Genomic DNA, 144,179 nt, shown 5'->3' with positions numbered 1-144,179 from the left:
CAAATTATATCTCAAAGCAGTGTCACATAATTCGACGGTCAATTTGCTTTTGAATTCGCAATACGCTAAAAATGCCACACATTAATATTTACTTACTAGAAAATACACATTAATACACCATGTCGTTGGGGCAATTAGACTAGACTACAACTGAAGTATTTGATTCCTAAAAGGTCACACATTTGAATTGGACTTGAAAGTAGGAATCCTGATAGGACTACCCTAACATCATATAAGTAGTAAGGTTTTCTGGTTGAGATTGAGCTAGTACTTTTCACATATCAAAGTGATTAGGGTTAATGCATTAACAACATAAATAACAACAGAAAATTCCTTGTCTACTAATAAGAAATTGGAAAAATTACCGTGAATAATACAACCTTTTGATAATTTCTCTACAATAATACCAACTATTAATTAACCATAAATAATACCAACTTAGTGGGTATTTTCCTAAAATAATACCAACTTTAATTTATTAACCAATTTACCAAATATTTTTGTCTTATAATCACCTATAGTTTAATTTTTAACATGTTAGGATTTTCTAGGAAAACACCCTTTTAAGTTGGTATTGTTCATGTTTAGTCAAAAGTTGAAAAATCGTATTATTCCTGGTAATTTATCCTAAGAAATTTTGTGATTTCTAAATTTATACTAGCACAAGTAGGATCATTTCGGTGTAGGTGGACAGATCAGAGGTGCTACACTTGGAACTTGGAACAGATATCATTAAAATGTTCATTCCCTTCTAACCAATCAAGTTACGCATCAAATGTTAAAACATCTTTTAGATTCATATATTGTTATGCATGAGATTAGGTTATAGCTATTAAGTAAATGTTAGTTGAAACTCGGTCGATTTCAACTATAACAATCCTACAAATCTAATAATCTACTTTGTTAAACATAATTCTAAGGCATCTTCTTCTACAGATACAACCCAAAAATCAACAATTAACAAACCCTTTTAATGTACAGGATATCTAGCTATTCCTTTTTCCTAGAAAACATTTAAATGAGGAACTAATAACCACACAGGATAGGATTTCTAGCTTCATTATGCTATATTGGAAACTATAATTGCATTTGAAAATCTAAAACTTATTCAAATTTAGTGTTTGTCAGATGAAAAAATTTGAAATTTGAATTTAAGCCAATTTTACTATTGTTTTAGCAGTAGTTAAGATTGATAATTAGAGAATGATTTTCCAAACTTTGTAGCAAGAACTTGGTTCAAACACGACCTTTAGCGATTTTATTATGCTTGAAAATTTTCAATATTCTATCCAAAAATGAAATTATTGCTCGCTTATGAAACCTGGGAATTCATAAAAATAAAACTAAATATAAAAAACGAAGAACAAATTCATAGAATCACAACTGCAAAATTATAAATAATGCTTGTAACAAACAATTAATGGATCATAATACAAAATCAGATTAAAGATAAGCAGGCATACCTCTGCTGACTGCTGCGAAAGACGGTGGAAAGAGTATTAATACTCCAGAGAGCCCAATTTTGAGAATAATCGCCGATGTACATAAATTCTTAACGTTTTGGAAATGTCCAGAATAATCTCACTTATTGTATATTTGCTATAAATAATTGATTATTTCAAAATTATTCATCCTTTGTATATTATTTGCTGACAGCACTAATTTTCACATTTTAATCTACTATTTTAAGCACTTACCATCTAAGAGGAGTAAAGTTAGAACAACCAAATAAAACATAAGGGGAAGAAGAAGTGAGTGTAACGGCTACTAGGTGTAGCATTCGGGAAAATTAATATTTTAAGACGAGTAATCAGCGAGAGAATGATCTTAAATACACATGACATAAAATATTCTTAATTTAACTTCTCTTCTTTTCCTTTTCTTTAAAAAAAATAATATTATAAAAAGAAAAAAAAATAAAATCACGCATCTCACTATTCATCATCATCTTCAACACAAAAGAAAAATCAAACCAGAAAAACCAACTATTTGCTCTTCCTAAAACCATTCGAACACAAAACACCATTCGATTTTCATCATCTTCCCTATTTCTTTATCTGATTTCGCTCTTGGTTCTTCAAGAAACGTAATCCTTCCCTTGAATGTTTTTGAAGAGTAACGAACTAAAGCTAATCAGGTATAATCTACTCGATTCTTTCTTTGATTTTCGACACATTACTTCAACAATCTCTTTAGCTTTTCTCTGATTTCGAACCACCATAAGTGTAGAAGCAGCCGAAATCTTCCCCCTTGACTTAAATTCTGTCGATTTGGGGAAGGATTGAGTGCGTTTTGGTCCTGTTGATTAAACATCAAATTCAAGCCGAAAAGAGAACATTGAACCTGAAATTGTTCCGTTTCTTGCTGCTGCAAACAGAAGATATTCCTTCTTGATTTCTTTCCTTGTTTTCCCTTAATAATTGTGCTCTTATTAATACACTTTCCCTTGTATAATCTTTCATTTATGTATTAAACCCTAAATGTTGTTGAATTTTGGAATGTGTATGAGTTAGTAGATGAGTCATTAAATTGGAAATTCATGGAAAATGTGTTGTTAGTGAGTTATGTGATGATTGATATGTGATTATAAGAGATTGAGATTGAGGAGTTTTGGGGAAGAATTCTAAATCAAATATAATTTGGGTTTTATGATGAATAAATGGTAGATTGTGAAATATTGAAACAATTTGTTGGAATAATTAATTAGTATGAAATTTACGAAGATTAGAATATCGATAGGATGATTGGATGTGGAAAGATTATGGAAACTTGACGTTCTTGAATATTAGGAGATTCTTGTGAAATTACTAATGGTGGATAAATCTTGTTGTTGTTATTAATCGAATAGCTGGGTAAATGTAAGTGTTGGATATAACCTTGATTATATACGATTGGTTGTTCTTGAGAGTATCTAGGGTTTGTGTGGAAATTATTAGTTGAATGGATAAATTAACTGTGTTCTTCTTTTTGGATAGTTTGTTATTCTTGATTGGTTTCTTGGATAGAAGATGGAACTAAGATGCGGTCTTAGGAGGAGATACAATGAGCTATATGAACCTAGTTTGTAGTATCGAACGCTTTGTTGTGATGTTATGTTTGTTATGCTTTAGGAGACGACGTCATCGAGGAACCCTTCTAGTTGATAGCTGCGAATCGATCACGACTCTTTGAAACATCTTGTTGGTGAATAGTAGCAGTCCCTTAAAGGGTCTGGCCAGACTACTTTTCGTGTAAAATCGTTTTACCAAAGTTCTTTTGAAATTGAAAATTGAATGAGACAAATGTTGTTGTGATTGCTTATGTTGATATTATGATATGGTCAATGGATCGGGCTTGCGAGCTGGTCATTGACGGAGTTGAGGAACATTGTTTCCTACTCCCTGTTTTTGAAGCGAATTGTCATTCAGATATTGACTAGCTTCACCCGAGAGTGACATAGCCTTAGAGCTATGGATGTTCCTCTCAACTAGACTCCTTGTGCGCACATAGATCTAGGAAAACTGATGTTGCTTTTAAACCTATGATTTGAGTTACTGTGTTTTATTGTTTTGGATTGTTACTTCTCATTCAGTTTAATCTGACCTTCTGTTGTTTCCAACTTTTGGTTTGTCTACAGAACGGAAGCAGTCGGGATTAATGGATTAGCGAAGGTGATTAGAGGTTCCAAGGATGTATATTGAGCTGAGCACTTGGGAATTTGTAGTTTTGTATTAGAATTCTGGATAAATGTAAATTTGTTTTGGCTATGTTGGTTACATTGGACTTGTAGAGAATTGTATGAATATCCTTTGTTTTAGTTAGATGTTTGTTTTGAGTTATAGCTAAATTAGTTACGTTAAAGAGCTGGTGAACCCTTTACTATGGTTTTGGAAGTGTGATTTCAGTTTCTTGGGGAATGAACCTCGTGATGACCCTGTTTACTCAGTCAACTGTAAGTCGGGTTGTTACACTAGGTCTACATTAGTCGGTTAAAATGTGAAAAGGGGTGCTATCAGTAAAGAATATACAAAATTAGATTATTTAGAAATAATCAATAGTAAGAATTATTCACAGCAAATGGACAATAGGTTGGATTATTCTGGGTAATTTTTCATTATTATTATTATTATTATTATTATTATTATTATTATTATTATTATTATTATTATTATTATTATTTTATAAGTATTATTATTATTATTAGAGGGCTACAGCAAGTGAGAATGTGTTAAAATCAAATCTAAAATTATTATAAAAAGGAAAAATTGAAGAAAATAATCCAACATTCAACTCATCTGTTTTGAATAATTTTCTTATTGATTATTTTCTAATAATCTCATTTCAAATATATATTTGCTTTCACCATACCTTATGGGCAAGAAGAGGAGTGGAGTTGTGGTGGTTTAGGTCACTAGGTACACTATTGTTATAGGACAAACACGAGATATCACTAAAAGACTAGTGTATTAGACGAGAGAGTCCAATTTTATATAAACTCCACACCAATTGCATACATAATCGATGTATGACAAGTCTCATACCTTGCAATTAACCATAACAATCGACTTCCCATAAGGCCAATGTTCTTGTTGGGTCACGGTTATATTGGGTCATAACTGGCTCTTTCAAGTCACCCATGCCACAAGTCACCCGCTTTGAGTCTAGCTCTGATACCAAAGAAACAATAGGTGGTTGCAATCTAGTGTGCACATTCTTGTAGACAAAACAAAAGAGAAAAAGACAAGAACGAAAAGAAAAACAAGAAAAGAAGAGGGAAGCAATAATAGAGATGGGAAAGGGAATTAGAAGACGGTTAGAGATAGAGGAGAGATGACTTGGAAGGAATGAAATCTCATTACTCATGGATTAATTCTCTACACAAGTTAAGGAACACATATATTAATTAGTTGTAACTAACATTAACTAACTTTTCCGTCAAATACAACACTAACAAACTAACAGCTTTAACAACTAACAATTTAATTTTACAAACATCAATTAATACGATTTATGTGCACAACATGTGACACCTTATAATCTTCTTTTAGAGCTGTCCGAAAAAACATAGCAAAGGTTGAATTATTAGACATTAATCTAAAGGTAGGATTATTCATAGCAGATGAGTAAAATATTAGATTATTTTTCGATAATTTTTTCTTATAATAACGGTTTTGTTCTTTTAAGGGGGGTTTGGTAAGAGGACATTAAATATGAAAAAGAATTTGTTTGTTTTAAAAATGGTTATAGGAGGGAATTTATTTTAACCATATAAAATAATTTGCCAACTTTCAATCAAATTACATCTCCAAGTCTCAAATTTCTTATGCCTTGTAATGACCCGTCTTAATATAGGGTGTATTGGCGGAAACAATACACTAAGTTGGGTCACTAAACTTTCGGAAAAAAATTTAACTTCGAATAAACTAAATAAAAAGTCATTACATAATAATCCAGGAGTAAAACATTCCCATAAATAAAAAAAATAAAACATCTAAACTTCAACTTAATGTTCTAGGTAACCCTACACTCTCTTAGTCTTATTCCCCAGTCGCTCTGAGTGAATTCAATCATCACCTGCAACAACTAAACAGCAAATTACCACTTAGTGGCCAGTAACTAGACTGTCCTTAACACCAAGGTTCAAATTTAAACAAAGGACTAATGCGAGGCTTAATTAAAATTCAAATCAATTAACAACGCTCCAACCATACAAGCCAAACCGATAGAGTCAAATAATGTTGATCAATTCAACTAATACCAAAGTAGGATAACCAAATCAATTAAAACCAATGATAACTTCTCCAAAACAATTTAACAAAGTTAAGTTAACAATATTTTCAAGTCGTACTTGGAACGGACGCAGTGAACAAATTCGCGGCCCACTAAGCCTAGATAAAGTCAGGGCGAACCTCGGGTCAACCACAATGATATAACCCTGTCTAAGAATGGCCAATCTCTCTCGTTTTCCGAAGATCCAGCATAACGAGAACAACAACTAAATCTAAAACTAATCTACTATAGATGTGTTGTCCAATCGAAGGAACCACTATGGACTTACCCAACGATTTCCAAATAACAACAAAACCAACATTCATAAGGAACCACTATGGATTTAACCTTAAGAACCCAAAAGTCACAATGACCATTTCCAAAATACCAAAACTCCTAGAGAATAGTACAAAACCAATCAAGATCAAAATCATACAGTTTAAGTTGTAATGTCTGAGTTTGGAATAAGGATAATCCGAACTTAATCAAGAATACACCTTACAACAACTCTTGACAAGAATATACTACAGACAACGTTATTTTATTCTTAAGTATAAACTTGTCGACAAGCAACAAAACAGTTTTATAAACCATCACAATAAAATCACATAACCATTATAATAGTCAACAAAAGTCAATGGTCATGGTCAAGGTTAATGCCAAAGTCAAGTTCTCTATTTACATAACTTTAACAAAAAATGGTCAGAAACTATCTAATTAAAATAAATAAGCAGTACATGAAATTAACACATAACCAAGCAATTAGGTACATGACCAAAATTAATGAATTAATAAATTAAATCAGATTTTAATTCCTCTTAACCTTAATTAATTCACAAAATTTAAATTTACTAGTTTAAGCCATTATTAAGTAATAATTTTGTAAAATTAAACCCAAATTCATTAAATTAAATATTAAATAATTACCAACTAAATAGATAATGAATTAGATCACATGAATTTAGATTTTAACCTTTTATCTAATTCGCTGAACACTTTACTCATAAGTTAGTTAATTTAATTAACCAAAATGAAACTAGACAAATTATATTAAATAAATTTACTAAAATAATTATTAGACTTAAATTAATGATAAAACTTAATTTCAGACTCAAATTTAAATAATTTACGTGGCTAACTAATAATAAAATAAATTCTGGAAATAAACTGTCAATTAATCGCAATAGTTGAATAATTACTAGAAATTCCATTTTAATTAGATTAATTGGCCCGAATTAACCAAAATTAATTTACACTATTACCTACTGATTATAACATATTTTAGTGTTAAAATAATGTGAAAATAAATTAAAATCAATAAATTACAGCCAAATTACTATCAAATAAAAAGTGCAGATTTTTCCAGATTTTCATAATAATTTAAAATAAAATTATTCAAATCATGAAAATTAATTTTAACCAATCCTAAATTAAATCTATGTTATAACACATCATAGAAAATTAAAATAACAATAATATATGCACGAAAATAATTAAAGCAAAATTTACAATATAAAACCGAATTAATTAATTTAAATTTTAATTAATTCTAAACAAGACTTCTATGTTTAATTAAGAAACTAAGTGAGGAAAAATCTAGTTACCTAGATAATGGAGGAAAGTAATAATCTTTAGAAGATTAAAGAAAACTCCAAGAAAATCTCCCAAATAATTTGTAAAATAAACTCCTTGAAGTAAGCTTGAATAATTCAAAATAAGTCTTCAAAAGTAGCCCAAAAATATAATAATATTTTGGTGCTTGAAGAAAAATAAAGCAAGTATTTTGTTATGTTCTTTTTTTTGAGAGAAAAGAATGAGAGAAAGAAAATTTATGAGCTAGTTTATGAATGAATGAAAAATTACATAACAATAGGCTAGTATTTATAGGAGAGGAAAAACCATCCCAAAAGACTTCTCATAATGGCTAAAAATTATGAGCATTAGAGAGTTCAATCAACTTGAGGAAAAGAAAATGAAAAGATTTGAAGGATGTTCATGCATTCATTCCATTCTAGAATGTACCAAATAATTAAGCATGAATTAGAATTAATTAACCTAATTAATACTAATTTTACAAGCCTATCATGATAATAATGTATTAAAAAAAATATAGTCCTCCTAATTTAAAACTTATTACTACAAGTTGGTCAAAAAAATAGATAAATAACCTAGGACATATAATAGTAGTACATAAATTTAATTAAAATAATATATTAACTCAACAACAACAACAACAACAATAATAATAATACTAGTAATAGTAATAATAATAATAATAATAATAATAATAATAATAATAATAATAATAATAATAATAATAATAATAACTTGCGCACATTTTAAATCACATTATAAAGCATAAAAGAGATAGTTATAATAAATCACAAATAATATCATAATAAATTATTTTAAATTAAAGACTAGACTTAAAGAAAAGTAACTAGAAAGAAGAATAAAGTGGAAATTATGCCATGGAGAAAATTCGGGGCCTTATTGCCAAACACCTCTTGAGTGAAAACAAGACTTACACATGTCAAAGGTATAGTGTGTTGTATTTTGTTTTTTTTGTATTAGTCTAATTAGTCTAACACAACAAAAAATAGTAATATTGAATTTTGCTCAAATAACTAAATTCCTTAAAAATTTATAATAATTCAAAAATGATATAATTTGAGAAGTTATAAATTTTTTATTTTAACTGTATTTAAATTAATTTATATTCCAATTTCATTTTTTTTAATTGTCTAACATTAAAATTAAATCAAATCAAATCAAAATTTTTAAATAAAATCATTATTCAACGGTATAATCGATTGCTAGTTCTATTTTCGATTCCCACTAATTTAAAACGAATTTCTCCAAATCCTTCCGATCGCAAATGATCATCATCATCAGCTAGGGCTTCTTCATTTTTGTCTGGATTTTTCGTTTCCAGTGTCTTAATTTTTGAAACCCGTGGTGAATTAGGGCTGAATCCAAATTCCAGTTCGCCGAGGAAGGTCATTGGAAGTAAGCTAAGATTTATCGTACTAGTAGGAATGGATGGGCGGCTGTTGTAAAGAGAAGCATGACAAGCGGAACTATGTGGAGGATTAAAGAGCATATGTTCGGGTTTAGTAAGTCGAATGTTATTACCTTTACCTGATATCTGGTTGCTCGGTGTTTGTTTTAAACTTGATGCTATTGGTGGTGATCCTGTTTCTAGCAGTGGATTTGCTGCTTTTGTTGAGGATTTTTCATCCAGGATTTTGATGACTTATAGAAAAGGTTATATGTTTTTTGCATTTGTGTGTTGTAATTTATAAATTTTGAAAGTTTTGAGATGAATTATTATGTTTGTTTTTTAGGGTTTGATCCCATTGGGGATTCGAAGTATACTAGTGACGTTAATTGGGGATGTATGCTTCGGAGCAGTCAAATGCTTCTTGCTCAAGTGCGTTGATAGAATTTGTTGTTAAAATAATTAGTAAACTTTTTGGGTTGGTAATTTGTAGAAATTTGTGGATTTTTGATCATATTAAGTGTTAAATTATGCAGGCACTAATTGTTCATCGTTTAGGGAGATCTTGGAGAAGAACTGTGACTATGGTGTATTCATCTGACTGTCTTTTCCGTTATTCTTTATCTGATAAGATATTTTCTATTAAACTTATGAGGAATTGTGTTGTTGCTTGCATTTCTACGAAACAAAGAATTACAGAGAAATTAAATAGAATTGATATTGTAAAGATGATATGTCTGTTAAATCATAAATAAAGTTGGTATGCGCTATAATGGTAAATTCATTCATTACAGCAAATTGAACAAGGGTATCTTGAAATTCTTCACGAGTTTGCTGATTCTGAAGCTTCAGCTTTTTCAATCCATAAGCTTCTAGAAGCTGGGAAGGGTTATGGTCTAGCTGCTGGGTCATGGGTTGGACCTTATGCCACATGTTGTGCTTGGGAAACTCTGGCCCGTGTTGATAAAGTTAAATTGAATAAATCATTCCAATGGCTATCTATATTGTTTCGGGTGATGAAGATGGTGAACGCGGTGGGGCACCTGTGTTTGTATAGAAGATGTATATAGCTGCTGTCTTGAGCATTCAGGTGGTGCAGCTGGTTGGACGGCCATTCTCTTGCTGGTTCCTCTGGTTCTTGGACTTGATAAGCTTAACCCCAGGTTGGTTATGTATTCCTTTCTTCATTCTGTAGTTGTAGTCCTTTCTTTCGTTCCATACTTTTGAATGTTTTTTGGTTTTTATGGAGAGCGCGAAGAGGAAAAAGTATATCATGATATAGTCTTTCGGTTCCTTTCCTCGTGTTAAAGGAATTCCATTTTCTGAAATTTACTCTAAAAATTGAATGATATGCAATTTTTACTCGTATGGTAATTATTTCCTGTTCTCCAATTCTATTTTTGGCTTGTGTTATATGGTTGTTTTGGAATGGTTGTTGGTGATGTTTGTGTAGGGATATTGCATATCTTTTAATGTTGTAGTCATTAATTATTTATCAATAGGTCACTTCAAAAAAAAAATATATTATTAATATTAGCCAACACTAAGTTGCTGTTACAGTCATCTAAAATACTTTCCCTAAAGCAATCCCATCTGTCGTCAATCACTCATAACTTGCTGCAATTCACAGTTATTTCTAGTGCATAAACACTTGTGTTTTCTTCTTGATGTTTTTCTCCAATATTCTTGAGTCTTGACTATAAAATTAGACAAACTTGCATCTGGTTTTAAACGCCCAACTGGTTATTCTTATATAATTTACAAAATTTAAAATAAAATAATTAAGCTAGGTCCAAAAGAAAATTAAATGGCAAATGTCAAACAAAAGAGATAAAAGGAACTTATGTTGGAATCATTTAGATGTAGATAAAGGGAGAGAAAGGATAATAAACCAATCAGCTTGGATAATATAACGTGATAAAGAAAAAGAGAAAGAGGAAAAACAACATTCAATTAACCTAGTGTCATTATGTAGCTCCCATTTGGGCTCTCATTAGGCAGGGAGCCAGGGAGTTTCATGTACTCAACTTTATCCCTATGATAATAATAAGGTTGTTTGTGATTGTATCTTAGTAAAATATCATTGCAACTTCACATAAATATGAAATGCACATAATTTGATAATCCATTATAATCGAAACTAATGAACTTTAAATCTTTTGTCCTCTCCAAATAGGCAAAAGGAGAAACAACAATGTCAAAACCGTAATCAATTATTATACTTTGACCTAATTTCTTAATACTAATTTACGATTGAGGAGAGTATCAATTCCAATGATCATCCACATATTCTCCATGACCATTCGATCCTATGTATTGTCATATATTCCCATTGTTTTATGTTCCTATAAATTTCAATTCATTTCATTCTCCACTCCATTATTCGAAGCATGCCTACCCCTTCTTTTTTTAAGCACCTCAAAGTTCCAGCTTTTTATTTTTCTAACTCGTGCGTTTTTTGGTCTTCTTTACATATGACCAAACCAAACGAATCAATTTTATCTCATTTTATCTTTGATATATGTGACTTCAATATCTTACTTATGTCTTCATCTCAAATTCTATCCTTAATGGATGACATGTTAACTCTTAACATATGCATCTCAAGGGTACCACAACACAATAGAAATTTCCCTTTAACCTTAGTTTGATCTTTTACTACCTTACATTTTAGCCACGCACTAATGCTATGAATAAAATCTTGATTAATATCAACCTGAAACATTCACTTGAAAGGAGCTCTTGTGTATGAACTTTACAACAACTAGGACCTATGCTATAATCATCGTGCCAAAATGATCTTAGTTTGAGTTATTTTTAAAACCTTCCGATTATAATGTCTATCTCAACCCCATATCTACTTTCGTCCGCTGAACAACATGGGCCATGGGCTTCCCTATTTATAGGTCTTGTTATATTGAATCTTCATTTACTCCTTACATTGGTTTGAATATCTTTATGCATATCTTGGAATATATTAATATACTTATTAGGCATGCATTTCTTTGCCATAAATCACACTAGTATGTCCCCGTCTACATTGTTATATGCCTTCTCCGAATAAAAATCACATGCAAGTCCTTGATCATATTTGCAATTTTTAGATTTATTTGGATGTTATTGTGTTGATATAATGTTGCTACCAGGTATGTTCCTTTATTGGGGCTACTTTTACATTTCCTCAAAGTATTGGAATCTTAGGTGGGAAACCTGGCGTTTCAACTTACATCATTGGCGTGCAAGATGAAAATGCGTTCTACCTGGATCCACATGATGTACAGCCGGTAAATGTACACTAGAATACCATTTCTTACATTTATTTAACTGTTTACTGCAGCGAGGTATTTTAGGTAAGGAGTCGATTGTCATGATCTTTGCTTTAGGAAACTAAATTGTAAAGTATCTTGGAGTTTTGAGGCAAAACACTGTTTCTTTTTTCAAACCCTTACAGTTTAGTGCAGTTCTCATCTCCAAGAAATTCTCGTCAGTGGAATTGCTAGAGTTGTGTTTGGGTGACAATACACAGCTCTGATCTAGGATTTAGAGTGAAATTCTAGATCGAAATTTAGAATTATCAGTTTATGAGGAAAGAATTAGAGCATAAATAAACTGACGAGGTTAATTAATAGCTAATCAACTGACATGGATTTCATTGATTTATCTCTCTTATCATCAGAGAGAGAGAGAGAGAGAGTTGGGTGGAAAACTTAGTTGGAGCAAGTGAATTACATTAGTAATTGCTAATTGTATTCCTAATTAGTCGCATCAATCAAATCAAACCCTACCTCCCTTCTGGAGGGAGCAACATAGGGGGGCTGATAGAGAGCAAGAGTTACTATAAGGTGTATTTAAAAGATTTTGTTATCTTAATATGAGCACAAATTTTTAGGTTATTAGCATTTTTAGGTTGAATATCTTTTAAAGACTTCTTAAGCTCTAATTTATTGATGCTACGTACCATCATCCATGAATATTTTCTTTTAACTGTGATCATTTGACACTTGATGCATTCTTGAACTAAGGCAACATCAATTCAGATAGGCTACATGGAGAATCAAGAATGTGGAAAGACAAGTGCTTATTAGTTTCTGCTCTTTTTGCATGAAAATTAAGTCGTTTAACAATAAGCTTGTATAGTGTGTATATTCATGTACAACTTTTTCTTTCCAAATTGTATCTAGACTTTCTCTTTCCAAATTTTTTCTTCGTTCCATTCAGTTGTTTATGACATGTAAAACTTGATTTAGTATGTATTTCATCAATTCATGTACTCATTTTACAAGAGAAAAAGGAAAAAGAAAAAAAAAAGTGTGTACATTGCTCAATTTTCTTTCATTTATGTTCCACTTCAATAGCATTGGAATTTTATAATGTTATAGTTGAGTTGTTTCGTACTAAAATTACCACAGCTCATATTTATTCTCATTTGGATGGGTTCACTAGATGATTATTGACGATGGAAACTGGTTGCATAAGATTGAAGTAACTTTGATAAATCTGAAAGGTCTTGTCATGTACTTTGATAAACAATAGATCCCATAAGATAGTAAATACCTTTGATGCATCAAAAAGATTTCGACATGTACTTCGATAAAGAGAATCAAATAATTTTTTTGTTCTTAAACAGTTGTCAACTTATCGATTATGAATTTTTTCATACAATAACGCTCCCTTCTTTTTGAATCGGTGTCTTTTTTTCCATTCTTGGTGTTCTACATTGATGTTTAAATGTCCACTATATTCCTCTTGGGAAAAATTTTCTTTTACTCTTTTTCTCCCCACCTTTGAAGGGCTCCTTTCACTTTCTTCCTCTACTCTCTCCTTGTCGCAACATCCCACTGCTACAAAGTTGTTGTAAAAGTAATTTGGAATGAAGCGAGTAGCAATAGCATTTTTGGGAATTTTCTTTTGTTCACCAAGGTTACAAAAAATGGTTTTATTGGTATACGAACGAAGTAAGTTTAGAAGAACAAAGCTTCTCTTGAAATATAAGAATTCCTCTTATATATCTTGTTCTTGTATTCATGTGAGCGTTGTGACATCTAATTGTCCATTTATTACATGTCTATTATTATACGTTAGCAAAATATTCAAACATAAAAGCCTATTTGTCTTACAGGTGAGCATTAGATAATGGGATTACTTAATCTTTTTTATTTAGGTGTCATTGAATTCTCCCTTGATTGTTTGATACTACCTTCCTTTTCAAGTTAGTCTGTTTGATGTTTGGCAATATGAGCGACTTATTATATTTGACATCATAGAAATTGGTATTTTACTTTCTTGGTCTTATAGAGTTTGCCCCAAATATAGGTTGTGTGCAAATAAAGGAAGTGAAGAAAAAGTAATAAAAAGGTATACTTTATGAAGAAGGAGAAAAATGTGGATGAAATAAATAGGTAAATTAAATGTGTGGATGAGAATTAAAAAAGAGGGTGAGTCATGAGTCTCTATACCAAAAATAGAAATGTAGCAAAATTCATGAGAAAATAGTGTAAAGTCCGTGGGATAGAGGGAGTATACGATACCTTGGGTTTTAATTTTGATTGTGCCAAATCATGAAATATCAAAAAAAAAAAAATGAAAGGCACATGTATATTAACCTTAGCAAGAGAGTGTAAAACAGGACCTGTGTTGAGAGACGTATTATATCCCTTGATTGCTGAACTCTGTTGATTGATCTTTGATGCTAAAAATAAAGGGTGTTATTTTTAGATGCTCCTTACAATATTTGTTGTTTTGATTGTTTCTCATGTTATCTAGAATGGTTCTTTGGGTTGATGTGATTCTATAATTGTAAAAATGTTGCATACCATAGGTGCTATATTTATGAGTAGTGTTTGGAGAGTTAAGAGTAGGTTGAGTTGTACTTTATAATGATTACGACACAACTTTTTATAAGTTTTGTAGTGCAGCTTGAGTTTTATAAGCTTGAATCTTCCAATTGAATCCTGATCGTCCATATAGAACATAAGCTTGAACATTTTATGAAGATTCAAGATTTGGATCTATTCGGGCGAGAAGTTTTTGAGGAAAATTATGTTTGGTCATGCATTTTTCATTCGAAGTCGATATTGCTAGCTAACAAAGAACTGCATAGATGGTGATTGTTCGCTATGATGATGAGAATTCAATGTTGTTGTCCTAGATTGTGCACAATTTGTTTCACATATTTTAATTAGTCATCTCATGTACCGGTAGTATAATGCAAAGGTTTTCTGATCTTGTCAACTTATATAAAAGCTATGATAAAGTTTGTTTCCTTGGGTTTGATTTTAAGTTAAGATTCCAAGAGTTCTTTTAGGATTATAGTGTCAACTGGGTATTCTGTTCCTTTTCTATTTCAAAGAGCATAAGAACAATTTTGGGGGGATTGGAGATTTTCTTATGAGTAATTATTGTGGATTGGGACGGGATAATGATCTTTAAAAGATGGGAGTGATTTTTTCCTTTACCATTTTATGGTCTATATGATTAGAAAGGAATAGGATATTAGTGACCGATTTCTACATGTAGAGGTGCTATGGGAGGTGGTCTTTTTGGCGTCACTTTAGGCTGAGACACATGAATTATTTAACCATTGCTCTCTTGATGATTTATGTAGAAGTAACTGGAACGTGATAGTGTAGCTATCTTTATTTGCTTCTTGGGATCCCTCATCCTATATGTATGACGTATTTCCTCATCAATAGAAGTTTTTCCTTATCAAAAATACTGTTTTACATGATAGAAATCTGCAAATTAACTGTGATTTGGTCACATGGAATCTGTCTATGAGCAAAAATGATTTGGCAAATACAGCATAATATAGTAGGGAATTGTTCTAATATCAAAATGTAACGTCCTGATAGATAGCAGATTATTATGTGCAATAGAGAATGTTAAATATACTGTTGTGATGAAAGTTGATGATATTCTACATTACAAGTAATGAACCTTTTTTGAGATACATGAGAGATATTGCTTCGTTCTGGAAAGTAGTAGATTGCCTTGCAGGAGTACCCAGTTTTGAAGAATGAATATGATGATAATGTGATGTCGAGAACAGTTTGCTGAATCAACTATTCTTGGAAATGTTTAATAGCTGTAAATGGCTGTCATGTGTATATAAGTTAATGACTTAGTACAGTCTCTTTGCTCAACGTCTATCTTCCATACTTCCGTCGTCTTTAAAAGAGATGTCTCCTTTAAGCATTTCAGTTTATCAAACTACCAATCCTCTCATTTCCACAGTTCAGGATTCATTTTAGATTGAGCGATTTATTGCAGCTGAGTTTCTCTTTGCGTTTCTGGCCTTTTTCTTTCATGGTTTTCAGTTTTGAACAGAAAAAAGAGTATTTTTGGCAGTTCACATTTTTCCTATTGTCGTGGAAATTAAGTTCATTAACCCCTTGCAAACCGCTTTTGAATTGCATTTCAGGTGGCTTGTATTATGAAGGATGAAGCTTAGGTAGATACTTCATCATTTCATAGCAATTAAGATTTCCGTTAATGTATATATCCTTTGTTTTGTTCTTCTTGATTTTATTACTAATTTACTCCACTTGCACAAGTGTGATCCAGCACATTCCTTTGGAATCTATCGACCCTTCATTGGCAATTGGATTTTACTGCAGAGACAAAGGTACTCAGATATATGGTCCTGACTTCTCTGGCTATTTTATGGTAGTGTTATTTTTTGTGGGCCTTTTGCTTTTAGAGTTAACTACTGAACCAAAAAAAAAAATCCCTTTTCATTCCTAGCTTTAGAGGCCTGGTTGTTTCTGAGGCAAAAACTATTTCGTACTTATATAAGATTGTTTCTGAGACTAAAAAGTCTTAACACGTTTGTGCCATTGCGGCCGTTACCGCTATTGTGACGACATGTTAAAGAAAAGATTTTAATGGCTAATATATTTGAAAACAGCTTACAATGGCTGTTAATCAGTGTTTTCAATGGCTGTTAATCTACTCCTGACAAGCATGCACATAACGGGGTTTTCTGGAACAGTAAACTCAAAATCCTTAGAGTGGCCGTCAAAACAGACCGGCCTCATTTTTATTCCTTGTGCAGAACTAATCACCAAAATGAGTTCCATCTTGTTGCTGGACTGGCCACCTACAGTGTGAATATTTAGGACAGTTTATTAATAATCACCCTATTGTCATCTAAGCCAAACACCAAGTTCCATTTTGGCCACCAATAAAATAAAATTACTACTCTTATGAGAGACCGTCTCTCAAAGAGACGACTTCAAAACAAGAAGCTCACGTCCTTAGTTTCTTTTCAATTTGTATTAGTTGGGCTTTTTAGCCCATATATCTAATGCGTCTCTCGAAGAGACCGTCTCTCACAATAATGTGTAAAATAAATGAATTAGGACAATTCATGACTTAAATGTGCATGCTTGTGAGCTTGTGTGATGTGTTATGGGTGCAACTACTATGAGCCTCGAGGAGTGGATGTGTGGCATCGGTTGAAAGGGGATGCATTAGTACTACATGCTTACCTTTCTTTTTCTTTCTAAATTGTCGGATAGTTTTGATGATTTCTGTTCACGAGCCTCAAAACTAGCCGATGAATCAAATGGTGCTCTGCTATTTACTGTGACACATAATTGGAGCACTCCTAGGACATCCAACCAATGTGATATGACTAGCAATGGCGATCAAATTCGAGAAGATAATTCTTATGACATGCTGCATTCGAACAATGATGACGGTATGCAAGAGGACGAATGGCAACTTCTTTGATGAAGAATGATTCAGCTAGTTGTAGTCTAATTGGAGTGAAAATCAAATGTGGGTGTTTCAAATGTTGACATGCTAATGTTTGTGTTATTCTCTTGATTAATTTAGCATCTCCATACAAAAAACATTTTCTTTTTGTTTACTATTTGGAAGTAAATAGTATCTAGCAATGTGAATCCAAATAGTGAAATTTTAGCATTTGTAAAGAAAACATGGAGAAATAATTGGTCATTTTCATTACAAATTCGTTTATTTAATGGAAATTGTAGAATATTTTTATTGTTGAAATTCAAGGTGCAAATGACCACCGGCTAATTTTGATATTACATTAAGTGGGTTCAAAAAGTTACTATAACAAATTTTAAACGGACACCATTTAATTTATCACTTTATGTACAGTTAGCAATTTATATGAAACTTAAAAAATCAAATAATTATCATTTGACTAAGAATTTAAATTTTGGCCATGTTTTTAGAAAAGTAGTCATCTGTATTTGCCACAAACCATAATCTATTCAATACCAAAAAAGTGATAGCTTCATCATCACCATCCTACCCAGTATATCCCGCTCATTGTAAAAAAAGTTATAGCTTATAAAACATTATTACTCGTTCAAATTAATTGATAAATGGCATTATAATTATATGTACTATTAATATTATATACTTTTCTCAGTTATTTTTTTATGTCAAATTGATATAATACAATAATCTTAGTTTCTTTTATCATACCTTATTAAATATACTTAAATTTTTAAGTATGGAAAAAATCAAGTGAAGTCAAATAACTCCATAGCCAATTATGTGCTTCCAACCCTGCGAATGGGAACATGAAATGTTAGTTAAAACTTTCTATAAATACACAAATTTGCGTAGCAACCAAATGGATATGTGAATAATATTCCCTCCTATTCACTACAAATGAGATATTTATTTTTTGATATTATTTACTTATTATTCTTAATTTGTATTTTATTCTTAATTAAATAAGTGAGATCTTGTTTGATTCATCTCAATGTAAAGACTATTAATATCCACTTTTATAATGTTTCTTATGTATAATAAAAAATATTAAGTATTGAATAAATACATTAGACAACGTAAAAAAAAGTAAATATTCTATTTTCAGTAAATTAGAACGGAGTATTTATTTTGTTCAATTTATTATCTTTTTCCTTCTCTATATTCTACTTTTTTCAATTATTGCTTTTTTTGGGAGGGGAAATCTTGCTTTTGCAAATGGACATCAAATCCTACAATGACAGTGAACTATACATGAATAAATTTTGGTTGAATTTGTTGGAAAGCACTAAGTTGAGGTTGGAGTAAGATAAAAAGCAAAAGGACAATGGAGTTGTTGTAGATGAAAACTACTTCAATCTCTCTAAAGCTATCAACTTTGATGCATTGCCGTTACTTTTGTTGGCTCTTCTTATAATTATATGAATATGAGGCTATCAATATACAAAAACTATACTCCACTTGGAAATAATCCAAATGATGAAAAAGATACTATTTCTTCTAGAAGGAAACTAATGGTTCACCCATCACGTGCTCTAGGGCTAGTTCTAGGGATAGGGCCTACTTTTCTTTTTATCCTTGAATTTATGGTTGTTTGTGAGCTTAACAAATCATTCTTATATGGCAGAATTTGATAGGGTAAAAATTTTGTTGTTTTAATTTATCTTTTTTTGTTTTATTTATTTTATTATTATTTTTTTGTCTTTTTATGATGATTTACAAATCACTGATTAGGAATTTTTTATGTCATCCCATATGATCATAATCACATGCATTTTAGTCATCTAGGCCCGTAAAACCATGGGGCAAATAATTTTACAAAATTTGAAACAAATAAGTAATTTTAACAAAAAAAATAAAAAATTAAGCTTTGGATAAACTTAATTTCAGAAATAAGTGTCACTATGTCCGAGCCTAAGGTTAGGTATGCTCACGGTTACTAACAGCAAACAAAAAAATTAGTCAAAATTGTAATAACTACGAACAAAAAGATACAATGTCATAACATTAGATAGGACAAAAAAAATTGAAAACCATGTTTTTTTGGCAGTTATTAAGTGCGAACAAACATGATTTCCAATTTTTTTGTCCCGTTTAACGTTCTGACATTGTCTTTCTTTTGTTCGCAGTTAATAACTACGAACAAACAATTTTGACCAATTTTGTTGTTCGCTGTTAGTAACTGTGAACATACATGACCTTAGACTCGGACATAAAGAGACTTATTTTTGAAATTAAGTTTACCCGATTAAATCACTTATTTGTTTCAAATTTTCACTAATTTTGGGTCAAACCCATTTCTATTTTGTAAATATCGTGTAGTGTTAATTTCAGGTTGGTTTATTCTCAAGCAGGGCCAACTCGTAATTTTGGGGCCTCGGTGCAAAATTTATGTTATAGATCCTTACAATTTAAAGAACAAAAATTCAAAATACTAGTATATGATAAAATTTCTCCATTGATTACATTAATAATATTTGGCTCTTTGTTACTTAGTTACTTTCGTGTAAAATAGTTACATGTGTTCGCAGTAATTGAAACAATAAATCAAATAAGTATAAACGTGAAATTTTATAGTCCCTCTAATAATAGGGCCCTGTACGATAAACCGCTTTGCACATGCTAATCGAGGGTCATATTCACAAGTTGGATTGTTTATTTTCATAATTAGTGAGTAGTGGATTGTAGAATTAGGGTTATAGTTGATGATACTTATTACTTATCACAATATATAAAATTAAAAAGCAAATATATGATAATTCATACGTATAGTTGATGATGATGGTTAATTGTAAAATTGCACCAAATTAGTTGGAGTAACCTCCATCCATCAACAACTTGTGTCCAACATTTACGATTATATCAAATACCAAAACGCAAATTCTCATATCAACAATAACGACTCCAATTTATTCGTTTGTCTCATTTAATTTTTTTTTTTTTTTTTAAGATTTTTGTATACACGACAAACGGACCAAGGAAGCATGTCTTACTATCATTATTCATTGCTTTATACGGTCTATCTTAGAGAATTACCTCCAAATTAATTTTTTGTCAAGATTTATAATTTTTTAAATTTTTATTCATATATTTAATTTATTTTTTTATCTCCTAGATAACTTGTGTACAACATTTACTAATGAGATCTTTTTATTTGCATGCCTCGAGGCTTGAGAGTTGAGAATTTTAAATTTTTATCACTATAATAAATTTAATTTTTTGCGACATTGAATTTAGTGGTATTAAAAAATGTTATTGATTAATATTTTTACTGTAATAATTGTTGGTTTTTCAGTTCCACTATAAAGTGATTTAATGACATTTTGTTTGGCCTTTAGTAGCATATGTAATTGTTACTATAATCCATAATAGCATTTATGAAAAATGTCACTAGATCCTATGTCGCAAAAAGCTTTAGTATAATTTTTATTATGCTACTAAATGGTTTAATAAATGACACTAAATTCACTATAAAGAATATTATGAGGATTTTAGAGGGGTGACGATAAAATGGATAATTCAATAAAAAAATAGTGGCACAATAAAAAAGATAACAAAAAATTAAAAACTAAAAAAAAATATTTCTCTTGTTCCATAATAACTTGTGCTTATCACCTTTTTTTGGTTGAGAACTTTAACCATCTTTGGCTAAAAGAAATTCATTAATTTCTTATATTATTCCTACTTTATTTTTATTCATCACATTAATACTTTTTTTCCCTATTATTTTAAAAAAATAAAATAGACAAAAAGACATTAAAAATAATTTTTCTAAATTTTATGTCACCCTAAAAAATACAATTAATTCAGAACGACAAGTATTAACATTAGTTGAGGATCCGCTCATTAAAATAGATAAATAGTCAATGTCATTTGTTAAAAGTAAATATAGGCCATGTGAAACTAACAACTTGGGCGGATCTAAAACTCTGAAAAAATCATGCATATTACTACAATATTTTTCATTATAATTCATTCAATTTAAATTTGCTTCAAATTAATTAGTTGTCTTCGGATTTTTTTGACATAGCAAGTAGAGGTGTTTATTCGGATTATCAAATTAATTTCGCGTCAGGTGTTTCGAATCGGTTTAAAATCAAGTTTTATTTCCACATTAATTTTTATATAATTTTAAATATATTTTAAAGTCGAACTAAATCGAATTCAATTATATGGTCAAATAAATATTAAATTGTCAGATATATTTTAAACACCTCTAATCTAATACAGAGTAACAATTAATGTTATATGTAATTATTAGTTGTCTTCTCATAAGTCATAAGTGAAGTGATGAGTGTATAACAAGTTTTCACATTCAAGACGTGGGGATTCGGGTTCATGTCTATTGCACATCAACTATCAATGCATGCACTTTGCCAACTTACTTTTACATCCTTTCTTTTTTCTTTTTATATTGCATTAACCAAATTGCTAGATTTTCTTTTTGCCTCATTTACTTTGATAGAACAATTTAACCTCAATCAAACATACCTTAATCATCTTTTAAGGATGATCATGAGTCGGATTAAGAGCGAGTAGTAGAAGTTATGTTATACTCCCTCCGAACCAATTTAATTGTCCCATTTTCTTATTTGGCAAAGTCTTTTTAGTTGTTCCATTTTTATTTTTGTCAATCTTTTTTTACCTAAATATCCTTAGTTTACACAAGTAATTACGAATATACCCCCATATACCTACTTACCCAACTACCCTTCACTACTTACTTTCACTATTTACCCTTTTTAATGGACCCCACACAATTTTTAATAACCGTGCCCAAGTAAATGGGACATCTAAATTGGTTCGGAGGGAGTATAATATTTAAATATTACGTGTAAATTCATTTAGATTTATGATTATATTAAAATTCATACGACATTTTGATTTGTTTGTACTAAATACTAGAGTGCATTCAGTTTGGTATAAAACAAGTTCAATAAATTAAATTCAATGTTGATAAGTAAATTAAACTATCATAAATCATAAGCATCATAATCATAACTCATATCATAATCATAATCATAAATACTATTAATTTTGAAGGAAAATGACAAATGGCAAATCTATAAGAATCTTGCCTTTTGAAATTATTTAATTGGATGAGAAGCCATATAGACAAAAATAGTTTTCCTATTAAAAAATTATTTTAATGGTTGGTAAAGAATATTTTAAAAATGTAATATATCATTATACATGCTTAATTTGGAATATAACATTTGATCCAAATTAATGTTAGTATATGACTTTACAAAAATTTCAAATATAATAATTATTATGTATGCCTCATTTAAGTGTGAGCCGAATCAACACAATTAAAAAAAATTTACTCTACATTAATAGATGTTGTACTTATATAAAATTTTATACTATTATTTTATTTAAATGTATATAAGAATATATAATTGAACCAAATAAAGGAAAAAATAAATTAAATTAATAATAATATGGTATTAATTAATTTGGAGTGTATAAATAATTATAAAAATAAAGTCTTTTTAAATCAAAATAAACCCAGTTGACTTTTTGTGAATGTTAGTTATTAGAAGTATTATCTATGTATTAAAATTAGAAAAAAATTATATTATATAAGTTTTGTAAGATATTTCCTGCAAATCAAAAAGATTTAAATCAAATATTTGAATTTTATTATCAATGTTAGATATAATTTATGTGATTCTTCTTATATGTTTAATTTGATTTACTAATATAAATATTTACATTATACTTAATTAATAGAAAATTATTTTCTTATCCTAAAAAATTGTTACTTAATAAGATCTATTAAAATATTGATTACTCTATATTTTAAAAATGACTTTAAACATATGATCATCAAATTTTATAAACTCAAATTACAAGTCTTAAATAATCATGAATTACATTTGCGCATAAGTATTCATAAATGTTAAACTTCATAAAAACCTTAATTTGAAAAGTTGATAAGATACGATATGATTTAAAGTTTGAGCTTCTAAAGTCTTTCAAGTAACAAACGTTTTAAAGGTTTTCTGTTCAGGTTAACAGATTAAGTTAAATTGGTCGAGATTGATGACTTAGTTGACCGATATTTACACCAAACTCCTTATAAAAGATAGTTTAAAAAGTTTAGAGACTTACTTGGACTGAATATCAAAAGTTTTAAGGAGCAATGTAAGTTATTGAGACTTTTAGTATGAGTTAGAGATGATTAATATAATATAAATAATAAATAAAATCATGTTTGAGTCTAGATTCATAAAATAAGTGAAGAGTTGAATTTTTTCATTGTAGTTGAAAGGCCAAAGATTATGATTCTTCAATAGTTATAATTATTATCAATCATCTTTCTCCCTATATAAAGAGATCTTGTTCACACTGTTTATGCAACAAAATACAATCGTTCTATTACTTTTGAGTTCTTATTTTTAATTCTTCTTGACAATTAATAGGCCCTAAGCAAAATAATAGATATGAATCCCTATAAAATATCGATTATATTGAAATAATTTATTTTCTTCAAAATTCATCTTCTTCCTCTTCGCTCAAACATGAGTTCTTTCAAAAAATATCTACTGTAAAATCATAAATTACACTAAAATTAGACTCTCTATGTATATTTAGCTTTGGGCGGCCACACTCTTGCCTACCCAGGGACAACCTTGTCTCTGTAACTTCCTCAACAAATTGTATCAAAATTCAAAAGCCATAGATTCATAGACATAAGTTCCATGTATATCTACAAAATATATCCAAACACTTAAACTCTTCGTCTTCAATGCTTCAAACTATCACTTCCAATGAAAAAGTCAACGACAAATTCACCCTCTTTACTTCTCTCGCTGATTTTCTCAAAGAGATATCTTGGATCCAATCCATTAAAGATTAATATTTATTTATTGTATTCTTAATGTCTATTTACATTATTCTTAATGCTTACTTATCGTATCCTTAATATCTATTTTCAATATCTTAAATGTCAACTTAATTGTTCATGAAGCCTACTTACAATATTTTAAAAAATATATAATGGATCGGTCTAATTAAAAATAATTTCTCATAAAAATTTGTGATTTTTTAAGTCTATTCTAGTAAGATTTGTCTCATTATTATTTTATTATTTTGAGACATTACCCACAATTTTAACACATTTTTACTCTTATATTTTCCCATTTAATTCATAAGAAGACAAAAATTAACACACCCAACCTAATTGCTTAAACTACGTGTCATCCCCATGAACCAAAATCAAGGGACACTTGTATCCTCATCTAAATTTAACACATTTTTTACTTACATTTTAGTTTTAATCAATCCACAAACAAATTTTTTTTTCATCTCATTGATACATTATATTATGTATTTCTTTTATCTATTTATTTTTCTGTCTTATTCTATAATCATAAATTTATAAAACAATTATATTCTTGAACCTCAAGCTCAAAAAGAAAAGAAAATAATCAAAAGGTAATAGAATCAACCATGAAGTGTTGACTAATTGATTCCCTTAAGTTGACTAAATTTGGTGAAACCTTTACAAAGGGAGTAAATTACTAAATATCTAAAGAGTTTAGGTAATGTCTATAAGAAAAATCTTTATTGAATCGTACAATACGTTTGAACATACTTCCTCCTTTCATAATACTTGCTCCATTTTCTATTTTTAGCAATTTCATATTACTTGTTACATTTTCTTTTTTAGTAATAAAACAATCATTTAAAGTTCTACCTACTCCTATTTTTATCCTACTCTATACTCTATACTCTATAATAAAAACTATATTATACCCTATAAAGTAACTTAACAACCTATTTTTTCTTTTTCTTTTTCAATTAACAATAATAAAATACTATACTCTATAAAGTAAACAATCAGCTATAGTGTAAGTCAATCACTTTTCTTAATACCCGTGCCCATGCAAATGTAGCAACTAAAATGGAACGGAGGAAGTAATAATTATCCAAGTACACTAAAGTTAACTAATTATTATTGGACTCTTTAGGAAACTAAGCACTAGGCCACTAGTGATCAATCACATCTTTATATACTACTTTTGCTTCTTTTTTTTTCTTTCATAAAAAAGTTGGGTTTGGTTTATACCAAATTTCAGATTTGTGATTAATCCAAGTTGTATTCCTTTATTTATTACTTTTTAGATCTTTCTATCAAACTCAATTTGATTAATTTCATATCTTTGCTTCTACTTGTCAATTAGGAGTACATCAAATCATATAGATATTATTTATCGTTTAAGTTTATTTTATATATTTTGGCTAATTTGTAATAAAAATATAGTCATGTGAAATCTTATTTGAATCGACTAATCTTATACTTTTATAATATAACTTTTTGCATTTCACAAATGTAAATAGTTTAATATATAATGATCGAAATAGCATATTGGGTTGCGTAAAAAGTCAAATATAATAAGTACACTAATTCTTAAATGGGACGGTCCATGGTGAGACTATTTCTATTGAGCTGGCTCAATATTTATTTTTTGTCTTAAAATAATCATTTATAACGTTAAAGTGATCACTTATAATTTTAATATAATAACTAATTATAGTTTTAGAGTGATTACTTGTAACCTTAAAACAATTACTTATGATCTTAAAGTAAGTAATTGAAGAAATAAACTATTATATAGACCCATCTTATAGTGAAAAAGTCTCATTCAAAACAAGCTGTAATAAGTATAATGAAACAGTGAAAATACAATATTATAAGAAAGCTCATTGTCACAAATAATTACTATTTTGTGTTAAGGAGTTTTACATCAGAAATACAGTGAAACTAATAACGCAAACAAATGAGAAAGTAAGGAATTCCATATTTTGTTTTGTATATATTTAAGGGATGTTTGGTTTGTGGAATTAAAAAGTGGATTTGAGATTGGAAATTATTGATTGGGAATCGTTAAAATATAATTAAATTCTTATTTGGTGTATGTGGGAATGAAAATGGGAATAAATTATCAATTTACAATTTTACCCTTTTAAATAAAATATAATATATGTAGATTTTTTTTATCAAATATTTACCAAAACCCCTATTACCAAAACCCCGTTACTATTTCCTTGGGAATTAAGAGGGTGAAAACTCAATTCTCAATTCCACCTTCAATTCCAAATCCCATTAAACAAATATGAAAATAAAAACTTTTGAATATAATTTCGCAATCCACTCTATTCTCACATACCAAAGCCCCCTTTTTAAAGTCGTTTAGAAATATATTATTTTAAAATTTTTCTCCCACGTGGTGATTTGTTTTATAAAATTTAATGATTTGTAATGAGAATAAATCAAGTAGATAACATAAAAGGGAGTTTAAGTTCATGACTTCTTTTGAAAACGACTAGTATTTGAGTATCTATATGTAGAGTAGAAGGTTTAGGGTTCGACTCTTATTGGGCGCATGTATTAGTTGGGGAGTTTTTTGACTGCGCGCATCTCTCTTTACTCCCTCTTTTGGGAGAACGAGTATAATTTGTCCGCATCTTTCAGGAAAAAGAAAACCCCCCACCCGAATCCTGCCTTGTGCGGGATACTGGGAGTGTCATTTACCTTTTTTTTTAATATTCGAGCATATTGTCTAAAATATTCTTGTGTGTGATGTTTGAATTATGTAATAATGAAGAAATAAATGTGATTGTTCGATGATTTTTTTTTAAATCTCCAACAAAAATCAAGTTATGTGACGTGGAAAAATTGAGAGAGAAAGTTAATACATTTAGATTGATTATAAATGTTAAATTAAGTTTTAAATTCTTAGTTTGAAGATTAAACTAAAGGAAAAATAAATAAATACTAATCAAGCTTAAATCAACTAATAATATTACCACTAATTTCAATTAATAACTCAATTACATGTAGAGGTAGTTTGATAATTAACAAATTTTTGAGATGGTCTAGATTGAGTAATCATATGAAGGAATACGTTTAAAAACTTCAGATATTTATATTATTATTTATTTGAATTGTAATTGAATTAAAAATTTGATAATTTAAAAATTTAAAAATTTAAATCTAATTAGATTCTACGTTCATAACACTCTTTGTATAAAAAAACCCTAATTTGTTGCAACATTACTCGAAAGTACATAATTTCAAAGATATCTAACACTTAACTAACATGTCTTACATTAACTTTGTTCATTATTTTCAATGTCACACAAAATTAGTGTTTGACTCACTTTTCGGTTTAATTTTGAGTTACCAAAAACGAGTGTTCTCACAAGTGAGTGTGATAATTGGATTGTTCCTTGCAATGACGTTTGGGATTGATGTATTTTGATGACGGAAACTCGTGGCTTTTTATTTTACTTCTACCATTTCATTGAGATTGATGAATTTCTCTATATAGAATAACTTACATGTGGGCAATACAAAGGACACATCAACACATATGAGGGTAAAACGACCCATTTTGTATGGGACCGTCTCACAGCGAGACGACCTCAAAACAAGAAGCCTATAAGCTAAAAGTTTTTATTATTGGGTTATTTAACCCAAGTATGAGGCATGTCTCACAATGAAACCGTCTCATACAAGAATTTATGATTAAAGACTCCTTAATTATTGATGTAATCAAATGCCCAGTTATATATAAAGGTTTAGTTAGTCCAACAATAAATCGTGCTCTGATACCATGTTAGATTTCAAAAAATGAGTTTGGATAACCTGTTAAAATAGGCTAGATTTATTATAAAGGTCAGCATATTAACAGGGAGAGATTAGGTGCACACTTCATAAGTTAAGGAAATATACAACATCCCAGAACCATACGATATGGCAATGGAAAAAATGACTCAAATAACTTATAAAGTGTACACTGCATGTTTAATTTGTTGATGTGGGATAAATCATCCCAATATAACCCAAATAGGAAATACATCAAATAACCCACTTTTAAATCCAAGAAGTTCACGTCTAATACCAACGAGCGATTTATAAAGTGATTACTATATTATCTTTCTTTGATGTGGAATAACTCATATGTAGACAATAATAGAGATTTTAACAAAAAAAACATTCATGAAGCGGATTACAAGACCTTACAAGACAGTATTGTGGTGTAGCGTGACACATCTAATATAATAAACCGATGCAAGTATGAATGACAATTCACATGGAGATGAAGATAACAAGGATTGAGATTGAGGATGAGACTTCTTATAAGTAATTTTTAATTTGAATTTTCAAGTCTAACTCGTCGTTTGTCCAAGTCTAATTCGTTGTTATCTCTATTCACTGTTTACCAATTATCGATTATGATTATTTGTAATCCCATATATTTTCAAAAACATAAGTACAGATTTTTGGCACAAGTGGTCCCGTAATATTGAGTTAATACTTTTGCTACAATTTCCTTTTTTCATTTATGAAATGCTCTACTATTTTTTATTCTCGTCGACCATTTTAACTCTCATTTAATATTATTCACACAATTCAAATTATAATATATAATGTAGTATTTGGGATTAAATATTTCATTTTAAATTATAGATTTTAATTATAAAACTATAAATAAAGAATTTGAGAATGACAAGGTTTAGAGAATCATTCAAATTCTCAACTTTGACTACTTAAAATATAATAGTGAAATTTATTCCAAATTTAAATTTTAAATTTTTTAATTTACTAAATAATAAATTTAAGCCAATTTCAAATTTCCAAATAAAATTATCATTCTTAAAACTGACATAAAAATATTCTCAAGTTGTCACTTGTAATAATGCTTAATTTGTGAAACCACCGCTTCAACACCAAGTAAAGAAAACGAATCAAAGTGACCATTGCCCAATTTATAACCGATTCCGGAGATAAAAAATCTACCAACACCAACTTTTAAGTACCATTTAATATTAAGTTGAAACATTTTGGCAACTCTGGATAACACAAATTTTCAAATAAAATGTTATTATGGTGAGATTATTAATATATATTTATTATTGTTATAAGTTCATCATTTATAACTTTAAAATAATTATTTAAAATTTGTAAGTAATTATTTTTCATAGTCATATAGTAAAACGGTGTATGATTTGGTTCAACATACGTATGACTTCACTTATATAGAGAAATAAATTATTATTATGACAAAGATTTAGGAATTAGTACCTTTAATGTTTTAAATATCCACAAGATTAATTATTTGTTCTTAGTTATTTATTGATTAATGTCTTTTTGTGTTAAATAGTCAACCATCACTAATGGGAAATAAAGTTAAAATTAATGAGGATTATAATATTTAAAAATCATACAAAATAAATTTAATAGAAAAAATATATGGACCACAAACAGTAAAAAGTATCAAAATAAAATTACTTTTATATATATATATATATATATATATATATATATATATATATATATATATATATATATATATATATATATATTATAAGCATTAAAAAATATTTACTTAGAATGATTTAGATTAGTTATGTCTAAAAAATATAATATTAATAAAAAAGATTTTTTAAAGAAAAAAGAAACTGCCTAAATTGAAAAATTAAAAAAAAAAAGGGGAAGAATAATTTTTATAATTTTGATACTTTTTTCGTTTCATTATACTTGCTATATTATCCTCATCTGATCGTTTGGCAAAACATAACTATGTAAATCTTTATTTTGCCCTATTTTTTTCTTACGCATATCTCATTAACGTTTTTACATATCTTTTTTAATATACAGATATTGATTACTTAACACAAATTTTAAAAATGGGACATGGTAAGACCATCTCTATTGGGCTGACACACACACACACATATATATATATATATATATATATATATATATATATATATATATATATATATATATATATATATACTCCCTCCGTTCTTTTTTGATCTTCCACATTACTATAACGGGTAGTTTCAAAAGTTCTTCCACTTTAGAATACTTTCTATTTTTAGAAAGTTTTTATCTCACTTTTACCCCTTAAAACCCCCCTTTTCTTTTAATGTACCCCATTTTTTTTATTTATAATTATTTTCTCTCTCATACTTTCAATACAATCATTACTTCACACTACTATTTAATTAAAATAATATCCACTACAACCTCATACTTTCAATACAACCATTACTCTACACTAATATTTAATTAAAATAATACCCACTACAACCCAAAGATTCTATCTTTCTTAATATGTGTGAAAAATCCGAAGTGGAAGATCAAAAAAGAACGGAGGGAGTATTAATTTTCAATATATATATATATATATATATATATATATATATATATATATATATATAGTGCATTAAAGTAATTATCTATAATTTTAATTTGATAAATTAAAAAACACAAATTCTTTAATAAAACCATCTTTAATGGACTAATGTATATATATATATTAGATTAGCGTAATCACTTCTACTTTTAAAGTAATTACCGCCAAATGATACAAGTAAATCTCCCCAAAGGGCATATGGGCTAGATTTTATGAACCATGGGAAATTACACGAATAACGTTCTCAGATAATCAACTCCATATCGTACGGTAAAGTGACGCCGTTAAATCCTGCGCTATAAATTATCTTTCCTTTCCACTATACATTTTCAATTATCTTAATCTTATTCCTCCACCGCCATCAAAAACCCCCAATTTCCTCTCTTTCTCTCTCTTCCACACTCACTTCCTTATTCAATTTCTCATCCTCAGACCTCAATTCTTCCTTAACAATGGCGGATCCAATTGAATTATTTCAATTTCATTCCTCCATTAACGAATTAATTCCAGGTTTACCACATGACTTGGCTATGGAATGTCTCTTAAGAGTTCCAATTACTTCTCATCCAACTCTCAGATTAGTTTCTCATCAGTGGAAATCCACCATTTCTAATCCTTCCTTTTTCTCTCTCCGTCGAATTAGTAACTTCGCTGAGAATCATCTATTCTTGATTCAGCCTCTTTCTCAGTCAATATCCGCTGAGAAAACTACCATTTTTGAAGAATCGGATTTTATGGATATTGACATCGAGGATAACAAACAACCCAGTAATGGAATTGGATTACCGAATTACAATCTCAATATTTATAATGCGAAAACTGAAGAATGGCGGTGTTTATCTGGTCTTACGATTCCAACATTTTCACAATGTGTAGTATTATCTGAGGTTGGAAAACTGGTTGTATTAGGAGGGTGGGATCCGACCACTTTAGAACCCGTTTCTAGGGTTGTTGTAATCGATTTAAACCTTGGAGTTTGGAAAGAAGGTTCTCCTATGCCTACAGCGAGATCTTTCTTTGCAGTCGGAGCTCCGGGAAGTACAACAGTTTATGTCGCCGGAGGACATGACGGTCAGAAAAATGCGTTAAAATCCGCAGAAGAGTATGATGTGGAACACGACCAATGGAAGAAGATTCCGCCACTAACGGAAGAACGAGATGAATGTTATGGGTTATCAATCTTTGATGATGGTAAGTTTTGGGTAATAAGCGGTTACGGAACTGAATCTCAAGGAAGGTTTCGAAGCGATTGTGAAGTATTCGACCCGGAAAAAGAGGAATGGAGCATAGTAACCGGAGTTTGGCCATACCCGATGAAAAACCCAAAATCAAGTGCGGTTGTTAAGCTTGAAGGGAAGAAGAAATGGTGGGATGTGAATGAAGGGGAAGTAATGGAGTATGATTGGGAAATGAGAGTATGGAAAGGGTTGAACAATATGGGTGGGATCCCAAAAGGGGTAAATGGGTGGGTTTCATTGATTGATGTTGGAAATGGTAAGATTTGTGTGATGGGAAATGGGGAAAATAGTGATGGAGAACGAATGTTTATGTTGGAAATGGAGGAAGAAAATGGGAAGATGAATTGGAGATGGATTCAGGTTGAAACTCCGCCAAGATTCTTAAGGATTCCTTTCTCAGCAGCTCATTTTCTTATGTAATTGGTTTGATTTTTGAAGTATATTTTGTATTGGGTTCATCTTGTTTATTACTCTTATTGTGACTTTTAATGAGTAATGGATTCAATAATGCTAGTATGTTGGTTTTAGAGTCTGCCATTGTTGCCCTTTTTAAGTTCTTATGCCTCATTTTTTGGTGTGAGCTGCCATCTGCAAGCCCTATGTATGTTATAATTCAAATGGATAGGGCAGGACTGTTTACCTTTAAGAGGAAATAAATCAAAATAATGAAAATGAACATAAAATAAAGGAAAAAAAAAATGATTTTCCTCTTATGAAAGGTAATATATTTTCCCCTCTCTAGAATAAATAATTATCTTATAAAATTAAAAGCTTTTTTTATTTTTCATCACTTTGCAACTATTCTTTCACCTCTACAATAATTTAATTTTACTAATTTTTCATTTATTAACTTTATTTTCTTACTTTGATTTTTTTACCCTTTAAATATATACATCCAATCTAAATATGTCCTTACCGTATAGAATCCCATCTACCATCTCATCCGATTAGGATTGATTTTTGTTTTATGTTGTTTTATTTATTTTACATTATTTTAAAAATAGACATACTCATAATATTTTTTTTTAATGTTCTTTTTCAAAAAATAGATATGTGAATTCAAACTAAATAATTAAATCAATGAGAATAAAAATAATTAAATCAATGAAAATAAAAATTAATTAATTATAATAAAAGTTAAGTAATTATAATCGGCAAGCCCTAGTCTTCAATGTTAATTTTGGGTTATTATCAATTTTATGGTTGATGGTAAGTCTATCATCTCTTTATTTTGGTTGTTTTTTATTTACAAATGAAAATTCATTCTCTCTAGTCTAGCGCTATTCTTAATTCAATTATTAGATTAGATTTATTGGTTTTTAAAGTCTCTAATAGTGGTAGTTTAAGTCTTGTTATCAATTCGATGGTAAAAAGTTATATAACATTACTATAAGTGTTAATTTTGCTGATAGAGTCAATAATGTCAAACTTTTTTTATTTCAAAGTACCCCTAAAAGAAGGTTGATCACACATCAATGTGATATAGAATGCTTTAGTATCAGATATTCTTTATAATAATTGTAGTTTTTTCCATATAAAATTTTATTTGATTAAAATTATTATGAATTTGATCAAATGCTACTCTATTATAAATGTCGTACAATATTTTTAATAATGAATTATTAAGTTCTAATAAAAAAATAATGCGTCATTGGTGTTACATTTATTAAAAGGACAAATTTATTTTAAAAGAGAAAATTATGTTACTTTTAGTGTAAAATATAATTATGTGATGTTATTTTAGTAAAATATATTAGATGAATATGATTATTTAGTAAAAATATTTATATTTTTTTATGTAAATATTAAATAGATTCATAAAAGGAAAGAATTTGTAAAAATTTTATTTGTAAATGGTGACATGGATAAGATATTAATGTTACTCGAGACTTGGACTACTTCTATTTTGAAGTATTAGTTACGGTGAAAGACTGTTTGCGGCTAAATTTTAAAATAAAAATTTTGAAAAATTTTATGTTGTAAATTTGAGTTTTTGTTTTATTTATATGGTAGATAAATTTTTTTAATTCACGTAGTGATTTTGATTTTTAAATTTTTCCACTAGTGGATAAAATGAAAGTTTTTTTTTGTTAACTTTATACTATTTTTACTTAATATTTTTCAGAAAACAAACGTTGTAATCACCCTAATTGAACACATAATTTGAAATTCAGTCGAAATACGAAGTTAATTTAACAAAAAACTTAATGCTTTGTCTACCACATAAAAAAGTTGAAAACTCAATATCACATGTATTTAAATAAACACTTTAGTGAAAAAGTCAAAAACTCAATATCACTGCAATAAATTTTTCAAAAAATTTAATATTCTTATAATTTGTATAAAATTTAACTAGAATTACTTTTAACATACGTTTGTATAACCGATCATAAAGACGAGGAAGACTACAGTTTGCAGAAGTTACAAGTCCAATCCATCGCGTACGCCATTAATGCTTTGCCTATCCGCTTATCCATTACACTTAGACTATTCCTACTACATAAAGTACGAAGTATATCCTCAAAATTCATATCATGAAAAATAATTGACATATGATTAATTAATTAATTAATTGCGTCAACTGTCAAAGTTCTCAACATTATAACTAACTAAACTTATTTAATTAAGCTCTCAACATCATTATTAAAGTAATAAGTATCAAGGTTGAGTGTTGAAACACCACAAGTTTTTGTTTAATTAGAGAAATTGTTGAGAAAAAGAAAAGATTAAGTGAGAATAAGAATCAGAATTTTATGAGAAAAAAATGATACTTTTTTTCTTTTTATATGTTCTTCTCAGATAAATTTCGAATTTTAGTGTTAAATTTTGACTATAATTTTTCATTGATCTATATAAAACAACATATTCATGTGGGAACTTGATATATTCGTCTCAATATATACTTTCTAAATGTGCTATCTTGATAGATTCGTCACAATCAAAATTATTTAACTTTTAAATTTGTATTGAAATCTATGTAAAAAGTAAATAGAAAGAACAAATAAAAGCAGAAAAAATACTTATTATAATTCAGACAAAAATCAATTCTCGAAACACAACCATTGATACATAAGGAATTTGTTAGGTTGGTCAATCTTATCTTATTACAAATATATACTAGAAGTATAAAGGAACAAGAGATTAAAGAATTTGTTATATTTAATTGTTAAATTTATAGAAGAGAAATAGAAATAGATTGAAAAAAGAAGCAAAAAAATTGTCTTAACCTTGTCTAAGAGAAAGCTAGATGCTTTTTAGATTTTAGCTTAGAAAAGCCAACACTTTTAAGTAACTGGTAACAATTTTTAATTGATTATGTGATGGGATGTAATCTAAAATAATGTAAAATAAAAAAGTATTATGATCATCTTGTGTATTTCCTTTATAATAACTATAATTAAGACTTGAGAAAGAAATGAAGATGATACTTTTATACTCATAAAATAAAGTGTAGCCAAAAAGTCTTTCGGCTCGAGAATAATTCACATATGAATCAACCAGAATGTTATAAAATATTATGTTTATATTATATTGTAAATTAAGTTATTTTGTTGGGCTATGTCAACTTTGAAATTTATTGGATCATGTCAATTTTATCTTAGATTGGCTTTTGTTAGATTTTTATTTTACTAAGTCAATTCAATGGTTTAACCTTGGTCGGTTTAGGTATGGGTTAAATCGTGTGGGGAACTATGTCTAGTTATAGCCACAACAAGCCAAATTTGATTTCAAGTCGAGTCGAATTTAGGTGGGGTTATAATTGGGGTTGGCTGCACAACCCTGAAATCTAAGATAATATTATAGTTTAGTCACCTAAAAACTAGCTTTAAGGTAAGTTCGGGTTAAATACAGAAAACAATACAAACTTTGTAATCAATGTTTCATCACCATAGAAATAACATGATACAATTTATGAAAAATTGCACTAAAAAATCATTTCTATTACAACAATTTAATATTGACAAACAAATGTACTTTAAGATCTATGACGTTAAGGATTATTTGTTTATCCATTAAACTTGAAAAATAATATTTGATTGATGTCTTTATTACTTTATTTATCTCATATATAAGTTGAATCGTTGTAAGATTTATAATTGATGTCATGAAGAAATAAACAATTGTTTAATTAATCAAAAATTTATGTTGATTGAGTTTATTTGATGCATCAAAATCTAAAATTGTACAAATTTAAAAAGTTTAATGATCGAGTCTTATCTTAATTGAAATATGTATCATTATCTTCAAGTAAGGATCTAATATCGATCCGCATCACCCCTTTAGCCCTCTCATGCCTTCTCCTTCCCTCATTACAGCATATAAAAAAATACTCCTAATTTCTATCTTAGTAAATAGCAATAAAATATCTAAAATAATTTCAATAAGTGTAGATAAACTATACAAAAAATTGCAACCCATAAATATTAATAAACTTTTAATAATAATTCAGTTAAAATATTTTTCCAAAACCAATTCACTTGGTTGTTTTAACACGTACGTAGTTCTCAATTACACTGGTAGAGCTGTCTATTCATATACTTCTTATTTTAGCGAATCTCTTATTTTTTCTTTTGACATATTAATATTTACAGTTTTATTCTTTTATTTGGTAATTTTTTTTTTATTCATAAATCATAATCATAAATTCAATTACAATTATCATTATATTATCACGTTTTAAATATTTTTTCCCCTTACTCACCTCTATCATGTAGTTCCATCTAACTTTTTTTTTCTTAAAATTGGTACATTATTAAATATGACATTTAATTAGAATATAACTGTATTTATAATAATTAAACACACACGACAAATTTTGTTTTCTCCTTATTTTAAAAATTTAAGAAAATCAAAATTCTTCTTTATAGCTATTAGTTGTTGTTTTTTTTATGATCATAATTTTCTATGAATGAAATACACAAATAGGTACGATAACAAAAACAATCAAAATAATATAATTATATGCGTAAATTTGTGCTTTAAAATATTATTGTCATTTGCCAAAAAGGAAAAAACGGGTTTATGATTAAAAATTAGAATGCACATGGTAGGGACTACGGTCTTAAGAGTTGGGAGAGGAAAGGCCAAATTTTTGTTATTGCATCACAAACATCCACCCAATGGTGGGCACTACATGTTTGTTTATGTGATTTTGCTGTCACATAAAATTTATCTCATTATTATTTTTGATAGCTTTATTTATAATATCTTACTAAAAATTATATTTTTTCTACATTAAAATTTATAATTATTTCACTGAAAAACATATCTTATTCTACAACTCGTCAATAATTAAGTATCCCACTAAAATATTCACCCAACCCTGACGAGCAATCTCGAGGAAGAGGAGTATCGAACAATACTAACTCTTTGCGGTACTTATTTGCATTTTTGTGTTGGGAATAAAAGTATCAACGATTAAAGTACGTAGCACAAGTGTATGAAAATTTACTTTGTCGACTTCCTTGAATTATCGCTGAGGCTACAACCGCATCCTCTCGATAAATCCCTACCAACATCAGCAGAGTTTACGAAATGTATTGTATACAATCGCATCCTCTCGATAAATTCCTACTAACATCGGTAGAGTTTATGAAAATTTACTATATCGACATATTCTTCAATCATATTCATTGCTGAGGCAACAACTGCATCCTTGATAAATTACTACTAACATCAGTAGAGTTTATGAAAATTTACTAAATTGTAAATTTACAAATGCACAATTTTACAGGAACACAAAAACAAAATTATACAAAAACGCTAAGTCATTCGACAATCAACAGCTCAACAGAAGCCCAGCAAACGCATAGTGAATCTATAAATCACAGCACAGACCTTATTACGAGTTTCATGAGAGCCATGTAACGCGCACGAGTCCTGGAACAGGATGACCAATAGCATCATTCACAGAATTACAGAATTTTAATTCACTCTTCAGCTGCACTAGCAGCAGCAAGATCCACATTAAGGTCCAACACCTGCAAGTTTAAATCAGGCAAATGTCACCAAATCTATCAAAACGTGGAAATGATATCTATAATCGACCCTCCCCTTGCAGTTTGTGTACCATGAATCCAAGAGCGCCTTCAATCCAAGGGTGTTTTTTGCTCAAATGGAATAGATTTGCACATTTTGCTCCAAATGAGCAAGCACAATACTAAGGTGTACACATTGTCACATGATTTGCGAATCTCCTCACGAATCCCAAGTCGAAGAAACAAATTATAGTCGTTTTGGGTCGCTCTTGGGTTAATTTTGGGCGATTTTGGGCAAATCATGAATCCTAAAGCAAATTACTTAGAAAAATACAAGAAACAGCAGCAGAAGTGAAGAGACATGACATTTATGATGGAAAAATAGTTCATCATAAAGATAGAAAAAAATTGTACGATATTGCAAATGAGTTATAAATTGCACCAAGTACTTGGAAACATAAAGAAAAGATACCATGCCAAACCTAATCACATCCCGTAGAGGAAGTAAAAAAAATAGAGCAATAAGAATGTAAGGGGAAGCACAGTAGCATAAAACGATCTCAACTTTTACCTTTCCGGTAATCATTGTATACATGTTAAGAACATCAGTTACAGTTGATTCAAAGTGTGTCGTGCCATCATAACTCTGCATCAAATGAAGCAAACAATTGAGTTGCCAATAATGTTGACAAGAATTTGAGCATGAACAAACAGATTTGCAGAATAAGACAAACCGTTGAGATGAAACAGTTGTCCAATGAAGGTTCATTGACAGGCTCGTATCTATCATACATATCAAAGAACAATTCATCAACTGGACCTAGAAGATCGATTCCACGCTTTAATTCAGTTTGGGGGTTATCTGTCTCAGCCTCTGTTGACACAAAAGCAATAAATTTTTATCCTTTGGAGCGACATTGTGAGTATATGAACAGCAGAAGACATACCTGCAAAAGTATACAACACAGAAGTAGCATGACGTGAATACCTTTAAAATGAGTAACAAATAACATGGCAGACAATCACTTGCAGTTTTTCCTAGGTCTACATAACAATTAATCCATTATCATTCACTATTTAACAATTAAATCACTTAAATAATTACAAAGAGAAATTTACAGAAAGAAGAGAATTAGAGAAGTGCATTGAACAATACCATTTTTGCTCTTTTATTGATGAGGTTAAACAACAGTTTCGCAATTACTAAGAACTGTTATTCTAGCTTGTTTTCATTGTGTTCAACACTAGTTGATGAGGTTAATACAGCCAGAAAGTAATTCAAAAATAGACTGGTGCACTAGCAAAACAGAGAAAAGTAATGCCTGTTGGCATCCTGATGTACAAAACCATTCTTGCTCTTTTAACCTTTAAATCCTAACTGCATCTTTACCCCAATGAAGAACAGATTCAAAGAGTTTGCAAATATCTCTTTCAGTCAAGATATGAAACTTACATGTCAGAGCTACGTCCTAATTGCTTCTGTGGCAGAATAATTTGCACTGAATGCGAATCACCTGTGTTAGGTATTGGGTGGCTCATTATGGCGATAGCCCTTGCAACCTTTCCCACCTTCCTCACCTGTATACGAAGACCAAAAATTTAAAGAAATTACAACAATAACCCATCAGTTGCACATAATAAAAAAAGCTTCAAAGAGCAACATCATACTCTGGAAGTGACAAAAGCCAATATTTCCTCTTTTATTATGTTATGAAGGGTTGATATGAAACAACTTCTTTATTATCACAAGGGTAAGGTTGCATACCTCTGATCCCCCGAGGTAATGGAATGTTGTTAGTTAAATTTTATATGGTTTGAAAACTTTGAACTATCAGACAGCAAAGCCAAAAATATTTGAGTAAAGAGGATAAAGTTAAAAAAGAGAACATTGATTACGGCATGGTCTAAAATGTTGCGCTATGCAATTACTCAAGCAAGGCTTGCTAGCATAAAATCTATACATGTAATTAGAATGGAATAGCACAAATCAAATTTACTGAACCATTTTGGTAGTAGGAAATAAATGGTGGTCCTTAAAATAAATTTTTAGCAATATGGGAAGCAATGTCTCACTCCAATATCCCTTGGTATTGAATTCCCCAAGTGTGCATAATTCTTCATAAAACACCATTCCCACTCAAGAACACCTTTCAAATGGTAACGGATCAAAATAGAGATTCATATAGAAAAATAGACATTTGATGGTAGATGTGTAATTATCATGTGTCATGGACATTGGCTCGGGATAGATCCTAGAAAAATATTACCATCATCACCATTTAGTACATTGTTACAAATGTAATTCAATTGATAATCCAGAATTTACCTTGTTAGGAAGATAAGAGGGGTCGCAAACAACTTTTTTGCACTTGGCAGTTTCTCCCTCGGATGTTACACCTATGACTTTTCCCTCATCATCAAATTCGACCTGACAATAAATGAAAATCAGCAATGTTCCAAGTGAAAGAATAATATTCAGCAACGACACTGTAAAAACCATATATGTAAGCACAGAAGCTTAACCAGACATACCTTGCATTCAGGCTTATTCAACATGTAAGTTCCACCGTAAACAGCGCTAAGTCGTGCAAATGCCTGTATGATGTGTAGTCAGAATATCACAAGTATTAAACAATTAAAGAGAAACTATAAGATCCACTCCCTTCCCACAGAAAAAAAAACTCGTCCCCGTAAGAATAAGATATAATTGACCTGAGGCAATTCTCCTAACCCATACAGGGGATAGATGTATGGAGATCCTCCTTGAAAGCGAGCCAGAGATTCGGCATATAGCTGAAGCAACAAACATAAAGACACCAAAAATGCGTATAAATTCTATAGAAAGTGCTAAAAAGAAACTATGTGGGAATTGGACAAGATGGATTCATCACCTTCATTCTCTTCACAGTATCTAATGCAGGTTCCTCCAGGTAACGGTCATCTCTATGAAGGGCCAATGCATGACCAATAAAGTCTATGGTATCATGGCCAAGGCCATATTTTCTGCAAATAAAAAAAGATCCAAGTTATGAACAGGAGCATAATGCAAAACAAAGTACAGGGTCTCAGTACCATTGATCCACAGAGACACAAAAGATGTTGGTTATAAGCATGCCCACAAGCATACATCTAGATCAGCAATTATGCGCACACATGTCGGAAGACAAAAAGATAGGCAGAAAACCTTGAATGGAACTAGGCAAAGAGAATAAGACTTCATCTTTTGGGATTAAGGCTTGGGTATCATAGGGCAAAAACAAGGCAGCCTCACCATATGATGTTCGTATTGCAAAGGTTTATGAGCTTACCACGACCGAAATATAGGTCAAAACAACCATTAAATCATCCGCCTTGTCCACGATCAAGTGACCAAAACCGTAACTTTGCACTATGTTTGTTTGGTATTGGTGGGTGGTGATGTAATAAACAATGAGAGAAAGCAGGAAGCAAAAAGAATAAATAAGACAATATGTTACTAACCAAATCTGTACTCCCTCCTTTATGAAAAAAAATGGTTATCATAGGGATGCAATATAGGGAAATGAAAAGGTGGAGAGAGGGGATTAAATAATCAAAAGGCAGAGAAGGTATGAAATAAACACTTCACTGAAAAAGGAACAAATTAAGAGAGAAAAAACTATCAGGAACATACCAAAACGGAAAGTGGAAAGAACACTAAGGAACATAGGGAGTAGAAGATAAAAATATATAAGCAGGCTTGAAAAATGAATCAATTACAAAACTTTTCAGAAGAATATAGCTTGACAGAATAGAAAAGCACACAGAGATGCCCTTAGCATCAGTGCAGAGAACGTGCATGGTCATTGAAGAAAATAAACTTTAAAACAAGCATCAAACATGGTCATTGAAGAGCATACGCAATAAGGTCACTTGTCGTAACTCTGGTTAAATCCAGACCCTCATGTGTCTTTGGATCATTCTCGACATAATCTTGCACATATATGAAAAATTTTCGGGCACGACGCTTTTCAAACAATCCCATCAAAGGAGATTTCAAGGCCTCCATGTCGGTAGCAGGTACTTTGTGGACCTGCCAATGATTTTATAATAGAATGAATGGTGAATGATGAAACAAAGCCATTCTTGTGACAAACAAATCTAATACAAACTTATTTAATTGATAAAAGTCATACCTTTCCTTTGTTAAAAACATAACTACCATCAACAGCTTTAAAATATAGATATTTAGTGACATCAGTGTGGATGAGGACACGAACAAGAGCACCATTTGCCATTATAAACTAAACACAGAAACAGAGATATGAGTTAAAGATTGCACAAATAAGTTAGCAAACATAGGCATATATAAAAAAATAATACAAACCTTTGGCATCATATCCACATTATAATCTCTGCTGGAACCTAAATCAGCTGGAGGCTGGTCATTTCCCCTAAACTTCTTCCAAAGCTACAATAACATGATAATAAACAGGTTAGCATAATAAAATTCATGAAAAACCCAACCTGTACAGAATAATCTAAGGCAAACCTGGATAAGATTAAGAGAAGTTGATTCTCCCCCATAGTAGTCATTTCTATCCATGTGTAGCACCTGAATTATGAAATGAAGCATATCAAAATCCAAATATAGAAGAAAAGATATAAAGAGTAGTACAGTACACAACATGACTAATCAGCATGAATATACTAGCAGACAACATAAAAGATCAACAGCTTCTGCAGTACAGAGTTAAGTTGCTGAATCACCCATTCTAAGCATCAAAAACTGTAAAAACTATTCCTTTAATTTTAAAGGATATTCATTTAAAGCAAAGCTTAGAGTAAAGTATAAACTCCGTAACTGTCTCCTCACATTCGAATATAGTAACACACTATCCTGATTTGACCTAAAAGGCCCTCAGATCAGTGAATAAACCTACACTTCCCCCTAAATTCAGTACATTGAGCATCTTTATACTCCACGGTCACCCCACTTGTACCCAGGATCATTTGACTCAATTGGACAAACATACTAGCAACACCGTACAAAAGGGTTAATATATTCTACAATTGACATTTTAAATGTGCCTTAAATCTTCCCTACAAAATTCTGCATATTGGTCACTGAAAATGCTTATACTCGCACATGCAAATACATGTACTACATCCCAAATTAATGAGAGCAATTTCCTTCCTGCGACGTCCTTAATTAGTTGCAAAATTTTTGTATATGGTACAATGGACCACTAAAGTGCGAAATGTGAAACTAAATCAAAATAGTTGAACAACAATGTTGTCCTATCTAAGCTTCTATTGGATGAAAATTCATTTCTTATATTACCGAAACACTAGATTAACGTTTCTTGTTTCTCGTTTTGAATCGAATTTCATTTTTTGTAACATTGCAATGGACTATAGTTTTTTGGTTTTGAAGGATAATGGACTTTTGTATAATGGTTTGTTAAACCATGTGTGGTCCTTATTTATTAAAAGTTGGTAACAATGTCTAAAATCATGGGTTGATGCGAAGCATGGCATCTTTTCTTTTACTAAGTTGCATTTTCTTAAATTTTAGCAAACATGTTCTTACCTTTCACTTGAGTGGGTTTTTCATTGTTTCCTTAGTTGTTTTCCTAGTTGGAATAGGATTAGTCTCCAATTTCTAATTAGCGTAGGATTTGTCACCAATTCCTCGAGTAGGATTGTCTTCAATTCCTTGTAGGAGCAGAATTGTCTCCAGTTCCTAGTACAAGTATACGTCTCCAAATCTAGTAGGAATACGTCTCCAAACTAGTAAGAATATAAATTTTTATTTTCTTAATAATTTAGGAGTTTAAATTTGGATCGATGTACATTGACTCTAGATTCCAACTTGTATTAGAAGTATTTTAAGTGTGTGTTCCTATATAAAGCAACCCCAAAAATCAATTTTGGGTTGTTTATCAAATTGATGAGCATGTGCAATCAATATGCTAAACCAAATGTCACTTGATGCTATTTGTGATCATCTTTAATTGTGGTTAGGAAGAGGCATCTCAACTTGCGGGATTGAGATCAATCATTCACTTATTCATCCGCAAGAGACCAAAAACATTTCTCACAATCCACAATACCAAACTTATCTACAAACTACCACATTTTTCTAATTGATCCAAATGAGCAAAACTGCATCTAAAAACAAAATCAGATAACCCCATTATCACTTTACAACCAAATTCACCCAACGTCATTTCCTTCGAGTTCTCAATCAATTAACATCCTACAAGAAATCAAGCAACGTCTATACAATCCTCTCATCAAATCAACAAATTCCCAACCCATTAAAACAATAACAAATATCATTCAAGCGAAGATTTACACATTAATTACACCAGAAAACAATATAATTCACAAAACGAAACGATCCCCTAATCAAACACACAGAAACAAACAAACCCAATTCAATTACACAATTATAATAGCATCAACATAAATCCTAAATTCTTCACAGCTAGATTGATAAATGATTCAGTTTAAGAAAAGTAAAATCAAAAATCAAAAATGGGAAGGAAAGAATGACCTTGAGGCCATCAACAGAGAGTAGACCACTGAGAATGCATTCCTTAAGACCAGTTCCAAGAACTATGACATCGTATTCTTCATCCATGGCGATTTTTGTTGAGATGAACACTGATCAGTGTCAAATGGTTGAGAATTGAGAGGAAAAAAACAGAGCAGGGGAAGATATTAAATGAGGTTAGGGGTGAGTCGTAAACTCGTAATTAGAGGAAGGAAGATGTGCTTTGTTTGATGATTCTCAATCATATAAAACGTGTTAAAACGGTCGAATATGACACATTTTTGCGGTTTTTTATTCTAATTATTATTATTATTTTTGAATTATAAGTTAATTTTATTTTGATTATATGTAATTAAAAAGCCATAACTATCCAATTTATATTGTATTTCAGATAAAATTCAAATTAGATAAATAAAATACGAATTTTTTGCAACCTATATTATTTCAGGCTTGTCGCAGAAGTCGAACTCTAAACCTTCGCGCATAACTTTTCAGTAAATCCCGTTTAAGTTAGTTGTTTGTTGAACTCCTTTAAAGACAAAGAAATTAAAAAGCTGCATGAATGTTGTTGCGTTTTTTCTATTTTACAAGTTCTTTTTTAATAACAATAAAAGAAGGAATTTGAAATAAGTTTGTGAGAGTCCTCCATCAGAGAGACGATATATCATAAGACTTGTCCTTAATTAACTAAAGAGATGTTTAGTAAATGATTTTAGACTTTTGACATGTTGGTCGGATAAAATGCCAAATAAATATTTGGTAAACAAAGTGGTTTTAACCAAAAAATTTAAAAAGATAATTTAGTTGTCTTTTTTTCATTTGCTTTTGGCTTGTTAACCTGTTTGTTATCTAATAAACAACCAATCACTAATAGCTAATTTTATCAAACATCTTCTAAACAATTGACTTATCCAGCTAGCTTAAATCCAACAAAAACTAAACTTTCATCTAGTAAAAGAAGCCAATTAATAAAGACAACATTCAACAACAATCAATAAGTATTTGTCAAATACCCCCCGAGATAAGCTATTGGCGTTGTTTGGCAAATGCCCTTTTCGGTTGACTTTTTATTTTTGACTTTTTAGTTAGTGAAACTATTAATAAAAGCGTTTGTTAAATGCCTTTTAAGCCAACTTAAAAACTGATTTTTAATCCAAAATCAAAAAACAACTCTTAGTAGTTTTTTTTTTCACTAGGTTTTTGGCTTTTAACCCACCTTTTCCCTAATAAGTAATAATAATTAGTTTATCATCCAACAATTCCAACAGGTGAAACCAAAAAACAAAGTGTTTTATAAATTTATTTGGAAATTTTAACTTATTTTGATATAAATAGAGAATTAAATAGTCAAATCATTTAATGCTAGTGTTTGTCTTATTGTTAAGAACAAACAGTAAGATACTACTATCAGCTATAGCTATCAACCGTTTTTCAAATAAGTCCAAATCCATTTAAGTATATCTAGTTCATCTTCAATTACAAACAAAACAATCAATTTTTATTTAATGTACAGAGCTAAAAGACCTAAGACAACAACAAAACAAATCGCTCTTGTGCAAAATTGAGGAGCCCCAAAACCCCCCATTTATTTTATTCTTTTATTTTGGGAAGAATAAAAAAGGGGGGCCATTTATTTTAGTGTATTTTCTGGGGGTTTACATACCGAATTTCTCTTCTCTCTCCTCTTCTTCGCCAATCAAAATTTCAGGTTTGCAACGACAAGCTCATTTTCCAAATTTGTGCTAAATTTTCGTAATTTGTGCCCTTCTTATATTTTGCTTCTGGGTATCTGTTTGAGTTTGGTTTGGCATGTTCGATTGATTTTATACTGATTATTTTTCTTCATTTTTCATTTTAATTTATTTTATCCTGAATAGATTGTTATTCTGTGTGTTTTAGGGTGTTGCTGGATCTTCGATCACTGTTGCAGTCCCAAAAATTTGAAAAGATTCTTTGGGGTTTATTCTTGGTGGTTACTGTTGTGTTTAGTTGATTGAAATCCTTTGGTGCAATTGAACATGGCATTGTTTTAGGTTCTTTTTGATGGTTTTTGATTGTTTTGCGGATTGATGCTACTTAAGTATCATTCCACGTTAATCTGGCATCAATCAACTGGAGCCTGTTGAGGATTTTGCATATTTTCCTCATTTGATTGCATTAATATTCAAGATTTTTAACCGGGAAGTTCTAGTTTTGGGTATATTTATTACAATGGAATAGAGAGTCTTGAGTTTGGAATTGAAAGTAAATTCTCGGAGTTTGGTGAGGGAATTAATGTTGTACTCGGCAGGGAAGACACACTTTATATTGATGATCCGAACATGTCTAAGATTGGGTTTTGTGGTGCTAAGAAACTGAATTCGAAAATAGTGATGATCAGTTTTTTGATTGGGGGGAAAGGAAATGTTGGGAATGAGAAGAAGCGCAGTAGACAAGAAAGGGTTGAGCTAGGAAAATCGTTCCTAAGTGCTGTGAGTTCTCATGATTGGAATCTGGCTGAAAGTTTGATCTTATTTGCAGACTTTGTGACAGTTAATGATTTTCTTTGCATCTCATTAGATTCTTTATGGTTTCTTACTACACATGTGGAGTTACATGGCATAACGGGACTTGTAAAGAAGGTAATCGATAATGGAGCGTATGACTTCACAAGGGCAGCTCTTCTGACGTAATTTTAGCGTCTTGTGTCTCTGCATGTCAGAGTCGAACTATGGACCTAGCAGATACAGTGACTGTCATTGCTCAAAGGTATATGTACTTGATTGATAGTTACTGGTATATGTTTATTGCATACCACTATTCATGATCCTATCATGGAATCATATGATTTAATTATAGCAGTACGATTTGAGCTACTGTGTCGTACTATTCTATAATTTTTTAACTAGTTAAAACTTCACAAATCTAAATTAGATCTAATCCTATTAACAAAGTATTGGTAGCTTGTATTATCAATCTTCACTTATTTAATTGATGGAAAAACAAATAATATTTTTTAATAATTAGCCGTTTAACTTATAATATGCATGTAATATCTTGTTTATGCGTAACGAATCATATGATTCTGTGATTTGATTTTACGCTTGGATCCTCAAAGTCCCTTTTGATTCAAAGTAGAATTTCTATTCAAGCAACCTTTCAGGAAGAATAGAGGTCATTTAGTTGTGTTTGCAAGTTTTTGTTTTCTTGGTAGGTAGCTGACCCCATATTTTGCTGTTAAGGCTTAGGCATTGGTGTGTGGCCCCCGCCCCTGTATTTTTGTGGTGCTTTTTGGATAAATTCACCCTCCAAAGAGGTTTTGTTATAAAAAACTTGAATGTATTATTGAACCAAAATGCTTGTTCTTTCACCTGCTTATAGTTTGCTATTCCAATCAGTAGGAGAGACGACTGACGAGAGACAATTGCTAATCTTTCACCAGTGTAGCATATGGTTTTCATCTTGTAGCTAATTTGCTCTGTTCATCTAACTTCACTAATATGTTTTATATAATCTGATTAGGTTTCATGAGCGACTTCAAGAATGCAATGGTGATGATGTCTTGAAGGCAGAGGCTGGTGCCAAAGTACCAAATTTCACTGAATGGGCTTTAAAATGTATTGGTTTTCATTCAAGGTGTCATAAGAACAAGAGGAAAAGGAATCATGACATAGCTGCTGAGATCCAGCTTCAGTTGTCTGCCTTTAAGTCGTTTCTTGATCTTGCTGGAAGCAAGCTAACTGGGAAAGACTTTACTGAGGCTTTTGATGCTGCTTGCTTCCCTCTTACTCTTTTTAGTAGTGCATTTGATCCGGGGTGGTCTTGTGGAGCATCAGCCACTGCTATTCAAGGGCTTCTTGGTATGCTAGTTGAGGGTGGTGCTGATAATGTAAACCAGTGTTTTCTGGAAGCCTCTCGTTTTGGCAGCACTGAGTTGGTGCGCATTTTGTTACAGGTATTGCTTTCCTATTTTATTGTTGTGAGGTATCTCCTATTTCTGTCACATTGCCATCCCTGTGAACTATTTGGTCAGAGAATTTTGTTCGTCCTTAGCAGTTTGTATGATTAAATGACTACTTGCACTTTGTTGCACACAATTGATCTAAGTTACTTCTTTCTTATCATACATAAATATCTTAACCAAGATTATCGCCTCTTTATTTATATTATAATAGCCCTAAGTTCACTACACAGTTATTAGTTTACCAGCTTTACGAAGTAATATTTCTGCAATGATTAAACTTTACGTCCTGTCCAGCAAAATCAGGAGCTACAAGTTGGTTTCTACTTCTGAGTGGCACAAAGATCATGGAAGTATGTTAGTAGCTTGATTGGAAAAATGGTATTGTGACCATATTGTAAAAGTTTTTGTGTTTTCTACTACTGACGTATAGGTAGATACAACCGGGGTGGGCCGAGTGGCCATGAAAGTCGTTTCTTAACCGTACCCGCAACTGTGACTAAAAATGTATTTTTGTACTATGACTTATCCACATGGATTTTTTTATTAACCAAACAAGACTGGACATTCATGCGTAAGTATTCCATGGAACGGATCGTATAAAGTTCATGTTCAAATGTGCACTGAAAGGCCAAACCTGGAATTCTTGCATTAATGGAACAGACACTGATTTTTGTATTATCAAGGAGTAAACTCCATTTAGAGCAACCCTTTCCCCTTCTTGGAGCTCTGGTCCAACATGAGCTGGAGGTGGCCTTTATTCTATGTTCAAAAGGAAAGCTGCTGAATTTTCTTTTTGTTTTTGTATAGATTGCAGATATAGTTGCCTCAAAAAAATTACCATCGATGCAAATTTTGTTCTGAAACATGTTTACTTTGAAAATCAGTGTCCTGCTTTTGCCTGTAAATCGAGTTTAGCTTTCCCATCACATCAAAAAACTTCCTCAGTTTAAGATAGTATTGATTTGTATTTTAGTGGTATCTTTTGTCTCTTTTCATATACTTCAGTAGCATTTTTCTTGTTGTTTCTATTGGCAATACACTAATTCCAATGACATTGTGTTTGTCTGCTAATTGAAACTAATCATTTTAATCACTCAGTCTATGGCCTTTGATATTTGGATCTGTCACTACCTTCCAGCGTCAACTACCTATGTATTGTCACCTCATTGTTGCACTTAGCAACTTATCTGCAGTGAGGTATTCTTTCCATGTCCTGTTCCTATTCATGACAACCTGTGATATCCTAGTGCCTTAATGACTTTGGGGTAATGAGATCCTCAACCCATTTTTGTCCCTCACAGGTGCCCTAGCTGTAGGTGCTCTAAGTGCTCTGTCACTTCCTTCGCATAGCTGCTCTATGTCCCTCCATTTTTCCATCCCCTTCTGGATTTTCTTACAACTGCGCTCTTTTAGATGATTTTGCTGATCAAAGCATTACCATGAATCCATGATACCTGCTATCCTATTCCTCTTTAGTTTGACATGGTTAACTTTGACACCCATTCAAGGTTGAAGTTCTTTGTTTTCAATGGTGTAAGTGGACACATATTATTTCATCAATGATCTGTTAGAGAAAAAGATATTTTTTTTTAATCGGTAAGGCATTTAATGTGTAATTGCATTTTGGAAATATTTTCATGTGATGCGACTATTGATTTTTAGTAAAAAAATCTTGATCGTACCCATCGTTCAGAAGTCACCTTAGGTAGCGTTTCGCGTGCCCGTTTCCGTCCCATGTCTCAAACCGTATTGCATTCCAGGTAACATTGCATTGTATGGTAGAACACCTCTAGAGACTGCTCGTGTAGAATTGCTTCATATGACCTATTGCAGGGAGTTAGTGACTGTCCTCTGGCAGCAAAACGCATCTTGTGATTTTCAAATCTTAGTGTCCTACGGATAGATGGATATGATTTATGAGATATGATCTGGTGCTTCAGTGTTTTTTTTATTTATTTTTTTATTTATTTTTTTGGGAAGAGCGGGGGGGGGATCATAATGCAAAAATGCGGTTTGGTCGCAATTGTGGTAATGCTCACTTTGATGCGGCTGTTGTATCGCAAAATATCAGCTGAAACCATGTAATATCCGTTGAACCTGTAAACCAGCCTGGAATGCAGTCTCTATTCACTTTTATAATGTCAGTGATTATGCCCATATAACTAGAAAAACAAATGTCAACATGGATAATTATTTTCAGTTTTGTTCTACACATCCTAGTGAACTTTCATACATTTCTCATTCAAGTTTGATAAGTTTTTTATGTGCTGATTGAAGGTTTGTGAAGTAATTTGATCCTTTTCATTCTTTTCGAAGGGAGAAAAAGACTAAAATCTTGAACATGCAATTGGGAATTGCACGTGCAAGTTTTATCACTTTTTTCTATATTTGAGCTAAACTCAATAGCTGTGCCCTTGTTATAATACTGTTTCTGTAGTTCCGTTGAATATACAAACTTTTTAACATAGTTCATTTTCGTGTAAACTTGGTAGTACATGTAAAATTGATCAAATGTTGAGATTTTTTTTTTTTTTTTCTATTTTATATAAATATTACTTTTGATCTTTCTTATTTATCTAATATTTTGATTTTCCTTCCAGATTGTTCAGCATAACAATTTGGAGGTGGATGTTGATCTTGCCTTGGGTTTTGCTTCTCACTATGGCAACCTATGCACAATGGAGTGTTTAGTAGAAGAAGGATATACTATGGCGTTTTTAGGACCTCTAATGAGAGCGGCCGAAAGAGGGTGCTTGCCAGTTGTCCAATGGTTTGTTGGAAGAGGTTGTCAAGACATGGAAATTTGCCTCGCACTCACCGCTGCCACCTCAAGCAGCCAAGTCAAGGTTGCTGCTTACCTTCTACCCCAAGTACCACAGCACATCCTTACTGCTCTCAGCATCGAAATTCTGAAGGCAGCCGGAGAAAGAAGTGGTGGATCCCTTGAAGGGGTAGCTTTTCTTCTCTGATCAGACTTTTTAGGAGATCCAGCATGACACATACGCTGTTGCTGATAGCATTGCACGATCAGATGACGATTCAGTTGCTTCCGAGCTTCGTACCTTCCTCCAGGAGAATTGGTCTGAGGATGCATTCACTGAAGGCTTGATACAAGGCCAAGAACATTTTATTAACATGATTAGGATTCTAAATCGAGGAGAATCTCCTCTCTGCCTTAGGGATCTACCGTCACCCTTGAGGATGGCAATCGCCTACTTGCCGTTATATAGAGAGTGTATAAAAGCAGGTGGGTGTTTGTTGTCTCAGAAACTAAGAGGTCAACTTGTAGAAGCCGTCAAAAGGCTTGGGGGTGGATTTCTCAGAGCTGCAAGCCAATGCCGAGAGCTTTTGGCCATATTAGAGCACCATCTTCGACCATTTTTTCCGGGCATGTATTCAACTGAAAAAGCATAACATAACCGAGAACAGAAGTTTACCGGTTAGTGAATTTGTTTCTTTTTTTCTTCTTAACCTGTTCAGACAATAGGAAAATAAAAATCAGATTTTAGCAAGAATTATGAGGCTGCTAGTGAGTGCTGACATATGGAGGTAACTTGTAATAATATCTATCTTTGTTCAATTCTGTTTGGTTTATTAGTTGAGTTGACGATAGAAACATGTAGGGCCATGTCCATGATGAGATGTATAATGTATGATAGAAGAAAAATCACGTTACATGCTCATGATGTTGAAATAGATTGGAGGAAATGGATGTATATATCGTGTATATTTAAGCTTAGCATTTAGCATAAAAGAATCGAATAGTCAATAAAGGGTCCATAAATTGTGAGAATCGGATCTTTTATCAGTTGGAGGTCATAAATTTGATTTGCATCTAACTATCCTCTTTTCTCAGGCTACCGTGTGATAAAAAACGGTCCATAAAATGTTGCATCCTGTGACTCATGTCTATGTTGCTCTTACATCAACTTGTATACTAGTAAGTGAGCCTTGTACTTGGATTAACAATCTTCCTTTCGTAATGATGTCTCCTATAGTAATGGGACTTTCTACAATTGTCACTATTTATTCTCATGCTCATGAGTCATGACTACATTTATCATCACAAATTTTTATATGAAACGGTCTCACCGTGAGATGCGTCTTATACATAAGTTAAATAGCCCAATAATACACATTAGTAACATATAAACTTTTATTTTTGAGATCGTCTTACCGAGAGACAGTCTCTCACAAGAGTACTTCTATTATTTATCAAAAATTGCAATTATTATTTTCATTTTCATATACTTTTCACACTTTTCCTTCCGGTCTTCTTTGCCCTCATCTTAAATCTACAAGTTTTAATTTTCTATCTTCATCACTGTTTTTTTCCATTTACACTTACATTCTCTTTCATCTTATCTCAATATTTTTGTCACCTTAACATTTTTTAAGCATTTGCTTTCCCACACAAATCTCATCTTCCTACACTGTTTCTTTCTAAAAGGCTAACTTGTTGGTCCATATAGTGAAATTTGAAAAGGATAAAACAAATTTTCAAAAAAATAAACATAATAAAACAACTTTCAACTTTATTCCAAAATTAAGTGTGAAATTCTCAAACCTGAGGTTTAAAGCTGTTCGTAGTTAGTAACTGTGAACAAGTCAAAAAAGACAAAATAGCTGTTCGCAGTTAGTAACTGCGAACAACTGCTTGACCAGTTTTGATCGAACAAACCCTTTACTTAATTTTTTTTCCTAATTATTGAGTTGTTATTTGTTGTCTTAGCACTAGAGACATTAGAATAAGTAACTACAAGTACAAGTCGTTTTAGGCGGAATGATTCATCGCCAAAACTCCGAACATTCGTAAATCAAAACTTGAAGGCTATGATAAAGTAAATAAACATATATATACAACAAAATATATACAAATGTTTGAAATATACAACTAAATAAACATATATATATATATATACATATATATATACATATACATATACATACATATACATATACATATATATATATACATATACATATATATATATATATATACATATATATATATATATATACATATACAGATATATATATATACATATATACACATATATACATATATATACACATATATACATATATATACACATAATATATACATATATACATATATATATATACATATATATACATATATATATATATATATATACATATATATATATATATATACATATATATATATATATACATATATATATATATATATAAATATATATATATATATATATACATACATATATATATATATATACATACATATACATACATACATACATGCATATACATACATACATACATACATACATATATATATATATACATACATACATATATATATATATATACATATATATATATATATATATATATATATATATATATACATATATATATATATATATATATACATATATATATATATATATATATATATATATATAGTCGATCCAAATACACAAAAGCGAAACGTTAACGCTCACGACCCTCATCTATCCTATCCAACTGAGTTGGTCTCCTGCGCCTCCTATGGTAGTAAGAGGCATTCGGTTGTCGCTCTTGCAGTGGAGGGGACTAGTACTGTGATGGTTTTGATGGCCCAGCCTGCGAGGTCCCTGAACGTCAACGGGGTATGAAAGGTCCATCTCCTCCAAATGATAGTCATAAGCAGGAGATGAGACGTGCGTATGGGCGGTAGCCGGTGAGGACTCTGCAGCGACTTCCGTTATGAAGTGTTAGAACTGCGTGCTAACGGGCATGCCTTGCGCAATCTCCCTCACCAGCTCCTCGTGGCTGTACCGCATCATTGCTGCCGCACCTTGTGCCTGCAATTAATATTTATTTAATGTAATATTATATTATGTAATCTGCAATTTAATCATTTAAATGCAAATAAAGACTTACAAATTGGGTCATCGTAGGCACAGCAGGTGCGTAATGTGCTGCTGCGATGACGCCACCTGGTGTCATCCATCGGCGAGTGATGAAGAGGAACCACGGCATGTAGTCTGGTGTAGTAGGTGCGCCATGAACATCGACGGCGCACCTTGGGCCAGCAGCTCTAGTCTACGATCTCAACGAGCGATGTGGCGCCAGTTGATCTCCATCCAGTTTGTCGTACCCTGATTTTTGCGCGAAATCAGGTGCAGCTCGGGTTCAGTGTCATAAGGAGGTAGAATGCCCTGTACCAACCCATATCGACGCAGTATGCGCTCTGGTAGTGTACTTCGACAATGTCGAAGCATATGAGTGGCACAGAAGCCCTCCACACACCTAAATGAATCCCCGAGTGCTCGGGTACAATTGCGTAGGCTTCCGCAGGGTACGGGTCCCACAAGCGTGGAAGGAGTGAGTAAGAACCTTCTCAAGTATGGACAACAAGGATTGTTGCTTAGCACACCAAGCTCGCTTATAATTCACATCCACACCAAAACGATCTTTAACTATCTGCCGTACGATAGAAACCTTAATGGATGAGTCTTTAGCAACACAATTTCTAATGACATTGTTAATGACAGAAGATGTCAAGTGAATGTGTCCAGCCGAAACAGTGTCACTATCCAAAACACAAGACCTATGCTTACCCTTATACGTAACAATACGCCATGAGGATAAATATGAATCAAACGTAGCCCTAAGTCTCCAAGAACAGCCCCGCTTACACTTCAAGGTAAGGACAGTTTGGTTTGAGGTCTCCGTTCTATACTCCACATTTCTATGAATATGATAGACTCTGATAGCTTCCAACAACGCTTCTTTGCTATCACACATCATACCCTTTTCCAACTCTCCGTCTTCGGTGTAAATTGTATCACAAGCCCAAGTCCTCCATGAGTTGTCCTCCTCATACTCGTCTAGAGGTGGACACAGGGCATAAGGTGTAGGAGGAATGATTGTAGGAATGTTGCCTAGAGTCATGTCATTTGCTAGCGCATCCTCATCGACATCCAAATCGTCCTCAGAAGGATTGTCAATGAGCTCATTACTCTCATTTCCATCATCCTAAGGTCCCATCTCAGCAGTTTCTCCTAAGTTAACCATTGAATCAATTGGAACTTGATTCGTAGGGGGCTGAGAAAAAGTACAAGGTGCGGAAGGAACGAAAGGATTAGGAGTTTCCTGAGTTGATATAGGCATAGGGGTAGGAGTATGATTAGAAGCAACTACATTCCCTAATGGTACTTCGTCTACGTATAACTCCAAAGAGAGAATTTGGGTGGCATTTGAATGCTCCCACATAGCATCTATAGCCTCATCATCCTCAACAGGAAAGGATTTAAAGCTTATATTTACAGTATTTCTAGTGGGGTCCAATTCAATCTTAGAACATATAAAATGTTTATGCTGGTTCAAATCCATGTTCGAGTTGCATGCAAACAACCTACGTCTTCCCTCAACATAATGAACTTTGCCACTACTTTCTCGAATAGAACCATTCCAAAAACATACTATAGTGACGCGAAATGATGTCATTTTCTACATTAATACAAACAAAATCAACAACATCATCAACTTCATGCCTATACAAGTACATTATATTTATTTGATTATAATCTTTTTTGGTCTAAAAATTATTAAAGTCCATAATGTAACTAAGTTCATACATATATAATACACATAAAATCCAAATAATAAATCAATTAATAAGTTCATAAATGATATTTCTAATACCAACATCACATCAACATTTCTAATAATATTATCAACATTGAATTCAACTAATTCAATAAGTTCATCAACAACATAAAGCTATAAAAACAATTAAAAATTACCTTGAATAGTTATGGATGATTAAGAAGAGTCTTGATTTAAGAACTAGTAACCTATATTTAAAAATATAAGCAAATTTGATTAAAACCCTAAAAAACTACATATATACTAAAAAAACCCAAATAAGTTTACTTTTGAGCAAGCTAAAGTATTCCAGACTAATTTTAAAGTGCCAAATTGAAAGATGAATGCAAGAATTGAAGAATTGAATCTATGGTTTTAGAGGGAGAATGTCGAGTAATAAGGTAGGGTTTTGAAAATTGGGAAAAATGGGAAAATAGGAAGCTGATCTGCGTATTTGTGGAGCATTTTGTTCGCAGTTAGTAACTGCGAACTAGTCAAAACTGGTCAAAGGGCTGTTCACAGTTACTAACTGCGAACAAACTATTTGACCTGTTTTGACCTGTTCGCAGTTACTAACTGCGAACAGCCCCAAACCTCAAGTTTGGGAATTTCACGCTTAGTTTTGGAATAAAGTTGAAAGCTGTATTATTTTGTTCATTTTTTTGATAAATTAGATTAAACATTTCAAATTTTCTCATATAGTAGCATTAATCTAATAGACATTTGGTAGGGGCACAATTCGGTTATATAACATTATCTTAGTGGGTTGTTGCCTATTGGTATTATACATCTATGTTCAGCTGATCTGATGCTTCAAATACGCCAATTACTATCACACAAATGAAAAAATCATTTTCATTACTATTGTCTGGTACTAACAACTAAAAGTACCATCTTTTAATATCGCTTTTGTTCTAATCAAATGTTCCAATGAATTTTGTACAGTTGTTGATGAAATATTTCAATTCTAAATATTCTCGAGTGTGTTTGGTTAAAATTTATAAAAAGTAAATATTGCGAAGAATTAAATAAGATGTCACCAGACAATATTTTAATTTATAAATTGAAAATAAAACACAACTAGGAATAATTTATAAATAGTCTCAAAAGTCAAAACAATTGAAACATTTGATTATTAGAATAGAGGGAGTACGCAAGCCAAACATTAGCACATGACTAAAACAATATCAAGTTAATATTTAGTTTATTGAAATAAAAATGGAATGTCTTTCTAGAAATATTAAAATATAATAATAGGTTTTTCAAGTGAGATGTTTATTCATACTATTGAATCGATTTTAGGTCAAATGTTTTAAGTCGGTTATCAGATTTTTTATTCGTATTAATTTTTATATATCATCATAAATACAACTTTAAAATTAGATTAAAGTCAGATTCGATTATACAAAGTCAAATTAAGAATACTAAATCGTTCTGATTTTAACATATGTAATTTGGACCAAATCTTACACGTGGAAGTGGTAGTCCCTTTGTCATGTTTAGAAGCAAATAATTTGAGGCGGCAGCCATGAATAATGATTGATACAAGTAGTCTTGAGATGGGGTTTACAATTTCGAGGGCATCCTTCCCTCATTATTTTCCATGTTTTGAAGAAAGCTAAGGCATGTTGCCATGCTGCTTAGTGTATATTATTTCTCTCCCTTTGAATCTTTACCATATAAGTTGAATATATAAGAATTTTTTAAGTTGCATGCTTTCCAATAGCTATAGGTTTCTCTTTTTAAAGATTCTTCTTGAGTTGAGGAACTTTTTGACCGCACTCTCCTCTATGGGTATGAGTTGTCGGCTTTCTTCCCTTTCCAAATCCTAACTATAGTTTTCTATGAGCGGGATACACTGGGTATGATGATAATGATATAAGAAACTTTTAAATTATATGTGCAAATTCAAAGAACGAAGTATGTATATTGGTACCTCCACTTGCATTTTAAGGCTATCAGCTTCTTAGATTTGCACTGGATTCTGCTAATATGTCACGTTCCATGTATTTGCACCCTTTATTATTTGCTCAGGTTTCTATTTAGAGCAGTGTTATATATATATATATATATATATATATATATATATATATATATATATATATATATATATATATATATATATATATATATATATATATATATATATATGAGAATCGTGAGAGTCAATTTGGCTGACAAAATCGTGTTGCTTTTTTACTAAAATATGTTATTTTTAGACAAAAAAGTGTTGCTTTTGTTTAAAAAAAAGATAATACTTTTCCTCAAAAGAGTGTTACTTAAAAAAAAATTACGAACAAAACTCACAAAAAGTTTACTTTTTACATAAAAAAGTTAATTTTCGGAAAAAACGTATTACTTTGTATTAATTGTTTTTGAACTTTTTTTTGAAAATAACATCTTTTTGCAAAAAAAGTAGCAATTTTTTTTTAGGAAAAAGTAAAAAAAAAAAATTTTCTCAAAAGTAACACATTTTCTGTAAAAAGTAACACGTTTTTATCAGTTAGATTGGCTCTCACGATTCTCATTTAAGTTTGGTCCTCACTGAAATTTGACCCTCTAAATATATATATATATATATATATATATATATATATATATATATATATTAATTCCATCGACACATGCGCCATTTTCCTGACGGTTTCTCGACTAGAACCATGTATGTTTGCAAAAGATCAAGCATTTACCCGACGCTATAATCAAAACCAACTTCAATTTGACTTTGAAATGTATTTAATATTATGTAAAAACTAATATAAACACAAATTGTAATTTTTAATTGATTCAAAATACCTCGCCTGTAATCGTTCCAATAACCTGAATGTTACCTCTACTTTTGGAAAAAAAAAAAAATTACATTAGAGGCGATGGAGGAACAAAGTAGCTAGAGAATTTACATTTTACATAGAAGTCAAGTCTCTAACATTAAAAGGCATAAAAGCTAAGATGATAAGTAAACCAAAAATCCCAATTGGAAGTAGAAGTAGCAAAAATGGAGGTGGAGGCAATGGTGGAAGTATCAATGGAAGAATCAACAATGAGGCAGTCAGGCAAACCAGCAAAACCATTGATTCTAACCCAAAATAACTCGCTCGTAACGCCTTTTTCCCGGTCATCTGACCGGTGTATCGTCGATTTTCTATCTCCCTTCTCATTATCCCTTCATTATTCATTGGGTTGTTTGTAGGATTTCTCATTGTACATGGTACATTTTTCCTTGCTTTAGTTTCCATGACTATTGTTTTTGTGTAATGGTTTGTTAATGTGAGATAACTCTTGGGTAGTTTTCAAGTTGACAATCATTTAATCAGAATGCACAATAATAATAATGTCAAAGCTTTAATATCAAACAATTATGTTAGGTTATGTGAACTAATAGATCAGTCAGTTTCAATAATCGTTCACGTGAATTAATCAAAACCTTGGAGTGAGCCAAATTTGTTGGCTAATTTGATTCCAAGCTTGATGGCTTCTACAAAATCAAAGGACGCAAAAACTTAAATACATAATACATATGGATATTATAACACAATTTCTTGTATGAGACAATCTCAATCTGAGAGGTTGAGACGCACTTTATGCTTGAGATAGATTGCCCACTAATAAAAAATGTTAATATATGAACTTCTTATTTTAAAGTGTTTCACTAAAAAAAGTCTCTCTCAATAATATTTCATATTATAATAGCATTTCTAACCAATCAAAATTTAAAAAAAAAGAACAAATAAAAACCAATAAAAAATGAACTTTAAAAGTAAAAATACATCAATAATAAACCAATTTTTATCCACTAAAAATAAATCTAATTATTTTTTAGTACTAAATAAACCCGAATATTGCCCACCAATTATTTATTTCTATCACTCCACTCATACAAGTTACAAAAAAAGTCGTAAACAATAGTTGAATTTATTTCGACAATTCTACCCAATAGATGAATTATTTCACCGAATCGAACAAAAATTAGTTATTATTAATAATTTTTACTAAAATTTATCAATCAATTAATAAATCTCAAATCATCATTTGAATATTATTCTCTGAATAACAGGTCAGTGATCATAAATGATAAACACACCAAATGTTAGAAACAAATAGCCAAACAGAAATCAACCCAAATAATAATCAAATCATACAATCCTAAAATAGTTCAAAATTTATTTATTTTCCAATGTTAAAGCAACACTCCTAAAAAAGAAATTGGGTTTAAAAATCACCTGTGATTGTGTTGAAACAAGAATTCCCAAGATGGAAAAACAATCCCAAAAGAGAAAATCAATAAGATTTTGAATAAAATAAAGAAAGGGGAGTGAAGATTAGTTTTAAGAGGGAACAAGAACAACAAAAATGAGGGGAGTTAGGAAAGGTTAATATATACTCTCACAGTTCTTAAAGAATTTTCCACGGAAATTAAAAAAAAAAATTTTAAATAATAAATATATTATTTTATTGAGAAAAAGTAGGAATCATAGACTTAGAAAAATATTAAGAGAACGTTAATAGAAAAATTATATGGATCATAGCCCATAACTCATAAAAAATGTTTTTATATTGAAAAATACGTGGGACCATAAATAATATAAGATTACTAAATTGAAGTTAGTGGAAAATTTGTGAAACCATAAGCATCGTCAAAATAATAAAAATTGGGATAAATAAGATTAATTTTGTCCAAAATTTATGATATAAATAGAAATATTTTTTATGTAAATAATAAATAGAACACGACAAAATGAGAAATTTTTTAAAAAACGGAAAGAGTAATATATAATAAAAAAGGGTGTGTAAAGTTGATGAAAGAAATAAAGGAATAGAGTAGTACCTTTGTAACTTTGTTATTTAACGTTTGTTGTATTTGCCAAAAAAAACTTTTACAAAATATAAATTAATTAAATAAGGAAATTTTTGAAGGGGCAGTGAGAGTAAGGAGTAAGGATTAAGGAGGATGGATGCACTGAACTTCCTAAACAAGTGGGGTTGCTGACAAAGGTAACAATACCCAACTTGTACCATTTTGGAAAATTGTTGGAGAATGGAGATAGGAATAGGAAGGAAAAGTGTCATGTTTTTTAAATTCTAAGGTTCTTCCCCGTAGACTTTATTTTTATGAGAGACTGTTTTTCTGTAATATATGTTAATAATTTATATTATTGAATTTTTTAATTTATGTATGAAACTTGTCTCATGGTGAAATTATTTCATATAAAAATTTATTTAGATTTAAGTTAATTTTGTAAAAGACTATCTCTCGATAAGACAATCCCAAAACGAAAAATTAAAAAGTACATCTTAATAATTTGTATCATTAGTTTATTCTTTTTATCAAAGGATAGTGGGTGGTTTTCAAATTTCAAAACCACATAAAGTTGATAAAACTATTTTAGTTTTGTTTCTTATAATTGATGTATTGTACCTGTGATATTGATACCTATATTAAATTCATTATTTAGGATTTGATTTCAACATTAATTGTAGAATGTTTTAAGCAAAAAGCTTAATTGACCAACTAGTAAACTATCTAATGTTTATTATTTATTTACTTTTTATTATTTTTAGTAATGAGTTATTTATCCGATAGATAGATAGATAAGATAATGTCCACTTTTTTACCTGGTCAATTTTATTTATTTTATGAATGGGAATAGAAAGACAAAGATTTCAATAAAAATATAAGTGGAGAATTTCATTCACTTATATAATAGAGTATTCACACTTATACTCTATTATTTATTGTTATTGTCTTATTTAATTTTTTAATACTGTTCATATCTTACTTTAAATTAATATTTAATTCTTAATTCATAAGTTAAATATTATTGAGTAAAATTTTACTTCATCTGTCTTAATGTAAATTTTACTAATATTAACTTTTTATAATATTCAATCAAACACAAATAGAGACATTTAGGATTTAACCCATGCATTGATTAATATGTAAATATTAAATGAGATAATAATATTGAATAAGAGGAATTTAGAAAAGTTTTATACTCCCTCCATTTCCTGATGAAGTTTCCATAAGGAATGTTCACGGAAATTAAGAAAAAATAATATCTTCTAAATAGTAAAAATATTGTTTTATTGAATGATAAATTTGATGGAGGAAAAGTGGGAACTATAAACATTATAAAATATTAAAGAAAGTTAATAGAAAAAATATAGGAACTAAAACTAATAAAAAAATATTTTATAAAGTTAGTTGTAAACATGTGAGAACCATAAAAAATATAAAAATGTTAAAATGAAGTTAGTGGAAGATATATAGGTAGCAAAAGCATTATTAAAACATTAAAATAAGGATAAATAAGGTTATTTTGTTTAAAATTTGTAATATAAATAAAAAAATTCTTTGTGAAAATAACAAATAAATATCTAAAATAACAAATGGAAACTTCTTTCAGAAACGAAGGTAGTATTGTATTGAAATACAGGAATACTCTAAACATAATTTCAAACATCCATCACCTCAACATAAGTTAATTAAGAATAGGAATTATGAAGTTTGAACCCGTTAAATGAGTTAAATTGTTCCCAACGAGAATTGCCATTGTGGTAACAGTAATAATTGATCTGTTTAAATTTATTTGTTATGATTTAATTGAAAAGCTCTTATAATTTAGTGAAAGTGTAACAAATAAATAAATAAAAATAGAAGAATAACATTTATAGGTATGTTATGCCTTATGAAAAAAGATAAAAAATCGTTTAAATTACTTGTTAGTTGCTACACTTTTTGTTTTTAAGCAATCCAATTAATATGTTTGTCACGCATAATTAAAATTGTAAAAAGATATCTTTATAAATAAATGTATTCATTGCGATGGCCACATATAATCTCACATAAATTTGTTTTTCATGTATAAAGAATTAGAATTAAAACAATATTAATTGATGAATAGTAATTACTGTTTGTACAGTTGTGCTCTTATGAAACATTCAATTGTTATTACAAAAAACGGCGGTTTTCTTTCTTATTTCTTGTTTACTTCGTGTCAAGGTTTTTTCTTGTTGTAATAATGAAGAATGAATAATAAATAATAAATAATAAATAATAAAAATTGAATTTTATGAAGATTTTCTTATAATTGTTATGTATAATTATAAGATGGTATCATCGGGGATTATTGCACTCTTAGTAATGATCACTATTCCATCACGGATCACAAATTCTTGATCTTTCCTGTTTCCCTCCTGGATATTATCTTTGTTTATAATCTGCAAATTTTTCAGCAATTAGTGATCAATGTAACTTTTTGAATTTTTATGTCGCTCCAAATGCTCAAAAATAACCAAAAATCATTCATAATTTGCTTTTTTTTTATTCGCGATGAGATCAGTAAATCATATGATAGTGTAAGTTTTGGAAAAATAGTATAAATGATTTATCAACTTAAATCATTGGTCGAATTGATTTCTTAACATGATTTTAAAGTCAACATGACAGAATTTTACGCATTTGAATCTTATCCATTCTCTTTATTTCAAATAGAATACCTAATGTCATGTACAACCTATTTTGGGATATAGCTTACAACCACCAACCACAACTTACGGTTGAATATTTTTTTTGACATCGTCTCACAATAGAGTCTTTTTAACTAAAAGTGTTAATGCATTTCAAATTTTCCCTATTTTTTTATCGTGTTCTTCTGATGTCTTGTCAAAAAACCTACTCAACTAATAAATTAAGCTAATAATTGGAGTTTCAAAATATTTATATATTCTATGAATGGAGATCAAAATCTAGGTGCCGATAACCTATGGATTATTGGATTTCTTTAATTAGGTAGCTAAACTAATTAAGGATTCTCAGTTTTGTGTTGAATATGGATTTTTTATAGTTCCATTAGGAACTTATTTGGGTTTTCGTAGTGTAAACTTAGAACTATAAGTCCCTGATATATGCAGATCGGATCTTATCTCAATTAGAACAAATATGGTATTTTTTAGACAAGATTTTGGGAACGAATCTCATATAGTCTGATAGTCTTCGTTTCTCTCAACCTATCCTGTAATCCAAAAAAAACAAACCAATGAATTTACCATGACTCTTCTTCCAATTCTTGCATTTTTGTCAATTATAGCTTTCCTTACAAACGACCCTTGTCCAATCCCGATACGAATAGTCGACTTCTTTTTCTTCATTAACGGTACCAAATCTTCCTGTTTATTTCAAAATATGTAAGTTCAATCATAAAGTAGATTTATTTCGATTTAGTTTATAGTATGATATAATATGATATGATATGACAGATATATTGATCTTACTTGGTAAATATCAGATCCCATGAGAATTGAATCTTCAATCACAACTGCATCCTCAATTCTCGTTCCGTGACCAATCACGGACCCTTTAATCCTGCAATTCTGTTCTTAATAAAACAATGATTCAAATATTAGCCCTTCTCACTACAAATAATATTGTATGTTCCTGTGCTTAAAAATGTTCATACACACGCACGCTTATATGCAAGATTGATGTATTTAGATACGGTGACTTTGAGCTTAGTCACTCTTATAAGCGTGGCTGATTTTAAGCTTTGGTTTGTGACGGTTACACTTACAAGCGTGGCTAATTCTGGGTTTAGTCACACTTATAAGCGTAAGCATAGCATAATGTAGCTTGATATAGTTGATATCTAGAGTGTGTAACAAATCCTGGGATAAATAATGTAGCTTGATATAGTTGATATCTTGAGTGTGTAACAAATCCTGGGATAAGAGTATATAACAAGGGCTATTCTTGATCTTAGACAAGGTAGATATTTGTCTATGGCCTTCAGTTTGAAAGAGTCTAATATCTGAAAATTCTGATTAATAAAGTAGACACTAAAAAATTTGCAATTTATAATTACTTATTTTATTAATTAAGAAATATATGACACGTCTACGTTTATAATAATAATAATAATAATATACAGGGTTTGTCTTTATTATTTTTCCAAACATTGTTAAAATTCAGAAGCAATCCTTTATAGAGTATTAGGCCGTGGCAATTCGTCACATAATCTCACCGTGGCCAACTCGTGTGGACACGGAACACCCGTGGGCTCGGACCCACAAACCTACGGATCAAGAGCATTGACTTGCACATATATTTGGTGAGGTTCATTGTTTCCCAAAACCATATGTAGGAAGATTAGCTCACATAATATATATGTAAGTCCACAACCCACTATTTGATCGATGTGAAATCTTGTCTCTCAAATGTGAAGTATTTCCAACAGAGAGGACAATTTTTTTAAATTTGCCTTGAGCCCATAAAATACCAGAAACGACATTATATATAACATTCTTGGAACGTCAGGTAAATTTTTGTGTGCTTGACATGCTATATACAAAGAATATTACATGATATAGGAATAAAAGGTGTTAAGTTCTTACATTTAGGATGCAACCATCTCCAATGGAACTATCACTTATTAGAGAATCAAGAACTCGTGTTGGAGGGAGACGCCGAGCCAATGTATAGAGAGGAAAGTCTCTATGACAAAAGCTGTTATCAAAAATTAATATAAAGTAAATAAATTAGTTGCTTGAAATTTTGTGTTGTTTGGTTGCACTTTAGTTTCAGAAAAATAGAAATTCTCAGAAGATGATTAAAAATTGATTATTTAAAATTTTACTGGAATTAATTCTTACAACTTGTATGAATTTAATCACAATGATATCTTTGGTTATTAAAAATCTATTTTCTAGGAATTTATGAAGTAAATGATTTCTCGTGCAGTTGTGTTCAGGGCCGACTATTTGGAGGAGCAGTATAAGCTACCGCTTAGGGCCCTGATTTATAGAGAGCCTCACATTTTTGCTATATGGTTAAAATTAAAATGAGGGTTGTTGTGCAGTGTGTAGCAAAATTAAATGGATAGGGAGAGTATTATATAAATTGGTTCATAAATTTGTATTATCAACTTGTATTGAGTGATTAGGATATACTAGTATCAATTATTGTAGATGAGCAATATAATCTCTCTTGATAATTTTTAATTTACTACTTTTATTATTAGTTCAATTAACATAATGATAATAGTGGTTTATACTTTAAAATAAAAAGAAATGACTATTTGAATTTAATATTAATAGTTGCTGGTTCCTGTATTATGAAATTTAGCAATATTTTAAGATATTGAAAAAAAAATTATACTAATTAAAGTATTGATAAATAAATTTACAAATATCAACATATAATAGAATGTAATTTTAAATTTTAGAGGCTCATAATTTATATTTCGTTGATGGCCTTGTCATGTTAATTAAAAGCTTGTTTGGTTGACACGCATTAACATAGGATTTTGAAATGAATTTTTTTTGGTTAGCAATTTATCATAGGAACTTAAAGTTCCAAGGAAGTTATAACTCGTAGACATTAATCACCATGGTAACCCCTCGGTAATTACAAATTTTTGTCTTAATTAAAATTTTTATTGTCAGCCATATACTTCTTCCGTTTTGATATTGTTGCTACATTTGCATGAGCAGGGGATTAAGAAAAGTGATTGACCTACACTGTAGCTGATTGTTTACTTTATAGAGTATAATATTTTATTATTGTTAATTGAAAAAGAAAAAGGAAAAATAGGTTGTTAGGTTATTATATAGAGTATAGTATAGTATTTTATTATAAAGTATAGAGTATAAAGTAGGATAAAAATAAGGGTAGGTAGAATTTTAAATGATTGTTTTATTACTAAAAACAGAAATGTAGCAAGTAATATGAAATTGCTAAAAATAAAAAATGTAGCGGGTATTATGAGACGGAGAAAGTAACATTGTTTTCTATGGAAATTAACAAGAGAATTAAATTTCCGTGCATTATAAATTTTCACAATTATATAATTTCGATGACAACCAAAATCACAAATTTTAATATTAATCAAACGAGTCCAGTAAATATAAATTTAAGGTTAGGAAGTAAATTGCATGTTATTTTTAGCAAGTTTAACTTACTCGTATCTTATGTCTGTTGTCTTTGTGCTTTCCATGTTGGCTTCATAGAAACCTTTGATGCTTTGCATGTTTTCCCAATATCCATCAAATAAATGTGCTTTGACCTGGTTTTGACCCAAAAAAGCACAAGACAAACCATTTTTTAGTTATTTCTAAAATTAGACAATCTAACGTGTTCTATCAGGATATTTTATCACCCTAACGTCGTTAAGAGGCTTCTATTTAGACTGGGTTGGAGATGAAGAGTAATTTCGAATGTATGCAATCTTACTTTTATAGTAAACATCATTTGAAAGTTTACATAAATAAAAAATGCACATAATTCAATAAACCATTTTAATATAATCTATTATATCTCTAAACCAAAAAACTAAAATCATCGGCTCCAAGAGCCTTTTCCCATTACAATAAGTTGTTTATTAACATTTAAAATTTCTTATAAATTAAAAAACACTGGGGTGTTTGGCAAACAGCTGATAGCTAATTACAGTGGCTAATTTGACCAGCTTATTTTATTAATTAGTTTGACCAAGTGATTTTAAACCAGTTGTTATGAACATCTTGTTCAAAATCAGCTTATTTATATCAATAAGTTGCTTCAACCAAATAGTTTATCAAACAGTAACATTGGCTGATTTCACTACTCAACCCTCTATTTGTATCAAAATAAGATAAAATTACTCCATAAGCTATATATTTTGCCAAACACTCCCACTATTTTTTTTATGTGATGGAAAACTATCGAAAGCTCGTTGAAAATAACTCATATGTGATCCCTTGTAAAAGAATTAGAGAGAGCAAGCTGGATTAGATTAGCTACTCCTTTTATTACCCGTTGGCTTTAAGAAGAAATTTCATCGAATTTGTATGCAGTCAACTCTACTTTTGTGTGGATTACTTGTGTGCAATAAACCCAATTATCAAGGCTAATTCTTTGTGATTACATTTACTTATATTTGAATTTTGAACAATATTAGCTGGAAAAAAAAGACAAAGAAGAAAAGGCATGTACATTTAGAAATGGCTGACCTTCATCCCTATTGAAATAGCACCTGGGATCACTTCACTACTGAAGTCATTTGCCCATGGAAAATCTTCCTTCAAAATCTTTACTAATGCCTCTTTTTTTATGACATAGATTCCCATGCTTGCATAAGTAGTACATTTATTATCTTTACAATTTTCTACTCTTCCTACCTGATTTTATCTCACAAAAAGTTAGTCTCAAAATAATTTTCTAGCTACTAATCATCATTATCGGTATATCCCGCTAATAGATGGTATGATTAGGCATCAGGGTCTATAGAAAGATGGAAGGCGGCATTGTTAATGTATGTATAAAAAACATTATGAGGTCACAATCATTAGCTTGAGCTTTTGGTTGAGTTGTCTCATTTACATGGTATCAGAGCTAACGTGACAAGAGGTCACTGGTTCGAATCCCATCCACATCTCATTATTTAAAGTGAAATATTTAACACTTTGTATGAGGAGTAGGCCTGTCAAACAGATCAGGTTGGGTCGGGTTCGAGTTCGGGTCATATATAAACAGGTCATAAAACCCTTGACCCAAACCTAACCCATTTAGTTAATTGGGTCGAAAATCACAACCTTGACCCGACCTGCAACAGATCAGATTGACCTGATTTCGACCCACTTAACCTGTTTATAATTTTATTTTTTTCGTTTTAAGGTTTTTAACATTGATTAAATCTAACTTTTTAGGCTTTAATTTTAACTTTATGTTTTTTTGTTGTTTATTTTGTATTTACTATGAAAAATAAGAAAATATTAAATGAACTAAGTTTAGCTTATATTTATTGATTTAACTCAAAATTAACAGATTTAATTAAATGGGTTATACAAGTTTTTTTCAGGTTTAAAATTTTAACCTGAACCTAACCCATTTAATAAACAGATTAGGTCAGGTCGACCCATTTAATTAATTGGGTCAAAAGTCTCAACCCAAACCCACTTATTTCGGGTTAGGTTTAGGTCGGGTTAATAGGTCGGGTCAACTTTTGTCAGTCTTAATGAGGAGGACATGTGTTTCATCCACCCGTCCCCAATCATCACGAAACGCGACCCGAATCGCTCAATATGACGTTTCCGATTTAGAAGACCTTTTTTAAAGGTATTTTGGCCTTCATTTATAAATTAAAGAAAAAAAAGGTAGAAGAAAAAGATAAAACCTAGAAATCAAAAATAATTTCTCTTGAAAATAATTTCTTAAAGCAAAATAATCATTTGAATTTAATTTTGTTTTGAAATGTATAAAGATTACAACCAAGAAGACTCGGCTTTTTGAATATTTTAACTACTCAATGATGAGATAATTGTTCAAGAAACTCACCAAAGGAAATGTGGTTTGTTGTTCATATAGCTTTAGTACTTGATTATCTGAATTTACTGTCAAAATTCCAAAACCTTTGTCATTTGTTTGCTCAGAAATTAGAGCAGAAATAGTGATATCAGCTGTAGTTTGTTGATGAAAATGAAGAATTTCTTGGTAATTCATTCTGTAGAGATGGTAACCAGGAAGGATTAGGAAGTCTGTCACAGGACTGTCTTCTAGCATCCACAAAAATCTCCTAATGGCATCAGCATTTCCCTGCCATTTCCATGTTAGAAAACACTTGCAAAAACACGTTGTTTGGCAAATGATTGTTAATTGTTGGCTTTTTTAGTTGTTTTGCTTGCGCGGCTAGAATTATTGACTGTTTATTAGAGAAAAAGTAGACTAACAAGCCAAAAGTCAATTAAAAAGTCAAGCATATCAGTTTTTTTGTTTTGGGTATAACCAACTTTTCAAGCAGCTAAAATGTCTTTTTTAGTTGTTTTGTTTGACCGACTACAAATATTAACTGTTTATTAAAGAAAAAAGTGGTCTAACAAACCAAAAACTAATATAAAAAGTCAACCATAACAGTTTTTTTTTTTTGGGTATAAGTCGACTTTTCGGGTAGCTAAAATGTCTTTTTCATTTGTTTTGTTTGACCTTCTATAAATATTGACTGTTTAATAGAGAAAAAATAGACTAACAAGCCAAAAGTCAATATAAAAAGTGAACCAGAACAGTTTTTTCTTTTTGGGTATAAGTCGACTTTTCAGCTAGTTGTAATGCTATTTACCAAACACCCTTTTTAGCTTTCGAAAACCAACAATCTAAAAGCCAAAAGTAACACAAAATCCAATTGTCAAAGTTTCAACCTAAAATAGACTAATGGTCTACTTTCTCTATGCCTTGTACGTTCCCAGTAAAACATAATTCACCAGCTAATAAGCATATTACATTAGCAATTCCGATAAATTAAGCGAATCATGTGACACTCTTACACAAGTTGTTCCAAACAACATAGAAAAGACCTTCTAGGGTGAAAATGAATTCTAACCTGAAACCAAGTCTGATTTTGTGGGGTTTGACAAGCAGCAATAACTTGAAGAAAGTGATCTTTTCCAAGACCAAAATTAGAATAAGCTCTTGTGAGATGGGAATTAAGAGAAGTGGAATTAAATTGTGTTAATGCATACATTTTTGTTATATTGCTATGTATACAGTTGCTCACAACACCATCTATCAGTCTGTACTTCGCTCCTAATGGCACTGCCCCTGCTGATCTTCTTCGAGTCAATAGACTTAAGTCGCAATCGGAACCATTACCGAACAGTATTGCTGCAACGCTCTCACTTCCACAATCTCGCTAATACAACAGTAAACACGCGCGCACAGACAAACACGCAAACACACACACACATTAACAATATGATCCAACAAAAGTATGATCTACAATGAAATGCACATAACATCGGTAGGGATGGACATGGGTTTCGGACCCTAATTTAAGGATCTGGACCCATCTATTTTTGGATCCTCTGGGTCATGGTTTGATCTGCATCCATAACCTTAGGGTCCAAATATGGGTCTGGGTTTGGGTCCCACATGTTTGAAACCCAGATCTAATTCATAGACCCTTTTGCATATTTTTTTTATTTAAATTATATACTTAGTTATTATGTGGATTTAATTGTTTGATTTGAAACTTTGTTATATTTTGAAAACATCACATAATTTGGAACCTTGTTGGTTTATGTGATTTGAAATGTGATTGTTGTATTTGGGTTTTAAAAAACATAAGACTTGATAAATATTTCGTTTTAATAATTTAAATGTTAGAAAGCTTCATATATGTGGTCGCTCAATTACTATAAAATACTAGAAGTGGTTAAAAATGTTTAAATAATTTTACACGAATGAAGGAAAATTATATAATATGTTTTTTAAAAAAGTAAACAAAATATTATTTTGGACCCAGCTTCAGAGCCAAGAACCGCCAGGCACTAAAATTTTCAGACCCAATGGATCGGTCTAGTCTGGATCTAGCTAGACCCGACCCAGATCTAATCCATGCCCATCCCTAAACATCAGTCATCGTAAATCAAACCTGATTCTCAAATGTCGATAATGAAAGGCGTAGCCTTTCATCGGGTTGCTCGAATTTCGTCGAAGCCAAACACGACCAATCGATCTTATTCGGAATCCTAACCTCATTGGGTTGAAGTCTTGTAACTTGGTGTTTGATATTCATACTCCAAGATGTTGAATTTAAGTGCAATGTGACCATGATAAGTGATTTTGTACAAGTGTTTTTGATTTGTTTTCGTTATAACACAACCAATGCTTCATATTTGTCTTAGGAGTCATGTATTATATTGAATAAAGATGTATTACCAAACATTAAAGCAAAGGAGAAGACATAGACAGGAAGAATATTGAGGTTTCTTCTTGATAGCTACTATTTTTGTACATAATTTATGTTGTTTATAATTGAAATAATCTTATGGTACAAAATGATTATAATTATTTGATTTGTTTTAAGTTAATTTTGAAGGGTTTGAAGAGAATTTATTGTTTGTTTAAGGAAATTGATTTGAGTTGATTCCAAGCTTCTAATTATCGCTTGTCAGTTCACAGTCACTTTCTTCTTCTTTAGTTTCTACTTTTGGTTGCTTTATTCTTGTTGATGCAAAATGTGCTTTTTTTTTTTAATTGAATATATCATGGAAAATTCTTGTCTAGGAATCTTTGAGAATTAATGGGATAGATTGATGGCCCCTCAATTCGAGTGTGTTTATTTGGATCGGGTTGATTTCTAGTTATATATATAGTTAGTTTAAAATCAGGTTTTGTGTTTATGTTGATATTTTAGAGGTGTTCGAAATAGATCTGATAATTTGATATTTAACCGACCTTGAAACTAAACCCGACTTAACTCGATTTCAAAATGAATTTAAAAATAATTTAAAAATCAATGTGGACACAAGACCCGATTAGGAACCGACTCGAAATAGACCCAATGACCTGAATGAACACCTCTATGATTTTTACATAATTTTAAATCCATTATTGAAATCGGGTTAAATCGAATTCGGTTATTAAATCGGGCTTATGTTGGATCATCAATAATGTTTTGAACACCTTGGCTTTTGTTGTATTTTCGATTTTGGTCTGTCTCATGAGATTTACTTTATTTTTATTTTTGTACATGACTCACATCTTTCTTTAATTCTCTCGATTACACATTTAATTTATTTTTTCATCTTATCAACACATTTTTTTATTTGTTCATAAATCATTTTTTTACCCATTTTTCTCCCTATTCTTAATTTTCATAAAGACAATACTTGTGGCAATTACCATGGGATGAAGGCAGTATATTTTATGTTTTGCCAAATGCCAAATATAGCCCACCAAAAACAATGGATAACAACTTGAAAGGTAAATTAAATAAATTGCTTAATTTTTTTATAAGACTTCTTTATCCTGTTCTTAATTTTCTAATATGATTTTGGCACTCACATTGCTTGATTTTTAAGCCATCATTCCTTTTGATATTTAAGTATTAGAGTAATCACAATTGCTGAAACGTTTTTAAACACCTAAAAAATAATGTTTTATTGTGAAATTGAAATTAATAAATGTAAGAATATGAAAGTAAACCAATAAACAATCACATAAAATTTAAATTCAGCCAATGTGGACTACTAATATTTTGAAAAGAAAAAGGTTTCCCAAGGATACACCTCTTCCATGTTCTATGATCTCTACTAGTATTGTATGAATTCATATCCAAGTAATAAGATAGAAAGGAAGAAAAACAGAGATCATCTCTAATTGGAAAGGCCCATTATAAATTTTTTAAAATGTTGTAAGTAGGTATTAAGGATACGATAAATACGCATTAAGGATAATGTAAGTGCATTAAAAATACGGTAAATAGGCATTAATCTTTAATGGGTTGGACTTGAGATATATCTGTCAAAAAGATGTCTCTCAATACACTAGCTAGAAGAAAAATGGCTGATTTTGGTTGCTATATTTTCTTCTCAATGCAACCCAATTATCAACCAATTAAAAGGGGTGAATATTTATCCCCTTTTTAATTATGAAATAAGGATTATTATTATATAAATAAAACAGAAATATTTCAATAATGGCAAGCAAATATGATGTAACATTCAAGAAACATTCTGAAAGTTTTGTAAGAGGAAATCAATAGGCATGGCTTTCCAACTATTCAAAGCTGCCCACCAAAGCTTTTTGCATACAATTTCCAAAGTATTTATTCCCAAAATACAACTCTATCAAAAACCCAAAAACAAAAATTGAAAATAAAATAAAAATAATGCAAAACCCAAAGGCTTGCCCATTCATCCTTGCTCAAAGGAAGTTTATCGTTCACTCTTTGCGATTCCCTTGTCTCCCTGTAGGCATTGGAGGAACGTATGTAGCAGCCTTGGGTATAAGCAAACCTTGAAGCGTTTCAATGAACAAGGGAACTACCTTAAACTTCGATGAGATTGTAAGTTAGGCTTTCAAATGATGTTCGAAGAGCGATGCCATCTCAATCTGCCAACACAACATAGCTCGTTTATAATATGGCATTAAGAGCCATAACGTATAAGCGATAAAGAAAAAAAGACGACTAGTTGATAATCTCCCGTTTAGCTCATCACATCTTCGCCCCTGGCTTCCTTCAGGTAAGAACAATGCACGTTTTGGAGAGTCTTGCAAGTGAGTCTTTAACAAAGACTAGCTTAAGTACAAAAAATGTTTTTTCGCCCCTACTATGAGTCTTGAAGAATATAGACATTTCATGTCCAAGTTTACTGCTTGTAAGTGAGTCTTAGGATAAAGTGTAAAACTAAGAAGAGCCTCGTATGAGTCTGAATAGTAAAAAAGTGGATAAAATTTAGTGAAAATCTGATGTGATATTGTCTGATGATTGTGGTTCGAGCCTAAGGAATTATCACTCCTCCCAACCGAAGTTTGATCAATGCTACGGAAGTGGGAATGGTAAAGGGTTGATAAAAGATCTGAAATGTTCACATATAAAGGCTAAGATAGGACAACAAATTCAACTACGACAAAGGTGAAGAGAACATCCCCTCGAAAAAATTTAAGAAAAAAAGGTTTTTGTGACCAAGATTCTTCGAGAAAAAAACCCTTATCCTTTGAAGGGTTGGTTTAGCCTAATGTTGCCAAAGCGCTCATTGAGTTGCGGGTTAAAAATAAAAAAAATAAAAAAAATAAAAAAAAAGGTTAACGTCACATTCAGAAGGTTTTGAGGTTACATACATCCCTACCAGTGAGAAACTCTAAGAGAAAGGGCAACATTCTATACGTAAGATGATTAGGACATACGGGAAAAGTCATAATGATTATCCTTCCAAATATATTTTACCGGCAACAAGATTTAAGTAAAAACTTACAGCTGTTAGTGCTGCTTCAGAACCTTTATTGCCCGCCTTGCCACCAACTCTGTTAATGGCCTGCGATTAGGATGTAAAGAAACGCCAATTAATTCAAAATGGCAATGTATCTTCATCAGTGAGCCGGAGGCAGAAGACACAAGGTAATCAAACTAACAGCTATAGAATAATAACCGAGTATCCAAAAAAAAGCTGTTAACAATATAGACAAACTGATCGCTCAATCAGTACCAAATGACAAGTGGCAACTGGAATTAGGAAACGAGGAATACTCTTGCCGTTTTGCAAGTGACAGATGAGAAATGATATGAAATTTGAATTTTGGATGGCATGCTAAAACATTAAACGAGAAAACAAAGGGAAAAAATTACCTGATCCATGTCATCACAAGTAAGGACACCAAAGATACAAGGCACTCCTGCGGAAAAACAACATTACAAGTTTACAACTGTCCGTACAAGCCACAACTCTACAACTACAAGCAGTAAAATCCAAGTAAACTAAAGGAACAAATGAAATAATATAAGTGATTAGTAAGTAGCTTTGTCTTCTGCCAATATCCCCTAAAAAGTGTTACTAGCATATGGATTATGATGCTTTACCTGAATTTAATCCAGCCGAAAGTACTCCAGAGGAGGCTGAATTAACGACAGCATCATAATGTGAAGTATCACCCCGTATCTAAACACAACACCAAGAAATTAAGGTCAATGACATAGAAAATAGTTTCGTTATAAAAACATGATGAGGTCACAAGAACATCTATACATGATGCAAAAAGTTCTACAAAGTCTCCATGTAAGCCTCATTTTGGATGATAACATAAGAGAATTTTTTAGTCAGCCTATGAAACTCAACATAAAGGGTAATCACCAACTTTAATGAAGCATTTAAAAACACGTTTGTACATGAGTTCATTCCCAGACCACGTATATTATGGAAGTAATTGCGACATCCCTAAACGGGAAAACTCTTGAAAAACAAAAACTCGAGCTGAACAGCCAAATAATCAAAAAAGTGCAAAATGTGGTAAGGATGCATCCAAATAAGGATCATGTGGAGACAATGACTGGTCTTTGAAAAATAAAAAGCAAAAAATAGAAATCAAAGTATGCTTAGAAGACCTACCACAGCCCCAAGACATATAATAGCATGATATTTTCCTGATTTACCAAGTTCCTGGGCAGTAACACCAAGCTCATAAGCACCAGGAACCCAAAAAACCTGTCATAAAAAGAAAAGAAATCAAAAGTCATCATTCTGAATGAACTGCGTAATAAAAGATGCAAAGTTTTGCACACTTATATCAGAAAAATAAGTGCATTAATGGGATATGAGAATCTAAGGAGAAGTCCACAAAGTTCTCATAAGAGATGATAGAGATTTTCAATTCTGGCGCAATAAGGATCTTCTGTAGCTTTTTAAGAGAATTGCCTTATATAAATAGATAATTAGGGGGAGCCCCAAAATCAACTTTAACAGCTCTACATGCAATAGTACATCAGAGAAAATGGGAAGGATTTGGGCAAGCAAGATAAACTCTTAACACCTTTACATGCAATAGTACCTAAAAAGCAATTTTTTTACACCTTGAGGATGCGGATAGTATAATGTCGTAGATTTGAACAGTTTTCCAACTTGGGCGATATGATGCAATTAATTTATGCACTATGATAACAAAGGCCTTGAATCTTTTACTTTTAAATCAGAGAACTTGTTGTAGCCAGGGTTATGTCCAATAGGTAATAAGGAAGCCCAAATCCTTCAATAAATTAATACCTACCTGTTCCTCAACATTTATTTTTTTCACTTAGCTAAAAGCAATGAATACCATGTGAGTTCAAATATACTTCTAGGCATGAGCGCATAGATGACTACCCATACATCAATGATGAATAACGTAAATATGGGATGAACCCACGCAATCTGATTTAATTGACCATTGCGTACTCTACAATATATCAGGTTATCTGCTCAATATATACCATGTGAGTTCAAATATACTTCTAGGCATGAGCGCATAGATGACTACCCATACATCAATGATGAATAATGTAAATATGGGATAAATCCACGGCAATCTGATTTATGTGACCATTGCGTACTGTACAATATATCAGGTTATTTGCTCAATATCTACATGCATGTAGCACTAAGCATAACGCACAAACAAAAAGAAATAAGGTCTTACTAGAGACACCAGGTATCCACATGTAAAACCGAGATTAAAAAGGAATGTTTGAACTAGAAACAAAAAAAACTGGCTCAAAAAAGCAGTCTCTAATCCCTAACATTCTACCACTTCAGTTTTCAAACCCCAAGGACAGAAGAAGAAAAAGTAAAGCAAGGAAAAAACTTGTTTTAAGTATTTCATGGCACATAAACATACAAGGCATACGCATTACTAAGTACAGAGAAGAAACATACATCTATATCTTCAGTGACTGAATATTTCTTAAAAGTGTCAAGAGCTCCTTCCATTAGCCGCCTTGTTATAAATTCATTAAACTTCGCCACAACCTGAACAAAAGAAAAAATGTAGACAAATTAGAGGTGCACATCTTTCAGCTTCTATTATGCTTCACAAAGCTATGCTCTTTTAATGAGTTCATGACAAATCATGAATGATGCTTTGCAAGACCAGGTTACTTTGTACTAGCAATAAAATCAGATCCTCAATATTTTATGTTTCAAATTTCAATTTTCAAACAGTAGGAAGCTAATCCTGAATTTATATTGCTTTCATTATCTGATAAAGCTTGGGTTCAGCATTGATTGTTTTGTCAGTAAGTTTCAAGTTTCAGCATAGTTAAAATCTCAGAATTAACCTGTGAATCAGTAGTTCATTGAGTCATTGTTGTAGCTACCAAGCAGATATAACAGCTTGAATGATAATCTAGAGAAAATGACAATTAAGCCTCATTCTAAGAGAATTGTAGACCTAACACCGACAAACAAATGCCCGATTTTAATGTTACCACTAGTCACCCATCTTCATAGATAATGAGCAATAGAATAAACTTATGGTAACCCACCACATGATTCACTAGAGAGGAAAAAAAGAGTTTGAACTATCAGTTGGAAAACTGTCATACTTGTGACACGTGACAAGAGTACAATTGCAGAATATAGGGAATACAAGAAAGCAGCAAGAATTGAGAAATGAAAAAAGGGTGTGTTAGCGAGCATTAGATAACAATGCTGTTATGAGGGACTCTTAGAAAGCATCTGGGAGAGGGAATAATCTAGCAAATGCATATACATAATGATGTAATACTTGGTCAAGGGTATGAAATGAATATGATCTGAATTCTCTCTCATATTTCTTCTTCTCTTCTCTATTCTATGTTCTTCTTCTCAACCTCTAGTCTATGTCTTAAATTTCTCCTTTCCTCTGCTATTTTCTCTTACTGTATTCTAATCTCTTCCTTTTCTTGTTCCCAGTTTGTGGTTCATAACAGACACCTGATTTTTTTCATCCTAATCGACATAGAAGTATTATTTGCAAGACATTTGGAGCAATGTGTCAACATTATAATCAAAGTACTTAAAACATTGATGAAATTATTTTAATATCGATATCAACATTTGACTATTAACTAAGGAACCCTTATTCTTAGAGCCAAGTTAAACACTAATGGCTCATTTAGCTATTGGTATCAAATGGAAAAAATGAAAATGATAGGTAGTGTTCAAATTCATGAGATTTATCATGTCATTCCCATGATAACAAAGATCTAATCCACATTTTCTTTACAATTTCCATTACCCAAATAACACTTGCCCAAGTGGTGATAGATGGGAACAAATTTTGCTATCAAGTAAATTACCCAGCAAATTCACATGAAATTTCCATTAGAGTTACCACAATTTAATATCAACGACTTATTGATATAGATACCAAAATACCAATAATTTTCATCATATCATTCTCATTAGGTTTTCACATGAATTATACTGACCCACTTGCTACCTAGCCAACAAACAACACAACAGAACAGCAAAACAAATTTCCGGGAAAAGAAAACAATTCAAGGGCAAAAACTGGACTGTTTTCTGCATCAAATGAGAGAAAGAAAGAGATAAACTAACAATGGCGAATCGGAGGCCCTGGGTTTTAGTGACGAATCCTTCAACTTCCCTCACTGCATTTGTCACTACAAATGAGGCCCGACTTTTACTTTCTCTTGCAACATGAACTAACCCAGTACCTGAAATCATAAATCAAAAATGGGAAACTATTAAAAATCTACTCAAATCCAACAAATTACAAAACCGAAATGAAAACAAGTGCAGCAAACTACAAACCGGGAAAAGACGAAGGGGAAAAACGTGGAGCAGAAAAGCGAAGTATGGTGAAAGATTGATGAATGGAAGTGGGTTTAAGAGACGAAAATTTAGGGTTTGTAGCAAGAACACAAGATTGAGAAGCTAGAAATGAAGCCATTTTTTGGAAGTGAGTTGCGATTGTACAGATGGTGAAGCTGAAGAATCGAGGAGATTTATAGGATGGTAGAATGAGCAGCGTGGTTCATGTGGCAGTGTATTTGAATATGAATCATGCCTTTTGATTCATTTTTTGATTTTGACATGTTGGTTGAACAACAAGCTTAAAAAAAAGTGTTTTGAAAAGTTCATTTTTAAGACAATACAAAACTAGTTTGGTTGGCGTTTTTCATTAGATTTTGAGTTATTGATTTAACTTTTCTAATTTTTTGTACTAATTTAGCAAATATTTTCATAAACAACTTTCTTATTCGGCTAGCTTTAAAATCAATAAAAATAGTGAATTATTTCAATTACTCAAACAAACGAACAACCTACACTCAATTGCCAAACATTCTTTGTGAAGTAAACTTTAGGTAAGACTTCATACAAACATATTTCATTTTATTGTTCGTACTGGGAAACAAGACCCCAAGTGTGCACTTGTGAGAGTTAGGGGAGAATCAACCTAGTATACTCCCCTTTTACAATCACTGGATGAAGCAACCTTGGGCATCAAAGCTAGAAATCATCCTAAAACAACTATAGAATGGCTAAAGGGAGCATTAGAGACCATAGGAAACGTTGCATAAAGTCGAGATTCTACCAGAAGCTACCAACACCACTATGCTCGAATGAGCATTATTATGCTCGAACGAGCAGCTCTCCGCTTTGTTTTTGCTCCTTGTGCAGATGTCTCATTCATTTGACACATTTTTATCTTGCCCGTAAATACACTACTTCTAGATCATTTGTTAGAAAGCCAAAAATCTCATTCTTCTTGCTTTTTATTGATTTTCCATATGTCGTCAATAGCCTCTCTTTCCGCATAATCTTCATTATAATTCCTTCAAGTTCATTGCTTTTGTACTTCAAATACATTATTAAATACAATCTAACTAGGATGGCGGACATAGCTTATATCAACGAATCCCTTTAAATCTTAGTGTTTTAATTGTACTTCATCACATCATATAATTGCATGTTTACTCTAGCTCTTTACTTGCTCCATAGACATCCATTTCTCTTAACCTCAATTATTAATCTTGGTAGTGTGTACCCCTCATTTCATGACCTTAAAAACATATATAGTTTCCCAAACTCAAATTTCAACCTTAATTATAGACCTTTTTCATTTCTGATCTTCATTCCTCATACATCCTCAATTAATAATTCCCTATAATATACAAGAAATATTTTAAATTCTCATTTCAAAGTCACAATTCCCTTCATCAAACATTTCTTAATAACTTTTTTTTAAAAAAGTGTGTTGGATGTTTGCTTGGAGGTAATGAGTACAATATATGAATGAGACTAAAAACCACAAAAATAGTAAATTAATACTAAAAGTTTAAAACAACATGCAAATAAACCCTAAACATTTACAAAAAGGGCATTGTATACCTATCCTTTTCAAAAACACTAGCGTGATCTCTTTTATACTTTCTTTGTTTTATAATACTTGTATTTATTATCTATTTATACTCTTTTTATTTTTGGCAAAACAACATCTTAATAATTCTCTATTTTACTTCACTTTAGTCTATTTCATCATGTCATCACCTACCATTTAAAGGGGTTAAATAGATGAAAATACATTAAAAATTAGAAAAAATTGATATTAATAATCCAACCTTTCACCCATCCGCTGTGAATAATCTCACCTTTAGATTATTTTTTAATAATCTAACGTTTGGCCTTAGTTTGTCAACAACTTAACCTTTATTTTATAATAATTCAACTTTTGTCCTTAGTTTGCTATCAGCATACTCTGTTAGTATGCTAACGGCAAACTAAGGGTACAGGTTAGATTATTAAAAATTAATCGAAAAATAGAATTATTCACGATGAATGGATGAAAGATTAAATTAATAATATCAAATTTTCCTAAAAATTAATAATTTTTTTGATTCTTAAATTATTGTCTATAGGTGTAAGTAATTCAAAACGAAGGTACTAATAATTTAATAAAAAGGTGTTATTTATTGATTGTTAGAGCTGGAGTAGTGTATAGTTGGTTATTGTTTTAAGGTTAGATGTGTTGTCATGTAAGTATGTGTAATTATAGGAAATGAGAATGTAGAACATATTGTCCACCTATGTCCCATTCACATTTCTGAATAATTGATGTTGTTTGCTTGTTGCATTTGCAAGACAATCGCTTTCATGTTCCAATAGTGATATTTTTTCTTTTAAATATATTATTACCAACTATTTTAAAACGGATGTAAAATTAAGTATTTTTATTGGATGTAAATATTTAAGGGATAAAAAATTCAAAGTAAGAAAACAAAGTTATTAAATGAGAAATTAGTGAAATTTAATTGTTGTAGATGTGAGAGAATGGTTGCAAAAGGAGCTCTTAATTTTGTGGAATAAATATTTATCCTAAGGAAGGGTGGGAGAATGCATTACCTCTATAATGGGGAAATCATCTTCTTTTTAAATTATTATTTTTATTTCATGCTCATTTTATATTCTTCACAACTATCTCAACTATTTTAAATGCATCTCTATTTGCTTTTATTTCATTAGTTTGACTTTATTTCTCCCCTTAAATATTTACACATAATCTAAGCATTGTACTAATAATGGAATTTTGCCTCTAACTTGGGACAATTCTTCCATTTCCGATTTATGCAATTGATGTTGACCATCACGTTAGGGAATTCCCTTTGTTCTCCGTATAAATAAGCCTTCCTAAATCATTTATAGGACTTATTACATATTGGTTCGCCTTATAACTTATTGATTTTATGCTGGTTAAATAACTAAAGAAATATCTGACTAAAGACTTTTTAGCTAGTTGAATATGAGTTTTAAGCCAAAATTAAAAAGTCATTCTTAGTAGTTTATTTAATTTCTTTAATAAACAAATCAACCAATAATTAATTTATACTCCAAATAAATCTTAATAACAATTGGTTAATACAACTTTCAACTAATACTTTTAACTAATTAAACCAGTCAACAATTTTAATTTCTGTCCAGAATCACTCTTAGATCCAATCAATCTATTAGGAGCAAAAATATTACAAATATTTTCAAATTCAATCACTCACCTTTATTCCCATATTATCACTATGATAATCATTAATTTGTACAACACCCCTTTTACCATTATTGTACACAATTTATTATTTATAACAAAAGGGGAAAATGAAATATTTACAATTGTGAACTAAATAAAATCTTGTCCAATAAAAAAGCTTAAATAAAATTTAGGTAGCTCCTGTAATGCAAGAGAACAACCTATGACTTCCATATCTCTTAATAATTTGTTTATTATTAGGAGGGCTATTAAACCTACCAAATCCGCCATCATGATGATCATGATCATAGTTGAAGTTATATCCACCGTTGATTCCAAACTCTCCGGTTGATGCAAACCGTCGATGCCCATTTCTACTTTCCTTAGACCCACCACGTGGCTGCATCTCAGTGGAGTAAAATCTATGATTTTGATTATGATCATGATCATCATAAAAATCAACTAAATTGTAAGTTTGAGAATTTCCCATAGAAAGACATCTATATTGCCTTCTTATTTTATTTTTCTTAATAGCCCTAAAAACCATTGGAATTAATCCCTCCATTTTTTTATGTATATATTTTTCGTGGGAAAAATGGGAATTTTATGAGTATTATTTTTTGTTTTCGTATGAAGATAATTATAAAGAAACTTAAAAGTAAAGGAACCCTTTAAGAAGAAGGCTATTCTTTGAGATTAAGGAGAGTTTGAGCTTCCTTTTGCTTTCTTATTTTGTGTCTTATTCTAAGGGTTTGGTAAGTTCCATTAATTATAAGAACATTTTTTTGACTTAGATGTCATAATCCTTAAGAAAATAGAGATACTTATTCAAATTAATCATTTTTTATTCAATTTCAAGCCTTGCTAGTTGTTATTCTAACAAATAATACTACAATAATTGGATTGGAATAACTATTTCCTTTTATCTTAATCAAATATACAACTATTTGATAGTTGTCCCCTTCTTTTTTTTTTTGCCCGTATTTCTTTCCTCTTTAGACTCTATTCATAATTTTTATGGGTGTAATTATAATAATTAATGATGTACAACTATTTGATTTTGTACTTTTTCTGATGTTGTATTTTAATTTTAAATATCTAAAATTGTATTTGATAAAAAAAACTATAAAAAATTAATATTATATTAATAAAATATACTTTGAGGAGAATCAATTAAAATGAATTTTCATTATCATAATGACGATATATTGTTTAATTATAATGTGTAAGTAAAAGCTAGAATGTAATATTTTTTTATAATTGAGACTACCATTGTAAGATTGGAGCGTTAGTGTGTTATGATCTTATCATCAATATTCTTGATATTGGTAGGATCGTACCGTCTACTTCAGATTGCTCGTCTATTTTTAAATCGTAGAGTCGTTGAATTATATATCAGAATTGAAATTCTAATAACCATGTAAGGGGGTAAATTGATATTTAACAGGCGATGAAAAAATATATAAATAAAATGAAAATATAAATTAAACATATGATGAAAATTAAAAAATAAAAATAATCTAAATTATGACTCAACGTAAAATAAAACAAATTTCGTAGGACGAGAGTACAATTATTTTGATTTAAATTGAAGGATTGATATGTCATTACAATATGTACTATAAATATCAAAGTTTCATTAATTCGACATAGATACTCTTTCCTATGCAAGATAAATTAAAAAGTTTAAAATATATTATTTAAAATTTTTCCATTAGATAGAATAAAATATTTTAGAAAATCCCATATGATAATCCTCTAGTTTGAAGTTTTTGCATGTACCCATGTAGTTTAATATTAATTTGCATTATAACCTTATTCACAAATTACATTAAATTTTTCTTGTTTGATGAAGTGTTAATCGTTAAAATACCGAAATTTCCACCTTACCATAAAACATCAATTTGGTGTAATTTTTTTGTCGATCTACAACATTATTAAAAATAAAAATAATATTACATATAATAAGAAAATTCAAAATCTCAAACTTTTCAGCGATATAAAAAATTACAGGTTACCTTAATATATAATAAAGACCAAAATAAACTTTTAACTCTAGTAACAAGAATTGGTTTTATCTCTAGAAACTTTCTAAACTAATACTAAATAAAAAATAATAATTCATTGGTATGATTTTCAAATTCCATTTTTTAATTATTTAATTATGATTTTTAAATTCCTTAATACAATTTTTTTCAAGATATGACTTGGTTTCTTGTCATTCTAGAAGACATCTTTACAAGATTACATAAACCCTTATAGTGGACTTAGTCCAGTATGATCGTCTACTTATCCTATTATATTATATATTATCCACTTAATTTTTTATTAGCTACACTAAAAAAAACACTTTCCATTATTAATTTATTATGCGTTGAAAAATAAAGTACTGTCCGGTAATTTTACTCTACTTTCCTTTTTAGTCTATCCTATTAAATTTCTTTTATTTTTATTATTAACTAAAGCTGATATCCAAAGTACTTTAACACTTTTTTTATAATTTTCATACATACATCTAATTTATTTTCTCATGATATCCAAAAACTAAAGCTGATAGTTAAAGTTCACAATATGTTATATACTTTAACACATCCGTCACACAATAACCAAAGGGCTAAAGGTGTAGATGCAACACATTTTCTTTTTAATCCTCATACCTAAAGTTGAATATTCTAGTGTAAATAAGGAATGGTTGAGATTCAAACTCGTAATTTCTTGTCACGCTAGCTTTTGATTTCATGACAAAAAATCATCTAAACCAAAAGTTTAAGCTGATCATTTAGGTCTTAGTATATGTTATATAAGCACTGCATTTTCGTTTTAGACACTAAATGAAAATTTGGATAATGATTAATGAGAACTGATCATAAACATTCTTTAATACTCCCTCATATTCATTGATTATATCTCATTTCTATTTTTGTCATTCTTTTTTACTCTTTTACTCTTACTACAACAACACAATAACACATAATATCAATGTCCTTTATGAAAAAAGAGAGTTTCCACCTATTTTTAAGTGGTCCCCCACCTCTCCTTGATTTTAGTGCAAAACTTAAATGTCCTTTTATCTATGAATAGGAGGGAGTATTAGAAAAAAAAAAGAAAAGAAATATTAGAGGCTATTATGTATTATCATGACACGTAATACGTGTTTGTAAAAGAGATTATAATAAAATTTTAGTTGACGAAATCTTGTATCCACATCACTTTTGATTCACGAAAAATGTGGCAAAACATACGAGGAGGGAGCATTGTATTGGCTTTATCATTTGTCATGAACTCATAACAGTGTAATGGAATGAATATAAGGTCATGTGACATTGTTCGATATTTGTTGTACCAACAATTATTATAGGGTTTATAGAGTGAATAGGTCTCTCACCTGTTAGATTAATTGTTTGAGTAAATTCTTTCATTTGTTTTATAATATTAGTATCAGAGCCCCTCAAAGTGATGGCTTACAGAGTGGTGGACTGAGTTAAGCTAGCCCTGATCAACAAGAACGTTGAAAAACTTATGAGGTTCGAATGTAATGAAATAAATTTTAGGTCATTACAAGATTATGAGATTTTGTCCCACGTCAATTGCATGGACAACTAAAATGAGGTTTATGGAGTAAATACACTCTTACCTATAAGGCTAGTTTTGAATAACTTTATCGTTTGTTCTATAAGAGATATTTGGGTTTCCCATTTGATTTTATATTTGATGAGTACATGCCTATTCAGACATAAATAGTATGGTCTTTTGAATAAACCTTGACAGTATTTACTTTTGATGCTGACTTAAGAAAACTTTTGAACAAACTTTTGGTAACATGATGGAATAGTATGATGCAAGATATTACTCCATCTGTTCCCATATTAATTTGTTTCTTTAATTTTTTTAAAAATAGATTTTTTTGTTTTATTAACAAGAATAAAGTTGCGTACAACCGACTCTTCCAAATTAGAAATTTCCCACTGTGATACTTCAGTTCAAACTGATTCAATCCTTAAATAATTGTAAAATACTGATGCATTAGCCTATAACAAATAAATATCTTAAATAATTTAGGAAAAATTGATATTAATGATTCAACCTTTCACACATTCATTGTGAATAATTCTAACTTTAAATTATTTTGAATAAATTAATCTTTGCCCTTACTTTGCTGTCAGCATACTAATAAGATATGCTAATAGTAATTTAAGGGTAGAAGTTAAATTGTTATAAAATAAAAAGTTTTGCGAATAGCAAACTAAGGGCAAAGGTTAGATTATTAAAAAAATAATCCAAAAGTAAAATTATTCATAGCGAATGAATAAAAAATTAAATTATTAATATCAATTTTTTCAACAATTTTATTTGTAGAAAGAAAGAAATGAGATATTGTGAACACATTCTAGAATGTAATAAAAGCAAAAAATGTAGCAAACTCAGGCCAGACAACACAAGAATCATACTTTGAACAACTGATTCTCACACACTTTCCAACTAGAATCTTTCACCACATCCAAAATTTCATCACCATTGTCGAACTCGAGAGATACACTAGTAGTTCCTTCCTCGGAAATGAGTTTTTCTTCGTTTTCAAGGTTTATAGGCTCACGAGAACTATTCTCGATTCTATCAGAATCAAAATCGACTACCTCACGACAAGAAAAGGATTCATAGGGATCATTGCGATCATTGGCATCATCTTCTTCATTGGAAAAGCATCTACAACAATCTAACTCGTCCATTTCGAATATACGACTTTCCAAGCCTTCTCTCCATGATATCCTATCTTCAGAAACATCAGGAAAAATCGGATTATCAAAGGCTTTTCGGAATGCAGCAAAGTCAATAGAACTATTGAGTTTAATCAGTGGGTTAAACTCGAAACTTGTCTTAGGTAAATCACATTCCGGGGATAAGCTTACTCTTCGAAGAACTTCAATTACCGAGTTAAGTTCACATTCAAACCAAAGTCGAGATAACTCATCTCGACTCATATGCGAGAATCCAAAACTTTGTGAACTAGAACTCGATTGTGGAGTTCGAATAACATTTCCACTTCCTATCGAATCATCTAAACATCGAGGGGATTCCCCTCGTGTTCAGGGGAGGCTTCGATCATGAAACCAGTAACATTAGGAGATGTCGGTGAGGGACTACGCACCATACAATCAAATGAAGGCCATGGATGGGCTCGAAACTCCGAGCTTTTACTTCCACTAACACGAGTAACAGTGGTGGCATCACTATCGGTGACACCACTGTTACTCTTAGATCCTAATTCAGAGGAAAACCCTAGACTTGATGAAGATGAACACAATAAGCTAGAATCCATAGAAAGTTCATCCTAATTCAATTTTATCCAATTTTATGTTCTTCGTCACAAGGAGATAAAATCCAATGGATTGAAGCATCTTCAGAAGAAGGAACAAGAGAAACCCAACACCTAGACTTGTGGGTCCCAATGACATTTTCATCTTTACTATCAATCACCATAGTTTTAGAGGATCCAAACAAGTTATTATCCCCAATGGTGAGTAATCCTCTAGGCCTACATTTTCTCTTATCACTCACACCTGAAAGAACATGGCCAGCAGCATAACAAGTGGTGGGTGTTGATTTTGCAATAGAATTTGATCCACCATTAATCTCTGGAGAAATTGAAACTTGAATTGCTGGAATTGGGCTACTTTTATCAGAAGAATTTGGGTCTTTTTCACCCAAATTGGCTGTTTTATGATGAAACCCAGTTCCTAAATTATTCACAGGAGTAAAAATTGCAGTATTTTCACTAAATTTATTGTCAGAATCAGCAGAAAATTTGCACAAATGACGAGATTTTGAGCAAGATTTTTTACCAGATTTCCAAAGACAGAGAGAAGGAGAAGGGTTTTTCTTTAACCTTTGAGCATTTCTAGACATGGGTTTTTCTGGGTTTTGCACATTATTGCAATTATTATCTAAATTTCCACCATTATAACTTAATCCACCCTTCAAATTCCTAATATTAGGGGCTGATTTAGGGGTTTTATCGGAAACGTAAGATTTGGGTCTTCGATTACTAACAATTTTAGAAACATTGGAAGAATGATGAGAAAGAAAGAATCTAAGACAACCACTTGGAGCTTCAATAGAAGTAGAAGATGAAATGTTGAAATCTTTTACCTTCAATGGAGTTCGAGAATTCTGCTGCTGCGTTTTCTATATCTTAATATGATGATTTGATGCAGAGATTCTGTTGTTCTTCATGTTTGAACTAGGATTAGTCACAAAATGATGCACATTGATGGGAATTTGTAGGATTTGTAGGGATATTGCAAGGGAAAATGGTGAAAATCTGCTATAATTAGAAACTAGATGATGTTCTTCATGTTTGATTTGAATTGATTTTGAATATGAAAGAAGAGTTGGGGGTTAGAAAACTTGACGATTGCCCCCCGATTTCTGGCATAGTGTCTGAATTTACTCCACTCAATTAAAAATGGAAAAATTGCAGAGAATAATTCTGACAAATCGCTATGAATAATTCGTATTATCGATTATTTATGAATAATTTCACTTTTTTACTATCCCTTTGAAAAAAAGCAACCGGCAAATACAGGTTACAAACTAGTCATTGCAGGTGTTCTTCTCATTCTTTTTTATGTCTTCATCTTGTTCACCCATCTTCTTCCTTAACCCTAACTTTCTTCATTCTTATTCTTCTTCTTCACCTACTTTCTTTATTTTTGTTCTTCTTCTTCACCTACTTCCTTAACCTTAACGCAATTTTTTTTTTTAATTATGAAAATATGAACTCCAATTGTTTCGCCACCCATAGTAGAGCTTTAACTTGGAATAATGGGGTCAGATGTGAGCACGGGTATATGGCGAAATTACAGGTGGCTAAAAAGGGTTCTCGACCTGGAGAAAAGTTCTATTCTTGTCCAAATTGGCCTATAAGTAAACCTCTTAACTCTATTACATTCTTGTTTGAAATTGGTTGTTTGGGGTTGATGAACATTGCTTATTTTTCGAAATCATTAACCTAAACACTCAACACATTATTGAAATTCATTACCAATTTGATTCTACTAGAACAATGTAATGATTAAAGTATCAAAGATTAAAAGGAATTAACTTACCATGTTGATGGAGACCACCAGCAATACACGGTTCAGCCTCTGAAATTGGAGATGCAGATGTAGATACAGATAATCCAACCCTAATTTCAGTCAATGCAGATGCACATGGAGATGAAGATGGAGGAATCTGAAATTGGAGATGAGGGGGAGGAAATCGACACAAAAATTTGAAGATGGAAGGAGAGGAATTTAAAGATGATGGTTTGAAAATAGATTTCTAAGGGGATAGATGAAATAAAGGGGATAGAAGAAATAACTACCATATGCTAACCTGCATTAGCCGGTTATTGATTCCTAAGGGGTGCTACGAGCAAAAATAGTGAAAAGGTGGGATTATTCACAAATAATCGATATTACGGATTATTTACAGTGGTTCGTCAATAGATTAGATTATTCCCGACAATTTTTGTAACACCCCGAGATTTTAATGACGTAATTATTTAATATTTTAATAGTTTTTAAAGATTTTACAATAATATTTAATTATTTCTGAATTAGTTTTAATAAATTTCTTGCATACATGAATTTAAATGTTAACTTATATATATATATTAAAAATATAGTTACGATTTCTTAAATAAAGAGGTTCGAATCAAAATGATTATTTTATTAAAATGTGTGAGCCCACGAAGGTGAGTCTCTTAGTTGGGTCTCGCAAGAAAATGAATCGAGATAAAAATAAATAAATAAATAAACCTAATAATAAATAAACATAATAATAATAATAATAATAATAATAATAATAATAATAATAACAAGTATAAAAACTCGTGAAAACCCTAAATGCTCAAGAAGCCGTCACTCCCATCCCCTCTCTTCTCTTCTCTCTCTCTCTCACTCCCTCCTCCCTCCCTGTGAGCAGCCGGCAGCCTCCACGAGCAGCAACAACAGTCGCGCCTCCCTCCACGAGCAGCAGCCGGCAGCAACAACCCATTTCCTCTCCCACAAGCAGCAGCCCTGACCTTCTCCTACCCGCACACGCCAATAGCACCACCACAAGGGCTGTGCCGCCTCTGTGCACACCCCAGTCGTGCAAACCACCATCACAAGTCCCTTGCTTTAGCTCCCCTTCTCTAACTCTATAATTGTGAGCCATTTGTTCTTTGATTTCTAAGTATTTCTTTGATAAATTGATGTTTACTTGATTATTGAGTTCCTACTTTGAATAGTTGAAATGAGTATTGGTTAAAAATGTCATCTTTATCATGTCTAGGGCTCGATTTGGAAATGAAATTACTTATGGTGTGTGTGTATGCTACATTTGGTAGTGAGATGGTTGATTGGAAAACTTTACAAATTGTTTTAAGGCTTAGTTTGGTAATCTATTGTTGTGATAAGTGATAGTTGGTAATGATATGCTTGTGGTTGACTATGAAAGTGGTCTTGGTTCTTAATTGGGAGTAATAGTTGTTAATTAGTGTTGTTTGATTGTTGTTAATCACAAGTACTTTTGTTAGGTTGTTAATATAGCTACATCATGAGTATAGTGTCAACTTATCATTGATGGTTGCTAAAGTTACTTGTTACGATGTTTGATTATAGTTCTTTCTAACCTTGGAGAATGTAATAAATGATATTGCGATGTGATAACTTTAAGATTTGCCATTATCATCATATTAGCACTATATTAACATCGTAAGATTCAAGTGTGATTTGTTATGTTTTTTGGTAACGTGAATCAATATAACTCAAATATGGTTGATGTAAAGGAACGATTTACATAATTCTTTTATTCTTAAATTGATGGAACGACTTATGTTGTTGTTGAGTCAATGATTATGATGGGTGTTGAATGAGATGTGTGTGTTAGAGCAATTGAAAACTTAGCTCAAGCAAATGATAGTGTTTACTTGGGCATTTAGTTGGTATGACAAAGTAGTTAAGAGAACTTATAAGTTTTATTCCTAACTTGTATAGGTTCCCAGTTTATAAGAGGAAAGTAGACCCTTAGTTGGGTGATTTTTGTAACTTGTGGTCGTGCAGTGACGCTTGCAGGTACGTACACGCAATAATTAATTATTATATTCATCGTTTCAAAGTATTATCAATATTACATGATTATATGCATTGCATGAGAATTATAGAACGCCAAAAAGTAAACCATGCTAGTGAATAGTCATAATAGTGATATAGGCAAGTAGAATAAAAGCCTTAGGAGACTATGAGAACAAATTTCTAAATAGTAGAGAACGCACCATGGTTGTGCGTGATATCGAAGTGATTTCCTACTTATTGAGCCTTGATTTATAATTTGTTGGCGTGACTCAACGGGATTATGTCCGGTTGATTTAGTAGTCCCCTAGGTGAGGTCCAACGGGACCACCGTAAGGGGTATATGAGCATGCTTGGGTCACTGGGCACCGGATGGCCGATACCGCCCCTTGACCGAGGTGTTACCATGCGGGCCTTGCGAACCCCAATATGGTGGCCTCTTCACTGGTTTAGTACCCCAGTGTGTTAGTTTTTCCCGAAGGTAGGACCCGAGAGAGTCAGCTGGAGGGGGTACGAGCTCATACTTTGCCATGGGCACTGGATGGCAGATAACGCCCTTGGTCGTGTCACTATGCCATGAATAGAGAAAGGATCCACTACCTTTGAATATACTCAAGAGATTAGTAGTTTGAAAGAGAAATTATAAGTAAATAGAAGTGTTTAGACAGATGAGTAGACTCGTTATTGCCATACTATATCGTTGTCTATAGTTTTGTTCAATTACTTCAATTGTTATAAGCTCATTAATTACTGACGTGTATGTGTTTATTGTTGTTTGCTCATGACTCTCTATGATGTTCCTGCTATGACACATCTGACTATGGTCATTATGTTGAGCAGCAGGAGGATCATAGCTTGACATGACAGGTATAGGAGCTTCTTTTGCTTTGCATTGGGGGAAAGAGCGGAGTACGGTCGTAACAATTGTGTACAAATTGTCTAATGCTTGTAGCTTCTATATAACTTGTAAAGTTTTCTTTTGGGATTATACTTTTCTATGGAGCCATGTGACTCCTTGTATGATCCATAGTTCCGCTGTGTAGTTTTTGGATGTACAGTAATGAGAATACTCCTTTAGTATCCGTCAGATCGATGCATTAACACTGGAACCACGATCCTCGTTAGAGTTGATGATTTGAGAAGCCGACGATGATTCTTTTCGTTGTGACGTATTCTTGAAGGCATTAAAGGCCTTAGATTATTTAGTTATGTTATCCATTTATATATCCTTCTTACATCCTCAGTTTTCAGCAAAGATGCGCTGAAATTTCCACTTACTCACCTTTTTAATTAATCTTTAGCGTTATTCTAATTATTCTCCCTTTTCTTTTATGTAACACCTGAATTTCCTCCCTTCCTTCACGATTTCTGGTTCTGTTTAAGGGGTTACAAATTCAGGGGTGTTACAATTTTTCCATTAAAAATTGAAAGGAAATTTTGTATAGTGATATTGAGTTTTTGGCTTTTCCACGTGATATATAATAAATTTATGTGGTGTTTTTGAATTTTCAACTTTTTTATGTGGAAGACAAAATGTTAAATTTTTTGTTAAATTAAGCACTCATTTAGACTCGATTACAAAATATGTGGTTAATTAAGGTGATCACGACATTTATTTTTTGAAAAAAGTCATTGTGTTTGGTAATAATAGCATAAAGTTAACAAAAAAATTTTCCTTTTGTCTACTATGTGGAAAAGTTGAAAGTTTAAAGTCACTATGTGGATTAAAAAAATATTTGTCTACCACGCGAAAAAGCCGATAATTCAGGGTTACCACATGAAATTTCCAAAATTAGATTTTCAACTTGAGTATGTACTTCCGTTTAATTTATTGCGGTCAATGTGTAAGGAATAATATAGTCGATCATATACTTTTTTAATATTAATTGTTTATAATTTTTAGATGTGCATAGTTCAATATATGAATGTTCTAAATAATACATTAAATTGCATAAAAAATTAAATGTATCAAGTATAATAAAACGGAGTAAGTATTTCTTTATGGAGTAGCAACTAGAAATTTAAGTTTGATTTAAATTAGTTTTTCTCTTTTCGCAACCTACTCTGTAAAAAAAATATACTCCATTTGATCTATTTAAAATCAAAATGAATTAAATATTTATTTTACACACAAAAAATTAAAAAACTATCTCATTTGAATATAGAAGTATAATAATATCCCAAATTCGAGTATCAAATTAATCATCTTTTTCGAATAATATGATTTGTATCTACTGTCTCCGTTCTGAAATATTTATTGTTTAGGTTTGTTTTATATGTTGTAGTTAATCGCATATTTTCATGATATTAACATTTACAATTGTTAGTAATGCATGATTCAATGTATAGATATAATTAAAATAAATATATTTAGATGCGTAAAAAGTCAAATATAGCAAATATAATGAAATAAATAAAGTATGACTTAGATATTTATTAGTAAAGTAATATAATATTATCAGTTAGATGTTATAAAAATGATAAATAATATTCATCAAATTTTAGTGACATAAGTTAAAATTTTAACTTTTTTATACTTATATATAACTACGGTTTATGGTTGAATCTAGATGTAAAAAATTTGACATGGACTCAATTTCAAATTTTCTTAATACACACAAATTATGATTCATTGTTATAACATCTCAAATTATTAAACTTAAAGTCTTAAATTCATAAATTTGGTCGAATTAAGTATTGTTTGCATAGATCTATCAAAATGACCGAGTTAGAGGACTTCGGGTTGAGTAATTTTCAACTATATTATCTTCTATTGGGTTAACTTTGTGTTGGATTACTTTCGGGTTAATTAAATTATCGTTGATCCAACTAGTCAACGTTAAATAAGATATAAATATAATTAATTGTATTTTATAAATACGTTTTAACAAGAATGATTTAATATACGATTTTAATAATTTGAATAACAAAACATTCGCACAATCTACAAAATTAACAAAATAATATATAGCGAGACTCGACTTAATGACAAAAACTGATAAAAATTGAAGAAATTTTCACATTTTTTTAAAGTAAGTTAATTTCAGGTTATTTTTCAATTTTTTCAAAAAAATATAATTTGACTATTTTTTCTCTTGGATTTCAAGTCAATCTAAGTTGTACAAAATTAATTTAGGGGTGACTCGTGAGTCGTGCCCATTTATTTGAGAGCAAAAAATGTCAAAAAATTCACTTCATTTGGTTAGTACCTTCTAATCAAAAATGAAGAACTTGATTGATTTTTTGATTCATTTTCGGCGTGTTGTCGTTTTTTTTTAATAAAAACACAATGTAATACTTAATTCTACCAAATATCTTATTAAACAGTTAACTTATTCAACTAGTTTAAACACCAACCAAAAAACCAACACCTTGTTCAAATAAGTTAACTAAAAAATAAACAATCAACCACCAACCAGGTACCATCCCACAACCATTCCATTTGCCAAAAAGTTACTTTTATGAGAGAATGTCTTTCGGTCAGACAACCTCAAACAAAGAGCTTATATTCTCATACTTCCTCCGTTTTTTAAAGAACTTTCCATTTGCCATTTTTGGTTGTTTTATTTGTTATTTCTCATAAAGAATTTTTCTATTTATATCACAAATATTGAACAAAAATAACCTTATTCATCCCCATTTTAATGTTTTATAATGCATATGGTCCATATATATCTTAACGTCATTTTATCATTTTTATATTTAATATGGTTTTCATATGTTTCTCATTAATTTTATAAAAATAATTTTTATTAGTTGTACTAATTTTTTAACATTTTTTTAATAGTTATGGTCCTTATATTTTCTTCCATTAAATTTATTATTCAATAAAATAATATATCACTATAAAAAAAATAAAATTCTATTTATCTTATTTCTTGTGAACATTCCTTGAAAATTTTATTAAGGAATGAAGAGAGTACTATATACTCCCTCCAATTCACTAGTAATGTCTCTATTGCTTTTTGGACGCTATTCATTTCTTACTCTTAATTCGTATTTTATTATTAATCTATAAGTTAAAACATAGTCAAGTGGAATGTTGTTTGATTCGTCTCAATGCAAATATTATATATTAACTTTTCATAATTTTTAATTATGCACAATTAGAGATATTAAAGATTGAATAAGTGCATTGAGTATAGTGCACAAAGCAAATGAGACATTACTAGTAAAGTAGTATAAGTTCTTGTGCAATGCACAGATGCATTATTTTGTTAATTTATATAAAAAAATTTATTAAATATAATTGTTTATTTTTCTAAAGTAACAATTTTAATTGATTATAACTATTTTACTAACTAAAAAGATTATTAGTAAATGAATTTACTTCACTGATTAAAATAATTTCTAATACTCATGAAAAATAATTTCTACTAATGAAAAATTTTCTTTTCTAAGTAAACTGATTAATTAGAATAAACATATCAATTTAAGGTTTATTAATCAAAGGCTAAATTATTATGCAAGCAGTAAATCAAACTTTCTTCTATGAAATCATTTAAAAAAAACTTTCTTCTATGAAATGAATATACGGTGTACCAATAAACAACACTTTATTAATGACATGCTCTAAATATAATTTCCTTTATTATATTTATCAGTGTAAAATTGTTCTAGATAAGTTTTATTTATTATTTTTCAAATATTAAAGTAAGCTGAATAATTAAGTTGACATATATTTTGACATTATTCTAAATATTTGTAGGAGTACGTAATTTAAGAGTTTTTAATTATAAGGTTATTTTTAGTTAACGACTATTTTTAACTCAAAACTGTTTTTGTATCGTAAATAAGATATAATGAATAAAATTTACTAAAATCAAATTACCAAAATTATTTTTTCTTAAAAAAGTGTATTTGAAAAATCAAAGTTTTAAGAATTGCTTTTTTTTTTTTTTTTACTATTATTATTCATTAGGAAACAAAGTTTAATTAAAAATCAAAGTTTTCATATTCAATTACTAATACATTTAGGCAGAAAAACGTAATATATAAGTGATGTGTGGCATATTCTTTTAGTGTTTTAGTAGAATGTATGATGCTTGGAGGGAGTATTAGATAGACTATTCAAAGTGTGTCTTTCGGTGAGACCGTGTCACTAACATTGTGTTTGCCAACAATAATTTCTAGTTAATAACCGTGATTTATAAACCATAAAAAAATATAAAACAATAATAATAAAAAGAAAAACAAAAATAACAAAACTATCACTCTATCAAATCTTGCCACGTTAGAATGATTTCCAAAATAATCGTTATTTAGCAAGAACAAATCCAAGTCTGAACACTAGGAATGATCACATGCTTGAGCCTCGAGCATCCAACTCTCTTACCTAGACCTCTTTTTGCTTCATAGAACTATACTCATCAATTTCCCATTGAACTTGAACTGAAATTCCTTGCACATTACAAATTTACAGTAATGGATGGATTAAGAGGAATTATATTGGACTCTTCAGTTCTTCTCGCCGAAGACTGCGACTCTAATGGCGCTCCCACTCTTCGTCCTGCTGCTGATTTCCTCTTTCGCGCCCTCCATTATTCCCAACTCCATAAGGTCTCCTCTTTCTATATCTCAATTTCATTTTTGTTTCTAATTCTGCCTTTTGGCTATGCATGCAACCCTAATTCTTTCTTTGTGAATTGGGTTTTTATAATGTATTGTTTGAATTGGTTTTTTATTGCGTTTTCATCTATCCATTTCCTTCCATAAAACGTAATGCATTGAGAAATCATTGCATGGTTCTAAATCAATGCTCTTAATGTTCACAGCAAATATAGAGTGTTGTGATTTGCGAATCTTATTGATGAGGAGATTTCTAAAATACAATCGGAGTTATTACTTTTCACTTGGATGATTGTTTGATGGGCAAAAGTATTGAAAAATAGAGAACTTTAACTAGTTTTCCGCTTTTTGGTTTGTTTGATGAAGAAAACTATTGAAATTGTAGGAAAAATCATTAAGTACTTTAGATTTCCATACATTCCTTTGTTTTTCTATTGAATTTAATTGATAAATCTAATGGCCCAAGTGTAATTAGACTATAGATTTTTTTCTTAGTCATGTAGTCTCACTTGTTTTTACAATAACCAAACACTCAAGCTCAATGACAACATTCCATTACCTCCATGTAATTAGTGGCTCCTAGGCGAGGTTCGGGGTTCAGATGTAACCAACATTATCTTTATTAGTGATGACAAATGTTATTTCCAAATTCCAATTAACCCTTGGTATCACATAAATAATAGGGCACGTGATTTAATGAGCCAATTTGTTTTACTCCATTATAATTCAAAATCAAAAAACAAACCAGGTTGCTTGATGTTATTTTTTAGAAAAATTTACCTCCTTAAAGTTTACTTTAGCGAATTACAACCTTATTTTTGCGAATTATGATGTGTTAAATTTTTAACCGCAAGTGCACGGTGTACGTGTAGATGCGGGTCGAACATAAGCAAACTAGGATAAGAAACTTGCTAATTTCTATTAATTATATTGCTTGAAAAGATAAATAGTTGGTTGGTTGTTTATCTAACAAACTAAAATGCAATGAAAATTTAGGTTGAAACTATCTGATGAAGGTATCTAGAGTGTCAGGAATCCCCTAAATTCTTTTATGATCAAACTCTTATTAGTATCTATGAAATGTCGGATTTATTATGTGATTAAATATGATCTTGTGAATCTCAAACTCTTGCTCTGTTGATTAACTATTAGATTTAGACCGTATTAATTCAATTCTCACACACTAGTTTTATTGAACGAATTTATAAGAATTTAACTAAAATTTACCTTAAAGCAAAGTTGATCCTAATCACACACGCTGATTCTATTAATTAGTCCAACAAAGCATATTTAATTTAGAGTTATTAGCACAATTTAATTACTTTAATCCTATTTTCATAGACACTTCTAATAATCAAATCATACTTGAATTGTAGGTTCAATTCCTAACTCTAGAAAATGGATCTACTCGCTAATCATGATGCAAATAAACAAAAACCTTAAGATGATACTAGACATGAATAAATGTGATAATATTGAAACTTGCAAGCAATAATTAAACAATAAGAAACACGACAATGAATCAAAAGGCAAGTGATGAAGAACAAAACTAATTCTTATTAAAGGATGATTAATGAAAATAATTAAAGTTACTTAATGGAAGATTAAACCTAATACAAGGTATTAAATGCAAGGAAAATTAATCCCAATAGAAACTTACAATTCTCAAAGGAAGATTTATGGAAAGCTTAATGAATAACCAAATTAAAGGATGAATTGAAAACTAAGAGTAATGAAAAGGAGTAAAAGAGAGTCAAATTGGAAGAACCAAGGAGGATCATAAAAAGAAATGTTTCAAACATGGAGGATCATAAAAAGAAATGTTTCAAACATAAGTTTTGTAAGAAAAAGAAAGGGCTTGTTGGGGATAACAAATTTAAAAGCGTTGACCTTGTTGACGAGGGCACTACTTGGATAAAGTACCTAGAAAGTGTTGAATTGAATACCCTCTTTGAAAGGAACATTTTCCTTTGTAATGATCTTGAGCCCAGTTGATTTTCATGGGTTGAGCTGAGTTGAGCCCCATTGAATCCCTTAAATTCTTGTATGATCAAACTCTTATTATTATGCTTAAAACAATCAACACCACTCAAAATCAACATGAATAACCGAAACAGGTAAAGTAGCATAACTCTTCAAAATAAGCACGAAATTATTAACAACGACTATCATTAAGGAGTATAAAATGATATAAATAAGTGCAAATGATTGCACTTATCAAATTACAGCCACCAGAGTATCAAAGTGTAATACCCCAGATTTAGCTTGAAAAAGGATTGATAGACTACTCATATCAACAAGGTGCATCTTCTTTTCTAGGGAGCCCATTTGTTAAGAACTCCACAGTTAAGCGTGCTTAGTGGAGAGCAATCTTAGGATGGGTGACCTCCTGGGAAGTTTTCCCGGGTGCGCACGAGTGAGGCCAAAGTGCGCTGGAAGACTTATGTTGGTTTGTGGGGCTAGTCTACAGTCTCCAAGAGTAGTCACCAGCGGTCCAAGGGGCCGAGGTGTTACAAATGGTATCAGAGCAACCCTGCGACCGTGGTTGATAGTGTTCAGTGCACCTAGCGGGGGAAAAGATCCTGAAGTTACGGTCCAACGAGGACGTTGTATCTTAAGTGGTGGTCAGTGTAATACCCCAGATTTAGCTTGAAAAAGGATTGATAGACTACTCATATCAAAAAGGTGCATCTTCTTTTCTAGAGAGCCCATTTGTTAAGAACTCCACAGTTAAGCGTGCTTGGTGGAGAACAATCTTAGGATGGGTGACCTCCTGGGAAGTTTTTCCGGGTGCGCACGAGTGAGGCCAAAGTGCGCTGGAAAGACTTGTGTTGGTTTGTGGGGCTAGTCTACAGTCTCCAAGAGTAGTCACCAGCGGTCCGAGGGGCCGGGGTGTTACACAAAGTCTACAGCGATCAGGCCAAATCACATAATTTCGACCATTTCGGAATTATGTGATTTGGCCTGAACGTTGAATAAGTGTAGCTAGGATCGAAGGTTTGGCAGCCGTACCGCGATCTAGATCGTTTGATCCCAATCGCGAGTCATTTGCGATCTGGATCGCTTGGGGACACGATCTGGTACATTATGTCACTCGATCCAATATCAGCCTTAAAATGCAGTCAAGTAGCAAGAAAAATGAAGAGAACAGAAGAAGAAGAAGAAGAAGGAGAAAAGAAAAGGAAAAGAAAAAGAGAGAAATAGGGAAAGAGAAAAGAAAAAAAATACCATTAATGTGTATTGAAATCAGCATCAATGGAGAAATTGTGACTTTCGTTGATGAAGATGAACCCAAACAGTTCAGCCGACATCAATTTAGTTTCTTGGGGTTCTATTCTCTTATTTGGATATAATATAAGTAGTGTTAGGTTTTTGGGCCTTTGAGATACTAAAGTTTAAAGCCCATTTTCAAATTAAAATTTTAAAACTTAGTCTTTTACAAATGAAACTAAACGTGACTTATATTCTATCCTTCTCTTTTTCTTTTTTTTTTTTCTTTTCTTTTTTTTTTTTCACTTGTAAATTATCTTACATTTAAGGTAGAAAGTACTTCATTCTAATGTAATCGACCCAAAATTGTACCTCGATCCGGTATAAATTGTTCCGTGACCATAAAAAATGCGAACCAAAATCGTTTCGATCCCACCTCAAATTTCTAACACTAGTGAATTATGACCCCGATCCCGTTCCGCGATCCGAATCGTACCTCGATCCTGTAACATAGCGTTATATACTTTGATACTTCGGTGGCTGTAATTCGCAAAAGATAAACATTGATGCTGTAATTCGCAAAAGTCTTAAACTTTAAGGTTGTAATTCGCAAATTATTATATATTTTTTTTAATATTATTGTTATATCTTGGACTGTTGAGTAATACATCTGAATTACCACTTATATAAATGAAGTGCCTGAAACCAAATAGATTAAAATCTTACTATTTGGCTCTGGATGCTGCCTTATGAGGGAATGAATTGTTCAACCAGGATTACTAAAGAGGTACTTTCTAAACTTTAGTAGTGGTTTGGGGGAATGTTTGTCTTGGTTAAAAATTAATGCTAAGAATGTTGGAGCAGAATGATGAAATTTTAGAGTGGATTGGACATCTTTGAACTTCATCTGCATCTGTTTACTAATAATGTTTTATGTGCAATGTTTCATCTCTGAAATACATTCATTATTTTGTTGCCTAGATTGAACATTTATTAATTTATACTTCATATCTTTTTTCCTTTTAATAATTAATTCAAGATCTATTTGTTGCTGCAGGGAATTCTTTTTGGACATGATCTTTCAATAGATAAGGTGTGTGGATACTTTAAACTATTTATTTATGATGATGGTACTTGTTAATCTCGGCAAATGTGAAAAACTAAATAGGACTAATGGGTTGAATAGGAGGGAGTATAATTTAGTATATCATCACGTGTCTATATGCTTTCTGGCTTTCTGCACTGTTTTACATTCCTTTTAATTTGATCTTAATGGTTAGCTTTTAAACAGTTGGTCATTACAACGGAAAGTAAGAACTATATTTTTTAAATTTTTTTTTATACAAATCATTTTTAATATACTTATCTTCTTGTAGACAAAATACATGAATTGGAAATCAATGCGAATTTCTTTGCAGGTTACTGTCATAGTGAACGGCCATTTGACTGTTTCATATTAGATTTCATCTCCGGTCTTGGGCATCATTCGACAAGACCTTACCGCTAACATCTAAAATATCCTAATTGTATAATAGAAACCTTTTCTTTGCCTTAAAGATTAAAACATGTGATTTACTTGACTGAGTATTTTAGAATGGCTCTGCCTTTGGCACATATGCAATAATACTTTTCATTCTTCCATTTTTTTTTTCAGAAGATTTGCTCGTTGCAGCTGCTATATGTATTTCTAATTCAGATTTATGCTACCATAATGATGAATGCTCATATTTGACCATGATATCTGTTCTTTTCATCTATTTACATTTCTTTGTTCTTCTTTTGTCTTGCAGGTCAACCTTCTCAAAAAGATGTGTGAATTATATTCATTCAATTGTCTTAAACTCAATATTTCAGTCGTAGACATTGTCAGTGAAATTGCAGTAGCTTGGGGTGATGTTGGAAAAAGTATTTTGTTCGTACTTTCAAGCCACCAAATGGACTCTGGTCTTAAGCTATGTGACCATGGGTTTTTTCTAAGTATTCTTGGTGAGCATTCGCTTGTTTATAGAAAGGGTATTTTTACATTTCCGACATTTTTCTTCCTGCCATGTTTTGTCGCATACTATGTAAACTAGTTGGGTGGTGGGTCTGAAAGTAGCTGAATGTGATTAAAAATTTGAGAACGAATCCAGGGAGAATAAGATTGCATAAATGTTGTAGGAAATAAGAGAATTAAATGTTTGATGTGTCTTAGGGAGCTACATTAGTTTGATACAAATTATGGCTCCTATGACATGAGGCTGAAGTTTTTCCATGATAGGCAATAGCAAGATAAAACATAGGATATTTCAAAATAAAGTAATGGAAGATAATATTGGGATGGAGCTTGTAATAAATATTTTTTTTTGGGAATACGAAAGAGTTCTGCTAGACAACAGTAATTACATGTTTTCAAACAAGTATGTGTAGAAGTTTTTGATGTATCGGTTGAAATTTTGTATTACTAGGAAAACCATGCAGTTTCTAAAATGTTTCAAAGGTTGGTGTTTGATGAGATGACGATTCTAATCTCTAATAAAATTCCGTTAAAGATAGCTTCTTATTGTCTTGAACAGGATTTCCAATAGTTGCTTTTTGATCTCCTGTACATGTAATTTATTATGTAACATGACCAAATGTATATGGTTCTTAGTTTTATTTAATTAATATAGAATAGTGGATGGGCCTTGTTTAAAGATTAGTATGCATGCTAATGTAATATTTTATGTGGTTCTCATTATGTGTTCAATCTTGTCGGTAGATGATGTTGGTGAAGATTCATACAAGAACCCAAAAGTGCATCACATCAAGACGCTGGAAGAACTGCCTTTGAGTTTGTGTCGCTTGAATAGAAAGGTTTGGGATATGCAATATCTTGAGCTAAAACTAGACTATTAGTCTTACGTTTCAGTAATTAAGTGATTTTAGGAGATCAGTTGTTTAGTGAAACCCCTTGAATCCAATTTTTAGTAACCAAACTATTTGAAGCTTATGGGGTAGGAAATTCAGACCATGTACAACCAATTGCTCTAAGCATGTTTCATGCATATAATTTTCTATCCTTCTCTCGTGCCATACACATTCAAAATAAAATGTGGTTGCTGGTCACTTTTTTTAAAAGAAGTAATATAAGGCGTGGTGAATCCTAGTCACTTTTTAAAAATAAATTAAAACAAGTAGTGTTCAATTATGTACTTCATCTAAGCCTCTTTTTATTTATTTTTTTTAAAAAAACAATGAAGTATGTGCTCAAGCTATCTCTTTCGAACCAAATTAGCAATGTAAGGTGATACGTCAATAGAATAGATTTGAACTCATTCAACCCATTCAAGTTATGAGACCTTTCCCATTTTGGTTGTATAGGCAACTAACGTGAGATTTAGAGATGAAATAGGCTCTCTCACCTAATAGACTAATCTTTTGGAATAAGCTCTCCCATTTGATATATAACAATGGTCCAACAACTTGGGGGGGGGGGGGGGGTGTTGTGGACTACGCTATTCGCGAGTCGCAACTAACGTACCTTTAACCAATGAGGACTTTAGGTTTTATGGGGGTTGAATGTATTGGATTTGAAGCCATTGGTAGTTATGAAATCTGTCCCATGTCGGTTCTATATATCGGATAGACTCTCTACTGGATGTCTTTTGTGTACTCTGGGTAAATTCACCTAGACCACAATCCAGATATATGACAAATTGACTATGAGAGCCCACTCCTAAAACTTCCTCACTTGCCTCACGTCTCCACCTCACCAAACCCTTTCTCCCTTGATCATTCCTACAAAAGTCCATCCTAGGGTGAGGACTCATTACTTACGGTAAATTAATAACATGTGAAATGCATCGCCTTAAGCGCGTAGGAAAAATCATGGAACTTACAATCTTAATATAAATGAAAATGATACTTACTACTTATTACTTAATAACAATACACATTAGCCGATACCACCCGCCCCTAAACTACCATAAACTATTAGGTAAATTGAATTATCCCAAACTTTTAAAAAATCTCGACTAAACCTCCACATCTACATCAAACAAGCTATACTCTTGTGAAATTGTAAGTCATTTTTTTGCTTGATTGGAGAGAATCTCATTTGATATTCTATTCATAATGATGGGAATTTAAACACATTGCAATACGACCTTGGATTTTGATTGATTCATTTTCGAGTCCTTGGGGGCTTAGGAAACTGTGGCAATCACTATGGACGAACTACAGAGAAAGGGAGAATGGTGCAGAATTTTTTTGTTTGAAGCATTTATTTGGGTGTTGTCACTATCGAAATTACAGTTCTTAATTTTCTATTTTGTTGGTATTCCTTTCTTTATGGTGTCCTGTTTTGGTTATATCTGATTCTTGTCAAGGCATTTGTTTGGGCTACATCTGATATTTGTCATGGCATTTATAAGCTCCTTCATGTATGTTTGGGAACTCGGAATTCATTTTCAATTCCAGATTTGGTCCAAATAACTGCATAGGCAAACTCTTGGATTGGTATTTGAAGTTCTTTGGAAGCGACCCAATTCCAAGAGATATATTAAAAAAAAGTCCAAATAACTTCATTTGTGATTCAAATACATTCCATTTCCCCTCCCTAAACCTTTTCCTTTTTCTCTCTACATTTTCTCAATCAATAATCCTGAAATTGTTTCACTTCTCTAGAAGCTTTGGAAGATGTTTGGATCACAATTTTCCCTCCTAAAACTACAAGGCTTCCTTGATTTTGGATTTTTGTGTTCCCTCCGACATTTTCTCCAGAAAATAAGAAATAGACAACTTTAATAAGAGAAGGATGGGTGATAATGATGATTATGATGTTGATGGAGAATTGTGATGGCGTATTAGAGTAATAATGTTACTAATGTGGTGATGTGGCTTAAGGGTGTCAGAATGGCGATTTATTCCTTTAATTTTTAGCACTCCCCAATATTTTGTATTTTGAAATCAAAATTTTCTTTTATGATTCCGTAATTGAAATCCTTTTTATGAAATGAATTACTACATCCCGAATGCAGCCATAAATTTATCAGACTTGGCATTGCATTTCATGCGTAACTATATATATACACTCCATTTTGTTTATTTTTAAGAAGACCTTTTAAATGACATCTTGATATTGTCAAATAAAAATGACACCTGTAGTTTCATGAGAATACTTTGTCTTTTCAGTTCTTTTAGATTCCTTTTTTCTTCTCATTCTATGGCTTCTTTGATTTTCAGTCTTCTTTTGTACTTAAGTTTTTCTTTTATTAATTTTAATTTTCTTCAATAACCTGTTTACTGCTTCTTGAATATTCTTCTTTCAGTTTCCTATTCTTTAATTTATTTATATTCTGTCTTATAGATTTTTCATTTTTATGGGTTTTCCATTTTTCTAAATTATTTTTGTAACAATTAGACAAAGAAGAATAACACGTATTGCCTTAAATGTTGATTTAGGTCCCCTCTATGTTGCATATGTTAGTAACTAAGTACAATAATAACAAATGTTTTAGATCTTGATGCAATTATAATACGAATATCATATTATTTTATGTACAATAATGTTCTAAAATTGTTTCAGTATTTTGAGCCAAAAGGTGCGCCTCGCCTATGAAAAGCTCGCGCCTCCACTTGGTCTTGAATCCCTCATGTGCCTCAGCGCGCCTGTACCTTGCACCTTCTTTCTTATGGAGTCACATTTGGTCTTTTGTATTGTCCGGTTTCTATGAAAATCTTTCTGTTCATATAAATAAATAAAAAAGCATTGCTCAATTGTATTTATCTTTGCTGGCAAATCGGGAAAACTCAATATTCCTATTTATTTTTTAGAAGGGTTGGCGATGATGCATTGTGTTGATCAGTTTCTAAAAAATATTGAAAACAGGTAGCTTCCGATAAAGTTTTAACAGTTGGCTACAGTATGAAGCACTCCCGACAAGCAGATTTTGCAAAGGTAAGCTGCAACTGTCTGAAGCCAAAGCAGTTGCTGTTTGTTTCTTACTATGATATGGAGCATGGTTTATATTTTGATAAAGATGTGTATGTTATTTGATATAGGAAGTAACGTGACCTCAGGCTTTGCTCCAACTCACAAGTTGCCCATGTAATTTTTGGATGATTCTTCCTAATAATTACTTAAGTGAAAAAGTCACGTTTAATCAGAAAATTACTTCTGAAAACACTATTGTGGTGACCAATTTGGATTTCCAAAAATGAACTTCACTCCAATAATGCTCTTTTTCGCCTTTCTGATTGTTTTGACGGGGTAAATTGTATTTCTTTCACACTGTGTGATGGTGTGGTGTGATACTGCCTATTTCCTACTCCCTCCATTCATTACTGATCATTGCACGTTCTGTTTATATCTGTTACTTGATGTTCTTTACACTTTCCAATTATTCCCTCTTCTGTAATTGTTTCTTAAATTATCTCTCTGCCTTGTAATTGTTTTTTCCTTTTTCTTTGTTCCCATATACCACTGCTCTAGTAATTGTGAAGTTTGTTTGGGGAACTATGGGAGTAGGAAGAGTAAATATTTGTAGTTGGTGGTGATTATAACAAGAATAGAAAAGAATAACTCATTTTTGAATTATGATGTTATTTCTGGAAATTTGGGGCCCTTGACGATACTTCCATCGAAAAGTTAGGGTGTTTAAGCATGTCTTAATGTAAGCTTGTTTCAATAAAGCTTCACATGGCCTTCCACAGTTTCTCCTTGCAGCACAATGCTTGTTGGTTTTATTGCTATTTGTTGACTCTGTGTCATGGTTTGGGCTACTTCTGAATTCTGAACTTCTGACCATGTGACACAGCACAACCATGCCACAACCGCTTCAATGAGCTATAATGCCCTGAAATTACATAATAGACACCAAATTATCTATTATAGTATTATAGCTCAAAAATAGTTCAAATCATGTCTGAAAGTGTTCTTAGACCTAATAAATATGCCTCCTGAAATGTTTATAATTCTTTTGAGATTAACTTCTTCTGTATCAACATAAAAAGACAAATAAACAGAATATTTGTGCTTGAAAACCTGTGTGAGGGCGTTTATGAATGCTGAATTGCAGACCATAATATTTGTTAGATCTTCTCGGGCCAGGCTTTCTGCCTATTGCTGTCGTTGCAGTATCAGTAAATTCACTCTTGATATCTTAGTAGTTAGTAATCCTTAATGATAGATTTTTTGGCTTTAGTTCACTGGTCGTTCCTCATTGTTGCAACAGCATGTACCAATGCTTCATGCTCAATGCCCTAGCACTCTCATAGGATTCAATATCGGTTAGTTTCTTCTATGTATTCTATTGTTAATCTGTGGAATTAGTTTTCTTCTATGTATTTTTTTTATTATCTATTGTTAAATGTGTGGAATTTGTCTTATTGGCTATGATTTTCATCTATATTTTGGGTGTAGCCCTGAGGCTGTCACAGTGTTATCAGGTAGTTGCATGAACTGGATACACAGGCTTTGAATTTGCTTTGTCTTCATGATAACTTACATTGAGATCAGCGGATGAGCAGGGAGGGAGGTTAAATTTTCAACGAGAGTTCTCTACTAACTGCTGCTCGTGGCTAGTAGGCTTGGACTTCTCTTGTTCTCCCTGATCCTCTTGAACTTCCGCAATAATTCATTGTAAGATTCCTTTGGGTTGAGAAGTTTTGAGATGATCTTATGGGCACTTTTAAGTAGTCATAGTGCAAAAACAAGACCGCACATATATATTGACGATTCGTAAAGGTTTACAAATGTAGCAAACCAATAAAACCCACATCGTAAAGGTGTAAAAAGCGTTTTAGGCCGATTTAAGGGACATCTCATGGTTTTGGTCCGTATTCAGCAATGCAAAACCCCAAACCACATCACTATGACGATTAACGCCAGCTCGACCATATTCACATTTTTGCATTATAGTTCTATTTACGTTTTTATCTGCACATCTAGAAATTTGTAGAGAAACTGTAATCACAACACCAAAAGACTATTCCAAGATTTCTTTGCTAAATGTCCATTCTCGAATCTCGATGGAACCAATGGTTTTACTTTAGTTTCAGATTATAATGGTTTATTATAAATCGAGTTATTAAATTATTTGTGCTACTTATTCATGTGAAGTCTTAGGTGATGTTTGCAATCAAGGGTTAAAAACAACCTTTTTATTATTACAAGGGTAAGGCCGCATACATGCACCCAAACCCCACTTTGACGGGATCCACTTGGCATTAGGGGTAATGACATTTTTATTTTTTTTTGCTATAGAGTAAAATTTGAATTTCAAGATTGTTTACTCAGTGTGTACTGTGTAGTCACTTTTTATAGATAGTTGCCGACTTGTAGTTCTAATTTTACTGTTACTCATCTACATGTCACGGGAAAATTTGAAATCGTGGGGAGAGCATTGGTTCTTCACTGTGATGACTGTTGAAATTGTCTTGCTGTATTTTTTGCTTTTCTACAGCAGATTTTTTCCCCACCTATAGTGAACCATATGTTTTCCAAATGACAGAGAGGTGCATTTCCACTGTATTCAGCCCAGTATGAATTGATATTTCTGCCACTCAGTTATGAGATGTCCATACCATTGCAGCTGCAAGAAATTGACATAATCCTTCATAAAGCAACTGATAATATAGTTTCTGTAGAGTTGAATTCATCAATTTCCCCTAAAATTACCTTCACAAATGGTATGGAAGAGTTGAGAAGGTACTTGTATAAATTTGGTTATATGTGTCTTCAATGCATTAAATTTTAAAGACTTCATTGTTGCATTTGCATCAGGCAATGTTCCGTTTGTTCATTTTACTTAATTTTCCTTAGTTGAAGATCTCATAATGGTTTTACCCATCCTCTGGTTGTGAATTTAAATTGTTAGCTCTTAATGAACTTATATCCCTCTAAATGCACTTCTTCTAACTGTAAAATGTCTATTCCAAAGCTTATTTTTTCTATGTTCTATTGAGTTATTCGTTTGTGGTCAAAATTCATTTCATGCCTTAGTGCAATGCATTCTTTTGAACACGCAATACTGCTTTAGGTACCATACAGAAAAATTGTCTATGTGTCGCGATTGTAGTAACAGTTGCGATGTCGTGGACGCAGTCACCTTGCAGCATAATGTAAAATTAATTCCGCATCGCATCGGCCACGTTGTAAATATTAAGAAAAACGAACGGATATTTCTCGCGTTGTATAGGTGTAAAAAAGTTGCGTTTTGGGCCGTATCAAGGGATATCTTATGGTTTCGACCGATATATAGACGTTACAATAACTATATCACTCTCGTTTCCGCATCACTATTACCATGATTGTGACTGTTACAACATTTTTATAATATGCCTTATGGTATTACGACGCGTTTCGTGGATATTGCAATGTGAATTGTTAACTTCAAAAAAATCCATTTTATTAGCGATTCATATTTTCTTGAGAATAGCAACTTAGAATGGTTGTTCCTCCATGATTTAAATCACTGGTTACATAACAGGTTTTGTTGTTCAGTAGACCCACAATCTATTATGAAGCGGATGTTACGTAACGTAATAGCCTCATTTTTTTCCATCCTAAGTAATTGTAATATTTGATCCCTGGGTACACCAATCTCCATCATAGTTGGTTCGATTCTTATTTATATCAAGAGACCACTCTCCTAAGTGATTGATTGAAATATGTTTATAGCTAAGCCCATTGCTAATGGTGGTTTACGCTTGGTTACTTTGAAGCATTACCAACTTAAAAACTTGTACAGTGGAATACTTTGTTCATAGTTTTTTACAAAAGCTATTAAGATGTACGAAAATTTACCTTTATGGTTTCATGAATTCAGTTATGCCATGTTTGGGAACAATAATTTCATTTGAAAGTTTGGAATTGGCTCAAATTTATTGTTTGGCAATCAAAAATTTTCAAATTTGGATTTGGATCAAATTCCACCATGGTTTTTAAAGTAGTTAAAGTTGAGAATTTGAGAATGACTATCCAAATCTTGTCATTCTCAAATTCTTCATTTATAATTTCATAATTAAAATCCATAATTTGAAATGAAATACTTGTTCCCAAACACTACATAAAGGAATTTTAATAACATGTTGACAACGACATACAGGACCTTGGAGGATCATCCTCAGTGTTGTGTGATTGATCCGTTTGACAAGATTTACCCTGTTTTGGATCGACTCAAGATCCAATATCTTCTACTTGGCTTGAAAGATCTTAACAAGGAAGGCTGCTCAAAAATAAGAGGCCCTCATTTTCTTAAGGTAATTAGATGTCCCTCCTGTTCTCTAAAGTCTGAACGTTATACATCCTTTCAGTTATATTCATTGTTTTAGGAGAATAATCATTGTTCCCTAATTTTGTCGAGGTATTTCTGTATTATATGCCTCTAGTATCTAAGCAATCAAACTTAGATCGATGATTCTCTTTGAGTTAAATTATGCTCAATCAGTTGCGAAAATGAACGTGATCAGTGATTGTTTATTACATATCAATTCCATAAATATGAACAAGCTCTTTTCAAATGAAACCTTCTTTGTATTTGGAGTGAAGAATTTTTATTTATTATTGTGGATTAAGAAGCCATCATATGTAATTACATGCATTTGAATTGGAAATTGGAATCACAACTATTGTAGAAGAGTGTTTTTGTTTGAAAGTTGGAAAGGTGTATAGTTATTTGGTTTGATCATTTGTTATCTAAATGGGGCCAAAACTTTATATTTCTTTGATTCTGATTTATAGTGGACTATAGTAAATTATTAAATCATGTGTACTTATTTATGTGAAGTTGACGATGCCGAGGTTCAATCACATACAATCCTTTTGTTATCACAAAGGTATGGTTGCGTACATTCAACCTTGAACCCCTTTACCCAACTTAAGTGGGAGCAACCTAATAGCATTGGGGGAGAAATTTATTGACATTTGAAAAGAGGGATATATTTATTTAATAAATGCTTGCAAACTCGTTGACAACCGCCTCTGAAATGCAATTCGAACACAGTGTGCCAATTGAGTATATTACAACAATGCTATATAGACAACACACCTTTCTCATAATCCAAACAACCTTATTATAGTCTTCATCTATAATCATGTATTTTGTTTTTGGTAATCATTATAGAATGGGGCTCATAGATTGTAGCCACGTTATGTTTTTAACTGCATGTTTGTACATATTCACAAATACTTGACTGATTTTCTTGGCTGATTTTCATCAATACTTTTTTGGTTGAATTTACAGGTTGACAAGTATAACGATCTTAATTTGACAGAAAAGCTATTGGAGGCTAAGGTATCGCTCCCTAGCATAGTAAAACCTCAAGTTGCTTGTGGTGTATCAAGTGCTCACAGTATGGTATGAGCTATTCTTGATTCTTCTTTTTCTGTGAAGTATAATTTTTTAAATAAATGAACTTGGAGAAAATAACAATTGTAACCCTAAGCCCTGGAACCTATTTTAACTGAAAATTTAGTGTATCCCTCCCCAGCATAGTGAAACCTCCGGTGGCCTTTGGTGTATCTTGAATTTTTGCTACTTTTCGTTGTAACTGTGAATTTGTAAATCTATCCCATCTGGTCAAATGTTGAAATAAGGGTGTTAGCAAACAAGCATGTAAAAGACATAATTGCTAAGCGATGACCTTGCTTGGAAATTTGTTTGCTAATAGCTGATTTGATTAGCTAACTATTCTATCAGTTGATTTGATCAAGTAATAATAATTACTCTTGTTTCTGCCACTGGGCACTAAAATTGTCAATAAGTTCTAAGTGTAAGCTTGCCGATTGTATGAAAAGATGTAAGGATGTTGACATAACATATTTTGGCAATTTTTGATGTCATTGCCTTTTACATGTTAAATTATGATCCTCTCATACGATAAATCTTTAAATTTAGGTCTTTTGAGTAATAGATGGTAGAATACTACTAAACGGAACTGTTTACCTTAGTTTTTCATTTTGCTTTGTAAGCATTTTTGCAGGATAGCCATTAGGTTGATTTGTTTATATGTTGTTATTCGTCTGCCTCTACTCTCTTATACATACATTAGATATAGGAAAACTCAGAAGTTCTTTTGTTAGGAAACTATTGTTACTCGTTTGATGTTAACTTCTACTTTCAGTCTCTTCTGCTTAATGAATATGGGGATAATTATGCAAGCACACACAAAACAAAACATGGTTAGGACTTCTTATTGATGTGAAGAGAGGAGGTGGAGACATTGGTTGGAAAGGGTATGTTTCCTTCTGTAGAAGATCATATATAAGTGGCCGTCGGCTGTTTCAATGACCCATCAAATGAGAAGGGACACAGTAATTAACAATAATTAAGAATTTTTAAATTAACAATAATTAAAAAAAAAAAATAAAAGTAGGGTGAACTTTTGCTTGAGAGCAGGAAAGGGTGTGGCGGATTCAAGAATTTTTAAATTAACAATAATTAAGTATAATTGGTTTCCTAATTTCTGAATTTGATGAAAATTTTGAGACTCACATCTCACCTTTTACACTTTTCATGGGCTATTAATATACACATACACATATACAAACACACTCACTATGTTACTCAGGAGAACTAATAGTATGTGTCCTAGTGTGAGGCTCAGCTAATTTAGAGAAATGTTCCACAATTTTGATTCAGAACTCAGTGTCCAAGTTCCCTACTGACTGTGTCCGTGTTCGAGTGCTGAGGATCCGACGTGAGTATTTAAGGTATAGAAGGTGATAAATAAGTAGTAGACAGATAGCTAAATAGATAGATATGTGAATGGATAAACAAATAGACATTTTGACTTTTATTCTATGATTCATGCTGTAACTTGTCTTCCTTGAAACAATCCAAAATGCAATATTTTTTACTCTTTTACATCGTGGGAAATATCGGTTCAGTTTTTGTAAAAACCTTTACAACGCGGTTGATGCAATGCAATGCGGCCTTGTTTTTGCACTATATGCAAAGGTCACAAACATTTTGGACTTAAACTTTCCAAAATCATTGTTTTTATTTTGTACACTTTTTTGTATTTTATGACCCTTGCGCTGACCATTAAACTGTTTTTGAACATGAGAGAGTTTTGGTTCATTTAACCGATCCCATATAGTTGGGATTAAGGTTTTGCATGTAGAGAGAGCTTCTTATTTTTTTACTGGAAATCTGTCATTGTGATTCTGATTGGGAGTTCATTAATTTATGGCTCTTTTACTTTCTTTAAATTTGAATACAGGAAAGCTACAAGTGTTCTGATTTTTATGGATAATATACAGGCTATCGTCTTTCGTTTTGAAGATTATAAAGATCTCGAGGTGCCTCTTCCAGCTATAATTCAGGTGAGTAAGAATTTACAACTCACTGATTTCAATAATTTGTCTAGCTTCTTAATGTGCTACATTTCTATCTTTGGGGTGAAGGGTGAGGAATGGGATCATGGGAAGCCATTGAAATAAAATGATACCTAACTTTCTTTTTTAATAATTTGACAAGGTTGAGAAGCTAGTCTGTCCCAATGAGTAGTCAAAGGAAATTAATTGTGCAATGATTTCTGATGCCTTTTTGTCAATTCTGTCTATCTCATTTCTCCTGGTTTTTGCTCCTCAGCTCTCATATAGCATAATTTTCCTTGGCTGACTCCGCATTTCCTCTTGAAACTTATTTCTTTGCTAAATTTCATTAGTTGGCCTTACTATTCTGTGCCTAAAATATTTGATTTTATTTTTTGGTTTCATGAGAGGTGTATGTGTATCATAATGCTTATGAAACAAAAATATGATTATCTATATTTGGGAGTGATTTCCAAATCTTGACATAATATGAGATAGTTCTCGAAAAAAACTTCTTAAAATGGCACATTGAGTTTGGAGCATCTTGTTTTTTATTTTGAGGAAACATTTTATTTAGAGTAGAAAGTAAAATTTTATTTAGGGAATTGGATCTTGTCTCAGCTAGAGCTAATTCAACTTTCCTCTGGTAAGGTCCTGGGTCCAAAACTCACTAAAAAAAATTTATTAGAAGATAAAGAGTCCTCAAGGCATTGAAAAAGAAAGACCTGAAATCAACACTAATCAAACAACCCAATTCTCATTAAAATCAATTAGAGTAAATTTTGAACGTAGTCGCCATTGCGGTAACGGTCACGATGTTGCGGAAAAGGCACTCATGGTGTTATGACTCGCTTCACGTACGTCACAATGCAAATTGTTAATTTAATATTCAATTTAATATAGTAATGCAAGTTTTCTAGAACATATATTTAAGTTAGAGCTTATAATAAACCTTTTAAGGCCTGATACATATTTTAAAAAGATTATAATGACTAATGTTTGAATAACAACTTATAATGTTATTACTCAATGATTTAAATCACAGGTTTTGCAATGGGGTTTTGCGAAAAGCTCAAAATCTGTTATAAAACAACCAATATTTAATGGAACATCCTCATTTTGATTCCATTAGTCTTCCTATATTTTTTTCTTAAATTTTCTTGCTGTCCCTTGTCGTTTTTTCTTCTACCCTTGTTTGGCAGTATTCGGCAACGGTAGAGTTCTGCACTCTACCCTTTTTTGGACAATGTCTCTTAATTCCCGAGGGTGACAAAAAATTATACCAGCTACTGTTTGAGCTTTTTGGGGACACAAACATGTCAAAAGATTCCTTTGGATAGTATTGAAATACAAATTGTTTTATTGATGAAAACTTAGATGTGACTTATTATACTTGCTAGTTTTCTTTTCTTTGATATTGAACCAAAATCTTGGGTCTCGAAACGGTGCAGGAATACATAGATCATTCATCTACAATTTTCAAATTCTATGTCTTGGGCGAGCAAATCTTCCATGCTGTGAAGAAGTCCATACCTAATGGAGATGTGTTGGTGCAACTGTTGAATGGAAATGAATTAAAACCCTTGGTATTTGACAGGTAATTTTCTTGGTAATTCTTTCTATCATGCAACCCTATTTTAAAACTTGCATACTAACTTAATTTCCTCTGTTAACTGAGTGATTTTCTTTCACAGCTTGAAGTCCCTACCTACTTCTGAGAAGAATGAGATCGGTGATGCTGCTGTTGATCTCGAGCTGGTCAAAAATGCTGCAAATTGGCTAAGAAGAAAGCTCGATCTTACTATATTTGGCTTTGATGTAGTTGTAAGAACTCGAACCATCACATTTTTCACTTTATTTTAGGAAGATATGACTTTGCCTTGTACTGCTAATAAAACCATAGTGCAAAAATAAGTTCGCATCGTATTGCATCAGCCACGTTGTTAGGATTTAAAAAAATCAAGCCAATATTTCCCATGTTGTAAAGGTATTAAAAAAACACGTTTTGGGTCATTTCAAAAATATTCCATGCTTTCTGCCGATATTTAGCACTACGATAACGTATCATGAATCCTGTTGCCGCATCATCATGATCACAACCGTTCACAATTTTGCGCTATGAATTGGACTAAAGAAGCGTCCTCATCCCTTAGTAGAAGCTTGTGTTAACCTTATTTATCTATATTTGTACTTCAAAATTGATTATTCATCAGGTTGCAATTTCCCTGTAAGGCTAAAACATAGTTTTCAATTTGTTTCAGATTCAGGAAGGTACAGGAGACCACGTGATAGTTGATGTAAACTACTTGCCATCGTTCAAAGAAGTACCAGACGATATAGCAATTCCTGCATTTTGGGAAGCCATCAAGAACAAGTTTAAAGAGAGACAACATGTGTGATCAGCACTATTCCGCAATTATACGAAGTTGTGCATTTGGTCGTGCTGAACATTGATCACCATCGTATGATAAGAGTGTTAGTTAACTGAACTGAACTAATATGTAGTTTTCCGTCTTTTCTTCAATTACACTCATGGAGAGTTGGATTTTTTCGGAGTTTTTAACTCCTATTTCTCGAATTGGGGTTTTGATGTTTGGTTTATTATACCGTTTTCAATGCTCATTTCCTGTACTATGGTTCGGCAAATATGACACCAAGTATTGCACTCGTGTCGGGGCAATGGGATGCCTTGCTTTCTACATATCCCATCTAAAAAAAACCGTAATTAACAAGCGGGTATCTATCTACTCATATTTGATATTAGATTGTGATAATGGAAATGAGTTTTGATGTTAACTTTGTTGTGTTAGAGGACGGGTGGCGTGAGATTAATGAAGGAGGAGCAAATTTGAGTTTCGTTCAAAGTGTCTGAGACGATGGCTGACCTGAGATGTTGAAGGAAGAATGGCGTTGGCTTTCGTTTGTTTTGTTTTCGAGGATGACTTACTTGAGATTATTAAACCAAAGAGTGGCTCTGTCTTTCATGTAGAGGATGGTTGATTTGAGAAGACCAGTGAAAGAAGAACGACTTTGTCGTTATTGTGTCTTTGTTGAGTCCGGATGACATGAGAACCATCGATGACGAAAGAGCAGCTTTGTCTTTGTTGAGTACGACTGACGTGAGAATAAGTGGTTTTGGTAGTGTGACTATTATTGTTGAGCACAAAAAGAAAACGAGGGGGAGTGGTGGTTATCGAGAAGGGAGGGGGAAGGGCTGGTGGTTGTCAAGGAGGAGGGGGAGGGAGGGGAGGGTGGCATATCCAAATATTCAAGTATATGGGTCAAAGTTAAAGTCAATAGCAAAATCAATATCATACGAATTTTATTTTCAGAGATTTTTATGTAGCAGGTATATATAGAGATTCGAAAAAATAAGAGTCGTGGGGTCAAATAACGAGGGATTGAAAAAAATAAGACTTTTTAATAACTTTATTCAAAAAACAAGCTTTGTTTAAAATTTTTTTCTCAAAATAAACGTTTTTGGCTCCAAAGCTAGGCTTGGTGTATACTCGCTGTTACTAACAGCGAATTAAAAAAAATGGTCAAAAATTTAGTCTAGGGTAAAGTCGTTGTTGCTAACAGCGAATTAAAAGAAATGGTCAAAAATTTAGTCAAGCGTAAAGTTGTTGTTACTAACAGCGACTTAAAACCAAATCCATAACTTTCCATTTCTATAATTTCATATCGCAAATAGTTTTCTTCCTTAAATCCTCAATAACAAGACTACAAATTAATACAGCAACAATTAACACTAAACTTAACTATTGCAAAATTGTAAAAAATTCAATTTACCTTTCTTAAGTTCCTCTAAATCTTCCTCAAGTGGATCATCTTCTTCAATCTCCTCACTTCAATCTCCAACTGCAAGTATGTGTTAGTAACTTCAAATGGATCATCTTCTTCAATCTAAAATTATATTTAATTATAAAATCAAATAAATATTGATTTGTGATATCTGTTTTGAATACCTTTTTATTTCAACAAGCATCATGCAGGATTATCATGTGGCATTATAAAAGACTAAAGTAAAGCACCTCTTAAAACAACTTGCAGTTGGAGATTGAAGTGAGAAGATTGAAGAAGATGATCCATTTGAGGAAGATTTAGAGGAATTTAAGAAAGGTAAATTGAATTTTTTTACAATTTTGCAATGATCAAGTTTAGTGTTAATTATTGCTGCATTAATTTGTAGTCTTGTTATTGAGGATTTAAGGAAGAAAGCTATTTGCGATATGAAATTATGGAAATGGGAAGTTATGGGTTTGATTTTAAGTTGCTGTTAGTAACAGTGACTTTACCTTTAACTAAACTTTTGACCATTTCTTTTAATTCGCTGTTAGTAACAGTGACTTTACCCTTGACTATATTTTTGACCATTTTTTTTAATTCGCTATTAATAACAGCGAGTATACACCAAGCCTAGCTTTAGAGCCAAAGACGTTTATTTTGGAAAAAAAATTTAAACAAAACTTGTTTTTTGAATAAAGTTATTAAAAAGTCTTAATTTTTTTCAAATTTTCGTCAAATAACCCCATTGTCATTGACCCACCTCCGCCCATGGTACTCAAGAAAGGGTTGGCTTGGGTATTGCCTTTTTATAAAAAATTAATTTGTTAATAAAACATTTGAAAACTAATTTTAGTAAAAGTAAGTTACAAATTAGTTAAACAAAAAATTTAATCAAATATTAAATGATTCAACATATTATTTTTTTGTTAATTATTATCAGTTAAATAATTAAATATAATTATATAAAATTAGTTTTATCATACTTAAATGCAAAGTAAAATAAATACTTGTAATGGGTTGCTGCGTAGACTTACGTACAATGCCATGCCAAATTAATAGATCTCAAAATTTTCATATCACGTCATCAATCGATTACTGCACAATGAAAACAAATTGACCTAAACATTCTACATAACATTGGCAATATGTAACGTTTGCAATATATATGAGGGATCTAATAAAAAGATGTTCAAAATAAAAAGGATAAGAAGTATTATATATTTTTTATTTCAATAAAATAAAAAAATCTAAGGACAAGATCAAGTCAAAAATACTTAATTGTAAAAGTCACTATATATACAGAAAAAATATTATGTCATAAATCTGAAAAATGTTTTTAATTTATAACATTGTATTTTTTTGTATAAAACTGACTAAAAAAATCCTTCGTATGCTTCTTATTTATTTTAAGTACCATTCTTATTTTAGTCAAATACTAATGTACTACTCCCTCTATCCCTATGAGAATACACTCAATATGTTTTAGTGAAATTTAGTAGAAAGAGAAATTGAGTTTAAAAATAAGACAAAAAAAATGGATGATAGAAATGTGGTTAAGATGGATAAAGATAATAAATTTGTGAATGAGATTAAAAGAAAGAGAGTGTAATCATTATAAAAAAATAAAGGTTGCAAAATGAGTGAGCAAATAAATATATCGAGGAGAATCAAATCTTATTTTAGTTGAAGCATGCACTCCTCTTGTACGAGGAAATAGCCCACAAAAATATTGGAGGAAATAGCCCATGAAAAAGTATAGCTTATCTTGTATAAGAAGGTCCGACCATGAGACAAATACACATGATCAACTCATTTTGGTAATTAATCATTTTAAAATTATAAATAATCACTTTAACACAATAAATATACAACTATACATGGATCAACCCAAATGGTCTCAACTAAATTTATACAAACTTTAACTTCTTTTTTTTTGGAAAGGTACAGACTTTTACCTCAAATAATAATAATAATAATAATAATAATAATTATTATTATTATTATTATTGAATGAAATTAATTTGAAGAGCTTTTCAAAAAAATTATTTTAAAACGATAAATATCAAAAAAAAATTAAAATTAATAATCCAAGCGTTTATCCAAAATAATCCTAAGGATTATTTTTAATAATTCAACCTTTATTTTTAGATTGCTGTCAATATACTAATAGAATATGCTGATATCAAACTAGAGATAAAAGTTGAATTATTAATAAAATGATAGCAAATTAAAGATAAAAATTTAATTATTAAAAAATAATTATTTAAAATTGAAATTATTCATAATAACAAGGGAAAATTGTAAACAAACACCTTTTAAAACCCGGTTTTTGTAAAGAAACACCTTTTAAAATTTTTTTTGCAAATAAACACCTTTTAAGACACTTTTTGTTAAATTAAACACCTTGATTGGAATTCCGGTGGGTTTTGTCCAAATTCCGACGTTGAAAAAGCTATATGAGTTGCATATTGCGCGATTGATTTCAAACGCAGGGTAGAGTTCAATTGTTCGCGAATTTCTTCTCCATCTTCCTCATCTTCCTTTCCTTCCCTCCATATTTCCCTTCAGCATTGTTGATTGTGACCGAAGATTCGTTGCTCTGTTAATTCTTGTTGATTGTTAAAGGTAAGGGTTTTTTCGCAATAAAGTTACTCTCTTTTTGATGTCAATTGCATTGTAAATCGAATTTTTAATACAGTTGTTTAATTGTTACGCATTAGTACATTGTGTTTGTGGAGTTCTGAAATTAGGGTTTGTATTTGGTAATTGTGCAAATGAGGACAAAAAACCCTGTATTTAATCCTTCAACTGGTATCAAATGCATTTTCAACCTAAAAATATGGCATGAGGGACGGTTTGTTAATAAGAAGAAAAGGAGGTTGTATGATGAAGGGTGCCTTGATATCAAAGTGGGTTATTCTGAAATCAATTTTTTTGGTGTTGTACAATTAGTTAGGAAGGTCATTCTGAGGAAAGATGCTGAGTTTACTGTATATTATAGGAGGAAGGGGAGGAGCTTGATGAATGGTTTAACTGAATTTACACCCAACACACCTTTAGTTGATGTATTGGCAACGAAAGATGAGAATGATTTCATTACTGTATTTGTGGAGTATGATCAGAGTACATTGGATGTGGGTTCTTTGGATGTTGTTGGTGGAGTTGAGGAGGATAATGATAGTTATGGATTTGAGCAGGATAGTGATGATGCTGGAAGTGAGGACATTTGTGAATTTGAAGATGCTGTAAAGAATTTGGACATTCAAGATTGTGGTTGGGCTGGGCCTAAGGTATTAGAAGGTTGCCCAAGTACTTCTGTTGGCCCAGAAGCTGAGTTGGACCACAATGAAATGGTAAATAATAGCCAAAACCCTAAGTGCAAAAAAGTAGAAAAAATAGCAGCCTTCAGGAGAAAAACAAAGTCTTGTTTTGAACAAGTAACCATTGAAGATGCTGAACCACAGATTGGAACAGAGGATGATGTATTATATGATGGTGCTGCAGATGAAGATATACCAGTAGGTGGTGATTTATTTGCAGAAGGTGTCACCAAGAACTTGGATAGTACGGTTGAGAACAGCCTGCAACAACACAAGTTCCCTCAACTGATTGTTAGGGATGAAGAGGTTGAAGTGAGAGAAGATGATGATTTGAATGAAGACTTAGAAGAGGAAGGCAGTGGAGCAGAATCAGATGATGATAAGGTAGATGATGGACCAGTATTCAATCCTAAGGTTGACTTTAAAAAAAATGTGGAGTTGAAGAAGGGAATTAGATTTGAAAGTGTGCAGGATGTTAGGAAGGCCATTAGGCACCATGCTATTATGAACAGGTATGATTACTATTTCTTGCATAACAATTCAAGAAGAGTTAGTGTATATTGTAAACATAGATGCAAGTGCCCATTGAAGTACGGTAGGTATATACAATGCATATGTGAGGAGCAGAAGTGTTTGTTTAGAATTCATTGTAGAAAATTAAAATTGGAGGAAACTTGGCAGATTAAAAGCATGACCAGTGAACATAGTTGTGGATTTCACAGTGCAAATCCCAAAGTTACATCTGAATTTTTAGCTGAAAGGTATTTAGACTATTTTAGGGATGACCCCAATCTGAAGCTCAAATACTTCATGAAGTTGATTCTTAGGGACATTGGGGTAAGTGTGAAGTATCATAAAGCCTATTATGCCAAGGTCATTGCTCTTCACATGATTCATGGTAGTGCATTAGAGCAATACCAAAGGGTTTGGGACTATGCTGCTGCAGTTTGGAAGTATGTTGTTGGTTCATCTGTATTTGTTGTTGTCAGTGACATAGAAAGGCCCCCAACAACATTTCAAAGAATGTACATCTGTTTGCAGCCTTGTAAGGAGGGGTTTCTACAAGGTTGTAGGCACATAATTGGTGTTGATGGTTGCCACCTGAAAAGGCAATGGCCAGGAGTATGTTTGGTAGCTGTTGGTAAAGATGGGAATAATAACTTGTTTCCCATAGCATGGGCTGTTGCAGAAGTTGAAAATAAAGATAGTTGGACATGGTTTCTTGATCTGTTAACGAAAGATCTTGGTAGTGTTACTGAACACATAACTTGGGTCCATGAAAATGAGCAGCTAACCTTCATGTCTGACAGGCAAAAGGTACAATACCCTGGCTCTTTTATGCTCCATTTCAAGTATTCCATTAAATAATTTAACACATTTTTTGTGAAACAGGGACTACTGGATGCATTCTCCAAAGTAGTGCCAAATGCAGATATAAGGTATTGTTGCAGACATATATGGGCCAACTTCAAACTCAATTTTGCAGGAACGACTTTTAAATCTTTGTTTTGGCAAGCAGCAAGGGCAGGGACCAAGGCAATATTATAAACTCTTCTCTTGTTTAAATAAGGCAATTTTAGTGTATTGTTGCTTAAATAATCAATGAACACACTTAAATAATGCAGGACAAATTCAATGAACAAATGCACGCCATTAAGATGTTGTCTAATGATGCTTTCAAGTATTTAGACAACATCCCTGTTCAAAGGTGGAGTAGGCATGCTTTCAACCCTAAGTCCAAGTCAGCCATGGTGTTGAACAATTGTTGTGAGTCATTTAATTCGGTTTTGAGGGAGTGTTCCAAAACAAGCCATAAAGAAGAAAAGGGGTAAAATGAGCCAAAGTCAAGAAGAAATCAACAACAACTCCTCACAACCAGTAGATTCATCTCAAACATCTCACACTTGAATTTAGTACCTCTGAAGTTTGTTTGTTAAACATTATTACTTTTTATTGCTTAGTCAATGACTTTATATGTATTTTCATGTTATGGATGACATTATGCATTATGAGAATTGGTTGAATGCTTAACAAATGGATGATATGCAAGCTGCACAGTATAAAATGGATACAAAAAGAAAAACATCTAACATATTTGATTCAATACTACAAGTTTACATTAACCAAACTAGTTTACATTAACCAAACTAGTTTGATTCAATACAATACTACAAGTTTACATTAACATCTAACATCTAACATATTTGATTCAAACACATAAACAACTGATGAGTTTGGTTGAATACTTCAAAAGTACATATTGAAATTGAGGCAAAAGCATAAACAACCAACAACACAACCAAACTAGTCCATCATCTTAAATACAGTTCCTAAAAATAAAACAACCAAAAGAGCCAAAAATTGACATTTGCTGCAGTTTTTTGCCACCTTCAACCCAACATGCTAACCGTCTGATTTGTCATACACCGACCTACTCAACCCACTCCTCAGCACAATCAATTCATTCATCAATTCCTTCTTCACCTCCACCAACTCATTAATAGTTACCCTTTGCCACTCTACTTGATCCGCATCAATCCACCTGAAGAACGAGCTACCCCTTCTTCCACTTTCAATGTCATATAATTTACAAGCCATGAACCTACGCCCAGGATTCTTGGGGGTCCAGGACCTCATTATCGCAATTCGCAACCCACAGTAGCATCTACAATGTTGTGAGTTTTCAATGGCACAAGAACAACCACTAGAAGAAGACATACTAAATGGAAGATCAAAGCATCAACCTTTGAAAACCCTAGAAATTGAACTTCAAAGCAAAGAGAGAGAAGGAGAAGAATGATTTCAAATGGGATTTTAGGGTGTAAATGGAGTGTTTATGGAAGTTGAAAAGAAAGGAGCGTGTATTATAAGGAAATTGCAAACACGCGCATGTTTTTGGAGGTCAAAACGCAAAGTCAACGTCGGAATTTGGACAAAACCCACCGGAATTCCAATTAAGGTGTTTAATTTAACAAAAAGTGTCTTAAAAGGTGTTTATTTGCAAAAAAAAATTTAAAAAGGTGTTTCTTTACAAAAACCGAATTTTAAAAGGTGTTTGTTTACAATTTGACCTAATAACAATGATAAAAGAGGGGATTATTAATTATCAAATTTTGTAAAGAAAATTTTAAATAAATTGAATGCGTAAACCGCAATGTCAGTGGGTCCCACCTCCACTCCGCGCTTAACTCGTTAAACCCGTTCTTATTCCTCCGCAATCGCCGTCCTCCCTCCTCCCCCAATCCCGGTGTCGAATTTTGCTCTGCCGATATTCTTTCTTTTGATCGCCATTTTTATTTTCTCTCCCCGTTTTTCTTTCCCCTTTTATTGGGAATTTAATTTTGATTCCCTTAAACCCTAGAAAAGCTTCAGTAATGGCGGATCAAACCTCCGAAAAAACCCTAGCTTCCACGATTTCTTCATCCGATCAACTTGAACCTACTGATTCTGTATCGACTGAGACTGCTGCTTCTGGTTCGTTGTCTAGAAACTCGTCTTTCAGCAAACTCAATGCTCTAGCGCCTGAGTTCATTCCGAGGAAGACGACTCCGCCTCCGAATCCACTCAGCGCTGGTGATCCTATGGTTATGATCATACCCCCGCCGCCTCCACCGCCTCCGGCAATGGTTCATGTTTTCCCCCCGCAAGTTAACTCGCCGTTTCCGGCTATGCCTTTGCCTCACATCGATCATCATCATCACCACCAATATCATCATCATCAGCAGCAGCAGCAGCAGCAGCAGCATTATCCGCATCAAAATCATCATAGTCATCATCATCGGAATGAATCTCATCGGAATCATCATCATAAGCATCATCATCATCAACAACAGTTACATAGAGGAAATAATGGGGAACAGGAGGGAATGGGTCAAGGGTCTAATCAGCAAGATAAGGAACAAGGACAGGGTAATAACGGCGGTTCAAGGAATAAGAATGGCTTGTCTGAAGAATCTACTCAGAAATTGATTAATCAGGCATGTCATTGCAATTCTCTAGTTCACTTAGTTTTATTTTTTTTGTTTAAATTTTGTTCACTTAGTTTTATTTATTTATTTTTTTTGAAATTTCCTTACTATGTTAGTTTTGAATTTACGTATTTTATTAATCAATCAATAAAAATTAAAATTGTGTATTGCTGACGATTTCCTGGTGCTGTTGCGTGTGTTATCGAGACAGAAAAGAGTGCTTTTGAGTTGTGGTCTTAATACTTAAAATACGGTGGAATTGTTTGTAACAATTTCATTACAGCTGATAATTAAATGAAGTGAAATAGTAATAGAATGCATATAATTGGTGCATACAGTAAAGTTAGTGCACTTAGCGGCTTGCTTATCGTTAGAAAGAGAGAGAGAGAGAGTGTGTGTAGTGTAAATTTTATGTCTCGGGCACTTACTATTCGGTGTGTGCTGATGCATTGATCACCGATTAGCTATTGAGATTTCGTGTAGTCACTAGGCTGCTTAGTTGATGTTGGGAGCAGAAATAGGAAAATTATAAAATTATAGTGAAGCGGCGATGGGTGGGTACTGTTTTATCAAGTGAAATAAACTTGCCTCATTCGTCATTTTTACTATTATGGGGCCACCAAGGTCAAAGAGGTTTGAGCTTACGATATGGTTATGAATTATTGATTATCCTCCATCCTATTAGATTTGCACCTATTTGAAAGAGTGTAAATATTAATTTGTAGTGGATATATCAAGTTGGGTCAATAAATGAGTGGATGAGATTAAAAAAATAAGTGAATTTGTGGGTGAGATTAAAAGAGAGTGGTGGGACCATTATCAAAAATGAAAAGGTGCAAAATAGGTGGAGAACCCAAAATAGAAATTAGGTGCAAATTAAACGGGACAAGATAGTATGATTTTGGACAAGATGGTATGATTTTGGACGTGTTAATTATTGCTATTCAAGGGTCCTAAACTTATGTTGAGTGGAGCTAAAAGTGATTATGTTTTCTTTGTTAATTCTTTGAATTTGATATTGTTGGTAAATGAGGCAATAATTTACTAGAAGTTTACAATGAAAATTGTAGTTGGAGGTTTATGAAATGGAATGTATAATTAAGTGGAAATAATTATACGTGTATATCATTTGTCAAGAGATATGCGGATTTTTGGTGCCACTCGAAGTGAGATAGTTTTTGCAATTGGCCTGCTATGAAATGTTTCCAAAATCATAATAAGATGTTATTAATCTTAGTTATGTAAGGCACACCCAGATATAATTATATTATTATAAAGCAATTTTTATTATTATCTATATCAACTCCTATGTCTAGCTATATTCTAATTAGCTTTTTAAAACGGAATTATAGTCTAAATTAGTTTTCTCTTAATATTTTAATTTTATACCATGCTAGCACATGGTTGAACTTGACACCTTGTGCTATATTTATAAGTATATCAAATACGTCTCGTTTCTAAGCATAATTTCTAGTTGGTATTTAAATTTTGATTTTAAATGTAAAAAGTAATGAAATTGTTTTTATTGGGCTGAACTTTTATAACTTTGCCATTTTCAAGCTGGCCTGAGTTTTAACAAAGTACATTTAATGTGTCAAACTTTAAGATCAATTTTCTATTAGGTATTTTTACCTTGAACAAGTTAATTATTTCAAAAAAAAATTAAAATGTAAAATATAACTTAAAAGAAAAGGAAAACTAAATTAAAATTTTTTTAAAAAATGAAGAGAAAAGATTAGGAATAACTTTAGAAAATTTTCAAGTACTTCCTTCCCTTCCAAAATTGAAACTAAGATCTTTCTTTATTTGTTCATTCTAGTCCACATTTCCTGCCAATTGCTATGCAAATTTCCCCACCCACCAATTGTTATGCAAATTTCTCCCAAAGAAACACTGTTAACAACAATGAAACCAGATTTCATGAAGATCTTTCTTTGTCTGCTTTCAATCCCGCATCTTCATCATTTCATTCATTGGAAATTTGTTCAATCTTTCTTCATTTTATGTTTCTTTTCAATCTCATAACTATGGATCTTCTTCAAAAATTTTGTACACCTGATCATTATGAATATTACTCTTCCATTTTTAAAATTTGATCTTTAATGGCTCTTTATCTCCTAATGGTGGTTTTGCACCGTGTTGTGTGCTATTTAGTGGGACAAAGGTGTAGAATAATTTGAAGGGTAATGGGATGATAATATGATATTATGTGAAAGGATGATTTTGCTTGCAATACTATTTTATTCTAAGGCTATATGTTCATCATTTACTCTTTTTATGTTGGAAGATGACTTCATTTTTAACATGCCATTATCCTAATGCCAAGTGATTTCCACGTTGTTTGTAGCGTTGAATGAATGCAATCTTACCCTTGTAAATGAATCTTGTAAAGTTAAAAATGGTTTTGTTATGAATTTTTTATTCTTGAATATGTGCTCTTTGACATATATCATTGGCTATGTATATGTTGGTTTTATATTTTTGTAATTTGGAAAGAAAGATGAACAAAACTTGACTCCATAGTGAAAAAATACGGTAATGGTCACAGTTGTAATGCGCGATTGCCATACAGCCAAATATCGGCCTAAAGCAAGAAATATCGCTTGAAACGACCTAATATGCGTTTTTTTACACCTTTACGATGCGGATTATACCGGTTCAATAAATTTGAAAACCTTTACCATATGGTTGGTACGATACGATGCGACTTTGTTTTTGCACTATCTCGATTCACAATTGGGGGATGTTTATGTTGGGAAATGTTTATTTCAAAATTTTTTCTGTTTAAGCTTGCTTGCACCTAGTTTTTAATATTTTTTGGGAGGATTTTTCTTATAGTTGGAGATTAGTGATAGGCTAAAATACGGTGGCGTAGCCTTGTTTTTGCACTATGGCTCTCATAGATACTTGGTGATATTGTAATGATCTTGGGCATGGATTACACTTGATGCCTAGATTCAGAGTTTTGTTCTTCACTTCCTTGGTTTCCAAAGACTAGATAGAAGTAAACCTTTTTTTAATTTGTTGGAAGTAGAGAAAGGGGAGCCTTGGTTGAGTGCACATACACTGAGCTGGGTGTTAATACTAAGGATCTTTAGGAATCTTTACATGGGATGGATTCAAGGACAACTTACTCTTGCAAGTTGCAATGATTGGTTGTCACTGATTTCAGTTTTGTTAACACTGGCTACTCCGTACTTGAATATGACAGTGACACTCTTCATTTCTTGTTCATTTATTCACATTTTTGTTTTTCTGCTGTTGCCAAGTAGCTAAGATGGGAAAGATAATTGCTTCTTCATAGGTATGATACATTAACTGAGGGTAACAACAAACATAATTTTTTTCAAGGCAAGGGGTTTCAGATTGTAATGCAGTGGGAATATGCAATGTGGTTATTAAGAAACATTCTTGATATCCGATATGCCATTCCATTAGTCTAATGGTTATGCGCAATCTTTTGTCATCAGTCATAGTTTGTTTTTATTCCAACTTGCAGAAGTTGAATTCATTTGTTTTTAGTAATCTCATCTTATATTTTAGGCTTAAGTCTTTGAACAAAATATTTTGATTCTATACGCATCTTACAACATTTCTCTTTGTCCTGAGTTACCAATAACCTAACAAATGAAACCATCTTTAGGTGGAGTATTACTTCAGTGATGTGAACCTGGCTACCACTGATCATCTAATAAAGTTCATCAATAAGGATCCTGAAGGATTTGGTATAATTTTTCTACCTTCATATTATATGTTCTATTTATCAAGTAATTTCTTTTAATGAAGGCTTCACTTAAAACTTGGGTGTTTGGGCTATGAATGATGGAAAATTTCTTTAAATACATCATGTTTTTTCGTCCGCTTCATTTTTTTTTTCAAAATCGACAATCCTTGGCTGTTTGTGTGTTGTAGAATTTTGTTCGAAACATTCTTTTAATTATTTTTGCTTTAATGAAGTATCTTCCACTTCTTAGTCATAGATTAGTATTGGATAGAGTTAGATATAGTATAATCATTGTTACCATTGATTTCTTTGGTTGATTTGTTTTGATATAACCGACCCTATTTGTTAGTACTAAGACTTTGGCATTGCTTCTGTTAACGCATCTTGCATTTGTAACTTTTTCATGTCTATAATTCATTTCTAGTGCCAATCTCGGTGGTTGCATCTTTTAAGAAGATTAAGGCTCTCATAAGCAGTAATTCTCAGCTTGCAGCTGTACTTAAAAAGTCAACGAAGCTTGTAAGTCGTTCTTGTATCTCTCGCGAGTTTCCCTTCTTTTGTGGGCACTTGTTTGACATTATCATGGTTTTTAAATTTCAGGTTTATTCAGTGTTTACTGTTGTATGATATTCTAATCTCACCACCCTATTTCATATTGATATTTCTTGTTTACATGCCTCTTCAGATAGTGAGTGAAGATGGGAAGAAAGTAAAACGTGTACATCCTCTTACTGGGTCTGATATGGAAGAGTTACAAGTATGAAATTCTTTTATTTCTTTGTGTGTACAAGTTTTCTTTATATGATTGAGATATACATATATTTTTGATATTGGATTCTAGAAAGAATGGGTAAAGGCATATGTGCTTTTATCCAGTTTCTGCAGGCATTGCTCTTTCCTGCAAGTTCAACTGCATTTATGTGTTCTAATTTGTGGGTACCAGATTAGATCTGGTGGTCAAGCTGTGGTTTGACCAAATGTTTGTTCCCAGCTCTTAAATGTTGTTTTCTATCAAATTATTTGTGAGATGAGGATAGTCCAAATAAAATTGAGGATGTGGTTCTTTTGATTTTTCCCTAGTGATAGCTTTGATTTCTCTTTCTTATGCACTTATTGTTGGGACTAGGAGAAGGTAGCAGTGTCACCTAATTTGTTCCTCCCCGAGTTGGAATTATAATTCAGTATGTTTGGATCCATTTCCAAACACAATTTTCTATTGACACAATTCACACAAATCAGCAAATCAAGTGAACCCAATGTCAAATCCTAGATTAGAAGAGGACAAGAAGAAAAAAAGGAAAAAAAAAAAAAGAACAGAAGACAGAGCTCATCGAAGAAAAAAACACGATGATGCAAGAGAAAAAGAAAGACTATGCAATATGCATATGCATACCTGATCCGTCTCTCCTTGCTTTTTGACCTTCCATGTGTTGCTTATCTCTTTTTCCTGTTTGCCATTTTCATTCTGAAATCAATATCTTTGGTTTTCGTTTCTTTTATGTTTCTGTGAAGAATATATACTGATTTTAGCATAAAATAAAAAATAATCTGCACTTCTTTCTTTGAAATAATAACCTGATGAGAAAAAAAATTGTAAATTAAAGTCATACTAGGTAAGCAAATTCTGAAAAAACAAGTTAAAAACCCCCAAACAAATTGAATTTCCAGCTATAGAACCAAATTTGTCCCCAATACCCAATCAATTCCAAATGAGGCAACAGTAAAGGGTAGAAATACATGTAAATTGATGTGGACATTTAAGAATTTGCTTCCCCACTGTTTATCTCCTTTACCTTATTGATCTTATCTTAAATATCTGAATAGATGTAATCTTTTGTTACTAGGAAATCACACACAGTAGTTGTATTGTTCAGTTTTGGGAGGTGAATATGCTAAAACTGTATGCAGCAAATTGGTTTTGTAATGTGCCTCTTTGTGATCGTCATTTTCAATATTTATATTTATAAGCCCAAATCAGTTAATTATGATTTATGATAAATTGCTGTCTTAAAGTTCATACCAATTAATTAAATAAACCTCCTGACAAATCACAAAGAGCTGCCTTAAGAATTGTGTTCATATACTTTCCACATTTTGTAGCAAATCATAACACTGTGTGCAGATAACTTTCTTTGACACCCAATTTGTTTGCATTAATGTATTAGTCTCGTATAATCGTGGCTGAAAATTTGCCGGAGGATCATTGTCACCAGAATCTCATGAAGGTTTTCTCAACTGTAGGGAGGTATTGTTCTGTTTCATAAGTGGATCAGTTGTAGAAAAAAAAGTTCTAATTATAGAATTGTTTGCTAATATTTAATAGAAAAAATCTTTGCATTGAAGATTGTTTATTATTATACACTCTAATTTTGAAGAACGAAATAGAACTTAGAGAGTAATAGTAATTGTTAACCTGGTTTTAATGAATTAATTATTCATATGTTGAGAATTCTGCGGAAAGTATTTCTGCATCCACACTTTGTATTTCATCTATAATTGCGCGAGTTAGGCATAACAAAATTTACCTAAGAACATATTTTGAGATAAATTTGATGACAAACACAAGGCACTCAAGTATACATTTCCATCAAACATAGCATTAGAGGTTTAGCTTTTACTAGAAGTGTAACATATCCTCCAAAGTTAAGCGCCCGTTCACTGTGGTTTTGTGGTTTTTTGATTTTCAAAGTCATATGATATATGTCCTATAATGAATAAAAAACAGTCAAATTTGTTAGGAACATGATGATTTTGAAAACTGGTAATAAAAAGTGAAAACCACTTTAGTTATTTCCTATTTTTGGTTATAGTTTTAAGAAAAATTGAAAACTAGGAACAAAAAACGATAATGGGGCCCTAAATTAGGTATTGTTTTATTTAATTGGACCATATAACATTATAACTATATTTTCTTTGTTGCTACTGTTGTTTTTATATTGGTTTTCTTAAGTTTTATCTTTTTTAACCTAGTGTGAAGAGTATTCGTACGTGTCAGCCTCAACCTACAAATAATGTTGCTTCTTCAGCATCTAGGCCATCAAAAGCTGATAATGGACTCTCATGCAACAAGGTAATCAGGCACTTTGTGGTTATGCAATGAACAGAAATTGCAGTTTACTCACTCCCATTTGTGCCTTTTTCATTAAACGTCAAACTGTGGGTGCTACTTTAGAATCGCTCTTCCCAGCACCCATGAAAAGAAATTTTGAACTTGGCAGTAGACTTGACAAATTTTGATCTGACCCAAAAACCTGAATGACCCTACGCATCAGTATTCCGCTCAAAGAAACTATGATCACGGTCTTGAGAAGGATGAAAGATGGTTAACTATCCCCATAAAGGAAGATGTGGCCAAAGAGTCCTTCAACCCAAGAAAGACTTGCAAATAATAATATATCTATGACCCTTTGGGTCAAATCCGACTGACCATCTACGTAGCTGACTCTCCTCCCACACCAGCCTTCCCTCCCTTTCCCAGTTGTCTGAAAAAATTTCAAACTCTCTCCCCTTCTTGCATGAATGCCTGACACTCCGCTCATTCCTTCCCCAGCCCACAGCCATCCTCTTATTCCTCTTTCGAGCTGCCTGCGACCCTTCTATCCCAAACAGTCCTTCCTCTCCCCTAGCGAGCTCTTCTTGAGATCCTGTTGGCCTAAAGATTCTTACATAGGAGGGTCTGAGGTAGGAAGGGGTGGTGGGAGAGGTGTTCGACAACTAGGGGAGGGTTTGGGAGATATTCTTTTGAAATTTAAAATGATTTTTTAGATTAAAACAATGTCGAAGCCTAAATCCTAACATTATGGGTTCATATGTAGAATTTGTCTCCCTTTTATATTGTTAATAATTTATTAAGTCAGTATTTAAGGTTTCTGGAATTAGGTAAACATTGGAAAGTACATTGGCCCTAAATGATGTGAAATCTGTTCAAAACTAACTTTAATGGTCTCGGTCCATGAAGGGTTAAATGACTTGTTACTTTTCAGATCCAATGACAGTTTCTGATTAGTATTTAATTGCTGTTGTGTAGGTGCATGCATTTGTGGAATACGAATCTGTTGAGTTGGCTGAGAAAGCTGTACGTATATTTTTTAGCTTCTGTTTCTCTCATACAGTTTACTATTTTCAACTTGTACGACGCTTGAAGGATATAAATGAGAACTTTTAACCTTTGCATCATATTCAGATTACTGAGCTGAATGAAGAGGATGACTGGAGGAATGGCCTAAAAATTCGCCCGCTGCTGAAACACGGGGTACATTTTTCTTTATGCACTTCTATTGTTGGGCTCTGAAAACACCTGGGATTCAAAAGAACACTTTGTAGTTTCATGATCTCAGTTTTTTAAATTTTTGTTGGATTTCTGTATAAAGAAAGCTTTGCTATAAGACCATTCACAATGTAGATGAATGATCTGCTAGTTAAAGGGTGAAAACTTCTATTTCACTATCCTTTGTGATTTTTGTTTCAAATTTTGGATTTCTCCATTTGATTTAATGAATTTTTATGCTTAATATTGTTTGCTGATGAACTTGGTTTATATATTTTTGGCCAGTCTAAAACTTTTCAAGTACGAGGGAAAAAATCTGTAAATGAAGGTGAAGGCACATGTGAAGAGTATGCATCCACATCTGAGCAAAAGCAGAATGAGAAGCAATCAGAAGACTTTTCAGGACAGCCTGATATCCATTCTCATGAGCATGTAAGTTCCCTTCTCTTGTTATAAAGCTATATTCCCATGTACTATATTATGGGACTGATCACTATCCAGACAACCGGATGTATGGACTCTGGTTTTTTTTCCCCTTTGTATTTTTCGAAGAAAGTCTTTAATTTCCAATTTTCATCATTGACCTGTGGAAAAAAGTTGGCCCTAATCTTTTGGGATTAGGCTCTGACATTGTTGTAGATTTTCCGGAAACACTGTTATTATTGTTTGAAATGTTCGTTACACGCTACCGCAGGGTAAGGATGTGCACAGTTGACCAATCCTACCCTTCCTAGAGCTGGAGCTGTGTTGATCACCTTGTAGCATTTTTATGTGTAAATGTGATAATACTTGATCTAATGTGAATAACAACAAATTTACACTCTTTTTTGGGGATTGAGGAAATGTATAGATTTTTGTGACCAAACCATCTAAATTTCCTGTAGTCATCCGTCATCTACCTAGTATTTTCTGTCGAACTATTCTTGTTTCCATAAGTTTGGACGGTGGGTATTCCAGTGTTTACTGTGCTGGTTAACAAAAATTTTAATTATCTAAATTTCAATGTTTCAGTGTGCTGGTTAACAAAAATGCAATCCTTTGAGCTTCCTCTGCTTGCTTTCACTAGAGGAATGCTTAAATGCAAGGGTTTAATAGCCGATTGAGTGTCCTTTCCCCCCTAAACCTAAAAGGGTAAGAACTAAAGTTATAGTTGTACCCTAAAAATGATGCATTGTCATTGGTATTCACATAACTGTATGTAAGATCTTAAATTGTACAAATTTGTCTCCCTTGTATCATTTTGTTAAGCGTTTGCCATTGTATTCTTGAGGTGGTTTGCAAATGTTAAATTTTCATATTATATGGTCTTCAGTCGATGTTTTGATCAAGTAGCTTATAGCAGTTGTACTGATAAAGTGGATTCTGAAGTGATATGAACCGTTATCTGTTTTCCATATTTGTAACTCTTTTCAGAAGAATTGTGTTTACTGAGCTTTGTTTGGGACCTTGGTAATGATTGTTTTCTGTCATTGAACAGTTGGAGGAACTAAACGTGGAAAAAGAGGGTGGCCAGAAAAAGGGCCGTAATCGGGGTCGTGGAAAGGGTCGTGGCAGGGGCCATCATAATCACCAACAGAATAATAGGGCGCATCATGTGGGATCACCACCTGTGAATAATGCAATCAACGGCGAGCATCCTATTTTAGCAAAGCAACAACCTCCCGGCCCTCGTATGCCTGATGGAACTAGAGGATTCTCCATGGGACGAGGGAAGCCAGCTGCTGTTAATTCAACATAAAAAAATTACCCGACAATTTTTTGAGTCGTGTGAACTTCTTTTGTTGGTGTGGGGCTGTGTGCCGAGTGCTTGAAGCTTGTGAAGGGGGAGTTTTTGCAGCATTCTTGGTTTTTACAGCAAGCTGTGAGTTTTGCTTATAACCCATAATTGTGATTAATCCTTTGATCCCCGGGAAATAACGTGTTGCGTCTATTTCTTGTTATAAAAGCGCGTTTCCCTCTTAATTACCGAGAAGCAAAAATGAAAGAAAATGTAAAACAAAAAGTAAAATTGAATAATCTTAAATTTATTTAATGTATATGTACAAATTTGAAAGAAAAGCTTTTCATTATGTACTTGCATGTTTGTAACTTTTAAGTTGTAACTTGTAAGTAACCCTTTCTCTTTTACGCCTATTGTTTCATTCTGTCAATGGGTTAACATTTCCTCACTTATAAGTGTTGGAACAAAGGCTGCAAAAATTAGCTTAGTGTTTACCTTGCTATGTTTGTTCAACTCAATTTGCCAAATTATTTGGACACTACGCGACGATAGTGGCGGATTTAGTGTAATATCACTAAAGTCAGTTGACATTATTTAAATTTAAAAGAAAATCAAATATTACATGTAAATATATCTTAAATAACTTAAATTCAAAACAAAATTAAATAATACATGTAAATATACCTCAAATAAGTTCGTTAGTATATTGTCCTTTACATATGTGGCAGAGGATCAAAATTCAGTAGATGTGTTTTACTTAAATTGATATTATTCGTTTTTTATTTGGATCCGCCCCCGCATGATGTAAATGCTTTACTCTTCTCTCTCTATAAATTAGTTTTATTTTTTGGTCAATTTTAATAAACTTTTTTATTTTTATTTTTAAACATCACTCCACCTCTTTTTAACTTTATACTTTTTTCATTTTAAATATTTAATATTAGAAATATAACACTATTCATTCATCATTCTAAATTTGTTATTAGTTATAAATTTATAAGTTAAAATATAGTTAAGTAAGATCTTGTTTGATTCATCTTATTGCAAAGATTATCAATATTAAATTTTAATAATTTTTTATTACATATGATTAGAGATATTAAAAATTAAATTAATACATTGGACTGCATAAAAATAAAAACATTGCAAATATTTTGAAACGAAAAAGTATTTAAATATATCTAATTTCTAAATACATTATTTCTCTTAGAGTTTGACTTCTTATACTTAATTGTTTAATCTCTATATCATATAAAAATGATGCTAGTTCATTAAGGTGACGATTATTTAAAAAAAAATAAAATCATATTATTAAACCTAATATTAGTTCTGACTCATGGGTTTTGACGACATTAAAAATTTAAAAATCAAGAGGTCGAGAATTACTGAAAATTAATGACAAATCTGGCGGGAAAGGCGAACTACATGCCGCCTTGATAGTTAGATACTACCTCCTATTCAGCTGAATTGTTCCATTTTTTTTTGGCACTATTCACTTATCACTCTTAATTTGTATTTTACTCTTAATCTATAAGTTAAAACATAGTCATATGGGATCTTGTTTGATTCGTCTCAATACAAGGATTATTAATATCAACTTTTTATAATTTTTAATTAAGCATAATTTGAGATATTAAGAGTTAAAATGTTGCCTCGGCAAGTGTGAAAAGTCAAATGGGACAGTTCAGCTGAATAGGAGGGAGTACTATTTAGTATTTACTAAGATGTGATTAATAGTTGACTTGCATAGGTTCACTACTACTACTTCTTCACACCTTTAAAAATATTTCTTTAAAAAATTACAAAAAATAAATTACTATTATATTATTTTCATTTGTTTGGTTTTCTTATAATGTTAGAATATTTTCTCAAAACAATGTTAATATTCTTCAAAAATTTCTTGTAACACCACATTTTTGTATTTCAAAATATCATTCACATTGGTTTAGTATTCAAACTTCACTTTGAAGTTAGACAATCTAGAATCGTTTATACTATTACTGATTTTAACTGTTTGTAAAATTATGGTGTCAATATTTCTATCTATTTTGTTTTTCACTTGAAAATCTGTGAATTATTTTATGAGAAAATAAATTAAATGACAATAGAGTGAGAATTTGGATTTACAATAAGTTAATAATATTACTTTGAGCCAAAATCAATAATACTATGTATACTTGCTAATTTTTTGAATAATGGGACAAAAAATCAAATTCATGCAAGTATTATACTCTCAAGACAAAGAGAAAGAATAAGTTCATATTTAAAATTAACGAACCTTAAAAATAAAAATGTAGTTCCATAAAGAACTTAGATAAATTTTCAATGTCTTTTTTATCTCTTTCCGTTCTTCAACTGACCGTCTATTTTAGAAATAAAATCTCTATCCCTCTAAATTTTTTTTCTTTAACCTCAACTCATCATCATCATCGTACTTATACCCGTGTATTTTTCTTGTAAAGACTATGAGTAGGGTCTGAGTAGGAAATGAAAACGACAATTCATACCCATAAATATGGTTAGCACCGGAAGAGTCCCTAGCTCAATATATGTCATCGGAAAAAATTTTACAAAAATTTACCTAAAATAATCCAACCTATTCACGATTTTCCTACAATAATGCCAACTATCGATTAACCAGGAATAATCCCTTGTATCAATTTACCCGAAGTGCTGTTGGGTGAACCGGAACCGGTTGAAGTTTAATTCCAGGGATTTCCCATTAATTACCTCTACTTTCCATTTGCAGTGACTTCCCAGTTCCCACCCATCTCCTCCATTGTTGTTTCTACTTTCCACCCATCTCCTTCATTGTTGTTTCTACTTCCCATTCCATTGACGACGCAGCAGTGAGTGAAGAACCTTTTCTAGTAGTTTGCAATTTTGCTAAATTAGCTAAACTAAATTACTTTACTAAAATAAATCATAACTACAAAAATTAAACCATAACTTACAGGCCAAAGACCACAACCATAAAATCAATGCCCAACTTTAAAACCTTTTCTAGCAGTTTGCAATTTTGCTAGAACACCATATTCACATTTAGGGCTTTCCATTGCAATTAACCTTCTTGATGTTGAAGAATGAGATGTGGTAATGCTCTTCATAGCATGAGATAGATGAAAAAAATAAAAAAAAAAACAGAGATTGTTGCTGATTGTTTCGGTTTTAATGGAGAATTTGGGGTGTGGGTTTTAATGGAGGAAAGAATTCATGGTAAAATGATGAAGCTGGGTTAAACATAAGCTACAGCAACTTTACCGGAACAATAGGTAAAAATGGATTCAACAGCATTCCGGGTAAATTGATACAATACATAGGATTATTCATGGTTAATCGATAAGTTAGAATTATTATAAAAAAATCGTGAATAAGTTGGATTATTATGGGTAAATTTTTCAAAATTCTAATCAATTTATTATTTATTTTTTTAAGTTTCATCTCCTTTGCTTCAATCCTTTCCTCGCTCAGTGTTTCCTTCTGTCCACTACCTTCAAGCTTCATCAATGGCGACACAATCTAAACCTCACGCTCAAACAGATTCTCTAATCCTCTTCTCTGATCCTTCCTCTTTCCAACCTCAACCACCTCCACCTCCTCCTCCACCGTCTACAGATAAACCTTCATCTGCTCCACAAACGACGTCATTTGGACTATTTTCTTTCCAGAAAAGGCCGCCTTTGAGAGTTACTACTGAGTTCGACAGTGACAGTTCAATATTCTTCCACAAAATTTCATCGAAACTTTTCAATGGCTTCGCTAAGCTTAAATTATCTTTCCAGAATAATCCAAAAGGAGAAATTGCTGATCCTCAGGTCGCCATTATTACCAAACATCTTGCTTTTCATTATGACATTGAGGAGCAGAATGCTCTGGTCAAAGGTTTTCTTGATGTTGGTCCTAATCTTAAACTCAAAGCTTTCCATGATGTCAAGGTCTCCCTCTCTTTAGTCTTTTCTGTTTACATTTTGTTTTGGAATGTGATAAAGTTAAATTATAGCCTCAATTGTTTACTTTTTTGGAAATATATCGATTTTGATTTTGGATAATTTTAGTTGCATGTGCTTTTTTTTTATCTGTCTTATGAAATTTCTTCCCTTTATGTTATGATATTTCTCATAATTTGGTAGTTGATCATTGTATATTCTATTTTTTTAACTTTGTGGATTGCTTGAACTTGGCGTTATTTCGTGTAAATTTCCCCTTTTTTAGGAAAAGAATAGAATTAACTATGATTCCTATTTCCTAGTACCTGATGAGCAATTTCCTCATTCAAAAAGTTGAAATTTTATTAATAATTTCCTTTGTCCCTTTGAATCTGATAGGAACAGATAGAGTTACTTTACTGAGTTTTTGTTGGAGAATAAAAAACAAGTGGATGATAGAATTATATGGATGAGGTGAGGAGAGAGAATGAATTTGCGGATGAGGTTAAAAAATGTGAGACCTTAGCCAATGAAGGAAAGAGGACAGATGTAAATGTAAATTGCGTCAAATTTAATGAAACGGAGGGAGTTTTTAGAATGTTGATTGAACTGCTCATTGCCAATAAAGTTTTTCGTCATGAATTGTTAGGGAAGATTGGAGTTTGGGCTAAGGAGTTTTAATGTAAGATAGCTTTTGTTTCCTTCATGCTGAGATGCCTATAACAGATTGAGTGTTGCAGGATCTACTCTAGTCAAGGCCGCATGGCTAACTATCTAATTTATGTTTACCTTGGTGTATAGAACCTGATCATGAAATGTGTTGTGAGCTGTGAAATCAGTGGTTATAAAATGCTCTATGAATTTATGCTAAGCACAGTAGTTAAGTTCCTATTGAGCTTCAGTTGGGATTTGACAAGGCACCTATGCTAATCAAACCAGAATAACAAAAAGACTGAAACCTTCCGGCCTGAACTCGGCTTATTGACAAGGAACTTCTCTGTCCACTATAATTTGAAAGAGCAGAACACGCTGGTTAAAGGTTCAGGCCATCTGGGTTCCAGATTGCATCTGAGAGCTGCGTATGATTCAAAGGTCACATAATCCCCTCCCGATTCTCTTTCTTTCCCTTTTAGAAATTGTCAAGCAAAATATGATGGTCATTTCCGTGGGACATGTTAATTCATCAAAAAGAATTGTATGGGGGGTGATTTTTCCCGGCCCCTTCAAACAAAGCCTCAAAATAGCTTTTTCATTATTCTAATACATTGGAATGTGTTTTTTTGTATTGGCTATGTGATTTTGATTAGGATGCCACTTGTATCAGGAATAGTGCCTCCTTTAGAGCCTGAGAACATTGTTTTTATCCAATTTTAAAGTAAGCAAATAATTGAATAACAGAATCTTTTTCCTTACAAAGAAATTATCTTTTTGTTTGTTGATTTGTTTATAACAGAATCTCCTGTTCACTTTATTCTTTGTTGGGGTGGGGATGGGGGGAGGGGATAGCCATTTTTGCTTTCGGGAATCATATTCTTGTTCCATATATGTTTAATTATCTGCAAGTTATTACGTTCCACACCATACTGAATTACTGATATCACATTTATGAAATCATATTAGCACCTGACTTCTGAGGATCTAACTTTCTCCATACCTTGGAAAATATTTGGTACACCTTGATCGTTGATAGAACTAAACAGGGCCATTCTTGATTCTGTAGCTACTCCTCCAGATTCCAGGTGCATTTTATTGGTGTTTGTCTGGCAGCACCACTGGGGTTGTTTTTGTGTTTTCCTGTCTTCTGCTTTTAAAGGGTTAATGATGCTCTTTGAATTGGAGATCAATAAGACAGTTAAGGGAGTTGTGTTCTTTCAATCTTAACCCTGATTATTTTGTGAATTCAGCTTTTAGGTGATTAGTAAGAAACTTAACACCAGGGCCTGTTCTTTTAAATCATTATAATTATTATGTGACTTCTTTCACCTATTTTGATATATTCACAGTTGATGCTGAGTTTTATTGATATCTTTCAGGAATATTTGACAAAGGAAAAACTAGGTGGCTCTCTTTTTGTATGGCGTAAACTATGTTTTGTAAAATAAAATTTAATACATTTCATACACGCTCTGTAAATTTATTTTGAAGAGAAATATAAGCCAGTAGGAAAGAGAATATCATATGCTTTTATACTGTAGTTATTGTCCATCTCGACTCATGAGGATTGTTTGCTTTAATTGTTGTCTGTCCTGCTATTGATGTCTGTGGTGTCATCTTTCAAGCACAATATTTATCTATGAATTACTGTTGTGAGTGACAATCTAATATGCCTTCCATAATTGCAGGCCAAACAAGGAGAAGTTACATTGGCCGCAAATCTTTCTGATCCAGGCTACAAAATTGAACTGGCATCTGCTGTTCCATCTATTGGTTTGGTGAGGTCATTTGTTCTTAGTATGGATAGTTTTCCAAATTCTTTTTCACCTGTCAATTTGAAGGGGTCTGTTGGTTATGAGGAGTTTTCCTTGTCCAAATTCATATGTTTCCCTGGTGTCATTCTTGTCCGTGTTTATAGGCTTGTACATGGGCATGTGAAATGCAAGCTCCCTTTTGTTGGTATACGATACATGACTTGGGGGTTGTGAAGAAGAGAAAATCTTTTAGGTTATTACTTTTTTTTCCATGGTTCTTTGTCCATGCTTAAATAAGCTGTTTTTTCCGTTGTCTTAATACTTTCTCCATATTCTTGATGCATGTACCATGAACCCATTAGTTTGTGAGAGAAAATGGTTGGCTTTGGTGCAAGTATTAATATTTGGAGGAAGTATGATGCTTATGATTTTTTGTGTGTGTGTGTGATTGTGATGCAGCCAAAAGCAACTTTCAAGTTTCCCAGTGGTGAAGTTTCATTAGAAGAGAAAAAGGATGAAGAAGTGAAGAGAGTTTTATCAATAAATGGCTTTGTAAAAGGTTCATTTCTTAATGGCGTTGGCTCTGCTTTTTACAGCAATGAAACTTTGAATCTAAGATACTCTTATAAGGTGAGAATTTACATGTAGCCTACATGTTTTTTAATTTTTGTTTGGATTGTAGGGATGCTAAAACTAAGTAATTTTATTATGTGTCTAGTATTAGAAGAGAAAAGCATGTGTATGAAAAATCAATGGTGGGGATATTTCCATAAAAGAAAATGTAGGAACATCATTAGGACATCCCCAATCGGAAAATATAGCATATTGAGAGGGACAAAGGGAGTATAATATTTCCTATTTTGTTTAATAAACATCCCTTGTTGCCAGTATTTAGTAACATGCACAAAGCTTGTTCCCTCAGTTCAGTGTTGGCTTCCTTGTTCTTGATTTGCTATCTTTTCTCAATTTCCTTTGTTTTTAGTAAGAGGTGATTTATTGAACATTGCAGGATGGTGACATGTCCTTCATTCCAAGCATTTCTTTGCCTTCAAATGCTGTCTCATTTGCATTCAAGCGACGCTTTGGTCCTTCAGACAAACTAAGGTTCATCTTTTACTTATTTTATGCTGATATCTGTGCAGCCTATAAATTTTGTTATAAAATAACTAAATAAACTCTTTAAGTGCTCACTTGGTTTGTTTGCTGCTCAATAAAATAACTGCTCCCAGTTACTGGTATAACTTTGATACAAACTATTGGAATACTGTATATAAGCACACTGTTGGCGAGGATTATAAATTCAAAGCTGGGTATGATTCTGAGGTTAGGCTTGGCTGGGCATCACTTTGGGTAAGTTATCTCTATCTGTAATCAACTGTTATTGCTATTTGTTGACATATTTATTCACTTGATTATTTAAATATTGTTTTTCAAGGTTTTTCAGCTATGTAAATCTTCTTTTTAGTTTTTTAAGTGGGTGGGGGAGAGGCCATGCTATAGCACCGCTTTTCATTAAGAAATACTCCCTCTGTCTTCATGAATTTTCCTTGAATTTTATTCAATGAGAAATGACACAAAGATTAAGAAAATTGTGGTAACCTTTTGTCATTTATACATAAATAAGTTACTATCAAAACTATAAAAATTCACTTGTTCACACAAAAAAGGAAAAAAGAACAAACTAAATGGAAAATGTATTGGTAAATAACATAAAAGTAGGCTATTTTAAATCCATATCTCCTACCTGAAATTTGCAAATCAAACTCTCCCTTAAAGCTGTTCAACAACTCGGAGATATTTGGTTTTATGATATACCTAAAAGTAGGCTATCAGGTTGAGTTGGGGTTGGGTTCGGGTTTAGGTTCGAGTTTGGGTTCGGGTCATATATATAAACAGGTCAGAACCCCCTTGACTCAAACATAACCCGTTTAGTTAATTGGGTCGAAAATCACAACCCTGACCTGACCTGCAACATCGTTGACCTGATTTCGTCTCACTTAACCCGTTTAGAGTTTTTGTTTTCATTTTAAGGTTTTTAACATTGACTACGTCTTATTTTTTAGACCTTAATTTTATACTTTTCATTTTTTTAGTTATTTGTATTTCCTATGAAAAAATAGGAAAATATTAAACAAATTATGTTGGGGTTATACTTACTGATTAAAATAATTACTCGTTTGATTAAATGAGTTATACAAGTTTGTTTCGGGTTTAAAATTTTGACCTGAAACCTAACCTATTTAATAATTGCATCAGGTTGTATCAACCCATTTAATTAATTGGGTCAAAAGTCTCAATCCAAACCCACTTATTTCGGATTAGATTCAGGTCAAGTTAGTAGATCGAGTCAGCTTTTGCCATGCATAATGAAAAGAGTCCCAATTATTACAATTTCTTGCTGAATGCTGATTGCAGGTTGGAAATGAAGGTGGAAAAGCTAAAACTGCACCAATGAAAATGAAAGTGCAGTTCATGCTTCAAGTGCCTCAGGACGACATAAAATCTTCAGCTTTAATGTTTCGGGTGAAGAAGAGGTGGGATATATGAACAAACTTGAGCTGGATTTACTTTTTTGTATGTAAACCACAATAAATCCTGTTAATCTGTAGGCATTTTTGTTTCTACGTATACAATTCTTGTAATTCGTTGAAGTGTAATAACAATTGCTCTTAGCTATGTACTGCGTAAAATTTAAGAAATCTAAGCACATGGAAGTATGTGGAATGTATCCATCATCTACGAGCGAAAACGAATTGTTACATGTTCAACATTGGTGCCTTTGTTTTAGCTGATTGCAATCTAATGACCAGTCATAGGGTTGTTTGGTTCTAAGCTTTTTGGTTGGTTTTTTAGCTGGCTTTTAGTTTGTTAGTTGGTCAAACAGCAAAAAAAAGTGTTTGATAAATGGTTTTTAAAGCAACTGAAACGCTGACTTTTAAGCCAAAATGAAAAAGCTGCTCCAGCTAATTTTTTTTGTTGGTTTTTGCCTTGTTAGCCTACTTTTTCTCTAATAATTAGCCAACAGCCAATACTTAAATTTACCAAACATCTTCACAAACAGCTAGCTTTTTCAGCTAATTTAAAAACCAACAAAAACGGTTAACATTTTGAACTGGTCAAACAAGCTAACAGCCAAACACCCCATAGGCTTTAAGCTCGTGACAATGGAAAATGCTGATTTTGTTGATGATTATGACAATAGTGTCTTTGGCAAAAGTTGGAATTGATAAGTTCATAAGATCATTTTGATGAAGATGATAATATGTTTTTGCGAGTATAGTGATGATAACAGTTATTTTGATTATTATTACTCAAGTCTATAAAATTGCACATTTGCACATATTTTAAAAGTTGTAATATTAATTTTATTTTGGATACATAGTTGAGCTACAAGACAAAATACAAATATATAAATGGATAAAATAATATATATAAAAGTATATTTTTCCATTATATTTTTTCTTTGGGGACGGACATGAATTTATGAAAGGTAGGGAGGTAAATAGGTTATTAGGATGACGATCTTACTTGAAATTAATTGTGGGGCTAGGATTAAATCAGCTCGGATTCCTCTAATCATACGATTCTACAAATAAACTAAAATATACTAAAAAATTAATTATAATTAAAATTAAGTTTAC

At 31.7% G+C, this 144,179-nt stretch overlaps 11 protein-coding genes, 1 long non-coding RNA gene and 1 pseudogene across 16 annotated transcripts in view; 6 read left to right on the top strand and 7 right to left on the bottom strand.

Annotated features, from left to right (window-relative positions):
• The window catches only part of LOC130825576 (ultraviolet-B receptor UVR8), a 5,088-nt gene extending 3,419 nt beyond the window's left edge, over window positions 1-1,669 (bottom strand). For 2 of the 3 annotated variants that reach the window (XM_057690867.1, XM_057690865.1), the window contains exon 1: window positions 1,464-1,669. The gene's annotated coding sequence lies outside the window, so the exon portion shown is untranslated. The remainder of the gene's footprint in view (window positions 1-1,463) is intronic. The other variant, XM_057690864.1, reaches the window with a different exon arrangement.
• Window positions 1,670-8,461: 6,792 nt separating this feature from the next.
• Window positions 8,462-17,707, top strand: LOC130825575 (cysteine protease ATG4-like). The gene is given in 8 exon segments (XM_057690863.1): window positions 8,462-8,889; window positions 8,891-9,015; window positions 9,096-9,181; window positions 9,286-9,336; window positions 9,544-9,736; window positions 9,739-9,795; window positions 9,798-9,912; window positions 11,896-17,707. Coding segments are annotated over 8 exon segments (756 nt in total). The 5' UTR covers window positions 8,462-8,815; the 3' UTR covers window positions 11,951-17,707.
• Window positions 17,708-31,057: 13,350 nt separating this feature from the next.
• On the top strand, window positions 31,058-32,754 carry LOC130825574 (F-box/kelch-repeat protein SKIP20-like). The gene has a single exon (XM_057690861.1). It carries the CDS (start codon window positions 31,173-31,175, stop codon window positions 32,376-32,378), a length of 1,206 nt encoding a protein of 401 aa, XP_057546844.1. The 5' UTR covers window positions 31,058-31,172; the 3' UTR covers window positions 32,379-32,754.
• Window positions 32,755-37,582: 4,828 nt separating this feature from the next.
• LOC130825573 (guanosine nucleotide diphosphate dissociation inhibitor 1-like) lies at window positions 37,583-44,679 on the bottom strand (annotated as a pseudogene).
• A 1,329-nt stretch (window positions 44,680-46,008) lies between these two features.
• Window positions 46,009-52,138, top strand: LOC130825572 (ankyrin repeat protein SKIP35-like). The gene is given in 6 exon segments (XM_057690860.1): window positions 46,009-46,164; window positions 46,356-47,123; window positions 47,126-47,204; window positions 47,958-48,390; window positions 51,000-51,392; window positions 51,394-52,138. Coding segments are annotated over 5 exon segments (1,671 nt in total). The 5' UTR covers window positions 46,009-46,164; window positions 46,356-46,777; the 3' UTR covers window positions 51,814-52,138.
• Window positions 52,139-58,737: 6,599 nt separating this feature from the next.
• On the bottom strand, window positions 58,738-60,583 carry LOC130825571 (uncharacterized). Its single transcript, XR_009046905.1, has 2 exons — window positions 60,240-60,583; window positions 58,738-59,494 (listed from the first exon to the last, which is right to left on the bottom strand). It is a non-coding gene; the product is annotated as an uncharacterized LOC130825571 (long non-coding RNA).
• A 2,532-nt stretch (window positions 60,584-63,115) lies between these two features.
• Window positions 63,116-71,594, bottom strand: LOC130824774 (inactive glucose-1-phosphate adenylyltransferase small subunit 2, chloroplastic). Its single transcript, XM_057689793.1, has 10 exons — window positions 71,415-71,594; window positions 70,365-70,673; window positions 69,357-69,583; window positions 68,581-68,628; window positions 68,002-68,161; window positions 66,973-67,076; window positions 65,407-65,518; window positions 64,291-64,389; window positions 64,066-64,185; window positions 63,116-63,237 (listed from the first exon to the last, which is right to left on the bottom strand). Exons 1-10 carry the CDS (start codon window positions 71,592-71,594, stop codon window positions 63,121-63,123), a joined length of 1,476 nt encoding a protein of 491 aa, XP_057545776.1. The 3' UTR covers window positions 63,116-63,120.
• A 1,842-nt stretch (window positions 71,595-73,436) lies between these two features.
• On the bottom strand, window positions 73,437-79,340 carry LOC130825569 (6,7-dimethyl-8-ribityllumazine synthase, chloroplastic). Its single transcript, XM_057690859.1, has 8 exons — window positions 79,051-79,340; window positions 78,835-78,953; window positions 77,170-77,262; window positions 75,871-75,966; window positions 75,345-75,423; window positions 75,114-75,160; window positions 74,743-74,802; window positions 73,437-73,879 (listed from the first exon to the last, which is right to left on the bottom strand). The coding sequence occupies exons 1-8, from the start codon at window positions 79,187-79,189 to the stop codon at window positions 73,838-73,840; spliced, it is 675 nt and encodes a 224-aa protein (XP_057546842.1). The 5' UTR covers window positions 79,190-79,340; the 3' UTR covers window positions 73,437-73,837.
• A 2,115-nt stretch (window positions 79,341-81,455) lies between these two features.
• On the bottom strand, window positions 81,456-82,983 carry LOC130825568 (uncharacterized). Its single transcript, XM_057690858.1, has one exon. It carries the CDS (start codon window positions 82,821-82,823, stop codon window positions 82,449-82,451), a length of 375 nt encoding a protein of 124 aa, XP_057546841.1. The 5' UTR covers window positions 82,824-82,983; the 3' UTR covers window positions 81,456-82,448.
• A 3,278-nt stretch (window positions 82,984-86,261) lies between these two features.
• Window positions 86,262-88,702, bottom strand: LOC130824773 (uncharacterized). The gene is given in 3 exon segments (XM_057689792.1): window positions 86,262-87,315; window positions 87,318-87,535; window positions 87,601-88,702. Coding segments are annotated over 3 exon segments (1,395 nt in total). The 5' UTR covers window positions 88,163-88,702; the 3' UTR covers window positions 86,262-86,700.
• A 7,942-nt stretch (window positions 88,703-96,644) lies between these two features.
• On the top strand, window positions 96,645-116,047 carry LOC130825567 (inositol 1,3,4-trisphosphate 5/6-kinase 4). Of its 2 annotated transcripts, none has more exons than XM_057690857.1 (12): window positions 96,645-96,915; window positions 101,192-101,227; window positions 101,925-102,120; window positions 102,875-102,969; window positions 105,986-106,054; window positions 108,609-108,805; window positions 110,205-110,358; window positions 111,342-111,392; window positions 113,363-113,425; window positions 114,868-115,013; window positions 115,111-115,240; window positions 115,678-116,047. In XM_057690857.1, exons 1-12 carry the CDS (start codon window positions 96,781-96,783, stop codon window positions 115,813-115,815), a joined length of 1,410 nt encoding a protein of 469 aa, XP_057546840.1. In that variant the 5' UTR covers window positions 96,645-96,780; the 3' UTR covers window positions 115,816-116,047. The 2 variants fall into 2 exon arrangements, with proteins under 2 accessions (XP_057546840.1, XP_057546839.1); XM_057690856.1 differs by having other exon boundaries at window positions 111,342-111,455.
• A 7,607-nt stretch (window positions 116,048-123,654) lies between these two features.
• Window positions 123,655-134,611, top strand: LOC130825566 (la-related protein 6B-like). Of its 2 annotated transcripts, XR_009046904.1 has the most exons (11): window positions 123,663-124,502; window positions 128,137-128,218; window positions 128,642-128,736; window positions 128,903-128,974; window positions 130,383-130,462; window positions 131,188-131,287; window positions 132,245-132,292; window positions 132,401-132,469; window positions 132,770-132,916; window positions 133,496-133,615; window positions 133,962-134,097. XR_009046904.1 is itself a non-coding variant. In XM_057690855.1 (10 exons), exons 1-10 carry the CDS (start codon window positions 123,900-123,902, stop codon window positions 134,220-134,222), a joined length of 1,557 nt encoding a protein of 518 aa, XP_057546838.1. In that variant the 5' UTR covers window positions 123,655-123,899; the 3' UTR covers window positions 134,223-134,611. The 2 variants fall into 2 exon arrangements, 1 of the variants encoding a protein (XP_057546838.1); XM_057690855.1 differs by lacking the exon at window positions 133,496-133,615 and having other exon boundaries at window positions 123,655-124,502; window positions 133,962-134,611.
• A 2,374-nt stretch (window positions 134,612-136,985) lies between these two features.
• On the top strand, window positions 136,986-143,242 carry LOC130825565 (outer envelope pore protein 37, chloroplastic). The gene is made up of 6 exons (XM_057690854.1): window positions 136,986-138,139; window positions 140,473-140,562; window positions 140,998-141,168; window positions 141,548-141,642; window positions 141,768-141,888; window positions 142,954-143,242. The coding sequence occupies exons 1-6, from the start codon at window positions 137,711-137,713 to the stop codon at window positions 143,083-143,085; spliced, it is 1,038 nt and encodes a 345-aa protein (XP_057546837.1). The 5' UTR covers window positions 136,986-137,710; the 3' UTR covers window positions 143,086-143,242.
• Window positions 143,243-144,179: the final 937 nt, after the last annotated feature.

Source organism: Amaranthus tricolor, chromosome 10 (assembly GCF_026212465.1).
Source record: "Amaranthus tricolor cultivar Red isolate AtriRed21 chromosome 10, ASM2621246v1, whole genome shotgun sequence".
Lineage (NCBI taxonomy): Eukaryota > Viridiplantae > Streptophyta > Magnoliopsida > Caryophyllales > Amaranthaceae > Amaranthus > Amaranthus tricolor.
Note: the sequence above shows the minus strand (reverse complement) of the source record. Positions and strands in the feature narration are given on the sequence as shown.

Excerpts from the sequence above, each read along its gene's own strand:
- LOC130825569 (XM_057690859.1), bottom strand. The coding sequence starts at position 79,189 with ATGGCTTCATTTCTAGCTTCTCAATCTTGTGTTCTTGCTACAAACCCT. Across the intron at positions 78,954-79,050 it reads TTCCCCTTCGTCTTTTCCCG|GTACTGGGTTAGTTCATGTT; the intron begins GTTTGTAGTTTG and ends TTATGATTTCAG. Across the intron at positions 77,263-78,834 it reads AGGGCCTCCGATTCGCCATT|GTTGTGGCGAAGTTTAATGA; the intron begins GTTAGTTTATCT and ends TCTTTTGTTCAG.
- LOC130825566 (XM_057690855.1), top strand. The coding sequence starts at position 123,900 with ATGGCGGATCAAACCTCCGAAAAAACCCTAGCTTCCACGATTTCTTCA. Across the intron at positions 128,975-130,382 it reads CTGATATGGAAGAGTTACAA|TCTCGTATAATCGTGGCTGA; the intron begins GTATGAAATTCT and ends TTAATGTATTAG. Across the intron at positions 131,288-132,244 it reads ATGGACTCTCATGCAACAAG|GTGCATGCATTTGTGGAATA; the intron begins GTAATCAGGCAC and ends GCTGTTGTGTAG.
- LOC130825568 (XM_057690858.1), bottom strand. The coding sequence starts at position 82,823 with ATGGAGGGATTAATTCCAATGGTTTTTAGGGCTATTAAGAAAAATAAA.
- LOC130825565 (XM_057690854.1), top strand. The coding sequence starts at position 137,711 with ATGGCGACACAATCTAAACCTCACGCTCAAACAGATTCTCTAATCCTC. Across the intron at positions 140,563-140,997 it reads CTGTTCCATCTATTGGTTTG|CCAAAAGCAACTTTCAAGTT; the intron begins GTGAGGTCATTT and ends ATTGTGATGCAG. Across the intron at positions 141,643-141,767 it reads GGTCCTTCAGACAAACTAAG|TTACTGGTATAACTTTGATA; the intron begins GTTCATCTTTTA and ends AACTGCTCCCAG.
- LOC130825567 (XM_057690856.1), top strand. The coding sequence starts at position 96,781 with ATGGATGGATTAAGAGGAATTATATTGGACTCTTCAGTTCTTCTCGCC. Across the intron at positions 101,228-101,924 it reads ATGATCTTTCAATAGATAAG|GTCAACCTTCTCAAAAAGAT; the intron begins GTGTGTGGATAC and ends TTTGTCTTGCAG. Across the intron at positions 113,426-114,867 it reads CTCTTCCAGCTATAATTCAG|GAATACATAGATCATTCATC; the intron begins GTGAGTAAGAAT and ends GAAACGGTGCAG.
- LOC130825574 (XM_057690861.1), top strand. The coding sequence starts at position 31,173 with ATGGCGGATCCAATTGAATTATTTCAATTTCATTCCTCCATTAACGAA.
- LOC130824774 (XM_057689793.1), bottom strand. The coding sequence starts at position 71,594 with ATGGTCACATTGCACTTAAATTCAACATCTTGGAGTATGAATATCAAA. Across the intron at positions 68,629-69,356 it reads TCAGATAATCAAGTACTAAA|TGGGTCGAAATCAGGTCAAT; the intron begins GCTATATGAACA and ends AAACAGGTTAAG. Across the intron at positions 68,162-68,580 it reads TTGCAGGTCGGGTCAAGGTT|AGTAGAAAATTGTAAAGATA; the intron begins GTGATTTTCGAC and ends TCAGGTAGGAAG.